This window comes from Vigna unguiculata, chromosome 3 (assembly GCF_037176805.1).
Source record: "Vigna unguiculata cultivar grain cowpea cultivar isolate G323 ecotype 2 chromosome 3, ASM3717680v1, whole genome shotgun sequence".
Lineage (NCBI taxonomy): Eukaryota > Viridiplantae > Streptophyta > Magnoliopsida > Fabales > Fabaceae > Vigna > Vigna unguiculata.
In genome coordinates, this window is record NC_140794.1 from 22,329,987 (window position 1) to 22,467,524 (window position 137,538).

At 33.6% G+C, this 137,538-nt stretch overlaps 8 protein-coding genes, 2 long non-coding RNA genes and 2 pseudogenes across 22 annotated transcripts; 8 read left to right on the forward strand and 4 right to left on the reverse strand.

The window, feature by feature from the left end:
- The first annotated feature begins 14,346 nt into the window (after nt 1–14,346).
- On the forward strand, nt 14,347–18,064 carry LOC114179309 (protein INCREASED PETAL GROWTH ANISOTROPY 1-like). Its single transcript, XM_028065600.2, has 6 exons — nt 14,347–16,006; nt 16,412–16,543; nt 16,648–16,829; nt 16,951–17,062; nt 17,599–17,733; nt 17,802–18,064. Exons 1-6 carry the CDS (start codon nt 14,783–14,785, stop codon nt 17,925–17,927), a joined length of 1,911 nt encoding a protein of 636 aa, XP_027921401.2. The 5' UTR covers nt 14,347–14,782; the 3' UTR covers nt 17,928–18,064.
- Nucleotides 18,065–36,633: 18,569 nt separating this feature from the next.
- Nucleotides 36,634–40,953, forward strand: LOC114166590 (uncharacterized). Of its 8 annotated transcripts, none has more exons than XM_085671565.1 (8): nt 36,634–36,772; nt 37,242–37,354; nt 37,453–37,836; nt 37,960–38,019; nt 38,075–38,275; nt 39,317–39,463; nt 40,585–40,693; nt 40,779–40,953. In XM_085671565.1, exons 3-7 carry the CDS (start codon nt 37,804–37,806, stop codon nt 40,681–40,683), a joined length of 540 nt encoding a protein of 179 aa, XP_085527691.1. In that variant the 5' UTR covers nt 36,634–36,772; nt 37,242–37,354; nt 37,453–37,803; the 3' UTR covers nt 40,684–40,693; nt 40,779–40,953. The 8 variants fall into 8 exon arrangements, 7 of the variants coding, with proteins under 7 accessions (XP_085527691.1, XP_085527690.1, XP_085527696.1 ...); XM_085671564.1 differs by having other exon boundaries at nt 37,465–37,836; XM_085671570.1 differs by lacking the exon at nt 36,634–36,772 and having other exon boundaries at nt 36,805–37,354; nt 37,465–37,836; nt 38,075–38,135; nt 38,214–38,275.
- Nucleotides 38,727–40,589, reverse strand: LOC146887597 (uncharacterized). Its single transcript, XR_014994019.1, has 2 exons — nt 39,526–40,589; nt 38,727–39,310 (listed from the first exon to the last, which is right to left on the reverse strand). It is a non-coding gene; the product is annotated as an uncharacterized LOC146887597 (long non-coding RNA).
- Nucleotides 40,954–45,387: 4,434 nt separating the features above from the next.
- Nucleotides 45,388–54,245, forward strand: LOC114172279 (uncharacterized). 6 transcript variants are annotated; one of them, XM_085671215.1, is made up of 4 exons: nt 45,389–45,655; nt 45,866–46,044; nt 53,700–53,804; nt 53,898–54,245. In XM_085671215.1, the coding sequence occupies exons 3-4, from the start codon at nt 53,729–53,731 to the stop codon at nt 54,002–54,004; spliced, it is 183 nt and encodes a 60-aa protein (XP_085527341.1). In that variant the 5' UTR covers nt 45,389–45,655; nt 45,866–46,044; nt 53,700–53,728; the 3' UTR covers nt 54,005–54,245. The 6 variants fall into 6 exon arrangements, with proteins under 6 accessions (XP_085527344.1, XP_085527341.1, XP_085527343.1 ...); XM_085671217.1 differs by having other exon boundaries at nt 45,968–46,044; XM_085671216.1 differs by having other exon boundaries at nt 45,971–46,044.
- LOC146887598 (putative disease resistance RPP13-like protein 1) lies at nt 47,503–52,499 on the reverse strand (annotated as a pseudogene).
- Nucleotides 54,246–58,169: 3,924 nt separating the features above from the next.
- Nucleotides 58,170–60,635, reverse strand: LOC146887599 (uncharacterized). Its single transcript, XR_014993448.1, has 2 exons — nt 60,267–60,635; nt 58,170–58,387 (listed from the first exon to the last, which is right to left on the reverse strand). It is a non-coding gene; the product is annotated as an uncharacterized LOC146887599 (long non-coding RNA).
- A 5,204-nt stretch (nt 60,636–65,839) lies between these two features.
- On the forward strand, nt 65,840–70,392 carry LOC146887600 (zinc finger CCCH domain-containing protein 31 pseudogene; annotated as a pseudogene).
- A 3,733-nt stretch (nt 70,393–74,125) lies between these two features.
- On the forward strand, nt 74,126–75,537 carry LOC114171915 (uncharacterized). Its single transcript, XM_028056691.2, has 2 exons — nt 74,126–74,964; nt 75,148–75,537. The coding sequence occupies exons 1-2, from the start codon at nt 74,857–74,859 to the stop codon at nt 75,241–75,243; spliced, it is 204 nt and encodes a 67-aa protein (XP_027912492.1). The 5' UTR covers nt 74,126–74,856; the 3' UTR covers nt 75,244–75,537.
- A 5,617-nt stretch (nt 75,538–81,154) lies between these two features.
- LOC114171774 (uncharacterized) lies at nt 81,155–81,840 on the forward strand. The gene is made up of 3 exons (XM_028056635.2): nt 81,155–81,265; nt 81,352–81,476; nt 81,607–81,840. The coding sequence occupies exons 1-3, from the start codon at nt 81,184–81,186 to the stop codon at nt 81,838–81,840; spliced, it is 441 nt and encodes a 146-aa protein (XP_027912436.1). The 5' UTR covers nt 81,155–81,183.
- A 9,203-nt stretch (nt 81,841–91,043) lies between these two features.
- On the reverse strand, nt 91,044–94,990 carry LOC146887601 (uncharacterized). Its single transcript, XM_085670297.1, has 3 exons — nt 94,947–94,990; nt 91,597–93,734; nt 91,044–91,549 (listed from the first exon to the last, which is right to left on the reverse strand). Exons 1-3 carry the CDS (start codon nt 94,988–94,990, stop codon nt 91,044–91,046), a joined length of 2,688 nt encoding a protein of 895 aa, XP_085526423.1.
- A 6,133-nt stretch (nt 94,991–101,123) lies between these two features.
- Nucleotides 101,124–104,737, forward strand: LOC114176317 (uncharacterized). The gene is made up of 4 exons (XM_028061322.2): nt 101,124–101,477; nt 101,561–101,637; nt 103,842–103,953; nt 104,406–104,737. The coding sequence occupies exons 1-4, from the start codon at nt 101,230–101,232 to the stop codon at nt 104,533–104,535; spliced, it is 567 nt and encodes a 188-aa protein (XP_027917123.1). The 5' UTR covers nt 101,124–101,229; the 3' UTR covers nt 104,536–104,737.
- Nucleotides 104,738–106,116: 1,379 nt separating this feature from the next.
- Nucleotides 106,117–109,172, forward strand: LOC114177432 (uncharacterized). The gene is made up of 5 exons (XM_028062764.2): nt 106,117–106,277; nt 107,375–107,451; nt 108,150–108,261; nt 108,348–108,474; nt 108,953–109,172. The coding sequence occupies exons 1-4, from the start codon at nt 106,192–106,194 to the stop codon at nt 108,463–108,465; spliced, it is 393 nt and encodes a 130-aa protein (XP_027918565.1). The 5' UTR covers nt 106,117–106,191; the 3' UTR covers nt 108,466–108,474; nt 108,953–109,172.
- Nucleotides 109,173–137,538: the final 28,366 nt, after the last annotated feature.

Sequence of the window (137,538 nt, forward strand, 5' to 3'; positions counted from 1 at the left end):
AATTATAAAATTTACAAGATTACAATAATATTAAATTATAAAATTACAAAATTACATCATTATAAGATTATCATTATAAGATTACAAGGTTACATTGTTAAAATATTAAAACATTGCAAGATTATAAGATTATAATATTTAAGATTAAAAGATCATGAGACTCCAAAATTATAACATTTTAAGATAACAAAATTATAAGATTACAAAACTTATAAGATTGTAAATGTACCATAATGGTCATATTGGCCTCTCTCCTAAAAGATGCTAACTTAAGGTAACTATATTATAGTAGTCAGACTGGCCGTTATTCTAAACACCAGTGTAGGAAGGGGCTTTGGCAGCGGTGTTTTCAATATTCTGCACTGGTTCCCGGACCGAAGCATATTGGGACGAGGCCAAAAGGGGAACGCTTTTGGCCTCGATTATGAACTGAAGCCATAGAGCACCCTTCTTCCTTGGTTCAAGTCTACCCGAAGCCATATATCTCCACCTTTCTGATTCGGTTCAAGTCTACCCGAAGCCACATGTGCCATTAATTTTTAATTGTTAAAAAATTTGATCATCTTTTGGCCTCAGTTTTGGCTTGACCCGAGGCCATATGTGCCATTAATTTTAAAATTTCGATCATCTTTTGGCCTCAGTTTTGGTTTGACCTGAGGCCATATGTAGACTTTTTGCCTCGGTTTTGGTATGAACTAAGGCCTAATATAGTTTTTTTTTAATACAATTTCTGTTTTGGAGGAGATGCAAGAGAGAGATGGAGGAGATGTAGTGCGCGCGAGGAAGAAGAAAAAGGGTTCGTTGTTTTGTGCCCTAATTAAACTCTATGGCCTCGGTTCAATTAATAACCGAGGCATATAGCCCTATTTGGCTCCAATTCAGTGCCACCCGAGGCCAAAAACATAACAACTAGTGGCATTTTTTAAATTTCTAGCCACGTTTTTGGGCTTTGGGTATGTTCAACTGAAGCATATAAGTTACCTTTGGCACCGGTTTTATTTGAACCGAAGCCTATAACACCTTTTGGCTTCGTGTTTTGCTTAAACTGAGGCATAAAAGTTGCCTGGAATTGCAAAAATGCCACTGCGCCATTATATGCTTCGGTTCCTTACCAACCGAGGCTTATAAGGCGAGGTAAAAATGCAATTCTGCACTAGTGAAAAGGCCGCTATCCTAAAAGGTCGCTAACTTAAAATAATCATTAGGCTTAAAGGAATACCACACAGATCACAACTGAGTACATAATGACATACTAAGTTAGTACCTCATAAGATTATACTATTATAAGATTATAAATTTATAATATTATAAAATTATAAAATTATAAGATTTTAAAATTACAAAATTACAAAATTATAATATTATAAGATTATAAAAACATTAGATTATAAGATTATAAAAGTATAATAGTTTAAGATTATAAGATTCTAATATATATTAATATAGTTATAAGATTATAAGATTGCACGATTTTAAGATTATAAGATTATAGAATTATAATAAAATTATAAAACTACAAAATTATAAAACAACACTTAACATCTAATTATAAGGTTAGAGTACAAGATAATAGACATGTCAACCATTTAATTGGAAAAATATAGAATATTTTAATACTCAATAAACCAAAAAAAGAATTTAATAGGGATTTAATGGTTTAAAACCTTTGTTGCACAAGCTTTCCAAACAAAAACCAAGTTTCCCCTTTTACTAATGTAGCATATAGGTCAACCTAGATCATTATGAGGAATACACGAGTGTATTGAGTTCATTGATTAAGTTAAAAAGAAAAATTCAGGGGATTCTAAAAAGTGTAAACAAAAGCAAAAGACAAAAGCTAAAAGTTGGAAATCAATAAATACAAGGCAAACAAAAGGAGAATTATGCAAAAGGAAAACATGTTAACGAAAATTGTAAAATGAAAGCATTAGACGACTAACCTTAGCGTTAGACAACTTAAACTAACAACATGCGACACAAGTTGAAAAGTAAAGAACTAAACGACCTAAAACATTAGATGACTACAAAAATTGAGTAAGCATACGAGACAATTCAAAAATGATATGAAGAAATAATAGACTAGACGACATAACATTGGATTATTAAAATAGAAAGGCATCATATGATTAAGATAAACAAGGAATTAAATGATATGAAACAAGGTATTAGATGACTGGAAACCGTGAATCATTAAACAAATAGAAATGCAACAAAAGCGCTAGACAAGCAAAAATATAAAAGAGCAACACAAATAAAGGAACATAACATCAATGAAATGAAATCTAAAACATAAAAAGGAACTAAAACACATATATTGAATGTAAAACAAAAAAAGAATGTTATTAAACTAAACTAAAAATAAGAACATTAAAAAGGAGAAAACTAATCAAATGAACAAACTGGAAACAATAGAGTGGGACAAAAATGAAAACTAACCAAAACAACTACTATAGTAGGAATAACATACTAAGGAAAACAATGACGAAATTAGATATGTCATAACCAAAACAAGCACTCAGCCATGAATCCTCCAGCAAAATGCAAAACAAATATAATATCTGGAATGAATAAAACACAAGTAAATAGTTGAGATTCATGGACAAGTTGAACTAGGAAAGCAGAAAACAAGCTCTAAAGATTAACAACTATCAAATAAGCTTGTAGAAAAGGATTAATCAGTGTGAAAATAAGTAAAAAAGAATAGAAAAGTGTATGTAACAAGTAAAGAAAATTGAGGACAATATGAAAAACACTGAATAAAACTAAGTTACGAGAATTGTTGCTTCATCCATGAATGAAAAAATACATAGAAAACCTTATGAACCGCTTAGAATCATTGAGAGAAAGACTTAAAACAAAAACTAGCTCATTTTGTGTGTATGTGTGTCCAACTATCTATCTATGTTTTTTTACTCAAAATCACAATGCTAAATGTAACATCCCAATTTTTCTATACCCTTTCAAAGCCATTTACTTGTAAACAACAAATGATTTCTAGTAAAACCTCTCAAAAATATGTTTTTTTAAAAGAACTTTTTCTTTAAGATTTTAGTCGTCTAATAGTTTAAATCAGGTCGTCTAATAGTTAAATCTTGAGTTGTCTAATAGGCTAAAGCTTATATCTTCTAATAGAACAAATCTTTAACTCACCTAATGAGCATAATGAGTTCAAGTGCTACTCATCTAATGTTTAAGTATACAATAACGTCTTCCAAAATCTAAAAAAAAAACCCTTAAAATGGATACCTTTAGATCTTCATTGAAATTAAGAAAAATATAAAAATTTAACATCAAAAGTCTTTACATCCCAAACTTATCCCACTCTCTACTCGTCTATCCTTACTATGCATCGAAACCTGCTTCATCATCTACTCCTGCGATAAATCACAATCATTGTAGGTGGAAACCACAACCACAACACAATGGTAAGCTAATATAACTAAAATTGCAATTAAAGAATTATCAATATCACATACATCACAACACATCATTCAATAGATTATGGCACTATGACCTGTGTCTCTACTAGCCTTAAAACATCATCTCAGACGTCTAGGAGAACTCATAGGGATATGCTCACTCTTGTCTTGGAGCATTCATAGAGCACAACCATTCAAGATCATACTCATCATCAAGAGTAATCTGTTTTAGGTGGATTTGTTTTAATTCTAGATCATATTTGGTTAGATTTTGTTAAAATGGCTTTAGTATGTAGAATAATGTTCTAATTCTACACTTATATTTGGTGATGCAGGAAGAATCTGATTTGCAAAGTTTGCAGTTATGCTAAATGGGAATTGGCTAAAGCACTCATAAGAAATTAAGCCACAAGCTACATGAGTTTATTGCCAAATCAAAGTAAGTAGTTGGCCTATAACTTGCACAACTCGAAAGTCAAGTTGAAGACATGTTGTTGTCAAGATGTTTGAGCTATTGATTTGTCAAATGAACCAACTAGAATGACAATTATACTAATCACATTTGGTACTTTAAACATTACTCTTGAAGAGGAAAGTTGAACTGCATCAATCACCCATCACAATTAAGTGTTTAGCTTAGTTTAATTAGTTAGTAAAATTCAACTTGTACAATTATTATATAGCAAATTCTAGTCATTAGATCCAGATTATAAAAGCTTAAAAGTTGATTTTTGAGACACAAACCACAATTTTTTTTCCAGTTTTCTTAGTTTCATTTCTCTGTTTTAGGTGAATTTTCTCTACACTTGGAGAGCACTTGTACACCGCACTATGGTGCCAAGTTTATTCAAGTTTTGCATGTTTCTATCGTATTTCACTGATGTATTTCTTGTTTCATTTTGAATTGATTGCATGAGTTTTATTCTTGCTTCTCAACACTAGATTGAGTGTAGAACCATGCTCAATTCCAAAGATTGCAAAGTAACTAATTCAGATCAAGTGTCTACATAGAGAGCCTTGATCAAGTGAGAGCAAAACTAATCCAATCGATTTAAACCACTATTACTGACTTCGTCAACTGTGTTCATGGTAATTTCTCTTATTTTCAATTCAAGTTTCTTTCTCTATACATTTGAATGTGTTGTTTTCACTTATTACATTTATTTTCCACTTAGTTTAATATGTGCACATTTCCACTTCGCAAATTAAACACAAAAACTATAAAAATCAAATTTGATAGTTAAATTATGTTTGTGACAATTATTTTATTTACTTAGGTTATCAAATTTTTCTATTTAGCGATTTACTCAATCATTTTTGCTTCATTTCAATTTTTTTATTCAATTGATGTTGATTAGAACTCTTTTGTATGATCAATTTGTAGTTAGATTCATTCCATGAACATTTTTGAACTTGTCCTGCACATTCACTCGTGAGCTCTTCGTTGCTCAATATTAGAATTGCTTTGTCTTGCAATTTTTAGTTTCAATGGCTTCCATTCAGTTTCAAATGCATATTGGATTTAGTTTAAATGTTTAACTCATGTTTAGGATAACTGCATTGCAAAAACCATATTCTAGTTCATTTAGGAATTTTGTCAAACACTTAGGTTAGATAGGTTTCCATTGAGGACTTTTAACAAACAATTTCAATTTTCTTATTTTTGCATCAATTCATTCCATTTCAAAGCTCAAAACGTCATCTAATACATACATTTATGCATTCCATTCATTCATAACAACATTTTATCCATCAAATTAGGAAATTCGAAGTTAGAATCACATATGTGTATAGTTTGATATAGTTTTTGTTTTAGTTAATTTTGTAGAGGTAGAAGTAGGTTCATGCTTCATTTTATATTTTTTAATTAGTTTAGATATAGTTGAATAGATTTGCTTCAAATCTTATTTCACACACTCATATTCACTTAATATTAGGGTTCTCTCCTTAGATTGATTCTTGGTTTTCACTATGCTATATTAAGAGGGCAAATAATATTTGCATAAATTCTTAGCGACTAAACGTTTATAAAATAGTGTCGTTGCCAAGGAAGGATATGACAATGTATGGGTGTTGTGTGTCAGTGTGATTTTGTTAGTTCATTAGTTTAGGTAAATTTAGATTAGTAGTTACTATAACCATTGTTTTCTTGGAATTTTCTTTTTATGTTAAAAATAATAGATATGGAGAATGAAAAAGCTACTTTCATTCAATAAGAAAGTCAGCTACTTCAAGTCTTGATTGTCTACTCATATGAAGTCAAGCTTTATAGGCTAATGGGGATGTTAATTTTGAATTAAAAGCTACTTTCATTCAACAACCCGAAATTTTGTGGCAAACCTGATGAGAATCCTTATCATCATTTGAAGTAGTTCACTTTGATATTTTTGGTGATGAAGCTTGGTAGAGCATCTTACAAAATAGTGAAGTTAAGAGATTTTCCTTTTCTTCTTGAGGATTATACTAAGGTTTTATAATCATATGACTCCTATAGATCATTGGGAAGATTTGAGAAAGAAGTTTGTGTGGAAATTTTTTTCCAACAACGAAGGTGTTTATAATTAGGACAAAAATTTGTGCGTTGTTGTTTTACATTTCCTATGAGCATGGGTTGTTCTTAGCTGAATTTGAATGTTATCATGGTTCTAAATTGTTGAGTATAGGTGAATATATGTGATTAATGTATATGATATGTGATAATGTAAAAATTTGAATCATGTGCAATGTGTGGAGTTGTAACTTGGTAGTCTGGACTTGTGCCTGAGCTGTTTGAGGTGTCAAAACCTACATTGGAGTGCTAAACCAGAAGTTGTCATGCTACTGGTGATGAAGGATTGACCACAACCAAGGATGGAGGCACATGCTTAAGAAGACTAAGCATGTTTAGAAAGGAAGTTCACTAATCCTTCATCCCTTTCATTTGTGTTTGTTATTTTTGATTCCCTAAGTTGACTTAGTTGAATCAACTTTAGTTGACTTGTTGACCTTTGACTAGGTTTGACTTGTTGACTATAGTTGACTTGACTTAAGCCAATATGCTAATCTATTTTATTTGCTTTGTAGGTTAATTAGGAGTAAGAAAGCAATGCTAGGTGGCGCATGGTGATTGGGGAGCATAAATGATGTGGCAGAGAGAGTAAAGCAAAGGCATAAAGCATAAAGTAAAAGGCATGAAGCAAGTGTACCTATGTACCTTTGGTCTCCTTTGTTTTTAGCACACTTTGGCCACTTTTTGGAGACATATGAGACACATTCTTTGTCTCCTTTTGTGCTAGAACGAAATTAGCCTTGCACACACCATAGTTAGGTCTTTTGTCTCTCATTTTTGTAACCTTATTTGACCTAGTTTCTAGAAGCTAGGGTTAGGTTTTTGTAGAGACATCCTTAGGTATCTTTTATTTGCTTAGAGGCCCCTAAACTCTTCTATATACGGGGTGCTCCTAGACATGTAAAAGGGTTGAACATTTTGAAGTAAAAACACTCTTGTGTCTCAACCATTTGTGAGAGTTTCCTCCCTTGGGAGTGAATACTTTTAAGCCTTATCTTGCATAGCAAGTGGCGGCACACATCCACTCATCTTCAAGGTTGTCATGGCTTCTAGCCTAGCCTTGTAGTGGCGTGCTTCTCACATTTTTTACCATTTCTTCCCTTTCCATTTTATGTTTTCTTCTTCCTTTAATTGTTCTTGGGTTTCTATGGTTTATATGCTTTCCATTTTCATTTTGTTTGGAATCAATCCATCATCTTCTTCTCTTGAGCTTTGTGAAAGGAACCTTCACATCTAGATAGCTTGCTATCTTAATGTCCAGTGGGGATTTCACTTAGCTTTCTTAATCAACTCACACCATATTCAATAATCTTAAAAAGGAACAAGATAATCCTTCATCAACTGGTATAGCACCTAGCGGTATTGATTGGACCATCAAGCGATAGGTTACCCAGGGAAGCCTTTAGAGCGTGTGGTGCCTAGCGGTGTATTGGGACCGTTAGGCGGTCTGCGCTACAACTTCGCCTGGCGGCGCTTAGGACTATGCCAAGCGATAGTGTAGTGGTAATGATCGTGTGACTTGTCACATGGGAGCATATATGATTCTAGGTGAGGATGGCAATGCATAGACACAGAACGAGGACTAACTATTGGGATTTTGTTTTAGAACATGTTTTAGTTATTTTGTAATTTCCTTTCATTTGGGCTTTGGATTTTGGATTGTAATGAAATAAATTATGAAGTATTGGTACTTTATATGTGATTAAAGTTTAAATTTTCCCGTGCTTGGGAATGGTATCAGATATGATATTTTATTTTAATTATATATTTGGCTTTATAAAGTAATATTGGCTTAGGGTGTTCCATTTGGTATCAGAGCATTTGATTTCAATAAGATTTTTTTAGGGCTTTGGGGAGTGAGCTTGACGTGTTTCAGTTGCGAGACTTCCATGAATTGATTGGATTGTAGAGTCTCTTTGAATGAGTCTCTAGTAATATGATTTTTGTTAATGCTTTCGCTTGATCGTAATCGTGTTTTGGTAAAATGTATTTCAGAATTAGGAATTGGCACGCAAGAGAGCCAGATTCAGTGCTAATAACTCAACATATGAGATTGCTTAAGCGATCCACTGTCTGGTTGATGCCATGCAGCCACAACCAGTGGTGTTCCCATAGCCCGCACCAAAATGGCTACAAAGATGACTTTATAAGACATAAGCTGGCCAAGATCAATGGCAAGGCCACTCCTGATGATGCTGATGTGTGGATTAGGGAGTGTGAGAAAATCTTTCGAGTGATTGCTTGTACAGAGGCATAGAAGCTCACTTATGCTACCTTTGTACTAATAGCTGATGCAAAGTACTGGTGGGTGGGAATGTAATAACAGATGCAGACCCAAGAGGAAGAGGTGAACTAGACAAATTTCAAGACAAGATTCCTAGAAAAATACTTTCCAGACATTGATAAGCATGACAAAGAGGCTAAATTCCTCACGCTACAGTAGGGTAATATGTCTATGCAGGCTTACGTGGACCAGTTTGAATACTTGGTGAGGTTCTACTAGTAGAATATCACTGAAGAATGACATTGCAGAAAATTTGAGAGGGGATTATGGCATTGTCTGACAATAGTCGCCTAGCGGAACCATCCTTGTCGCTAGGCGCCACGCGATCCCAGTGGCCTCTGTTTGGCCGCTATCGACTAGCGACTCGCCCCGCGCTTTCAGGCGCCGTACCAGTAGAGTTAAGACTACTGGTTTTTGACACTTTGGATAGGTTCTCAATGAACCCAACAATCCACAAGAAATCCAAAACATCAACCACACTTATCTAGTCATATTAGCATGACTGAATCACAATTGAACACATTCATATATCCAACGGGTTCACAGTTGAGATCATACCATTACTCAATTATTAATAGAATTCACAACATATCACATGCATCAATCCCTATATATTCATATATATATATATATATATATATATATATATATATATATATAGTCCACCATTTAAATCCATACTAACATTCAATTTCAACCTATGAATAACACATGCCCAAATCAAATATAAAACAATAACCCTCTAACAACTTAAGTACATGATTCTATGCACCAATGCAAATTGATATAGCACTTCACACCTCCTATGCAATAATTTAATTTATATTGATACACATGCATTCACCAATAAACCAATTCTCAACATGTGACTAACCCAAAGGAACATTCAAATTCATAGAGACTTACATAACTCAAGCATGCTTCCAACTCATGCCACATTAGTAGTTACTTGAAATTATCAAGAGTTTATTCATTCATTTTAAAGACTTCCAAGCCAGAAATCATGAGTAACATATATCTCTAGCTACTGACCTTCAAATCAAATCTCCACCATTCAAAGTGAAGAACAACATGTTATGTACCACTTGTCAAAATTTCATCTAAATCAGACGGTTAACGAATCGGGAAACACAGTTTTACGAAAACTGCGCAAACTAGAAAAACGGTGGCGCCTAGCGCCCAAAAGTCAGCGCCCAGCGATACCTGCTCTGTGAAAACACAAAAAGTAACATTTTTCGTGAATAGAACACCACACGCGTCGCCTGGCGGCAGTTCTTCACCGCCAGGCAGTTCTTCACCGCTAGGCGGTTCTTAACAAAACCCCAGAAATTGGGTTGTTTTAATATGAGTCGTTTGGCGACAATTCATGCGTCGTCAGGCGGTGCATACAATTATGGAAAAATCCCAGATTTTTCTACACCTGCGTAAACCCTAAAACCCCAAATCAACAATTCTAGCATTCATCTTGACATAATTATATTGTGCATATATCATATTTATTCAATTCGGATTATTTGTATGCATCATATCATAAATCATACACATATCATGGTTATTCCTTCGCAAGCCCCACATGAAACCTAGCCCCCAATTATCTCCATAATCATAAAACACAGTAATGATCAACGATTATACAAGATCACTCATTCAACATGCATAAAACCCCACTACTATTTGTGTCGCCTGGCAGAAGCACCTGTGTCGCCCGACGGTTCATCTAAAAAAAACTCAGAAATAGGTATCACGCTCATGCATCGCTTGGCGAGCCTTCAAAGCCGCTAGACAATTTCTAGGAATTTCCAGAAACTCAAAATCAGTAGAATTTTAATGCAGAAAAGGCACCTAATCATACAACATACCACGTAAAATAATACAATTTAATATAACAAATAGAGCAGCTCCCCTAACTTGAATTTCTTGCTCCAAAAGTGCTCTTAGAATCCTTCATTGTCCCACAATTGATCTACCATTTGATCTCTGCCCTTGAGCACTCCTTCCAGCCTTCTAACACTCTTCTTAGTGTTGTTTTTAGTGTTCTAAAACCCCCTTTTGGTAGCCACACGAAAATACCTTCCTAAAAGCACCACTTTCATCCCTCTCCTCCATTCTTAGCCTCGTCATTTCTCCTTTAATTTCCCAAAACAAAAATCAATTAAGGAGAAAATTAATGTTCATCAATTCTCCATTACTTGGTGGTTTCTCAACCTTTTTGCCTTCTCTGCAAACAGCTAGGGTTTTTTACCCTTCTCATCCATGCTAAGAAATAATTTTAGTAAAAATAAACTTATTTGGCATAAGCCACGATTCAAACCCACATTTACTCAATTCTCAAGCATAAGCACAACCATTAAGCCATCCCATATTCCTTGATATTTTACGCACGCATGTGCTTATACTTTAAGTCCCGAGACCTTATTCCCATGCAAAAACAAAATAAATAAATAAATAACACCACAAGACTTGAACTCAAGTCCTTTCATAGTAACCAAGTACTCTCAACCACTTGAGCTAGTATTATTCCTTATCTTCTCTTTCCACATTAATTAACTTAGGGACTCCCGCCCTCGCATTTATTAAATAAATATTTATTTATTTATTTAATTTTTCCTGGGTCTTATAGTGGACGTATTTGGGATCAAGAAGGGACTAAGGGTTTCAACTTGAGCAAGGATTTCAGGTTAGGAGAACTGTATTTTGTGTTTTAATTTTAATTATATGATTTGGTGATGAAGGGAATGCATGTGGTCCTTTGATTCTGCCAAATTTTTCGTGATTGTTTGTGTTTCTAGAAGTTTTCCAGAAACTACATGGTGGCTTTAAAGACTTGCCATGCGACGCATGCTTCCTGAACCCAATTTTCTGGGTTTTACTATGAATCACTTGGTGACTGTGTTTTATCTGCCAAGCGACACAAACTAGACTGGCCAATTTTCTAATTTCTTATGGGTTTCGTGATGTTTGGGAGGCTTGAATTCAATCTATATGTATGATTGTATAAATTACATTGTGATTGAATGTATGGAAGGTTACTGATGGAGGGTAATTGTATGACCCAATGCATAACTGGAATTAAGATTTGGGAAACTAGGGTTCACATTGGTGCCAGAAAAATATGGAATTTTTCTAGATTGGGATAGACTGCCTAGAGTTATCATAGGCTTAAAGTCACTAGGAATAGGATTTTAGTATGAATTGGAATTGAGATTGTTGTGAATGCATAAGAATAAAGTGAATCAAATCTAATCTTGATAATTGTAAATACTCTATGTTAAATTTATGTCTAATAAAAATACAAAAAGAGTTTTCATTTTGTGAACTTTGTTGTATAATTGAGTTGTGAATTGTGAGAGTTGTATAGTGTTATACAAGTCTTTTAAGAGATAATGATATTTATCACTTGCTACGTGTGATTGATCCATTTATCGTTTCTAGCTAACAAATTATTCTTGTAATGAGGATTATGGTGCAATTAGGCCATGATTAGGCCTATCAAAAGGTAAAAAACCCATTAAGAACATTATAGATAAAAGGTCTAAGTAAGGTAATTGAGATCCTTTTATTTACATTTATTACAAATGTAGTTTATACCAAAAACTAACTTGAGTGTCGAAATACCTTATGTAAATGCACTTTGAGAAGACCGACAACACTGAGAACTTGAGATTGACCAAGAAGACCGACGTTGACAAAAAATAACCATAAAATCAATATCTTGACTCCCAAAAAAAATACTCCTTTGACCTTTATTCATTAAAAAAACATAATTCTATGTATATGTTTATGTTTTATTGGCTTCCATCTTTTATTTTTCGGGTTAAATATTTGGTCCTCCAACTTTAGTGAAGATTGAAATTAGTTCCTCTTGGAAATCTTGAACCAATTTAGTCCCCCATATTTAGAAATGTGTGTATTTAGTCCTTTAAACCAAATTTGTTTAAGTTATTTGACGTTTCAAACACGTTTCTCAGCTAACATTGAAGTGAAAATGTTTCAAATTGTATAAACAAACTAAAATACTATTATGAAATGTGTTTGAAACGTCAAATCAACTTAATAAAATTTTATAAAAAGAACTAAATCCACACATTTATATAGTTGAGAGACTAAATTTTAATTTTTACTATAAGTTGAAGACCAAAATGATATTTAACCCTTATTTTTTAAAGCTTATATGTTATATTAATGAGGAGAAAATACCATAGATAATTGACTTCCGATTAATGTCACAAATTTCTAGAAATGTTATTTATTTAATGAGGGAGAAACTGAATACACCTTATTAATGTTAATTAATCTAAATTGTTAATTTGATATCAAATTAGATTAATAGCAAGTCATTCTCTATATTTCATTTCTGCTAAACTAAAAACAATTGAAGAAAATATTTTCGTATAATAGAAATAAAAAATAAAGACATATATTATTGATTTTTAATTAGCTAGTCATTAATCATAATTATAGCAATTTAATATTTAAAATATCATTAGTGCTGTTGAGCGTCTCAATAATTTTTTTTAAGAAATATAATTATGTTCTACAAAGAATAATGGGTGATTCATAATATATCGGAAAATGTGAATGATTTATAAAATGTTTGTTTTGAAAATGTTTATACCATTATTTTTAAGGGTTAAATATGATTTTATTCATTAAAAATTAAAATTAATTTATCTTTTAATTTTGGTCCAGTTTAGTCTTCCAACTTTATAAATACATAAATTTAATTATTTTAATCAAATTTTGCTAAGTTTATTTGACGTTATATACGTGTGTGATGATAACATTTGAGTTGTTTACATTGTTTGACACATTTATGTTTCAGTGTCAACTAAATTTAAAAATAAACTTAACAAAATTTATTTAAAAAAACTAAATTCACCTATTTTTAAAGTTGAAGAATTAAATTGAATTAAAACTTTACGACGGAGAAACTAATTTAAATTTTCATTGAAAGGTAAGTGACTAAAATATATTTAATCCTATTTTTAATTAAGAGATAATTTATTTAAATTTTTTAATTTTAAAATATAACTATTTAACCCTATTTTTTAAAATTTGACGTATATTTTTACGGATGTTTTCAAGTAATAAATATTTTTCTAATAAAATTTAATATCATTTATGATCATTTAATAATACATATAACTAGTTAAGCGATGAACTATAAATGCATGAGTTGTTTACTAAATAAATTAATCTTATTAATCATAGGTTCATAAAATTAAATGAAATACCCACAATGGCAATCGTAGACTTACAATTAATATTTTATCTAAAGATGTTTAAATTACTAAGTCTTCAAAAATTAAAATTAAGAAGCCGTTAACGAGATGCTATTTAACTGTTGTTTTTACAGAACTATTGATCCATTAAATTTGAAAAATTATTGTCAAAACCTTTCCAATAAAACTTTTGTTTATATGATTTTTTACCAATAAAAATAATATTTAAATGTGATTATCATGAATATTAGTTTCTTAAAATGAAAAAGAGTCGTTATATAACGTATGAACTAGAAAAAGGTGAAGAATAATATTAAAAAAATAATATTTTTTTTTAAAATTTCAAAATACCACTGCCATGCTACCTCTTAATTGTCATGAAATTGTATTCCTTTTTATAGGTGGGCTTTTAAATTTCAGGATGACACAATACTTATTTCCCTATTATATCGTTATTTCTAATTTTATTCTGATTGAAAATTGCGTAAACATTAAATGAAGAGAAAGAAAACAATAAGTAACCTATTTAAAATTGTTTTAAAAAAATAAATTCAAACGACAACTATGGGGGAGATAAGGGTAATTACATTATTTAACTGTATATTTAAAGTTACTTAAATATTTAAAGTGGCTTAAAAACCAGCATTAAATGCATTTTAATAGCGGGTAGTTTTGTAAAAAAACAAAAGAGAAGTTGTTTAGTTTCACCATACCATCTCCCAGACCAGCAGGTGCGTCATCCACCCTCACTCGCACAACGCCAACGGCAAACAAACAAACGACCAAACGCAACAACCACGATAACTCGCCAATATATCACGATACTCTCGCCTTGCTCACTTCAAACACGTTTAAGATCAAACCGTTACCAACGTCATACAAAAACATAAAATTGAACATACCAAACCAAAAATCACAAAACCAACCGTTAGACGACCGTTCCCGACTCAACTCACTCTCCCTTCAGACTAAACGCAACCAAAATAAATGTCCTAGGCACTGATCCCACTTGGACAACCTCGTTTATTTTTCAAACTTGTTCTATATTGTTGTCTGTAATAAAATTTAAAATTACTCTCCTTAATATTTTATACCTCCATTTTCCCTCAAAAAGCATCCAAGAAGAGAAGACCGTTCATCGTTAACTGTGCCTCAATTTCTATTCTCCCTCTGCAACATCACCCCCATTCCTCCTCTTCTTCTCTGTCTATCTACACTCAGACAACGACGTCGTCTTTGTCATGCTTAAAACTCTTCCCAGTTCCAATCTTAAAAACTAAATAAAAATAAATAATTAAATCTCACACTCATGGTTGCCGGCAAGGTAAGGGTAGCAATGGGGTTCCAGAAGTCACCGGCACCGGCCACGCACACCCCTCCGCCGCAGAAGAAGCAGCCTCCTCCATCGCCGTCTACAGCGAAGTCCTCGTCCCACAAGTCCCCGTTCTCTCGCTCCTTCGGCGCGTACTTCCCGCGCTCCTCCGCTCAGGTGCAGCCGCGACCGCCAGATGTTGCGGAGCTACTCCGTCTAGTGGAGGAGCTCCGGGAGAGCGAGTCGCGGCTGAAGACGGAGCTGCTGGAGCACAAGCTGCTGAGAGAGTCCATCGCCATTGTCCCCGTTCTGGAGAGCGAGATCAGCGCGAGGGAAACTGAAATCGAAAGGAGTAGAAGAAGAGCGGAGGAAACGGAAGTGGAGAACGAGAGGTTGAAGAAGGAGTTGCAGGAGCTGAAGGTTCGAGTGGAAGAAGAGAGGAGAGAGAGCGAGAGGAAACTAAAGGCGCTGGAAGATGAGATAGCAGAGATGAAGAAAACGATGTCGTATAGTGGATGTAGCAGTAGCAGTAGTAGCAGAGCAGAGACATTAGAAAGTCACGTGCACGACCACGAGCACGAGCACGAAGCTTCGCAGAGGTTGGTGGAGGTTTCGGTGAGGTCGAATGTCATGAAAAGCTTGAAGAAAACGGCGTCGGATCTCGGAAGCGGGATTTTGAAAAGAGAGGCTGCCGAAACGGAAAGGCCACATCACTCGCGGTGTAACTCGGAGGAACTCGCCGATTGCTCTGACTCGGTTCTCTCCAGTTCCGTGAGGTCACGCGTGCCTCGTGTTCCGAACCCGCCACCGAGACCTTCGTCTTCTTCTCCTTCATCACCGTCCAGCGGTTCCTCCAATAACGGCGAAACTGAACAAGCCATTCCGCCACCGCCACCACCTCCTCCTCCACCAATGATGAAGGCAGCGCCTCCTCCACCGATTAAGGCTGCGCCTCCTCCACCTCCTCCTCCACCAAGGAAGCCTACATCTAAGGCAGCCCCTCCGCCACCGCCTCCGCCTCCTCCGGCGAAGGCTGGGAAGTTGGCCCCAGCGAAGGTAAGAAGAGTGCCGGAGGTGGTGGAGTTTTACCACTCGTTGATGCGGAGGGACTCACATCCGAGGCGGGACTCGGGGTCTGGCGGTGCCGCGGAGGTGCCGGCGACGGCGAATGCTCGCGATATGATCGGCGAGATCGAGAACCGCTCCACTCACTTGTTGGCTGTAAGTGCACGTGAATTTGGCGGTGTAATTACCGGTTTGCCACTGGCCATTTATTGTGTCACTGTCTGCTGACATGTGTAGTCGCTTTTATTGCTTTATTTTGAATTGGATTTCTTCGTAGATAAGACAGTAATCTGATTCGAATTTGGTTGGCCATAGTCGTAAATATGGTCTAAAATTATGGCATTTTGTTGAGTTCCTGGTCAAACAAGAAAGAAAAGATTCTTCAATTACTGAAACCCTAGTCCATAGTTGTCAATTAAGTCAAAGAATTTACTTCAGTTGGTTAGAGCTTAGTAATATTAAACTACTAGTTGCTAATAAAAGTTTTTTCCTTTAACCAAAGTTCTGATACTGTCTGATCTCAGGTCAATAATATTTTTTTTTTTTTTTTTGTTTTTACAGATAAAAACAGATGTAGAAACTCAAGGAGACTTTATTCGATACTTGATCAAAGAGGTGGAGAGCGCAGCATTCACGGACATTGAAGATGTAGTGCCTTTTGTCAAATGGCTTGACGACGAACTCTCCTATTTGGTATTTTTATTTTTTAATGTTGTTGTGTTCCTTCTTCCATGATACTTGCAAGAAAATATGCTGTATATCGTTTGTGATTTGTCTGGTTTTGTTTGTTGTTTCAGGTGGACGAAAGGGCAGTGCTGAAACACTTCGATTGGCCAGAGCAGAAGGCTGATGCTTTGCGTGAAGCTGCGTTTGGGTATTGTGACCTGAAGAAGTTAGTATCTGAGGCTTCGTCTTTCCGCGATGATCCTCGGCAGCTGTGTGGTCCAGCTCTTAAAAAGATGCAGACTCTCTTAGAGAAGTGCGTGAATTTGTTTTAAATTATTAGAACTATTAGTATCTCTACTTATTCAAGGTGAATTAAATGTTCATGTGATCACCCTTTAATGCCATTTATTTTAAATTTTAAATGATTATGACAGATTAGAACATGGGATTTACAATATCTCAAGAATGGGAGAATCGGCAACAAAGAGATACAAAGTCTTCCAAATACCCGTGGATTGGATGCTTGACAGTGGTTATGTGAGCCAGGTAATTTCCATGCAAGTTATATTAGAAAAATTTGTGCTTGATAGTAACTTCAGTTGTAGGTTTAATATATAATACAAATAGGTTAGTATAGCAATAGCACGTGATGATGGGCAAGAGTTGTGTTGGCCCATAGTCCTCATTGAATAAAAATGGTGGATGTGTAGTTTGCATAGACTCCTCCATTAATAAAATTTAATGTCCCCACATAGCATGTAGACAAAGTAGCTAGCTGATAGCGAAATGTCAAAGCAGAGGTTATCTTTGCTGATAGGGCTTCGTCGACCTCAATTGTTTTTGCGCTAATCTGCACTAACACTAGCACATGGAATCCCTGTCTATATGTTTGTCTTCTTCATCATTTTAGGTAAATTCTATTTGCCAATAGAAATCTGTAAAATTGTGATATGCATGTGCATCTTGCATTCTGGAAGGAATAGGATTGCATCGTAATAGATTTGTGTACTAATTTTCTTACTACAAAGTGAGAAGAATAGCTCCCTTCATTTATTTTACCTATGAATGTTAAATTGTGGCAGATCAAGTTGGCATCTGTAAAATTGGCCATGAAGTATATGAAGAGAGTCTCTGCTGAGCTTGAGACAGTTGGTGGTGGGCCTGAAGAAGAAGAGCTTATTGTCCAAGGAGTTAGATTTGCATTCCGAGTTCATCAGGTAAATTTTATTTTCAACAATGGTAGAAAATTGACGCCTGTTATCTAAAGGGCTGTTACGTGTGGCAGTTCGCTGGAGGCTTTGATGTGGATACGATGAGAGCATTTCAAGAGTTGAGAGACAAAGCGAGGTCATGCCACATCCAGTGCCACGGCCAGCAACACAAATTCTTTTGCAGGTCTGCAACATGCTAATGCTGGAGCAAACTCAGCTTCAGAGAATTACTTCCCTTTTTTCTGTATTTTGTGAATAGAATGGCAAATAGTATTATTAGCCATCATTAAAGTAGGAACGCATTCTTAATTCATCATTTATCCATTCATTACTGGGAGACCGCAAATCTATGATCATAAAATAGTTGCTGAGTCCAATCAACTGAAAAATTCGCTATCTAACCCAATCCTGCAATTTAATATTTGTTCCATTCACTTCACTGCTTTTTCTTTCACTGCAAATAAATAAACACATTTATTTCTTCGTATTTTGCAACATTTTCATATATATATATATATATATATATATATGTGTGTGTCTGTGCGCGCGCGCTAATATTAACTGATTTTTCTTTTAATGCAAATAAATTTGGGTACTATATTTATGTCATTTCCATTGTTGCGAAATACGAAATAAAAAAACTCCTTTTTTTTCTATTGACCAAAAGGGATTTTGTGGACCTTAGAAAGAGGCACTTACTTGATAATATTGATAGCTACTATGGCAATATTAATAATATTTTGGTAAAAAGGATAAGATATCAACAAATTTTAAAACGGAAGTTTCGATCACATACTCATCTATTTTTGTTTTTGTTTTCGTATTTGTGCATTCTACAATTTCTCATGATCAAGGAGTTAGCCATCATTGGGAAAAGAAAAAAATGATCATAAGAGGTAAAAAATTGTATATGTACGATATTATATAGTCTGTTATAGCAATACATCTTTATTCAATTTAATAGTTATATACAAATCATCTATGCAGAAATGAAATGGAGTAGTTTGTCATCTCTTACATCTTAAAGAATGTGTATAACACATAAGACAATACCTTACAAAGAAAGTCAGAGGAACAAAGTTTAGAAACTTTTACCTCTCTGTACGTATAGTAAAAGCGAGAAATCAAATGGCACATTTATCCGCAGAATGGGGAATTTTTTAAATATAACATGTACTGTATTTCTAATATTTAAAATTGGTGAAAAAAGAATATTCTCTACCACTATATTCTACATAGTTTATAAAATTCGTAAGAAACAAGTTATAGAAATCAACTACTGATCAAAGATCGAAAAACATTGAGCGCATAAGCCACAATTATTTGCTATATTTTAGAAATATTTTTAGAAACTACCCTTAAACATTATTTAATTGACATTCTACTTCATCCTTACAAGACAATAGTGTAAGGTAATGATCAAAAAAAGATAGGAGGTTCAATTGTGTTTTAGAAATTTGTTGTAAATTTTGCAAATATTGCTTATAGTATTTGTTTATGTGCTAGTTTTAAGTTTGACAACTATAAAAAAACTTTTCAAACGCGGATTTCGAAAATTCTTTCATCTTAAGTTAGGGCAGGTGTTATAAATGTAATGTAACATCATAAGGAAGGGAAAAAATTACTCAAGATGTTTTTATACTAGTTGATATGATAGTATAGATTATGTTCAATTCTTATTAATTGATTTAGTTTTATTAAGCAAACTAACGCCGCTACAACATGAATATTGTTTCGCCTTCTAGCTACTCTTGACTAACTTGTACGAGTATTGTTTCGGAAAGTAGTCAATCTTGGTTAACACATCAAGTATTCTTTTTATCACCCAACCATTCCTACCTAAAAATCGAGTATTCTTTAACACAACTATTCCTATCCAAGACAATGATTATCTTAGGTGTGATCAATAGGTTGCTCACTAGAGTAGGGTAACGCCTTTTAACGTTTGCAAGGTTTAAGATATCTCTTCTAGATTAGTAAATGAACATAGAAATGTTCTTATAAAGTTATTAGGGCACAAAAAATATTTTGGCCAAATTTTAACTCACTTGAACACCTCCCTTTTTGTATGAGAGCTTTGATGTAAAAGATGCACTAAATGTGCTCCATGTACACCTTAAATGCTCTCATCTTCTTTAAGCAACATCAAAATAGTTAGATATACTTATTTATCTTTGGACAAAGTGCCTTTACTTGAAATTGTGTGAAACACGGAGTCGTACAAAGTAGATAGACTTTTCAATAGTTAACAAACCATGTGATAGGGAGTTGTTGAAACAAAACAACTTTAACTCATTTTCTAAGAGATCATTGATATGAAAAATGTTTTTATGGATAGGCTTGGTCAAACAGAAACAAAATTTCCTCGCAACATAGAATAAGCATGCAAATATTCATGAACTACTATGTTAACTTAGGACCATGAGCATATCATTTGAATAGAATACATTGCTTATCGACATAAAAATAAACAACATAGTGTTTTACATGAGTTGTTGTTGAACAAGAGACTTTCCTCTTACGGACAAAGCGTGGCCATGTTTTATACTTTGTTGTTTTTAGCACTTAATAAAAATCATGGGTTATTAAACTTTTGTCTAACACCATGCAAACTTTACAATATATAATGAAGCACAAGTTTGATAGGTTGTTAAAATGTTAAACTTAATACTAAATTCTCATTATATCAAATCATATCAAGTTGATATGATCTTTAAGCAATACATTATAGAGCAATTTTAGTATAGATTACATATCAAAGCATATAATAGAAAACTTTTAGTACACAATACAATTGTGAATAAAACCAATTGTTTTTATTAACAAAAACATCAAAACTTATACATCTTTCGATTATGGTTTACCATAGAAACAACACACCACAAAAAACTTTGAAAACTGAAAGCTCCCTTTGAGATTGCAAATTGTAATATTTTGGTCTTCTTGCTCTACTCAACCTTAGCTTGATTTTCCTTCTTTTAAAAGATCTTTGGCTCTTTTTCAAACTATCCTTTTTCTTCTTCTTTAACCACTCTCCTTAACTACTTCTCCTCTTTAAGCTTTCTTCCTTACTAGCTCTCTGAAAACTCAATTTCTAGACTCTTATATCTAGGCTTATTGCACTTTCTTAGTATTTTTATCTCTTTTATCTTTCATTCCTAGCTTAGTTTTTGCACTTTTTAGGAAATATGGGAGTTTTTGGAAATATAGCATAACAAATATGTTTTACAACTGAAACTTAAGAGTTTTTATGCCTTGACCATTGCTGATTCTTTTTCTCATAATTTTCTCCACAAATATACAATTGAGTTGAGCTTTGTTGCATCAGATTATAGACCCATGAGCTTTAATGTGAGTGTTAGAGCATAATTTTTGCAGCTTTTGTCTTATTGCAGTTCATGTTGGAAGTTGGAGGCATTTGCAAGGGGTATAAACAACTTAAACTTTTCTTTAAAACCTGGTGCAATTAACAAAGTTAGGGCATACTCCTCTCAGTCTAATGTGCAAAATGAGCTACATTAAGAATGACCCAAGGAAGTTGAGCAAGTATGGCAATACACTCGGCCATGCCAAGTCAGCAAACAAAACAAAATTACAATCATAAATTAGTAGTAACAACAAACACACTCATACGAAAAGGAAAAGTAGCTTTTGTCAACCCTTGTTGGAATTTTCAAAGGATGTTATTTTTTATTGGGTGCAACAATTATATTAAGAGGAAAGAGGGAAAAGAAACGAGTTTCTTCTTTTAGTATTGTAATTTTAGAACCTTAGAACAGGGGAAATCTTAGTGTTGTGTTTCTCAAGAGCTCCATGGTGTTTTTCAAGAGCTAGCAATGTACTTAAGCTTGTGTCTCAGTTAGATTGGAGAATTTACCAAAACTCTTATATATTAACATTTTTTTGCAGTTTTAATATTGAATATATGTTTCATTTTAGCTAAATGTTTAACTTGTCATTGTTCTAAGATTATGCAAACTGAAAACCTTGATTAATGATCTAACTAATGTGATGTTTGTGCTTTGAATGACCAGTTTAAGTTTTGATTTCAACTTGTTTTAAAAATCTTTCCATCTAAGTTTAATATTATCTTATTATGTTTAGTATTTTATTGGGTTCCAACTTGTTGTGTTTAGTGGTTTCTTCTTCTTTGGTTCATTAGTCTTGGCTTGTGCACTGTTCATCTAGGTATAATGTTGTGTTTGACTTTTTATATAGAGATTATGTGTTTAGGCTTGTATTTTCAACATACAAAAAAGCTTTACTTATGGTGTTGGTTCCATTTTAATTTTTGATGTGTTAATCTCAAGTTTCAATCACAAAGCTTAGTGTTGTTTTTAAGTGTTGATTAAACTTTCCATTCTGTTGTATATCACAATTTCTATTGATTTTCACAACACTAGCTGATGGCCTTCCTCCAAACTCCTTGATGACTTGGTTGATGAATGGGAGTCTCCATGGATGAGTTGTGATGCAGAAGCTACGAAATGGAGAAGAAGAAGTGGTGTTTGGTTCGATTTTTAGTAAAGTATTCCTAAGAGAGGTGAGACCAACTCCCAGGGAAGGAAGCAAAAGTAGACTAAAGAGAAGACTACTCTAGAGTCAACTCAAAACAAGAAAAATATGCACATAATTGGGAAAAATTTCATTACTCAAATTCAAGCTAAGATTACATGAGGTAAGCCCCTATATTTATAGGATAAAAGGAGAGTTAGGTGTCTCCAAAAGTGGGAGGGAAAAATGGTCTAGAAACTTTAATTTTATAGCCACAAGAGAGCATGCACATAGTGTGACTTGCCACCTAAGCAAGTCATATGTTCCTTGCCATGGTGCACATAGGAGAGCTATAAACCTAGCTTGCTCTCCAAGTTAGCACATTCTAGAGTAGAAAAATCCTAATTTTAGGCGCCTCTCTTCAAGGACCAAAACTAGGCCCTTCTCCTTTTAGGCCTAAACTACCTTACTAGGCCTAAGCCCAAAGCATGGCCTATATACATGGCCCAAATAAAATTCCTACACTAATAGGCCCAAAATATTATTATTCTAATTTTTACAAAGAATCCCAAACTAGGTCTTCATATCTTTCTTAGCCCAAATGAACATCAACTTGGGCCTACTCAACTCAGATAAAGCCCTATCTTCTTGGATCATTCTAGCTAATTGCTCTTATGGTTGGTCCCTTTGTTAGGGGTTTGTCATCATCCCCTCCCTCTTGAAAATAACTTACCCTCAACTCTGGAGGGTCTACCTTATAATTTATGCTACTATAAAAGGAATCAAGTCACTTACATAAAGTAGCATTGACTTCAAACTCACTTGGCAGATCTAGGCTATTAGCATTGTTATTGATTCTTTTGACCACTTGAAAGAGACCATCGCCTCAGGAGTTGAGTTTGGACTTCCTTTGTTTTGGAAATCTTTCTTTGCTCAAGTAGAGCCAAACCCAATCCCCTAATTCAAATATGACTTCCTTCTTCCCCTTATTATTCTGTTTCCTACATCTCTCTGTTTGTTGTTGTATTTGGTCTTTCACCCTCTCATGAGTTTTCTTCACAAATTCAGTCTTAGATACCCCTACCTTGTGAATAAAGTTAGTAGGAGTAGGTAAGGGTATTAGGTCCAAAGGATTAAACCCATACACAACCTAAAATGGAGAGACTTTGGTAGTTTTATTGACTATCCTATTATATGCAAACTCTATGTAGGGAAGATACTTATCCCAAGATTTGTGGTTGCCCTTTAAGATTGCCCTTAGCATGGTGCCAAGAGATTTATTAACTATCTATATTTGCCCATCTGTTTAAGGGTTTAGAAGAGGTTGAAAAATTAAGCTTGGTTCCTAGCCTAGACAAAAGAGTTTTCCAAAAGTGGCTAAGGAACTTGGTATCTTTGTCAGACACTGTTGTCTTAGGCAACCTATGAAGTTTGACCACATCTCTAAAGAAGATTTTTTTTATATACCTTATGGCATGGTATGAAATGAGTTATTTTACTAAAACGATCCACTACCACAAAGTAGAATCAAATCCCCTTTTGGGTTTTGGGTAGACCAAGGATAAAATCCATATTAATACCTTTCCAAGGGGATGAAGCAATAAGCAAAGAGGTATATAAACCTAGGGGCATAGTCCTAGACTTAGATTGTAAATGTAAGACCCGGAAAATTAAATAAATAAATAAATTTAATATAAATGCAAGTAATAAGATCTTTATATAATTTAATGTGAGGAGTTATAATAAGGAATAATATTAGTTCAAGTGGTTAAGAGTACTTGGCTATTATCAGAGGACTTGGGGTTTGACTTTTGTGTATGCCATCAATGTGTTAATTTAATTGTTTTATTATTTTCACGTATGCTTAACCATGGAGCCTGATAATATAATCATAGAGGTGTATGAATTATCATGAAACATGAATTGGTAGATTAGTTGTGCATTTGCATAGTAATTGTATTGATGTGAGTTCGAACCTTGATTTACACTAAATAGTTTCTTTTTTGGCCCAAATTCTTTTTGTCTTGAATGAGAAGGTTCAGAAACCCTGGCCATCATAGGGAGCGGTTGGAAAGGCTGAGAAAACCACGGTTAATGACATTTGATGGCCATTAACGTCTCCATTAAGCCATATTTTCGTTTTTTATTTAATTTAATTAAATTAAGGGCTGAAAAGTGGAAAATAAAGGGTTAGTGGAAAAGGAGAGAGAACAATTTGAGTGTGGTAAGGTAAGAGAGAGTTTTCAGAGCACCAAGTTGGACCTGTAAGGAGAGGAAAGGCTAGGAAGGGGGTTGCCATTACTAAAGGTCAATAGGAGACCAAACCTTGGGCAAGTGGAATCTTAGAAAGGTTTTTGGAGCAAAGAAATCCAGGTTAAAGGAGTTGTTATATGATTTTAATTTAATTGATATATTTTCTTGATATGTTGTATGCCAATGATGTTCCTTCTCTTGCATTTTTTTTTTGGATTTCGCATGTTTCTGGAATTTTTCCAGAAATCGCTTGGTGACTTTGAAGGCTTGTCAATCGACACATGGTTTCTAAACCTAATTTCTAGGTTTCTGCCAGAAATCGCCGGCGGCATGAACTAGCTGCCAGGCGACACAACTAGTGTAACTAGTTTTTTGGATTTTGGCATGAACCGCCTAGTAGCGATGAATACTTGCCAAGCAACGCGAGTAGAATTGGCTCAGTTTTGGAGTTTGTGGTTTCTTGACCATTCTGATCGGGGAAAAAGGGTCTTTAATTGTTGGTTGAGTGATGGATGCAAGTAATTGTTGAATTATGTTATGGTTTGAGGTGATTGGACGAATAATTGTATGTATACGTATTAGGGTTTGGAAAAAAATTGGGGATTTTGAGTTCATGGGATTATTGCTTTATGAATTGCATTGAGAAGCTGGTGGTTGGAGTTCAAATTGATTAGATGTACCAGTGGAGGCATGATTGACTGCGGGGCAGTGAAAATGGACATGGGAAGTGAGGTTTGAGAATTTAGGGTTTTCGCATATGTAGGGAAAATGGTAAGATTACTCGGTTTGGTGAATTAAGGTGAGTCTACAATGATTAGGGGTGTGAGACTATGTTCTGCAGGGTTTTAAACCAGTAAAATCATTTATTGGTGTAGCGCCTGATGGTGGGAATTGAACCGCTAGGCGAGAGTTACAAACCAGAGAGTGTAAAACCCGTGAAAATTAATTAAATAAATAATTAATTAATTAATAAATGCGGGTAGTGAGAGCCTTTAAGACATTAATTATTGATTTATATGACGTGGAAGAGTACTAGCTCAAATGGTTGAGAGTACTTAATTGTGTGAGAGGACTTGGGTTTAAGTCCTATGTATGTCAATTTTGTGTTATTTAATTTATTATTATTTTTAATAATATGCTTGATCATGTTGAGCAATAATATAATCATAGAATTATATTAAATATCATAAAACATGAATTGGTTGATTGGTTGTGCATTGAATTGGCATTGGCATGGTTATGGGTTCGAACCTTGGTAATTCTAAATTAAACTTCTTTTTTGCTAAAATTAGTTTTGGCGTGAAGGTGAAAAGGTAGAGAAAACCCTAGATGAATGAGCAGCTAAAGGAGGCTGGGAAAACAGTCCATAAGTGACTTTGAATGATAATTAAAATCAGTTTTAATGTCATTTTCGTTTTTCCTTCATTATTGTTAATTAAGACGTCGTTAAAAGACAAATTGTGAGAGAATAAAGGGGATTGGAGGCTAGATTTTTGAGGGCATTGTAAGGTGCACGAAATTAAGGGAAAATAGTGAATTAGAGGAGCTAAATTGAGGTGGTGCTAAGGAGACCATTGGTTATCAAAGGGAAGGTATAGCAATTGTGTTTTAAGCAAGAAAACCAGGTTAGGGGAGTTTTACACGTTAATTATATGTTTAATTGTGATTGCCATGCTAAATAGATAAACCTTACGTGTTATCTTTATTTTAAATTCGATTGACATGCTAAATAAAGTAATTTCATGTGTTGATTATTTTAAGTCTGATTGGCATGCTAAATATGGTATGATTATGTATGAATTGTTGTATTCCAATTAAAGTTGTGGTTCTGGGAAATTTCCAGAAATTGTCTGGTCGGCGATGAAATGCTGCCAAACGATTTTTTCCTCTTTTAGGCAATTAGGGGTTTCTATAGAGGAACCACCTGCCAGATATAGTGTAAAATAGCATGTTGGACCACGGTTGACCAAATCTTTGCCCAGAGTTGACTGGTTGACCAGTGCTGACTCGTTGACTGTCCAACGAGAGGCTGCCACGTGTTAGAGCAGTCTCTCTCCCAAATCAGAATTCCTTTTCGCAATTAGGCTTTGGTTGCCGTGAGGGTTGCCGCAAGGTGCGTTTCGCAGATCCGAGGGGGGCCACTGTTTTGCGATGGAGGACGTGTTTGGCGGGGCGTTTCGCTGCGATACGGACGACACGAGGCATGCATCCCAGTGGCAGTGATGGTGCTTATGGCCAAAGATCAGAGGTTCACGAATGACAGAGGCTCTACGTTGCATCACAGAATCATGGTTTCCCTCACGGGGAAGGAGATCAACGAAGGTTTGGTGGTGGTTCCGTGAGTGGTCGTGGTTGCTGCAGGTCCCGTGAGTGGCGCTGCAATGGTGGTTTCGACAATATGTTGAACGAAGACAATGGTGGCGCGAAGGCAACACAACAGAGTTTTGAGTTGGTCACTGCAGATCTCGTGAGCAGACATGGTGCAACAGTGGTGGGTCTTGACGTATGCGAGAATGGTGCAGGCATGGTGTTGTCGGCGTGATGCGAAGATGGGGGTTGCGATTATGGCGTGCGAGCACTGGTGGTGGCTTCATGATGAAGAAGACGCAATGGTGGTGTGGGAGTTGCAGGTTCGAGCATGGTGCATGTTGGTGGCAGCAAGGGGCAAATGAGAAGATGGTGGTCGTTGTTCCTGTGAGGGCAATCACGGCGTGGTGGTGGCTACGGGATGCTCGGAGAAGATGATGCGAACTCGCGAACTCCAACAGTGCAGCAGCGATGGCTACAATTTCTGACGAGGGCGCGACGGGCGGCTGCTTTCCGGCGTGTGCAACGGTGGCCGAACGAGGTCGTGGCAGCAATGGAGGTGGCGGCTGCAAAGTGGGTTGGTGCGGAAGAGCGAGAGAAGGAGACTAGGGTTAGGGTTTGTGTTGGGAAGGAGACGATGACGTGGCAAACATTGATTGGTGATTTGAGTTAGTGGAGGATTGATGATGTGGCAAACTGTCATTGGCTAATTTAGTAAGTGGAGAATTGCCACGTGACAATATCTGGTGGACTAGAGTTTAAGTGACATTAGGGGTGCAGCTTAGTAAAAAGGAGGGGTGCAGAACAAAAATTGAAAGTCCAATTACAGAAGGGGGTGTGAACCTGAAAACAAGGGGTGCAATTAGCTCCAGAAATGTCCTTTTTCAGAAATAGATAATCCAATTGGGAAAAAGGGGTGTAAACATGAGAATTGGGGGTGTATTTAGTACCTGAACTATTCCTCTCCAAAATTCTTATTTTGGGACTTAATTTATGAATTAAAATATTCATTATTTACACTCTTAAGGACTTAAACTAAATTACAGTGCATTATTAAACTCAAGAATATCCAATAATATAGTATGCAACTAAATACAATTTTTAAGCGCAAAAATAATATTAAATTCCCAAAAATTTAATTATTGAATGTGAGCCAAGGTTCTACTCATCATACCTTCCAAGCGGTCTGGAAGAGTGCAACTCCTAGTGGTATGTGTTCTCCGCCAGGCGATTGTACCACAGCGGTATTGGGTTTCTTACTCTTGACGTGCGTGATCTACAAAGTTTTAGTGATGCCTTAAAGGTCGGCTTGCTGTTGTTCCTTGAGTTGAGCTTGGAACGTATCCCTTGAGCTGAGCTCGGGATAGGGGTTAAGCATGTGGCATTCCTCGAGTTGAGCTCGAAATGGCATCCCTCGAGTTGAGCTCGAGATGGCGGGTGAACACGAGGAACCCTTGAGTTGAGCTCGGGTTGGCGAGTGTTGCCGGTGTGAGTGTACTGGTTGTGGCTAGTACGGATGGGTCCAGATAGACTGCCCTCCTCAGCAATTAACTGACGAGTTTGGTAGTCTTAGGACGTTACAACCTTTGTTTGTATTTGGGAACTCCACCTAGCGTTGCAGTGTGTGATCCGTAGCATGGTTTTCCGAACGTGCTCTATCGATTGTGGCCGATAGGTATGGCAGCAAGACATCTTGAGGTAATCGCTATAAGACGTAGAACACAATTGTCATGGTAGTGGCCATGTGGTGTGGGATCAAAGGAAGAGATTCCTTTGGTGTGATTGTGTGATATATATAACTGTGCAATATTTATATATATATATATGTGTAATTTGTTAGCTGACCCTATCTACTTGTATTTAGTGATGATCGTGTACGCGATACACGAGAGCAGATGATATTGCAGGTGGATCTGGTGAGGCCTAGAGACTGAGCGGGGCTAGTATTGGGAGAAGATTTTATTAGAACTTTTATCAGAGTTTTTATTATGTTTTGGAACAGTTGTAATATTTTATATTATTAAACTTGGTTTTTATTATGGATTTTATGTTGGAGTTATAGTAGAGGTTTTTAGATTATTTATTACTACTATAAGATTTTAATTTTCCCACATTTTGGGAATATCAGTTATAATAAATGAAGTTTTATTATTTACTTCTTTATTTTATTATTTAAATCCGTAATATTCGGTCGGGATGTTACAGAGAGGTCCTAGAGCGTGTAGCACTTGGTTGTGAGGATGATTCTGCCAGGCGATAAATATGTGGGAGTGGCCACTAGAACACGTGGTGCCTGGGGTGAGCAAGGTCCCACCAGGCGATATCTACAAATTCAGATACCTCTAGGGTGCATGGCACCTGGCGAAGTATGGCTCCTGCTAAGCAGTCTTTAGTGTTATTTCGCCTGGCAACGTTTAGGCTACACCAAGCGATAACGCAAAGGGCAGGTGCTTTTTATTTGGAAACGTTGTGTGGTCTACAATGTTGTGGATGATACCTTTGATTATGAAGCTTGTTGAGGCCCATTCATGAGTTGTGGCTTAGAATGGAAGGTAAATATGTGGCGATCTTGGGTTGTGGTATGGTGATCTTGGAAATCCGGTGAGCATGCGAGTTATGGCTCATATTGGTTGACTACACGTGCCTTGCAATCATAAGTAGTGGTCATAATGTTGTGAATCTTGTGTTGAGAATACAAATTGCGATTCCTATTTGGGAGCTCCACTTGGCATTCTGATGGTGGTTCGTAACATAATAGTTTTGCACGTGTGTTCTACAAGTGGTGCCTTGTAGTGGTGGAACCACAAGTGGTGGCTTGTGGCAGCAAGTGTCATCTTAAGGTCATTATCAGAGTATGTAGAACTTGGATGTAAATGGTGGTGGCCATGATTCTAGTATCGGAGGATGGAGGTTCTTCGACAGGGTGTGGGTTTACATTATGTTGTTCATTATTTGGTTTATCCTGTGAGCTCACCCTATTTGCTTGTGTTTGACAATGATCGTGTAACTTGTTATACGAGAGAAGATGACGTTTCAGATGTTACTGGTAATATGTAGAGCCAGAGCAGGGCTAGCATGGGGATATATAGAGCAGATTTTACTACTATTTTATGTACTTTAGATACTATGGTCTTTATGATTTGGAAACCAGGAACTATTGATGTTTTAGTTAAATTTTTGAACTATGCCGCGTTTGATAAATTTTTAAATTTTCCTGCGCTTTGCAAAAGAAGTCTTATTAATTACCTATTTATTTTTGCGTATTATATTTATTTTATTTAAATTAGTAATATCTGGCCAGAATGTTACAGTAAACATGCAATGCATTTATGACAATGTCTTTGGACTTCTTTTTTCATGTGGAGCTAATAAATTTTTTTCTCTAGAATGCTTAGAGTCTTATCAACTCCAAAATGACCCATAACACCCCCCCTCCCTCTCATGTGTTTCTTTCACTAAGAGTTTTCTATGAGATCCTTAGGGCACACAAAATTCTCCTTCTTTAAAGAAATAGCCTTGGGAAACATAGAAATCCCCCTTGTGTTTTCTTTTGACAACTAGAAAAAATGGAAGATAACTTAGAGTTTTATTCATACAATTCATATAAGTGATCATATCCAAGAATTTGGGCTCCCATTTTTGAAAACAAGTTGTGCCTTCTAGGTAAAGCATCAACCACAAGATTATTTTTACCCTTCTTGTATTTTATCACATATGAAAATTGTTCTAAGAATTCCATCCACTTTGCATGTCTCTTATTCAACTTATGTTGTCCCTTCAATCATTTAGGTGACTCATTGTCACTATGAATGACAAACTACATAGACACTAGATAGTATTCCCAAGTTTGAAGGGCTCTCACCAATGCATAAAACCATTTGCCATAGATGGGATAGTTGAGGGAGGCACCATGAAGTTTTTCACTAAAGTAAGAAATTAGGTGACCTCCTTGCAACAACATTGCATGTATGCCTTCACTAGATGCATCACACTTTAGCTTAAAAAATTTTGAAAAGTCAGGTAGCGCTAGAATGGATGTATTAGTAAGTTTTTCCTTGAGTTGCTTGAATGCAGACTCTTGCTTTTCATCCTAAACAAAAGACACATCTTTCTTTATCAATTCATTAAGGGGTGAAGCCAAACTAGAGAAGTTAGGAATAAATCTCTTATAAAAGCTTGTCAATCTGTGGAAGCTCCTAACCTCTCCAACATTTTTAGATGTAGGTCATTCTCCAATGGCCTTGATTTTCTTGGAGTCAACATGAACCCCATTTTTGTTGACAATGAACCTAAAAGGACCATACTATCTACACAAAATGTGCATTTGTCTACATTTGAAAAAAAGTTGGTGTCCCTAAAAGTGGAGAGAATAACTCTCATGTGTCCTATGTGCCCATGCAAACTTCAATTATACACCAAAATATTATCAAAATAGACTACTACAAGCCTATTAATGCAATCTCTAAGAACATGATTCATGAGCCTCATGAATATGCTAGGTGCATTAGTAATGCCAAAAAACATCACCAACCACTCATATAATCCAAACTTAGTTAAAAGCGGTTTTTCACTCGTCACCCTCTTTAATTCTTATTTGGTGATAACCAATCCTTATATCAATTTTAGAAAATATAATTGACCTGATGAGGACGCTATAGGCCCAAATCCAGGTCCACGTGTTCCTAAAGATCCAAGCCCAATCACAGGCCCAATAACAAGAGGCATGCTTAGAAGAATCTAAATGGACTTGCCTCAAGAGGATCAAATTCATCATGGGATTCAATATGTTGTTCTCATGGGTTAAAGAAGACATCAAAATATGAGAGCACACATGATTGGAGCATTAGAATAGATTTTATTTTGGGTCACATGTTAGGCCATGTTATAGAATAAAAATGCTAAAGTATTTTGTTGTTTAGCCTTCAAATTGGGCTAATACAAGCCCAATTAAATCACTTAGCCGAGAATGAGCTTGGGGGACAAGGCTTAGAGCGCCTCTTGTCTACTTTGTGCAAGCAAGAAGAGTGTGACTTGCCACATGGCATTAGATCCCCCTCTCTTTTGCATCACACGAGCACCATTTGTGCTTCTTCTCCAAGCTATATCTCCATTTCATTTCATGTTACATTTACATTACATTAGGCCGGCCATGCATCCTATAAATAGGGCCTTCTTACTCTTGTTGTTGAGAGTACTCCACTTATTGCCTCTAGAGTAATTTTGCTAGACTAGTTTCTACCAAGAACTCCTCTAGCCTCGTTCCCTAGAATAGTTTTCTCTTATAGGTTTCATCTCCACTTCACATTCATTGCTTCAAGAGCCTCCAAGCTTGAATCCACTCCTCCATTCCAACTCCATTTCCGCTGCATTCATGGACCTTTTCCTCTCCATTGTGGTGCTTGAAGGTCCATAAGGACCCATGCAACTTATCAAGCATATCATCAAGTCTAGGGACTGGATTCCTATATTTAATAGTGATATTGTTGATGGCTCTAAAATCACAACACATTCTCCATTTGTTATATTTCTTAGGTACTAGTAAGGCAAGCACAATATAAGGGCTAAGACTCTTTTGAACCCAACCCTTCTCCAACAACTCTTAAATTTGAGATTCTATCTCCTTGTCTCTTGTGGGTTAGTCTTATAAGCAATGGTGGAGCACTGTTAGGGCAGGGAGGGGCCATGCCCCCCCCCCCCCCCCCACCCCCCCCCAAAATTTTGAATTTTTTTTATATTATATATTTTTTATATTATAGATATTAAAAAATGTATTATAATTAAATCAAATATTTTATTTCGTTTATAAACATAATAATTAATATTAATAAATATTAAAATATAAAATTAAACATAATAAGAAATAAAGAATAAAAAGATTTATCAAATATTTTTTTATTTATTATGGCTTAAGTTTCTCACAATTTGTTCTCATATTCCATTCTCACATGTTTTTTTTGTTTTTGAAGAGAAAAAGATCTATCATTTTTGCTCTTATTTCTCCTTTGTTCTCTTCCATTCTTGAGAGAGAAAAAAAGAAGATAATTCTTTGGTCTCAATTGATAGTGAAATATTAGTTTAATAATTTATTTAATGAGTCTGTTTTATATTAATTTTTTATTTTATGAACATAGAAGAAAAATTATTATATTGTGTGTTTTTTTATAACCGAATTTTAATTGTGGTTCCATTATATGTCTTGAGTTTCTCACAAATTGTTCTCACCTATCTTATTTTGTTTCTGAAGAGAAAAGATAGATATGTGTGATTTCTTTTTTAGTTATTGTTATACTAAATTATATATTCATTTTTATTTTATTAGTGATAATAATTAAATGTATAAATTTTTGATGTATTATTTTGGCTCTCCCAACAATTTTCGTCAAGATCTGCCATTGCTTATAAGTTGGTTTATTTGGTAAAGGTCTATTTGATGCTCTATTCCCCTAAAAGATGGAAGTCTTTTAGGCAAGTCTAATAATACACATTTGACGAGTCTATTGATGCGTTGATTAGGCAAGTTTAGCAATATACATTAGACGAGTTTTTCCATACACTAATTAAACGAGTATAGCAAAAAACATTACACAAGTCTAGCAACACATATTATACGAGATTGGTCATACACTAATTAGACGAGTATAACAAAAGATACCAGATGAGTCATTCCATATGTTTATTAGATGAGTTTAAGAATACATTAGTTAGATGAGTATAGCAAAAAAAATAGACAAGTATTTCGACATATTGGTTAGACGAGTCTAGCAATATGCATTAGACCAGTCATTCATATATTGATTAGACGAATCTAGCAATATACATTAGACAAGTTTGTGCGTACATAAATTAGATGAGTCTATTAATATACACTAGACAAGTCTCTCCATTCACTGATTAGATTAATCTTGGAATACACATTAGACGAGTTTGTTCATACACTAGTTACACAAGTGTTAGGAAAAACGTTAGACAAGTCTAACATACATTGATTAGACGAATTTAAGAATACATTAAAAGAATCTAAGAACACAAATTAGATCGGTATGTTTATACACTTATTAGACGAGTCTTGCAAATTTTAAAAATAATTATAAAATTTAAAGAGTAAAATAATTACATAATTTATATTAATAAAAGTAAAATTGATAATAAAAAATACTTATGGAATAATTACAAAATTAGTTCTCTTATTGGTAATATGGTATGTCTTTTAAAACATTATAGATTTCTAAATGAAGTCAGTTTAACTAATACTTCTTGACATTACAATTTGTCGATTGAAGTAAGTTTAAATAATGTTTCATAGTGTTACAATTTTCTAATTGATGTCAGTTTAATTATTGTTTTTTATTATGCGTAGTGCTACATTAGACAAGTATTTTCATAGATATATTAGACGAATCTATTATTATACATTAGATGACTTTGTCAATTCTCTAATTAGACAAATATTGTGATACACATTAGATGAATTTATTCATACTCAGATTAGACGACATTAGATTAGCATATTTATATACAGATTAAACGAGTCTAGCAATATATATTAAATGAGTTTGTCGATGCACTAATTAGACGAATTTATCATCACACATTAGACCAATTTATTCATCCATTGATTTGTATTTTTAGTGAATCTACTCTATATATTTCTACATAATTTATCATTTGTATTTTTTAGAGAATCTAGTTTGTATTTTTACACATAATTTAACTTTTATATTTTTATAAAATCTACTCTTTATTATATATATATATATATTCCTAAACCTATATATATATTTTTTCTTCTAAACCTATAAATCAATTTTTGAGTTGGTTCTATTTAAAACTTAATTATAAATTTAAGATAAAAATTTCTTTACTTTAACTCTCTTTTAATATAATATTTATTTACTAGGAAGACAAAACACAAACAAACTGTCTACCTCCTGCACACAGATTTCAGATTTAAAAACAGTTTCAGATTTAAGAACAGTTGGGTATAAAAACTTCTGAATTTAAAAAGAAAAATAAGTTTTCAAATGGAGTTGACTAATGCCATTAGTCAACGTGCCACGTGTCAGTATGTGATTTTTTTGATTTTTTTAATTTTTTTTTTTAAATTTTTTTAAAATTTTTTAATTTTTTTTTAAATCTTTTGAAAACAAAATAAAAATGTCATGTGTCAAGTCCCTATGTGTGACATGTGACATTGTCAGTGCCATGTGGCATTGTAATGTCACGTGTCGGTCACTATCAGATATGATTGTGTTGATTTCGATTTAGTCCCCATATATGTTTTTTTGTTTCAATTTAGTACCTAAGTATGTGTATCTGATTCAATTTTGTCCCAACTTTTTTTAATAATTAAAATATTTTTATAATCCCTTTTTTATAAGATTAAAAATAATTAAGTATAAACATTTTTACAAAATTAAGTACTAATATTTATATTGTTTCTCTAAATTTCAAACCAAATTTATAAATGTTATATTAATATTTTTTATTAAAAACGACTTTTTAACATATTACTTTATTAATTACTTTTTTATTAAGTACTCATGTTTTGTTAATTTTTATTTTTTTTTCCAAAATAGAATAATATTGTCTCTTACTAATTTTAAACCAAAATTTCTATTGGTATGAATGTTGTACTATTTTTTTTATTAAAAATGACTTAATAAAATAACTTTTACTACTAAATTTTAATATAAATATCAAATACTTAATTTTTGTAAAACTTTTATACTTAATTACTTTTAATTTTATAAAAAATGGATTTTAATTATTAAAAAATATTAGGTCAAAATTGAATCAAATATACATAAGTAGGTACTAAATTGAAACAAAAAGACATATATGAGGACTAAATCGAAATCAACACAATAACATCTTATAATGATACTGACACACAGGGACTTGACTTGTGGCATTTTTTTTTTAAAATTAAAATAATTAAAAATTAAAAATTAAAAAATTAAAAATTAAAAAAAATAAAAAAAAAAAACCACAGACTGACATATGGCATGTTGACTAACGATGTTAGTCAACTCTGTCTGAAAGAGACCCAATCGAAGCACTTTTTCAAAAGTTGGAATGCAATTGACACTTCTCTAAAATCAAATATCTATTTAACACACTAATCCCAAACTGGATATATATGCCAATTATACCTAACAAATTATATATTTAAGAAACATCTTTTAAACTGAATTCAATTAAAATACTGTAACATTCTAAAAGGAAAAGGAAAAGTACATAAATCAAATAATAAGATACAATGATTGATCTGACGTTATAAAGAATTGTAACGTCATTGTAAGCGTCTTTTAACTATTTAATAAATTTGAATTTTTTAATTGAATTTTTGCTATTTATTTTGTCTAAGTTGGTGATGTAACTCTAAAGTGATTAACATTATTATTGGTATTATTATTTCTCACATATAATTTTATTATTTTATAAATTTTAATTTTATAATTAATAATTCATATTTTTCTTAAAATTTACAATAAAGGATTTATTAATTATAACATTGTATGAAAATTATATGTATTTATATTTAATTTAATTATAAATAATTTAACAAAGACTTAAATATTTTCGTAGATACCGTAAAATTAGTAGGTTCGGATTCCATTTGTTATTATGATATTTAAAATTACTTTTTTTATTACTTATACAACATATAAATTTTGATTTTAATTACCACAAAATATAAATAAATATTTAATCACTACCAAAAAATATAATTATAGTAGGAGTTAATTATTGGGGTTATAATAACCTCCACTAAGAGATATACATAAGAAAGATTTTATAAACCCTCTTTAAATAAAAGGAGTTTTTAAACAACTCCAGTAAAATTTTATAATTTTTTAAAGTTTTAATTTGAGCTTACGAAACTTTTTGCTCTCAAGATAGAAGGTGTTTTTAACTGAGTGGCTTGTCTTTCGTTCAAGAAAAAATATCTTTGGTAAGAAGAAGAAACAGATGCCTCTCGTCGCTCAAGGTAAACCGTGTACTCTCACTCCATTTTCGTCTTTTTCTTTCATTTTCATTTTTAACTCAGTGGCTGGCTTTCGATTTCATTTTCGTTTTTGTGTGGATGGCTTTCGATTTCATCTTTGTCTCTATGATTTCATCTCTTTCAATTTCAATTTCAATTTCAATTTGATATTTATAATGTGTGTGTTTAAGAAGTGGAAGTGTGACATGGTTTGAAGGGAAAAAAGTGAATATGATTATTGGCCTATAGCAGGTGTAGAAAGTCCTAGAAATCTAGTTTTCTGATTTGCGTTTCTTTATGTTCATCTACAATGACAACACATTGTTGTACATAAACTATTCGACAAAATGTTGAAGAAGGACGAAGTACCCTTCATTTTTGTTTTGAATTTGGGATGAGTTTCACCTATTCTCTCGCGGTTTTGGATGAGAACTACTTCAACCTCTGATTCTGGCGATAATGTCTGTTGTAGTGCGGAGGAGGTTGCAATACGCATCATTGGGGCCAATGAGAAAGAGAGTCGTTCGTCGCGACATCGTTGAGGTGCAGCGGTGGGGATCCAAGCTGTGAGGAGGCACACAATAGGTATTGTAATTATTAATTCTTCAATTCCTAGTAGAGAGGTCCTTATAAGATTGTAATTTCAGTCTTGTAAGATATCCTATTTCGTCATTAATCTTTAGTTACCCCTTTAGTATGCATTTGTGTGCCATCGGAGTGTATCCTTGTTCTTGCTGCGACCAATAGGCCGTTTGACCTGGATGAAGCAATAATTAGGAGATTTGAAAGGAGGTATGTCTACTAGTTCTTGACTTGCTTTTTGTTCTGGGCACGGATGGCATATATATGTTGGTGACAATCTGAATACTCTGAAATTCAGTAATACTTTATCATTTGTAATTACTGTAACGCTCATCTTTTGTTAACATAATAATGGTGGGGATGCCAAGCGCGGAAACGGGGAAAAATTTTTGAGGACTCTTTTGCGAAAAGAAAAGGTGGACAAGAAATTTGATTTTAAGGAACTCGCAACTATGACAGAAGGATACAGCGGAAGTGATCTCAAGGTTTATGCAATTTTCTAACTATTTCACTATTTATGTGATTATCGTGCTACAACCTGAAAATGCTTTTACTATTTTTAGCTTTTGATGCTCAAAGGTGCCTAACACATTTTTCACTTTATGCAGATAACTTCAGATGAATCATGGCTATCCTTTGATGAAGAAGCATATGTTCTACACAATAAGGTAAACTTCATGATCTTATCCGAAGGGCACAAGTTGTGACATAAAACAATTTTAGGTTCGTGCCTTTTCAGGGTGGCCAGGAACTCGAGCAAGAGTGTTAGTGATTGAGAAAAATGGTGAGCAGAAAACTTTGGATATTAAAATTATAACCACACGACTTAGCAGTCATGAAAGTGTGCAGTTCAATGAAGCAGATGATGTTGCATTTGTTGAGGGTGCGTTGGTATTTCCATGTGGAAGGGGTACCACACTTGAGGTACGTTTTTATATCATGTTTGCATCACCTAGGTAGGTGATGATGGGTGGAAACCAGATACCTTTTGAAATTTATTACTGTACATATTCCCTTATGCTGAAGCTTCTGCTTAATAATTATCTTTTTCTGAAAATTGCTATTTAATATATTTCATGCACGAGTTTCCATAAAAAATGGGAAATTCCCACCGCTCTTGTTCTCCTTTTGTCCAAGTACTCTTTGAAATTCTGTGACTGTCTTGCATCTTGGAATCAACATCAAATGTATTATGTATGAAATTAATGTCAACTATGAAAATTGAAATTCCTGTCACGCATTCAAGAGGCTTTTGTCCTTTCAATGATTACATGTTTGTCTCATCCAATAGGAATTGGATTCTATGATTGTAATTCTTGCCCTGTTAATGACAGTTGTGTTTTTTAATATAAATCTTATCTTTTCAAAAGAAGAATGGAAACAAATAATATCGGGTGAAGAATTGTATATCTTCACTTTATTGAAAGAGCATTCGCACTTGAAAATACAAGATCTTCGACTTTGTAATTACTTGCTTTCTGAGATACAGTTGACAAGTGTTTTTCTTTTATATCATGAGGCCAAGCATTAAGGAAGCACTTGTTGTTCAATCTATAAATAAGAACACATTTTGTACACAAATTTAGTATAGGTATGCCAGCCCAAAATTCTTGCATGTCAAATATACCTTTCTGAATCAGTGACACTGTAACTCTCAGGTATTGGAACTTCAGCTTCCTGGAAAAAAGGCAGTAAATGCAGCTGCCTTCTGGAATGGGCTGCGTGGGCAGAAGCTGAAGAAATTATGAACAAGGCATATTTTAAATTATTTTTTTAGCTATTTAGGAAATCGATTTTTCACTCTCACTAATTGTTAAATGTAGAACTAGTGTACAACTGCTGCTTACAAACCTGTTAGAGAGTTAATTCAGCAAGAAAGAATAAAAATGCTGGTAACTAGGCAATATCTTTGAAAGGTTTGCCCTTATATGATTATCATACCGATTTCACATTTGTTTCCTGCAGGAGAAAAGGCAGAAAGGTGTTGAAGAACAGAATAACAATGCGGGAAATACCCAAGATGGTATGGAAGCAAAAGAGGAAGTTAAGCAGGAAAAAGTAATTTTCCTTAGACCTCTGAACATGCAAGACTTCAAAGAGGCTAGGAGTCAGGTAAGACTCTGTCACCATAAAGGATTCTTTTGCTTATTCAATCCATTTTTAACATCATATACCTTGAATTTCGTTGCACATATGCCTGGCTTCGTTGCTTATTTGAATGAATGTAGCGACATGATAAGATTGCTTCATTTGACCATCATCTTTCTCCTTGCTTTTTTTGTTTAAATTTTGCTCTGTTCCTGGTATCTTGTGTGTTGGGGTTATGAAAGGGCGAAAATCCTTGAATGATTCACGATTCAGTTATTAAACCATAATTGTTCCAGGATGTTTTATGTTCTAAATTCTTTTTGTTGAGAATTTATATTTCTTGTGGAAACTTTACATAATGTATACTTAGTGCTATTAAGCATTTTGTTCATAAAGCGAAACTAGGGCCCTAGGGAGTGTGAGGTAAATAAGAAGTGCATGAAACTTAATTGCACCAGCAAAACCTTAGGAAGAGAGAGAGAGAGAGAAAGAACCTAGAAAAGAAATTAAAAACTATATAAAATATAACAGGTTTTGACATAAAAACAATTGTGAAGTGAATGTTAATTTATGAGAGGGCATAGAAAAAGGTAATGTTTGGTAGCATTCATGAAGCAGTATAAAAATGAGCTAAAAAAAGGAACAGTGGCGTTGTTTTGCACTCACGGAGAGTGATGACTACATTGCATTTTATTAGTATATATATATATATATATATATATATATATATATATATATATATATATATGGTAAGCCCACCTTCATTGCTGAAAACTCTAAGCCCAATGCAAATAGCAAAAGGATGACACCAAATTGAGCAACTGTCTCAACCTGGAACCAATATGCAAGATTACTAGCAGCAAAAATAGATGATATTCAATCATAACTTCATTTCAATATGTCTTACAGAAAGAAAGTATCCATGACACATCGTGATTCCATTCAATCAATGATTTTATTTTTTTAAAAGAATGTGGCTATATATATATATATATATATATATATATATATATATATATATATATATATATATATATAATATTTTAAGAGTGCAAAGATGTTGATATGTTTCTTTTGTTTTTTCTTATCACTATGAATGTCATATAGTAGTTTGTGTCTGAGTTTGTGATATTGTCGTGCTTTAGGAGCCTCGCGAATCCAACATATCATACATGGCCTTAGGAGTGCACAAATATGTTCTGTTTTTTTGCTTGGTTGCTTCTTGGCAAAGAGGTCAAGAGTAAAAAAAGAAAGGTGTTTTTGTTGAAAGCAACTCATGATTATTCTTCGTTGAAGTAATTGTTATAAAGAATTGTTCTTAAACAATCTATCTTTGCAGATGTTTGCAGAAGAAGTTATGAATTTTGTTGAGCCACAAGGTATCTGGTCAAAGAAGTGTTTGTAATATCAAGTACCGCATTAGAAGGATGTTATTTAATTTTTCATTATGTTTATTTTTCTTATTTAAAACAAATAACATTGTAATTGTTAATTTTAACTTTTACACTTTGTCATATTGTAGACTTTGTTCATTGTCCCTTTTATAGATGTGCATAAATTATAATTACCAAAAAATTAAAATCTTTTCCTTTTATAATTTTTCTTTTATTTCAAGATTTATGTATTATTAAAAAATATGAAACATACAAACAAACAATATTGGAGTTTTTAAATTGCAAGCATTAGCAGATGTTTTGAAAATTCCTAGCAGTAGTAGGGGTTTTGAAAACCCTTGGTAGTAGCGGGGGTTTTAGAAACTCCTGGCAGTAGTGGGGGTTTTAGAAACTCCTGGCAATAGCAGGGGTTTTGAAAACCTCTAGCAGTAACGGGGGTTTTGTAAACCCTTGGCAGTAGCAGGGGTTTCGAAACCCCAAGCAATAGCGGGAGTTTCGAAAACCCCAAGCAAGTTGTGTTTTTTCAGGAGTTGCTAAAAATCCTCCGGTAATCTAATAGCGACGCTGGTTCTTCCAGGGAAATTACAAACCCCTGGTAAACCCATTAGTGGGGGTTAAAACCTCCAGAAATGTCAAATATAACCCCTACTAAAAATAATTATTTTTGTAGTGAATATACCGTTCTTTAGAATTTTTTTAAGAAACATTGTATTACAGCATTACTATTTATAGTTTGAAATTATTAATTAAAACTTTTATTAATATAAAATATTAAAAATGGTGATTTTTTTAAAAAAAATTATAAGTACCTAAAACAAAACAAAAAAATTCTAACTGAAACAAAAAATGCACAAATTTTATGCCAGCTAAAATCATATGTAAGCTATTGATAAGTTATAAATAATTATTTCTACTACTTTATAACGGTCACTCCAAAAAATATAATAATATTAAGATGAAAAAACTACTCAAATTACGTTATTAAAAAATAAATATAAAATGTAATATCATTCTATGTCACTTTTCCATGTTTAAGAAATGTTCCGATAAAAATAAAAATATTAATTATATAATTATTCAATTATACAATTATAAAGTTATAAATTATAAAATTTTAAAATAATAAAATTATATGTATAGATAATTCAACCAAAAATGACATGTAAGATAATAATCAAACTATATTAACAAAAAAAGTTAATGACAGAAATTTAATTTATTTTTCAATTGACCATAAAAATTTATCACGACATATGTTTTAACCATAATTTTACTTTTATTAATACAAATTATATTATTATTTTACTCTTTAAATTTTATAATTATTTTTTAAAATATACCTAATTATCTATGATAAAATTATAAAATTTACTCATCTAATATAATTAGTCTTGAATTCATGAGTATGCACACGGGTCATGCTTTTTTTTTTAATTCATTAATTTATCGTGTTTCTAGTAATTACAAACGAATTTAGCATTTTAGTATTACAAAAATTGTAAGGGTGAAAATTAACTAAAAATTGAAGAGGTTAAAAAATATTTTAATAAAAATTATTCATTTTATATTTAAATTATTTGTAACTCAAACAAAAAAATTTATTAAACTATGAATTTTAATAAATATTTCTTTATAACATTAATATTAAAATTAAATTTGATCTCACCTTAGATAGTTGCACAATTTTCTAAAAAAACATTAAGACTAAATTGAACAAAAGTAATGAATATAAAAATTAAATTGAATATAAAACAATGACTCTGATACGTGACGATGCTAGGTTGATACATGGATATTTTAAGAAAAACAAAAAAAATTAAACAAACCACGAAGTGAAAACATGACCATCACCTTTTATTATCGTCAATTATTTAAATGGTGTTACCAAAAAAGAACAAATTGAAAAAAAAAATTAACAAAAATTAGAATCTAATTATAAAAAAAAATTGAGAATGAATTGAAAAAACTGAACTAAATTTTAACCTCTTTTTTAATTTTATTAAAATTATTAATGAAATTATTATTATATTTAAATGAATAATTAATTTATATATTTATATTTAAGTATTATAATCATATCATTATAAATATAATATTTAAAATAAATTGATAATATAAAAAAGTTATAATTCTTTTTATAAAAAAGCAATTAAAATAAATAATATTATTTTTATATTTATTTTGTTATATTTAAGTAATATATTATAATAAATAGAATTAATTATATCAATATTAATAATAATATTAGATTATATTAATGATAATACTACTGTTATAATACTAATATAATAATAATAATATAAATAATAATAATAATAATAATAATAAGAAGAGACATAACAATCTATTAGAGATGAGTAGTAAAATAATATTATTGTATGATTAAGATTTATAATTAAATTTTTGAGTTATTTATTATATTTGTAAGAAAGAGATGATTTGAATGTGTCTTATTATACATTGAAGATGAAGATGGGTATTTATACAAAACAGAATAATCTAAAAAAGTATGTAATTATGATATTTCATAATAATGAGTACAAAGACATTTAACTTTTTCTATTCTTACACCATTTATTTTGCTCATAAGTAACTTGGTAACCTAAAGAATGCAAACATTTTCCATGATAAATTTTAAAAGCATAAAAGCATTGTCTCATGTAAAACACCAATTTAGGAACAATGTCTAACAAAGAAGAAAAATACTTTACTAAAAGCATCAAAACAGAAAATAAGAAAAAAATCTATTAGGTAAAAAGATAGACCGTGTTTAGGAAAAACAATTATTTCTTTAAATAAAATAATTGAAAAATGGACATGTTCTTCACAAAGTGCAGAAAAAATAACTGGACTGAATAGATTACCTAATGAGGAACACGCCCCAGCAATTCCTTCATCAAGGTCACAATCCACACAAACAGAAATGGCAACACTAAAGAAAAAAATTGTTACAATGAAGAGAAAAATTTAAAAGAATATAGGTAGAACAGAATAACACATAGAACAACAAAAAATGAAATAAACCAAGACACATGGAAGGAGAGCTTAGAAACATGGCTAATAATATATTCAACACTGCAGAATATAACCTGAACATATAACATGTTTTTTTATATAATGGTAAGAAGGAAAAAATACACAACAGGTCAAAAAACAAACGAAAAAGAGAACCCAAAAATAAAAAGTTCAACATTCATTACAAGAGACGAAATATAACAAAAAATGAAATAAAATATTTGTTAAAATTAAAATAAGAAGGAAAAAACACACACAACAACTTAGAAAATAAACTAAGGGGAGAACCCAAAAAATAGAAAGATTTGGCCTTCATTGCAACAAAGGAAAAATAACAGAAAAAGAAAAAAAACTTAAAAAAATCCATACACGATTAAAAAAGGAACAAAGAAACAAAAAAATTTGAGTTTTCTTTTAATTGTGTTTGGTCAATTCTCTTTAATTTTGAGTAATTTTCATCTTGAAATCCATACATGTGGTCTATGTTGTGTCTTGTCTTTGATTGTTCAAATCGCCTATTATATGTCCTTTTGAATGCCTTTCTTTTTCATATTTGAGTTCATACTTGTTATTGGTTCATTAGCAAGTTCTTAGAGTAAGATTCTCTTATGTGTTGTTTAAGTTTTCTATTCTCTATTTTTGTTCCATTAGGTTTCCTTTCATTTTGAGTAGCTTCTTGTTTTCTTGTCCTTATTGCAAGCAATTTTATATGATAAACATGTAGAAAAGAGTTTGATAAAAAGAGCAAAATAAAAGACAAGAAAAATTGATAAAAAGTATGTGCACTACGACCACTACTACTTGATTTAGTGTAATTTATTTGTTTTGAGCTTTAGCATTTTATTTCTTGCTCAATCAACCTTCATATGTCATGACTTTGAGCTAAACGAGTGTCCTTAGACACCATTAGCATTCGACCATTTGGAGACAAGAAACATTCATCTTAATTCTGTTTGATTTTGATTTTTGTAATCCATTCTAGTGTTATTTGTGTCCTAGTCCTCTATCAATTCCTTAGGTGATTCTTAATTGTGTGCTTAACCTTGTTTCTTACTTGTTTTAATTTGACAATCTTATGTTTTGTCTCGTGAATTTTCTCTTAAAACTTTTAATAAGACATGGGTGGAAATAATTAGGTAAGTGACCAATTTTTAATACAAACAAAAATATATTTTTTTTCTGCATTTTCATATATGTTTTTCTAATATTCTCGTTTTCTTAATATGTAATTTGATGGTTAAAAATATTTTTAAAGTTAATTTATTATTTAAAAGAAGACTTTTAAGTTGTATAATCCAAACATTACTTTTAACTTCTAAAAAAGTTATCTTTTAGAAAAAAATTACTTCCATTGTATAATTTAGAAATCAATTTTGATTTCTCTATTGCACAATAAAAAAGAGAAAATGATTTTTATTTTGTGAGAAGGCAGAAAAAAAAAAGTGAAAATAAAGATATGCAAGATGGAAAAATTTAGAAGAAAAACGCAGGAGACACTCTCTGTGTTACCAATTGTCCATGCTTGGGCTGTCATTTTTAACTTGCAGTTCGTGGGCCAGCCGTGATCGGTCCCAAAAGCCCCCATGAAGTGGGATGGGAGAGGGTTAGAGTGGTTAGTTCCCTCTCTTCGTTCGAAACTTTTTCTTATCTCCGCAAGATCTTCTCACTGAGTCCCCCAACACGAAATCCTTACATTTCTATTTCTTCGGTGCTAGAGCTTGACAGCAGCCCACGTACCGGTTCCCGAGGTGGTACAAGCGCGGCGGCAGCGATAGAAGAGGAGAGTCGGTGTATACCCTCCGACGAGGTTAGTGTTCATTTCAACTACTTGAGAATTAGATAGATCTATTATGTGATATAGGCCTCCTATTTGTCACTGTGAGTTTGTGCAAACACAATCATTATCGAATCGCTTTCAGGAAATCTTTCCCAAATATTAAAATTGATTTTCTGCTGTTTTTTTTTTCATTTTAAAGTAGGGTGAGATGAAATTAATGGAGATCGAAATTTCATGTAGTTAAGGCCAACGTGATTCATAACATCAGCATTGATTGAGAGTTGTAGAACTCAGAATAATTGAGACAAACTACTGATGCCCTTGATTATTCTCTGTACCCAGCAGCTACATTATGCTTTGGTAGTGTGTACCAACTTCTTATGCTCCCAAGCTTGGCCTAGATAGCTATCTATCAACAGGTGCCTTGCACTCACTTTATTGCAGCTTATTAATAATTTATTTTTTACATTTATATTAGAGTCTTATATGCCTCGAGCTCCCTGGTTTGTGATTTTTGTTCCTGCGTTACCATTAAGTCAATAGTCTTGATGAGAAAAAGCACTTGGCATCAAATGAAGCTATTATTTATACAGTGTATGGATAGTTTAGACTTTAGTATACCAGAGAATATTCACGATGAGTCATGCTATTTCACTCTCATACAGATGAGTATGTGGAAGTTTGCTTTTTTTTTTGCTGCAACACTTGGAAAAAAAAATTGTCCTAAAGTCACCAGATTGAATATGTTTATCAAACAAATGTTTTTCAATTACATGTGAGAACAAGGAAAAAACTCGTCCCACTAGTTCAAATTGTTAGAATAATTACATCTATGTATTTTCATTAACCCTAAGCATAGGGTGTAAGAGTGTTGGAAACATCTATCAGCTGTACCTACAGCGTACCTAGTTCTGCACCTAGGTGTCTAGTGCAGTCCCTTTATCTTCTATGTATTCTTGTATCAGTTTTTCGTTACAAATAGAAGATAGTGAGAGGGATCCTTCAAGCCCTTCAAGATATGTTTCTTCCTTTTTAATCTTACGTGATGCCACTTCATTTGGTTAAAGATGAAATCTGTTTTCAATTTCATGTTTTCTTCATCTCTGTCAATCCCTTTTCACAAGGCTAAAAACCATGCAATCTGTTCTCTTATCTGGTTTCGAATGACCTTGTGTCTAAATCAATTTAACCAATTTTTTCTCATCTATTCCTCAAATGGTGTCACACACCAATTTTTTATCATATACAGTCATTTCTTTCTTTGTCATTTTTTGTTTGACCAAACATCCATTACTCCCACATTTTTTGTTTGAGCCTTCCACAAAGAATATAGATCTCTAGAAAAGAAGAATATAGGCTGTCTATCTAATTTTGTAATTTTATTTTAACCAACATTTGCAGAAGGATATCTTCTTTCCTGGAAGTCCTAAATACTCAGTTCAGTTTTGGTCTTTGCTCCTCTTCTTTCCAGAAATATTTTTGCATCAAACACTTTTTAATTTAGCACTCAGTTTTTGCTTTTTACTTCTCATTTCCTCTCTAGGATATAAAAGGGTAGCTAATTCTCACTATTATGGGTTTGCAGAGAGTCAAATACACGTTAATCTCATAAAAATAATATTTAGACATCTTGTATACTATTCAACGTCTAGTGATCAATAAATAAATAGAAAAATATATGTATAATGGTATAAGGTAATAGAAAGAAGTGATAAGAGATAAATAGAGTCTTTTGGTTCTGTGGGCTTTTTCAATAGGGGGGGGTGTTTTGGCCCTGTGGGATTTTTTGGCCATGTGGGTTAGAGCCAAATTCTGTGGGGTGGGCCAAATTGACAGTTCTAGTCAATGCAAAGAAAGAGGGTCAGAAAAAGATTAAATCAGGCATTCATGAAAATTATGGCTTTTAGAAGTACAATTGAATAGAGGAGAGGACAACAGAACATGAGATTACGTAAACTTAGAGATTTTAATGTTGTGGGCAGACCATCTCTAAGGGATGATGGGGAGGTAACGGCTAAGATAGTCAAGTATAGGACGTTACTGGTGGACTTAAGCTCAATTTAGAAATGAAGATGGCTTTCTGAGTTCAGGACATACCATTGGAAACAATAATGGACAACCTGATAGCTCAAAATCAATTGGAAAAGGGCAATTGGTGGGTAAGGTTCCTTTGAGTTTGGGACAATTCTTGAGAGAGAGATATGATAGTGTAGGAAACTCTATAATTGTACCTCTGATCATAGTCCATTCTTCCCACTCTAGCATCCCCTCAAAGCTCTAAATCTCTAAGGAAGGAAACGGATGAAAGGAAGGTGAAGTACTTCCATAGAATTCAGTATCAACAGTCTTCACTGATTTCATCTGAGAAATGTAAAGTTCTTTGAGAATAACTAATCGTCCAAGGGGAGGCAATGACCAACAATGAACACAACCACTCATGCGTAATTGCACCATGTTATCAAATGCAGGATCACTCAGCCAATTTGGAAAGATGGTTCCACCATAGGACTTGATGGTCAGTTTCTTCAGGTTTGTTGGAGGTTGCAGCTGCTCTAGTACAAACCTTTATGTTTCCGTGTCCTTAGTTTTACCACAATCTTATTCTAGTGCTAACTCATTTATTTGTTCTCTGTTCTTCAAATTGTCTTGGAAAGCTTCAGAGGGGTCAAATTTTCCAGTTCTCCAACCATCAATCCATCTTGTGGCTTACTGATGACGAAGGTGGACAAGGTTTGAAGATTTTGTAGAGTGGCTATTTAGGTATCTTCTTCAATTTAGTCCCACTATTGTCCAGGTGCTGTAGATTTACCAAATTTCCAATGTCCTTAAGCAATTCAGTGAGAGCTTGCGTGTTACTTCTGGCAATCTCTGAATTCTAGTGTGAAAGATCTAAGTATCGCAGAATTTCCCTGACAGTCAGGCAACTCAGTAATATTCACGTAGTGTGACAAGGCTAACACCCTTAGCTTTGTCATTTCTGGTGACAAGTCATATACTACTGTGTTTGACAAGTAATGACTGGAAAAATGACCACTTCTTACCCACCACAGTCTTAATGGTAAGGCTATGAAGGAACTCAAACCTTTTGATCCATAAAAGTAATCAAATTTATTGAAAGAGTCATACTTCCCTCTGTTGTATGAAATCATTGTTGTCAAACCATTGATCAGATCATGAATTTTAAAGTTTGCTACAAGTTCATCAAAGTATTCATCACCTATTTCTTCCATAGTTTTGTCACTTTTGGACTGACATACTAAGCCTTCTGCAATCCATAACCGAACCACCATCTCTTTTTCTATCTGAGATCTTTGGAAATATGGATAGGTAAGTGAAGCATCGTTTCAAAGGAGCAAGGAGGTAAATGATACCTCAACAGTAGAGCTGGCAGAACCTTAACATTTGGCAAATCCCAAATGTTACTTTTTAAGACTTTGGTCTAATAATTTTCTGATAATTTGGTACGAAGAAGACCCCAACTGTTACTGCATCTAATGGTAAGCCATCACATTCTTTTGCTATTTCTTTACCAATTTCTTCGAGGAAAGTTTTAGTTTTCACATTTATTACACTAAAACTTTTCTTTCTGTTATCTCATTTTGAGAGTATCATATCATCAAATTCATTTTTGACATTTATAATATCGATTGTATCGATATAGATATAATTAGATGGAGTTATTTGAAGTATTATTATACTTGAATTTTGAAAATTTGTAATTTTCTTCTGTAATGTGATTGTGCACTTGTTTTTGTTTAAAATTGAACTCTCAACCTAATAAAATAATATAAAGAAATACTTTAATGAATTAAAATTATTAAAAAGATACGCTATTAAAGAATATTGTTTTAAAAACAATAAAATTTTGAAAGTTGAAAGTTAAGATAGTAAAAGTAAAGAGACTAAAATCGCATGAGAAATTAAGAGGTTTGATTCTACCCTGAGCCTCCATCTCTGATCAACCAACTGCTTCGTCGCTGGTGCTGTCACTGTGTCGCTGCATCACTGTTTTCCGGTCTCTTCAGAGGTTAAACTTCTCTTAACTTTCGATTTTTTCTTCTGTTGCATCACCGTGTTCAACCTTCCATGTATGAATTTGGGGATTTTTATATGCCAATAGCTGTAAATATACGAACATATGAAGAGTGATTGTTTCCTATAAATCAATGTGTGTATTGGAAAATGGGTTTGGAGTGGATCCTTATGGAAGAGTTTGCCATAGAGAAAGGCACCGTTAATGCCCAATGAGGTTGTGGGACTGAGAGAAAGACATATCTTACCTTTTTTTTCTTTGATTTGATGTTGTTGTGATCTATCTATGTAGTTTTATTGATGAGAACGTTTTATTTAAGCTTGAATTACTGGTAAATTTGATATTTCTTTTTTGATGTGGAATCATTCATGATTGGTCATATACATGGAATTACTAGGTTTTTCGATTCATATATCGTATGTGGGATGTCAGTTCAGCTATTATTTTGGGGTTAAACATATCCTGTCAGCTTCATGTAAGTTCCATCAAATTAGTATGTTAATTGGATGCAAGCTATGGTAGTTTAAGACAATGTATGATGAAGCTATCCTGACAAACTGGTATTTGATTGCTCACGTGAAAATTGAAATCAATCTGATGGGCAAGAAATCTTGGAAGTTGTTTAGAGTGATAGAATTAACATTAGATATTAAATATGACTAAACTTGGGGCCAAGAGAGGATGCAATTAAATTTTGTATTTGAAATTCTCTTTTGAAGTACAGTCAAGGATAAGATTGATTGGAGGAAGCTTTTTTTTTCCTCTCTGGTGTGGATGAAGAAACTAACTGTAAATTAAATCGATTTCATAAACTTATTTCTGTTTACATTTTATTTTTTATGCTCCGTTGAGTGAGAAATTTTAAGCAGTTGCAAGTACTTTTAAGTTGTGATCTTTGAATTTATGTACTTGTTCTATGTTTAAGGTGTTGGATTCCTGTCTTAAGGCTTTCATGACTGTTATTTATTGTTATTCTAAATCCTTCATGTGGTGTGATTCGTCTCTTTCCATTCATTTTCGCTTTTTTTATCCAATTTTTCTGTCAAGATGTTTGGGTTTTCTTTGTCTTAAGCTGTGAGATGATAGTATCACTGTGAAATATCGGTAGTTTTGTACACAGTAACACTGTGTAGGGCACTTACGTTGATTTATTGGAGGACTTTTAGGTAAGATAAGAAATGAAATATTAATTTATAATTAGAAGTTAATGTAATTAAGGACAATAGTGTCTTACTCTAGGTTCCATCAACAACATAAGGTCACTTTAAGGGATATTGATTCTTTAGGAGGAACAATGGTAAGAAGCCAGATGGAAGAATTGGGATATGTGCATTCTATATTAAAAGCGTTTACATTCTTTTGTTGTGATTTGTTGTTACTGGTGCTTTATGTTGTGCTGAAGTTTGAGGAGTCGAGTGATTTAAAAGCATCAATTAAGAAGACTGAAAATTATCCTTTGGATGGATTTGTTAAAAACACCAATTCAATCGATAAATGTTAGAATAGGCATAGAATATGTTAGAAGTGGGCTTTAAGCCTAACTCAACTCCACAAAACCGGCTTGTAAGGTGAGGTTTGCATCTCACTTATATATATTATGAATTGGCCTTATCTCTAATTGATGTGGGACTTCCAACACACCTCCTCACGCCGAGGTATATTCATCTCGTGCGTGGGACAAGAAATTAGTGGGTGGTCTGTTAGCAGCCCGATATCGAGTGGAATAGAATGTCCAAGAAAGTTCGCTAGGATAGACTCTAACCTGGCTCTGATACCATGTTAGAAGTGGGCTTTAAGCCTAACTCAACTCCATAAAACCGGCTTGTAAGGTGAGGTTTCACTTATATATTATGAATTGGCCTTATCTCTAGTCGATGTGGGACTTCCAGCAGAATAAAACCTGAGCAAGCTACACAAGACTTTTACATATTCAAGGAATGACCGAATAACTGAAAGAAAAGAATATATACAGAGAAAGGCCCTAGAAGGATCATGGAACCACGTCCTTTTATCTGGTCATGAAGAAAAATAAATAGAGTTAATGAGTCCGAAAAGGGTATCCAATAAGAAATCATTGTCATTTAAATTTTGAAATAAGTTGAAATTCCATGAAAGCCAAAACAAATATTGGACACCGAAAATTGTGGGGAGGAGAATTTTGATTTTAAAGGTGATAAAGGCATGGAAAGGCACAATTTAAGGGGCAATTCGTATGGATAGGTTGTCCCAAAATTTATTGAGTCATTAGCCAACTTCAATGTAAGCAAGTATTTAAAGGCAACATGCATAGCCTTGAGGGAAAAAATTTCAATTACTATATTGAGAGTCTAAAAAATAGTTGTGGCATAATTAGAAATAAGTTACTAGTTCCGTGACGACGATCTTGATGTAAGGAAAAGAGGACAAAGTGTCAAAATTTTGATAGGGTGTCGAAACCCTAACTTGAAGCGGATGAAAGCAAGATGTGAAAACCTTGGCAAGGTGTAAAACCTTGACTTGGAGTCGGGGGAAAAGGTGTGAAAACCTTTTCTTAAAGTGGGAGAAACAAGGTTTGGAGACCTTATCGTAGAGGTGAGATAAGCTCTTAGAAGTGGATAGCAAGGTGTGGTACTCCTTTTTTTCTCTCTTCCCTAACTAATTTTTCTCCCATCATCACCAGAATGCCAGAGGACGACATCTAACCCATTTTTTTTTCTAGTACCCTTCTTCCAATTCCCCTTTTCTGTTGCCATTTTTCTTTCTCCTTCTCCACCAAACCCCCACAAAAACAAGCATCATACATAGAAGGGGGAATTTTCTTCTCTGTTTCTTCCTTGGCGTCAGAGCTCGTGTCCGCCTCATCGTGGCGGTTGTAGAAACCTAATTCTCCCTTGCTATCATTTCCGGCTAGGTCTCTGTTGCCGGCGTCGACGAGGTTCAATTTCTCCCTCTCCCTCTTTGTTTCAATTTCTCGATTTCGTTTTTTGATTCGGGTCCTCTGATAATATTCACTGGCTTAAGAGAGAATTGAGCATGTTTTTCGTTCTTGTTTTTTCACTTATTCCCCTTTGATGTTGGTTTGAATTGTTGACGCCTTTGATTTGCTGATGGAGTATGGGGTTTCGGATTATATTGGTATAGATGACTTTTGTGGAGTCTAACGAAGTGTTGGGGTTTCTGGTTGATGATTGGAGGAAACTTTGAATCCTAGAGTTTTAAAATGCTATTTAGTCTGATTTAATTACCAAAGTTCATTTGTTCGTGGTTGGATTAATGTAGCATAATTTTCATTGTTAGTGTGATTCTGGTTTTGTCTATCTGATTGATGAGTACTGTGTTCGTGTATTTATGTTTTCTCGGTGCTTAAGGCGTTTTCAAACCATTTATGTTACAGTTAAAAACTAAGAGGGGAAGAAGAATTGGAATCTGAAGTTTGTTGTTTTTGTATTTGTTGTATTTCCTTTTTTATTCTTATAAAAATAGTAGGAGTAAAAATTGAAAAAGCAACATTTCACTTAAGAGTATTCCAAATGGTCATAATGTTCTTAACACTAAGTACATGTCTCTCATGGATACAATGCCTATGTTAGCATACATGCTTTGTACACCTAGACACTGTTTTTGTTTCTTTGGATGTTGAGAAATTACAATGGGATAAGGAAGCTGCAATGTCCAGTGATGGATTTGCAGGAGCCTCAGCAACCAACCTAATTGAAATGCTTTTTGAGGTGGAGGTAGTAACTTACGTGGTAACAGAATATTCTATTCTGTTTTTTAATTTTCTAATTCTAAAAATAGAAATAAAAGATGATTAAAACACTCTTAATCATTAAATTGTATGCTTGTGTTGAATGGGACGATAATGTTTCACTTAAGTTGGCTGTAGTGTTATTAAACATCCTATACCTGAGATATTGTTCATGTTGACTCTTCAGGCCTTCATAGTTTGTGCTTTTAGAAGCGGTTCAGTGGGTTAAGGGGAGATGGAACAGATACTTAATTGATAGTTCGACAAATTGTGTTAGTTTCTTTTGTTTTGCTAAGCTTGTATCCTTTTTGCAGAGCAAAGTTTCTGGCCTATTCTACATACCATGGGGACCAGAGGAGTAATTGGGGACAAGTGGTCCATGAGAATTCTTTGGGCTTGTGCTATTGGAAGTGCTGTCGGTAAGTATTTTGAACCCCTGGGCTTGTGCTATTTCTTTTCTCATTGAAACTTTGTTCAATTACAATCTTGTTTTCATAACTACAATTGTCTAGGCCTGTATATGGTTGCTGTAGAAAGGCAAACACAAAACAGGGCGAGGATGCTGGCTGAAGAACTAAGGGCAACGGAGTCAGGGGGGAGCAATGGCGAAGACAGCTGAACTATATTACGCTATATTTTGTGATAATTATGTAGTATCATAGAGCATATGCAAAGTGTTTCCTTATGATTTTAAAGGTTTAAGCATCCTTTCTCCATTTGCTAATAGTATAGAGAATTTTACCTTTGGGGAAATATTCAAGTGGATTTTCATTTCAAATGCGTTATGGAAAGAATTGAAATAAGCTTTGTAACCACATTTTTAACATTTTAGCAAATTAACTTATCAAGTTACTTTTAAATTGTGTACTTTAATGATTGATTTAGCCTACTGAAAACAGTTTCCCTTCTAGCAACCATCATGTTGAAAAGCGTGTGTGCCCCCATATTGTTAATTTGCCAATATACTTCTGCAGTTTAAGATCAATGCTGACATTTTTTCTTACTAGTGGCTGACCTTTTGTCATCCAAGTTGAAAACCTTAACATAAGGGGTTTCACTTGCGTTTTCAAAGGGGTTTTATTTCTTATATCACATTTGTTTTATAACTTTGTTATTGAGGGGCAATTAACACTAAACGTTGTCCATTGTTATATGATAAATATTGGTAGATCAAAGTTCAATAGATTCTATATTTGATTTTGATTAAGTATTTAATAAGAAAGTACAAAACATGATTATATATATATATATATATATATATATATATATATATATATATATATTAGTATTATTTAATTTTGGCCATGGCAGAAATTGGTTGCGATCTCACAACTTGTCGCCTTGTGGCGGAGATGAAATGGATTTTCAGTGGCGGCTCATGGCGGCTGCTTTTGGCATTGTGGGTGGTGGTGGCAGAGCGGGTATGTTGGAAAAATGGGACTGAAAAAAAAAGCCAAGAACTTGACCATAGGAGAAGAGAAGAAATGTGCATATTGAACATGCATGACAATGATAACATGGTAGGAGGAGGAAGATAACAAGAAACAAGAAACCCTACTTGCAGAACTTTGTTGTCTTAAAAAATGGGCATGACCCATTAAAATATTATTTAGTCAAACCTAAGGCATAGATTGATTACTCTCTTATTCTTTTACCGTATCTTGTTCTTACCTTAATTGCTTACTTTGTTTTGTCTTTAAAAAAATGGGTTTGACCTGCAAAAGTATTTATTTAATCAAACCTAAGGTGCATATTATCTATCTTATTCTTTTACCAAGTTACTCCAACCACCAAAAGTCTAATTTTCTTTAACCTGAAACAACACATTATTATTTCCATTCTCTTGTTATTGTAACTATTGCCACTGTCAGCCACAATTGCCACTCATTATAGTAAGTCGCCATTGCCAGTCAACACTGCCAACTACTGTCGTCAACATTGTCGATCACCACCGTCGGCTACTACCAGCCGTTGCCAAGTCTGCTTTATTTTCAATCTTTTTAAATTTTTTTTTTCTGTTTCTCTATTTTCACTATAATTATTTTGCAAAAAAATGTACCTATTTTCCAACAACAATAACTATCAATTATAAGGATACTTCAAGAACATCTATAGAAGTGACATGGGTTGGATACATTGTCATCTGATTGATGAATCAAATTTAAAATAACTTTTGTGGGAAAGTTATAAATGAGGAGTTACTAGAGAAAAAGAACATCTAATGGCAAAGAGAGGCAATGATGCTGCTTGCACCAAGACATCAAAAAATGTTAGAGAAAAACTTTGAAAATTATATAAAGAAAAAACATATAGCTCCTCCGTCAATCTAGGATATAATGCAGCCACTGATAACCATGAAAGTGAAAATGAAGTTGAAATTTCCACGGCTAGCAATGATAAAGGTAGAAATAGTAGTGGAAGAAAATGACCAATAAATATGTTATGTAGAAATCCAGTTGTTGCAATAGAGAAGAGAAAAAAAAGGGAAAAATAAAGCAAGCTAGAATTAAAGAGGCATGTGACAAAAATTTAAAGGCCTTAATTCATCAATATATTGCTTGATTTTGGTATCAAGCAGGCTTCTCATTCAACCTTTCAGGTTGAAAAGTTTTCAAGATAGGATTGATGTCATAAGTGCTTATGGACCCAATTTACCCATTCCTACTTATCATGAATCAGAGTTCCACTTCTCAACTAGGAAGTTGAGTACATTGAGAAGTTGTTGTAGGACCATAAATTGTAGTGGAGCAAACATGGTTGTTTTGTTATGTCAGATGCATGGACTAACCGAAAGCAACGATGCTTGATTAATTTTTTGGTGAGCTCCCTTGTATGGATAATGTTTGTGAAGTCCATTAATGGTTCAAACATTGTGAAGATAAGAAAAAAATCTATTTGAGATGCTTGATTCTCTTGCGGAGAAAATATGAGCAATTATGTGTTGGCTTGCAAATTGTTAGAAGAGAAAAAACCCCATCTCTATAGAACTCCTTGTGCTACCCATTGTATAGATTTGATGCTTGAAAACATTGGAAAACTTCCTTTGATAAAGAAGACAATTCAAAGAGGAGTTAGTCTTGTTGGCTTTATCTATAGTCATTCTAGTACCTTCAATTTGTTGAGACAATTTACAATTCTTTTGACTTATTTTTAATAGTTATTTACATACAAATGCACTACTACCTTAATTTATAAAAAAATTATACCCTATTAGTTTATTTTAAAAATATATAATATTACTAAATAAATGTTTGACTCAGTGGGGTGGATGGGGACATAACGCTCTCAATACCATATGGGGTACGCATCATTATTGTCAATTGCGGGAGACAAGTCTACAATTTGGCGTCTATCAGATGATACGCACAAACGCCATGCAAGGATGGATATGCCTAATCCATCCCGAAGGCATAAATGGTGTAGTTAAAGAGATTGCACACTAACATCTACCATTCTTGGATGCGAAACCATTTGACACCTATTTGCCTTATATAACTGTAGATGGAAAAAAGTTTCGTTTCCAATGTAGTATACTCATGTTTATCGAGGGCGAAAAACAAAATAACACTCATTAAGAGCTATCCACCCTACCACATCATATGCATGGTGTCTCTCATTAAATGGAAGTTGTCATTTATTTAGTCTAAACCCACCCAGAATAAAAATGTCATATCAAACTACTTTGGCCTTCGTAACGACATCGCTCAATGTGAATTGGAATTGAATTGTTGTCCATTACAATGAAAACACTCCTAATCAGAGTATTTTTGTTGTGCAAGGATGACTTATCCTTCAAGTCTTAGTTTATGGTGTAATGGCTGCAACTTTGACACATGTCTCATTAAAGGTTATTTAATGGTCCTTTGCAAGAACAACATAATTGAACTCATTAGTATTTTACTTGATTAAATACAATTGATTTTTTAGAAAAAATTGTAATAAAATTTCTCAGTAACCATTGTAAGGATTAAGGAATAGAAACTATCTCTTAAAAATGAAAATTTTTTAGGAACTTCCTTTACAACTCAAATGAGGATCAAGAATTGGTTCTTGAGAATTCTGAGATTTCGATGATTTGAGAGAAAACTGACAAGTTTGTTGTTAATGTCTGAATCTCTTAAGGGATCAAGGTTTATGTACACATATTTGTACAATTCTTAACCAAAATAGTAGCTTCCAATAACTAACTATGCTAAGCTAACAAGTTACCTAGAGTATATAGCCTTTGTACATAATGAACCAATACAAACAATATCTATACTATCAAGTTCAAGCTCCAAACAAGAATGAATCACTTTCTCTCATTTTTGTTTTTCCCATAATGGTCCATTGGTCCATTGGCAATTATTGATAGCACTACAAAAAATCTTGTTAATTATGATAGTTATTTGTGGTATAAAATGACGCTTATGACTGCCGTATTTTGCGCGTGTGGCGGGTCCAGGTACCGTCATATATTCTGCCACCACAAAGTATAATATGGCAATCTTATGTGAAACGGCATAACACCTGCCATTTAATGTACTATGCAAATAATGATAGTTCAAATCGTCGTATTCTCTACGCAAATAATAGCAGTTAAAACTGCCATAAATTATTTATTTTAAAAGAATTATAATACAAAAAACGACACCTAAAAGCGCCATTATTTTCAATGTACTCAAACAAAATACGACATTTTGAACTGTCGTAATTTGAATGTAAAATTATTTTTATAATTTCATTATTTATTTAACCTATTTGTCATAAAATCATAAAAAGTAAAAAAAAATTCACTCAGTCAATTTTGATCACAAATATTTTCATTCAATATTCATATTAAAAAATTTCATATTTATCCAACATCATCCAAAGGTTTGTATGTTGAAAACATAAACTAAAAAAGGATCTTACATCATTATAATACATTTTCCTAAATTTCTACAACTATGTTCCTATCTAGTCTTAGTGCTTGATTTTCTTGTGCCAATAGGTGATGGAACACCACTTCAACATCTGGTGCCTGTAATAAAAAAAAATCTCTGTTATTCAAAATTCATACCATTTTTATAATAAATTTAAAAGTGATATACTCTTGATGATAAATATTGTTAGTGGATGAAATAAAATAGATGAAATCACTTATTAATAGAAGATTATTCATTATGCATGTGAATATCCCAAAAAATATGGATGAATAGTGATTGGGGGAGATGGATCATCTAAACATGGAAGGTGGCATTTGAGGAAGTGCATTTTGTGGCCTAATCCAACCTGCATGATATGTTAATGCCATTAATTGTACTTAATGACAAGGCTAGTAACCTACTTTGAGAAATTAATTTTAGGGTTTGCCTTAAAGAACAAAATCAACATAGTTTGAGAGATTGTTGAACTGTGATTATAAGAAAGAAAGGTCAACAAAAGCAATGAACAAAGATAATATTTCATAATGAACAACTAATTACTAGAATGTACAATTCATCCAGTGGTTTAACACATATTTAAATTCTCTTTGCATTAAACTTTTCAAACACTCAAACTACATTTCGATGATAAGAAATAAGGATGAAGCAATTACAGATGAAAGACGTGGAGAAAAAAAGAAGAAATGGGAGGGAGAGAATATTAACCTTAATGACATTACTTTATTCCATTCAAAACAATAAAATAATTATCTCTGAAATCATTCATCATGTCAAATTAAATGTAATAAATTTAGATTCACTATACAAAAGTAAAATATGTAGTAACTAAGTAAAATATTAATTAGATTAAATAGTTTTAAGTGTGACATTAGTGACACACTATTGGATGTTGCATCTATTTATGTTATTCCAATTGCATCACCCCCTTCCTTTGATAATTTCATTATCCTACAGCCTCATCACAACCCCACTATAGCATTCATTTAACTTCATCACTCCCTACCGCTCATGAGTTTTATAAGTTTGCATTTAACTCATAATTTCAGTCACCAAACCTTGCACTTTTTTCCCAATCACACCAAACTTTTAACTTAACTTAAACTTTCAAGGGTCACACAACCCTACAGTTTATCACATCTACTAATGGAAAAAAAGGCTATTACTTTATCTATTTATTCTTAAAGATTATATTTGTTGTGTGATTGCATGTGCATATAAGACTACAACCCACATAACACGCCACATCACTACCAATGTTTAAAAACAGATCATAAATCAAACATCCAAAACTATCTTACAAAAAACAGAAGATCAAACAAAGTTAATACAAATACATATATACTAGAACCAATGGTTGAAGCATATTTAAAGCAAACAACATGTATGATCAATTCTTAAAAAAATAATTTAAAAACTAACTATGATGCAGAGATAATCCACTTCTAAGTCCAATGGAGATGTTGTTTTCCTCTACGATAATTAAAATCTGGGAAAAATTAAAGTCAAACACACATCAAACTGCATAACAGTTTACCATAGGACTTGTCACAAAATTCAATTTCAATAATCATGTTGAGTACAACACATGGATTGGGGTGAGGGATTTTTTTTAGGAAGATAGCAAGAAGAAATATAACCTCAATCAAAGCATTAGAAAGAACAGTTTTGATCATTCTTCCCAACCTTTTCTGATAAAGCATTTATTTGCATTTCTATTTCTGATTTTCGAATTCTATTTTCAGTTTTTAATCATGAAAATGCTACCTATTTTAAGTTTTCAAACTAAAGGTGTCAAAATCAACCAAATAAACTTGTGGTAAATCCATTTTTTGATAGTACAAGTTAATATCAGCATAGTTACATTTAAATCAGATATTAGTGTAGCACATTATCATAGGAACTACTGAGTTTAGCAAGGTATTGTGCATCTACATAGAAAAATGCTTGACAAAATAAAGAGGAATATAGGGTTACCATTTTCTTCTTGCTCTTGACGAGAGAACCTCTGCTTTCATAGTTAGGGTTGCGGATGGTGATGATGGTGATGATGAATGGTGACGGTGAATGCTGAATGGTGATTGTGAACGACGATGGTGAAAGATTCAAGATGAAGGATGATGTTTGCTAGTCGCGAACGGTGGAACATGAACTGCGTTGCAACGATTAGCGTGGATGGAGTGCGGTTGCTACGATTTCGCGAGCCAAATTGATGAAGAGTGGTTTAGTGGTCTCATCAGCTTTAGAGGTGTGAGGTGTTGTGGTGACAGCAAGGTGCTGTGGTCGCTACGGTGCGTGGTCTAGACGGTTAGGTCTTGTGGTGCTGATTGAGAGCAAAGATGTGCAAGGGGTGTTTCTTTTAGGGTAAATTTTTCTTTTAATAATTTTTGTTTTAGTATAATATATAATAATGACGCTCATAAATGCCATAATTTGAATACAAAATATGATAATTATAAAAGTGTCATATTATAAAGCAAATTATGGTAGTTTTTCAAAACTGCTATATTAAAACCGTCATAATTATCTTAATTTTTTGTAGTGTAGTTTAGAAATATTGTATTGCAAAGTGAAAGGAAAAAAGCTAGCATGCAAAAGAAGTAATACAAAATTCAACAATACATGCATAAAACCCAAGTAAAATCCAAAATACATGCATAAAATCCAAAAGCGTTTCACGTAACAAGAAAGGTTCACTTAATATGCTTCAAATCATTAATTGAACAAAAGATGCAGACTAGATATAGAATAAACATACAAAAAATGCCATTCTCTTAAACATTTACAACTATATATGTGTCTAAGAATAAGAAAAAATAATAATACAATACTTTATAACAACTCAACTGACTAAGCTGCATCTTTAAACAAGAAAGTGATGCCCCAAGTTAACCTGTGAATAGAACATAAAGACAAGAATAAATTTAAAAAGATCACAAAATGACAGATTCAACAAAATTATTTCTTTCCACTATGTAATAAATAAAAATAAATAAGCTATGGTTGCATTTCACGATAGTTAATTAAGATTATAATATCATACCTTTAAACATACTGATTAATACACATGGAAAACAAATTCTAATTGTAAAGAAATATACGCATGCCAATAATTACGCCAGATTCTTTAAATGCACAATGGATATTGATTTACATCATCCATTCTCCAATATTACAAGTGCATTGTATATGTACTTCTTAGACATTGATTTTAACACTACCCAATCCATACTAAGCAAAAAAAAATCAAAGGTCTAATCATCCTGACAAATTATTTGTAAAACAATTTCATAAACATATTATTCAAGTATTTATATGGTTGCCTAACCAAAAGAAAACTACATAGGCAGGCAAGAAAAACACATAAATAGTCCAAACACTGGTTAGTCAATGACTGGCAGGGACATGATAACATCACATCTTCTCCAAATTTTAACCACAGATGACGACAACAAGAATGCATATAATTTAGTACACCCTAACATTTATACATTATCCCCACAGTTTAAACAAAATCATGCTCTTCCTGCATATCAACATTATCATTGAAATTGTCGCAATATTGATAGGGTTTGAAAACGTAGACCACATCACTTGAAGCTGAAGCCACAAATTGAACAAAGAACCTAACTATAGTTGCAACATCAACCTAAAACCACAATAATCAAACAACCACAATTTAAAACCCCGAATACTCATCAAACAAATCAAGAAAAACAAAACTAACCAAACTTTTGGCAACAAGATTAACCAGAAGAATAAACAAACAAATCACAAATGAAAAAAAAGAAAAAAAAAACCAAAACCTTACATGGAAGGAGCATACACATCAATGTTAGATTTCATTTCTTAAAAGATCTATGCAAGTAATGTCATGCATAGCCCTGTGATGCAAGTAATGCTCAATATACTTAGAATGCAAACTATTTTGATCCCAAAAATTATCATGCAAAGTAGAATAGGGATACACAGTCATCTTGGAAACAATTTTGAAAAACAAGTTGCTCAAAAAAATTGAGGGAAATTTTTAAAGAAAGTGCTCATGGTGATTGAAAGAACTTAGAAACTTGAACAAAGTGTGGAAGATGAAATCAATCACAAGTGGACCTCCAGGTTATGTGAGGTGAGTCTTTAAGACTTCTTAAGTACCAAGGCCAATCCTTGCCAAGATACACTTGCAAAAGGTTTCAAAGAGTACACAATTGTCTAAGTGCTAAGTAAATAGAATCACTTGAGGCACGAAGTACAAAACACACAAACAAGACTCAAAAAGGAAAAACTAGCACACTAAATGCAGACCCCTAAATGGCAAAAATATGAGAGACTTTGGTCTCAACTTAAGCCTCTAAAATGTATTGCAAGAAAACATGAATATAAGTTATGCGGCCTAATGTAAGGTGAGAAAACACTTAGAACTTTCAACACACTTACAACTAAAGCGAATCATTATGTAGTATACAAAGGTTCTACTTAGGAGATGGGATGGAACACCTTGTGGTTCCCCAAGACACCTAAGTAGGCCAAGAATTACAAGTAAAAGTAAGCAAATGTGGAGCACAAAATTTGGTACTATTAGGAGCAACCCGAGAGCACTATGATATTAGTGAACTTTGGGTAAAAAATTCGGCACTAAGGAAGCTCCAAATGTACCAAAAGAAGTGACCAAATTATAGAGAAAGAAGTAAACTATGAAGATGCAACAATTACAAGCCACAATGGCTAAACAAAAGTCTTCAAAAAGATGGTTCAATGAGCTCGTTTAACCACTAGTAAAGAAAGCCTTAATTGATGGCTTATGTGCACACACCAAATTGAACACCCTTGGACACTTTGTGGTCGTTAAAATTGCAGCACCAAATAGCCAAACAACAACAAGAAACTGCACAAAAAGCAAATAAAAACAAAGAAAACTTTCCCGAATTCAAATGGTTAGCACTCAACACTCTCAAAAAATTTGTAGCTAAAATCAGACTAGGTGTGGGAGGAAAGGTAATTACCAATTGAAAGCATTAGGCTAAAGGATTGAATCACATCCACCACCTATGATGCTACCACTATCTATCAATAAGAAGAAAGCATTGCATCACCAAATCAAACCACAAAAATCGAGAGCATTGTAATTAGAAGGAAACAACAAATAAAGCAAGAAAAGCCAATTAGAAATGCTAAACCAAAGTGGAATTCATGAAACAAGATTGAATTGAATAGCCAAAAAGGAAAATCAAGAAATTAAGGCTTGAAAGAAAGGAAAGCACATAAAAAGGAATCCTAGAATGGAACTAGAATGGATTAAAAACTGAAAATAGAAACGGTAAAGCTCATAAAATGCTTATGGTATTCATTGCATTAGTGTTAATTCAAGGGAACTAATCCACTCCAATTGAAAGCAAATGATGAAAATATGGAATACACACATAAACAAGCAAATGTATAGAGAAAGAGCACTGAAATTCTGAAGCAAAATACACAAAAAATGCACAAAACAATTATTTTCCCAAAAGCACAGCACCAAAAAACGTTGATAGATGCCTTAACGTTGAAGATTTATCATATTTTTTGTACTGGACATATTTGAATGATTCTTTTTGCTAATTTTTCGTCCAGATGTTGAGAAAATTAGGCAAAAATCAGAAGGTGATTTGGTGCTATGAATCGTTCCAATTAAATCAAACAAGAAAAGTGTGCGTTCGGACACAAGTGGAAACAACAACAAATTTGCACTGGAAAACACACAAAGTTGCTTCTACTTCAAGCATTTGTATATAATTGAATTCTCAACATAATTGAATGATTCTTGTTGGAGAATTTTCGTCTATGACTTCTCTTTTCGAAGCAACAATCGTATTAAAATTTGGTGCATTGAGTCACTCGTGACACTTCTCAAACAGAAGGTGTGTAGTGAAAAAAAATTGAAAACTGAAGCAAAAGCATATTGAAAGTGGAAGATGTTCAATGGACAAATCAATTCGATTTGGAGCTTGATTATGATCTAAAATCAAGCATAAATCAAGATGAACATCTAGAACACTCTAAAGCATAATCCAATCGGTGAAATGGAAGAAAAATAGTGAGACCTTTGCCTTACACATCCACAAGCATCACTTGAAGTTCATAGCTTAAATGTGTGATGTAGGACTTGGTTCTCATCAAGCAAGGGCATAATTTAACAATAAGAACGAAAATGAAGATGAAACAAAATGCTTAAACATGACATAAGACAAAACACAAGATGATGAACTGAAAATTAAAAGATGCACCGATTAAAATGATAAAAAACAACAAGGAATCAAAGAACAAGTGCTGGAACAAAAAAAATGGAAAGTGAAAAAAGGTAAGTGAAAAAACGTCTATAAAAATCCCAAGGAAAGCAATCACAACTATAAAAATCCCTCATTAACGAGGACAAAGACATTAAATGCTTTTAAAGGATTGCCCAACAAAATATTGGACCGATCTAATGCCAAGAAAGGCCAACAATGTGCCAAGAATCGGTCGATCTAGTGCCTAGAGAGTTGAAAAACCGAGTAAAACTCAATCATATGCTAACAACAACACATAAACTCATTCATTAATAACTGGGTCTACTTGTAATAGTTATTAAATTTTAAGCTCGAGGGACTTATGTACCTACATGACCTATATTTACAATAAAATTATATTCTTATAAGGCCTAAAAGGAATCAAAGAGGAAAAGGTTTGAATATGAGATCCATATAATATATTAACTACTAGAAATAAGGGAAATATAATATTTATGAGACATACGATATTATGTGATATATGATAAAAATATAAACCATTCATAATATTTATATATACAATTGATATCCATAAGCCTAAAAACACTATAAATATATGTTACCACACAAATAATAATCATTTCATAATTAATTTTACTCACAAGTGCTCATAAGAAATAGTTTTACTAACCGTCAAAGAGTTTTTATATGTGAATTACCTCTTCATGATGATTCAGAACTCGACCATACGTCAAGAGTGAAGTCGACCTACCTTGAAAACTTCTTGGCCAAATCTAATAAGAACAGACACATTATGAAAATTAAATAATTACGAGTATAGATATTAAAAGGTTACTTTATATATATATATATATATATATATATATATATATATATATGTATATATTATAAAGATAAGAGGATTCCTTCTTTTGTGTATATTTCATAATTCTAATTTTACCCTTTATAATATAATTATTTGTTAAATTTTTAAAAATTAATGGTTATTTTTACATGTTTCTCATAAAATTGTCTATATTCTCTTCTTTTTTTTCCCCTATTTATCGATAGTTATTTTCTCATGTTTTGGCCTTATAATATCATTTACATTTAAAAAATTCGTAAACATAAAAACTATCATATATTATATTATATATATATATATATATATATATATATATATATATATATTATATAAAAAAATTTCTTTTTTTTTCATATTTCATAATTTTAATTTAACCTTTATAATATAATTATTTTAATTTTATCCTTTATAATATAATTATTTGTTAAATTAATTTTTTTCTCTAATTTGGTGACAAGTGACATTTTGCTCATGGTGAATGGGAACTTGGTAAACCTATTGCTCCTTCATTTGATGATCATCGACCTTTGGGACCTCCATCAGTTGGTCGAATGGCTGGTCGAATTGAGCCCCCTCCCTTGGCTAGTAACTTTGGCGCCATTTCTATGGCCAAGATCAGTGTGGAAGCTTCTCTGGCAGGAGCTATGATTGGGAAGGGTGGTGTGAACCCAAAGCATATATGTCACCAAATAGGAACTTAATAAAATATAAATTAAATTTAAATTTTAATGTTTTACGGGTAACGGGTACTCGTACCCGACCCGTTTATAAGCGGGTATTAAAATACCCGCTACCCGTTACCTGCGGGTAATAAATACCCGCGGGTACTAACAACCCATCGCGGATTTTATCTACAGATATCTACGGGCGCGGGTATTTTTGTCATGCCTAGTTTTGCCCTTCTTGTGTTTGATTACATAGGGAAATTGCTCGAGATACTCCATCCATTTAGCATGCCTTTTGTTGAGCTTATGTTGACTCATCAAATATGTAAGTGACTTATGGTAACTATGAATGACAAACTCCTTGGCAACAAGGTAATGCTTCCAAATTTGAAGAATTCTCATAAGTGCATACATTTCTTTGTCATATGTGGGATAATTGAGAGAAACACCATGTTGTTTTTCTCTGAAATATGCAATTGGATGGCCTTCTTGCAATAATACTGAACATATGCCAACTCCCGAGGAATCACATTCTAGTTTAAAGGTTTTTTTTTTTTTTTTGCAAAGTTTGGCAAAGACAGAATGGGTGTCTTTGTTAACCTTTCTTTTATTTCCTCAAAAGATTTTTGTTGTTCCAGGCCCCCTGCCCCACATATGAATGTGACATCTTTCTTCACTAACTCATTAAGTGGTGAAGCAAGACTAGAGAAATTAGGAATAAACCTTTTATAAAAAGCTTGCCAAACCATGGAAGCTCGTAATTTCTCCAACATCTTTAATGGTAGGCCATTCTTGGATAACCTTTATTTTCTTGGGGTCCACACGAACCCCGCTTTTATTGACCACCACAAAACCTAAAAAGACAACATTATCAAACAAAAAGTACACTTATCTATGTTACCAAACAAATGATTAACCCTATGAAGGGAGAGGACTGACCTAAATGATCATGCAGACTCTTACTATACACTAAAATATCATCAAAATAAACAACAACAAATTTACTTATATAATCCCTTAAGATGTGATTCATGAGTCATATGAAAGTGTTTGGTTCATTAGTAAGGCCAAAAGGCATCACTAACCATTCATACAATTCAAACTTGGTCTTGAAAGCAGTTTTCCATTAATCAACCTCTTTAGTTAGGTGATAACCACTTTTGAGATGAATCTTGGAAAATATAATGGAACCATGCAATTCATCCAATATATCATTTAGTCTAGGAATTGGGTGCCTACACTTTATTGTAATATTATTGATGGCTCTACAGTCACGACACATTCTCCACTTGCCATCTTTCTTAAGTACTAATAAAATAGGAAGAACATAAGGGCTAAGACTCTTTTGAATCCAACCCTAATCTAATAAGTCTTTTACTTGAGTCTCTATCTCCTTTGTTTCTTGGAGATTTGTCCTATAGGCTAGTCTATTTGTAAACTAGCCTCAGGCACAAAATCAATTTGATGCTCAATTCCCTTAAAGATGGAAGACCAATAGGACCTTTTTAGGATATTTGAAACCTTTTGTAACTCCTAGATCCACCAATTTCGGATCACTTGCCAAGTGGCATGTCACGCCTCCCTCATTTGCTCCATGTGCTAAATGTGCAAAGCAAGGAAAATGCTAGCTAGCTCTCAGCCTAGCCTATTGAAATTGCGCTTGGATGGATCCAATTTCAATGGTTAGGTGATTCATGATTAGCAACGTCAAAAAAATCCATACCCGTGGGTATCCACGGATAAAACCTGCAACAGGTAGGAAATGGATATTGTAAATGAATACTTGCGGGTAATAGGTACCGATATTTTTAATACTCGCATGTTAACGGGACAAATACAGGTATCATAGTATCCGTACTCGTGAATACCCGTACTCGCTATACTTTAATTTAAATTAAAAAAAAATAAAAAAAAACATGATGAAAACTTTAACATATTGATTTTGAATGAGTTATTTTTTTTATCTATTAGATTTAAAAAAATCATTTATTTGTAAACTGTCATTCAACACTATTTAAATGAGTTATTTGGACTTTGTTTAAAATTTTTGAATATTATGTATTGTATTTTAGTTGAATTTATATTAAAATATGTTGTTAAATATTTATTTTTATATTTTTAAATACCCGCGGATACCCGTGGATATCCGTGGATATTAAAAAATTATGCGGGTACCCATATAACGGATACCCGACGGATATGGGTACGAGTACGAGACAAATATTTATCCAGTGGGTAGGGTATGTGGGAACTACTACCGTACCCTACCCGTCCCGTTGACATCCCTATTCATGATCCAAGCTACGTTTTATAGTTTTTACAATTTATTGAAAGCTTGGCCTAATACATAGCCCAATTTAAACTAGACTAATAGACTATTAGAAAGCTCATCAAATCTTGATATCCTCCTTGGCCATGATAAAAGCATTTGAAGCTCATTAAGTCCATGGTGCTTTTGAAGCTCCATGTCTTGTATTCTTTTAAGCATGATTAAAGTGACTAGGACTTTGATTTCACCTATGATTGGACCTAAGTCATCAAATGTGCTTCAATCTATTAGAGCAACCATAAAATGTATTTAGAACTCAACAAAATTAACTAAATCACGAAATCCTAGTGAAAACCAAAGAACTGAAAAATAGTGTTGAGGTGTTGTGAAACAGGTTCCATGAATGTGCAAGACATGAATGATTTGAGCTATGGAATGAATCAAAGCAGGAATTGGCAATGAAAATTAGTTCGAACATTTGGGAAAATAAAAGATGCTTCGCGAATGGCGGCAAGAGAAGCCTAAGAGTTATGTCTTCTCAAAATTAAGAAACCTCCAATCAGAACATGCCACTTGTCAAAAAAGGTAAGTGAAAAAACGTCTATCAAATATCATAAGAAAGTAATCACAACTATAAAAACCCCTCATTAACGAGGACAAAGAAATTAAATGCTTTTAAAGGACTGCCCAACAAAATATTGGATCGATCTAATGCTAAGAAAGGCCAACAATGTGCCAAGAATTGGTTGATCTAGTGCCTATAGAGTTGAAAAACCGAGTAAAACACAATCATATGCTAACAACAACACATAAACTCGTTCATTAATAACTGGGTCTACTTGTAATAGTTATTAAATTTTAAGCTCGAGGATGATTCAGAACTCGACCACACGTCAATAGTGAAGTCGACCTACCTTGAAAACTTCTTGGCCAAATCTAATAAGAACATACACATTATGAAAACTAAATAATTATGAGTATAGATATTAAAATGTTAGTTTATATATATATATATATATATATATATATATATATATATATATTATAAAAATGAGAGGATTCTCTCGTTTATGTCTATATTTCATAATTCTAATTTTATTCTTTATAATATAATTATTTATTAAAATTTTAAAAATTAACCGTGTTTCTCATAAAAATGTCTATATTCTCTTCTTTTTTTTTCCTATTTATTGATAATTATTTTCTCATGTTTTCTTCATTCATTTTACTTTATTTCTCATTTATTTTTTGACTTTATAATATTATGTACATTTAAAAAATTCATAAACACAAACGCTATCATATATATATATATATATATATTATATTATATTATATTATATATATTATATTATATTATATTATATTATATTATATTATATTATATTATATTATATTATATTATATTATATTATATTATGTAAAGAAATTTTGATTTTTCACATTTCATAATTTTAATTTTATTTTTTATAATATAATTATTGATTAAATTATTGTTTTTTCTCTAAGGTGAAGGATGCAAATTTGGTGACAAGTGACATTTTGCTCATGGTGAATGGGAAATTGGTAAACCTTTTGCTCCCTCATTTGATGATCATCGACCTTTGGGACCTCCATCAGCTGGTCGAATTGAGCCTCCTGCCTTGGCTGGTAGCTTTGGCGCCATTTCTACGGCCAAGATCAGTGTAGAAGTTTCTCTGGCAGGAGCTATGATTGGGAAGGGTGGTGTGAACTCAAAGCAGATCTGTCGCCAAACCTTAGAAACATTGAACTTGAGGGAACTTTCGAACAGATAAAGGAGGCAAGTAATATGATAAAAGATTTACTTTTGACTGTTTCAATGTCGGTGTTCCTGGTGCCCCTGCTCCACCTGTGTGAGAATTTTGCAAAAGGGTCTTGCACTTTTGGAGATCGATGCCACTTTGCTCATGGAGCTATGATTTTGTTTTTCGAACTTGTATTAGCCAGGTCTATTATTATCATTAATGCAGTTGATGTTGTTGTGCATTGTTACTTAGTGGTTGGTACTCGCATTAATTTTCCTTTTAGAGTTTTGCCGAACTAAGTTATTTTTCAAATCATCTTTTTTGCGGTTGCAAAAATGAGTATCTGTTCTTTTCCTTCACATGATAATTTCACGACATTAAATCTCGTGCTTGATGTAAGAAAATGCCATGTTTTTATTTCATTTATTTTTCTTTTAATCATAGGTTTGTTCTGTGTTCAAAATGTTTGAATGAGAAACTTATACAATGACGAAAAAAAAAACGCATTTGAACTGCTCGACATCTAACTGGGTGGAGTTTTATAATTTATTCAAGCAATCGATCTGAGTATACTTTTTAAGTGGTTAAATTGTATAGTCCAAATATTACTTTTAACTTCTCCAAAAGTTATATTTTAGAAAAAAAATGACTTCCATTGTATAATTTAGAAATCAATTTTTTATTTCTTTTATTGTACAATAAAAAAGAGAAAATGAATTTTTTTTTTCTTGAGAAGGCAGGAAAAAATATATGAAAATAAAATATATGTCCTCAAAGATGGAAAGATTTGGGAGAGAAAAACGCAGGAGACACTCTTTATTACCAATTGTCTGTGCTTGGGCTGTCATTTTTACTCGCAGTTCGTGGGCCAGTCGTGATCGGTCCCATTTTTTTTACCCACGAAAGGCCCCCAACTCCAAAAGCCTCGCATGAGATGGAATGGGAGAGGGCTAGTGTGGTTAGTCCCCTTCTCTTCGTTCAAAATATTTTCTTATCTCCGCAAGATCTTCTCACTGAGTCCCTCAACACGAAACCCTTACATTTCTTATTCTTCGGTGCTGGAGCTTGACAGCAGCACACATACCGGTTCCCGAGGTGGTACAAGCGTGGCGGCAGCGATAGCGTCGAGAGAGGTTAGCGTTCATTTCAACTACGTCAGAATTAGATAGATCTATTATGTGATATATGCCTTCTATTTATCATTGAGTTTGTGCAAACACAATCATTGTCGAATCGCTTTCTGGTCCTCTTTCACCAAAGATTAAAATTGATTTTTGCTGTTTTTTTTAAATTATGGTGAAATGAAATTAATGGAGATCGAAATTTCGTGTAGTTAAGACCAACATGATTCATCACATCAGCATTGATTGACAACTGTTGAACTCACAGAATAATTGAGACAAATTATTAATGGCATTGATTATTCTCTGTATCCAGCAGCTTCATTATGCTTTGGTAAAGTGTGTACCAACTTCTTATGCTCCAAAGCTTGGCCTATTCCTCTTGGGTGATTCCGACCATTTGGATTGTTTTGAGACTATAAAACTATAATTTGCAAATAGCTTTTAAGATAATAAAGTTACAGTTTGATTTTAATTTTCTAAGGATTTCTATATGAATGTGAACTCCAAAATGCTTACTCTTGGACGCAAATTTAAATCAAAAGATTATATAAGTATGAAAATTTACATTTAAGACAAAGATGATCATGTAAACAATCATAAAATGGATTTAGAACAAGATAAAGATAATTAGATAATTAAAAAGAATAGAAAAAAATCGTAAAAGATGAAGGACTCATGTGATTTATGAAGTAACGTCACTTGGAACAGGTTTCAAGATATATAAATGATGATAATACAAGATAAGACTCAAACTAAAATATTTATTTTTTTTCTAACAATCCACTAGTGTAATAGTACTGTCCTTACCAAAATTTGGAACATGAATATTTTGGCCAAATTACAAATTTAAGTAGTGGCTTAAATTCTTCTAATAAATGGAAGCTAACTTTTTGTTATTCCAAAGGGGAAGATCACCTGCTATGTATAATAAAAAATTACATAGAAATATTTTAATGATTTAAAATATTAAAATTCAAATATTACAAAAGATACACAATTAAAGAATATTGTTTTAAATACAATAAAATTACGAATTTTAAAAGTTAAAATAGTAAAGTAAAGTAAAAATAAAGAGACTAAAATCGCATGAGAAATTAAAAGAGGTTTAATTCTACCCTATGCCTCCCTCTCTCATCAACCAACTGCTTCGTCGCTTGCGCCATCACTATTTTCCGGTCCGTGTCACTGTTTTCCGGTCCGTTCAGAGGTTAAACTTCCGTTAACTTTCTTTTTTTCTTCTGTTGCATCAACCGTATTCAACCTTCCATATATGAATTTGGGGATTGTTATGTGCCAATAGCTGTAAATATACGAACATATGAAGAAGAGTGATTGTTTCCTATAAATCAATGTGTATTGGAAAAAGGGTTTGGAAGGATCCTTATGGGAGAGTTTGCAGTAGAGAAAGGCACCGTTAATGCCCAATGAGGGTGTGGGACTGAGAGAAAGACATATCTTACTCTTTTATTTTTTCGATTTGATGTTGTTGTGATATTTCTATGTAGTTTTATTGATGAGAACGTTTTATTTAAGCTTGAATTACTGGTACACTTGATATATATATATATATATATATATATATATATATATATATATATATATATTTTGTGGAATAATTCGTGATTGGTCATACATATGGAATTGCTAGGTTTTCCCATTCAGATATCGTGTGTGGGATGTGAGTTCAGCTAAATTATTATTGGGGTCAAACATATCCTGACAGCTTCATGTAAGTTCCACCAAATTAGTATGTTAATTGGATGCAAGCTATGGCAGTTTAAGACAATGTATGCTGAAGATATCCTGACAAACTGGTGGAAATTGGAATTGAAATCAATCAGATTGGCAAGAAATCTTGGAAGTTGTTTAGAGTGATAGGATTAACATTAGATATTAAATATGAGTAAACTTGGGGCCAAGAGATGATGCAATTAAATTTTGTATTTGAAATTTTCTAGTGCTTTAGCTTTTGAAGTAGACAGTCAAGGATAAGATTGATTGGAGGAAGCTATTCTTTTTCCTCTCTGGTGTGGATGAAGAAACTAACTGCAAATTAAATAGTTTTCATAAACTTATTTCCCTTTACATTTTCATTTTTTATGCTCCGTTGAGTGAGAAATTTGAAGTAGCTGCAAGCACTTTTAAGTTGCGATCTTTGAGCTTATGTATTTGTTCTATGCTTTAGGTGTTGGATTCCTGTCTTAAGGCTTTCATGACTCTTATTTATGGTTATTCTAAATTCTTCATGTGATGTGCTCTGTCTCTTTCCATTCATATCTCGCTTTTTTTTATCCAGTTTTTCTGTTAAGATGTTTGGGTTTTCTTTGTTTTAAGCTGTGGGATGATAGGATAACTGTGTAATAGCTGTAGTTTTGTAAACAATAACACTGTGCAGAGAACTCACGTGAATTTATTGGAGGATTTTTAGATAAGATAAGAAATGAAATGAAATATTAATTTAGAATTAGAAGTTAGTGTATTTAAGGACATTAGTGTCTTACTCAAGGTTCCATCAACAACCTTAAGGTCACTTTATGGGATATTGATTCTTTAGGAAGACGAATGGTAAGAAGCCAGACGGATGTGTGCATTCTATAATAAAAGCCATTACATACTTTTGTTGTGATTTGATTGTTGTTACTGGTGTATCTTATTCCTATTGTATGTTCTGAAGTTTGAGGAGTCATATAAGTGATTTAAAAGCATCAATTAAGAAGACCTAAAATATTCCTTTGGATGCATTTGTTAAAAACACCAATTCAACTGAGAAATGTTAGAATAAGCATGGAATAGAATTTGAGCAAGCTCACACAAGGTTTGATGGTTAAGAATTTTTCCTATTCAAGGAATGACCGAGTAACTGGATGAAAAAAGGATATACAGAGAAAGGCCCTAGAAGGATCATGAAACATATCCTTTTATCTGGTCATGAAGCAAAATTAATAGAGTCAAGGAGTCCCAAACGGGTATCAAATTAAAAGAAATCCTTGTCATTTAAATTTTGATATAAGTTGAAATTCCATGAAAGCCAAAACAAATATTGGACACTGAAAATTCTGGGGAGGAAAATTTTGAGATTAAAGGTGATAAAGGCATGGAAAGGCACAATGTAAGGGGCAATTCCTTTTATTGTGTAAGTAAAGGGAGAAATTAGGATTTGTTGTGGTTTTGAAACACGAAGAACCAAAATCTTGAACTTTTTGACCTTCATCTTTACCAATATAAATCTTATGAGGCCTTTCAAAGTGGCTAAATTGTTGTATATTGCGATTATCCAGTTGGAGTTACCATTGTCACGTCTTGGACTGATGAATTGGTCATTGTGGCACTTGGGACAACTTGGTTAGTACCAAGTTAATGTTAATTTATTGCAGTAGTGGGACTAACCCAACTGTTTGATTCAAAATTTCATTCCGAAAAATGTTATTAGAGAAATTCCGAAATTAATAATTCAAAAATCAAATTTACAAGGGTCAAAAATGGTCATTTTTTTGAAAATTGATGGGGTGAAGTTATTGCCATTACTTGTTTATTCTGAAAATTGGGCCAGTGTAACATATCCAAAACAGAAAGCCCGTACCATTAAACGCTGAAACTGAAACCACATTCTCTGCAGAAATCAAGAGTGAAGAAACGATAATGAGACCTGTTTCTCAGAAATGGGGCTACATTCGAATCATGGCCGGTACAATCCTTGGAGGCATCCTCGGATTCTACGTTATGCACCGTGTTGAATCTAACTACAAGGTTAGCATACCATCACTCTCTTCTTTCTTCCCAGTTGCTTCTTCTGCCTCTACAATTTTATGGCTTTCTGAAGCTAACTAATGGAGGCTTGATAGAATATTTTGAAACCCTTTTCCCTTTTCTCTTTAAAGATTTTTTTCTTTTTTCGTGTGTTTGATGTGGGTGTACTTGTGCTGTGTGCAGGAGAGAATGAACGAGAGGCTGAGAAACTATGAGGCTGAATTGAGGAGGAAGAAGGACGAGAGATTGAACGAGTTTGAGGAATCCTCCAAGTTTTGAAAAATTGTGGTTTTCTTTTCTTACTTTTTGATGTTCTCTTTTTCTTTTTATGTTTGATTTATGAGAATAATTGGAAAAATTCTATCTTTGTATACTAGAACATCTTTAACGATGTATAGTTTCTCCCTTTTCATATGCTGTTGAAAGGGCTTAAAAGCCTTACTATTAACCCAATTTCATAGAACTGAAACATGCAGCTTGCGTCAAACCTAAGAAAGAGATTTGTATAGTAGAAGATAATGCAGATAAATGTATTATGTTTGAATTTAATGGTGATTAATTTATGTTGGAATATGTTTGATCATATGGCAATATGTAGCATGATTCTAATTCAAATCAAACCAATCCCGTTTCAGTCCTTTGATGTCATTTTTCTTACATTACATGAATGCATTTGTTCAGGATCATTGTATATTTGAAGGGCTTCAGTGGTTTGTTCATGTTTCCTCGGCATCAATTTAATAGACGCCCCTTTGCTTTGTTCATGTTTCATCTAATGCTTAATCAATACAACCTAGGAAAGAACCATTGTATTAAGAGTAAATATTATGTTAAAAATAAGTTTCATAGATATAACAGTCATACTTTCATTTTATCCTTTATCATTTTAAGTAGTTACATTGATTAACACTGGTGGTACTCATCTCTTATTATCATGTGACATCAATTTGGAGTGACTTGTATCTCTACTGAATTTGCTGATACAATGCAGTTACAACACAATTTAATTGTCTTTCCGCTTATTTCACACCTTTTTTGTTAATGACTTAGAGGGCTTGAATAAATACTGTATCTTGTTTCATTCGCTGATAATTCAAGTTGCTAATGTTGAAAAAAGCTCAAGTATAGCTAAATGTTCAAGAGAACTTGAAATTTAGGAAAATTAAATGAAGTGAGATGTCACTCACTCTAAAAAACCTTTACTGAGTATTGATATTTGCTTTCGGTTGTAGATAAGATTATAGTCTTTGAAGGTAGTTCAATTTTTGCACACTGCATCAAAATGTTATGTTAAAATGATTATTAAATATTAAAAATAAGCCCGCAATGACCAAATTGTTGTGGAAAAGAAACATCTTTCACACGCCCATACAATTTAGTTGGACACATAATAATTTGGACTCTTATTGTTTTTGTCCATGAAATCACTTCAAAAGGTATCTCTTCCCTAACAATTTGTGGTTTTAAAAAATTATGACTACTTTCAGGTACATATCGAGAAAATTGTATATTATGATTCCAGCGAAGGGTAGTTAACAAATGCTCTAAATTAAAGAATATAAAAAAAAATATTTTGTACGTTAATTAAAAAGGTTTTAATAACTATTGTATTTTTGATTGTGAAAACAAAGGACAATGGATAAAATTTAAGAAAATGGAAGATATATCAATTTACGTCTACTTTAGACTCATTTTTCATAAGTGTTACCAAACTAATGATGATAGCAATTTATTTGCGTTAATATGGTTGGAAAGAATTTGTTCAATGTTTTGAAATGTAAGCCAACAAGCGTCGTTATCCAGAGGTATATAAAGTTTGTTGGAATATAAACTCTTTGAGAGAATAAATTAGACAATAAAAGACTATTATGTCTTTCAAATTCATACCTCTTGGGTGATTCCGAGCATTTGGATTATTTTGAGACAATATAAAACTAGAATTTGAACAGTTTTTTGAACTAGGAATATGGTTCTCTTTTCTCAGCCTAGGTAATTGAAGTGGATGCATTACTACTTCCCTTGGTGAATTACGAGATTTTGCAAATAGCTTTTAAGATAAAGTTACAGTTTGATTTTAATTTTCTAAGGATTTCTATATGAATGTGAACTCTAAAATGCTTACTCTTGTACAATAAAAAAGAGAAAATGAATTTTTTTTTCTTGAGAAGGCAGGAAAAAATATATGAAAATAAAATATATGTCCTCAAAGATGGAAAGATTTGGGAGAGAAAAACGCAGGAGACACTCTTTATTACCAATTGTCTGTGCTTGGGCTGTCATTTTTACTCGCAGTTCGTGGGCCAGCCGTGATCGGTCCCATTTTTTTTACCCACGAAAGGCCCCCAACTCCAAAAGCCTCGCATGAGATGGAATGGGAGAGGGCTAGTGTGGTTAGTCCCCTTCTCTTCGTTCAAAATATTTTCTTATCTCCGCAAGATCTTCTCACTGAGTCCCTCAACACAAAACCCTTACATTTCTTATTCTTCGGTGCTGGAGCTTGACAGCAGCACACATACCGGTTCCCGAGGTGGTACAAGCGTGGCGGCAGCGATAGCGTCGAGAGAGGTTAGCGTTCATTTCAACTACGTCAGAATTAGATAGATCTATTATGTGATATATGCCTTCTATTTATCATTGAGTTTGTGCAAACACAATCATTGTCGAATCGCTTTCTGGTCCTCTTTCACCAAAGATTAAAATTGATTTTTGCTGTTTTTTTTAAATTATGGTGAAATGAAATTAATGGAGATCGAAATTTCGTGTAGTTAAGACCAACATGATTCATCACATCAGCATTGATTGACAGCTGTTGAACTCACAGAATAATTGAGACAAATTATTAATGGCATTGATTATTCTCTGTATCCAGCAGCTTCATTATGCTTTGGTAAAGTGTGTACCAACTTCTTATGCTCCAAAGCTTGGCCTATTCCTCTTGGGTGATTCCGACCATTTGGATTGTTTTGAGACTTTAAAACTATAATTTGCAAATAGCTTTTAAGATAATAAAGTTACAGTTTGATTTTAATTTTCTAAGGATTTCTATATGAATGTGAACTCCAAAATGCTTACTCTTGGACACAAATTTAAATCAAAAGATTAAATAAGTATGAAAATTTACATTTAAGACAAAGATGATCATGTAACAATCATAAAATGGATTTGGAACAGGATAAAGATGATTAGACAATTAAAAAGAATAGAAAAAAGTAAAAGATGAAGAAGGACTCATGTGATTTATGCACTTGGAAGATGATTCAAGATATGTAAGTGATGATGATGCAATGTAAGACTCAAACTAAAATATTTATTTTTCCCTAACAATCCACCAGTAAAATAGTAATCTTTTTATCGAAATTTGGAACATGAACATTTGAACAGATGGTAAAATCTAAATGGTGATTTAAAATATAAAAATTAAAATATTAAAAAAGATACACAATTAAAGAATATTGTTTAAAAATAATAAATTACGAATTTTAAAAGTTAAAATAGTAAAGTAAAGTAAAAATAGACTAAAATCGCATGAGAAATTAAAAGAGGTTTGATTCTATCCTATGCCTCCATCTCTGATCAACCAACTGCTTCGCCCCTTGCGCCGTCACTGTGCCGCTGCATCACTGTTTTCCGGTCCGTTCAGAGGTTAAACTTCCGTTAACTTTCGATTGTTTCTTCTGTTGCATCACCGTATTCAACCTTCCATATATAAAATTGGGGATTGTTATGTGCCAATAGCTAGCTGTAAATATACGAACATATGAAGAGTGATTGTTTCCTATGAATCAATGTGTGTATTGGAAAATGGGTTTGGAAGGATCCTTATGGGAGAGTCTGCAGTAGAGAAAGGCACCCTTAATGCCCAATGATGTTGTTGTGTATGTAGTTTTATTGATGAGAACGTTTTATTTAAGCTTGAATTACTGGTCAATTATATATATATATATATATATATTTTTTTTTTCTTTTGACCTAGAATAATTCGTGATTGGTCATACATATGGAATTGGTAGGTTTTCCCATTCAGATATCGTATGTGGGATGTCAGTTCAGCTAAATTATTTTGGGGTCCAACATATCCTGACAGCTTCATGTAAGTTCCACCAATTAGTATGTTAATTGGATGCAAGCTAGGGCAGGTTAAGACAATGTATGATGAAGCTATCCTGACAAACTGGTATTTGATTGCTCACGGGGAAATTGGAATTGAAATCAATCAGATGGGCAAGAAATCTTGGAAGTTGTTTAGAGTGATAGGATTAACATTAGATATTAAATATAACTAAACTTGGGGCCAAGAGATGATGCAATTAAATTTTGTATTTGAAATTTTCTAGTGCTTTAGCTTTTGAAGTAGACAATCAAGGATAAGATTGATTGGAGGAAGCTTTGTGTTTCCCTCTCTGGTGTGGATGAAGAAACAAACTGTAAATTAAATCGTTTTCGTAAACTTATTTCCCTTTACATTTTCAATTTTTATGCCCCGTTGAGTTAGAAATTTGAAGTAGCTGCAAGCACTTTTAAGTTGCGATCTTTGAATTTACGTATTTGTTCTATGTTTAAGATGTTGGATTCCTGTCCTAAGGCTTTCATGACTGTTATTTATTGTTATTCTAAATCCTTCATGTGGTGTGGTCTGTCTCTTTTCATTCATATCTCGCTTTTTTTATCCAGTTGTTCTGTTAAGATGTTTGGGTTCTCTTTGTTTTAAGCTGTGGGATGATAGGATCACTATGAAATAGCAGTAGTTTTGTAAAAAGTAGCACTGTGTAGAGCACTTACGTGAATTTATTGGAGAAATGAAATGAAATATTAATTTAGAATTAGAAGTTAATTTAATTAAGGACATTAGTGTCTTTCTCAAGGTTTCATCAACAACCTTAAGGTTACTTTAAGCTATATTGATTCTTTAGGAAGACCAATGGTAAGAAGCCAGATGGAAGAATTGGGATGTGTGCATATTATAATAAAAGCCTTTACATTCTTTTGTTGTGATTTGTTGTTACTGGTGCATCTTATTCCTATTGTATGTTGTGCTGAAGTTTGAGGAGTCATATAAGTGATTTAAAAGCATCAATTAGGAAGACCTAAAATATTCCTTTGGATGCATTTGTTAAAAACACCAATTCAACTGAGAAATGTTAGAATAGCCATGGAATAGAATCTGAGCAAGCTCACACAAGGTTTGATGGTTAAGACTTTTTCCTGTTCAAGGAATGACCGAGTAACTGAAAGAAAAAAGGATATACAGAGAAAGGCCCTAGAAGGACCATGGAACCATATCCTTTTATCAAATTAAAAGAAATCCTTGTCATTTAAATTTTGAAATAAGTTGAAAATCCATGAAAACCAAAACAAATATTGGAGACTGAAAATTGTGAGCAGGAGAATTTTGAGATTATAGGTGATAAAGGCATGGAAAGGCACAATGTAAAGGGCAATTCCTTTTATTGAGTCGTTAAGCCTCCTTCAGTGTAAGCAAGTATTTAAAGGCAGCATGCATAGCCTTGAGGGAAAAATTTTCAATTACTATATTGAGAGTCTCAAAAACAGTTGTGGCATAATTCTTATTTGGATCTAAAACATACTTAAGATTATCTGGTGTCACCCCATGCCACACTCTGGCATTCTCTACTTTTTATGCTGCATATTAGTTTTGTAAACAATTTTATCAGTTGTAGTATATACATCAGCACTGCTAATTTTTATTTTGTGAATTTAGATTTCTTGAGTTGTGTAACTAAATAACTACTTAATTTGTTATAATTTAATCAAAGCAACAATCTGTTCATATTTTAACTGAAACATTGATTTAACATATTTTAGTTGCTAATGAATAGAATCTAGATTACTATGCTATTTATTATTGTATAGTGTACTTCAAGTAGAGAAACTGATGGGGATGACATGGAGGTATTCCTGTGCCTGCAGATGATTGATTTCTTTAAATAATAAGTTTCATTGTTTTTATGAGATTAGCCTGTACTCATTATAGTTTCTTGTCTGCTTATTAAATGTAAATACGTTTTAATGATCACATGACAGTGGAACTGTATGGCCAACTTTTTTCTGATGATCTGATCTTGCCTCAACTGATTCATTCTGGTGTTTGGTATTTGTTACTACAAGCGCACCAGTCGTAATTGAACTGTTTCACAGATTTTGAAAATTTCCAATGTTATAATTTATCCCAGGTTGTGTCTCTGCCACATAGAAAACACCATGAATTTTGCAGCATCATTTTGCAGAAGATTGAATGTCAAGGAACTTGTGACAAATGTTCCTGTGTATAGAAGCACCAGTGGTATAGCCTCATTATCCTATATTGGCTATTGTATGATGTCTTTCTAAAGTAGGCTAGACTAATGATTTTTTGACCCATTATTGTAGATGTGTCTGGAGAAGGTTTGAGTATGGTGTTCAGGCGTTGGGCTTCCAAAAAGACTGCTGGTTCTACAAAGAATGGACGGGATTCAAAACCCAAGAACCTTGGAGTGAAGAAATTTGGTGGGGAGGTATTTGTTTTACACTTTTGAGTTCTAATTATTGCCATGCAGGTAGAGGAAGTGTGAACTGAATCTGGATGTTCTGAACATGGTTCATTGACTTCTTCATTCATGATGTAACTCTTCTCTTATTATGCAGAGGGTGATACCTGGAAATATCATTGTTCGACAACGTGGTACTCGTTTTCATCCAGGAAATTATGTGGGACTTGGGAAAGATCATACTCTGTTTGCATTGAAAGAGGGATTGGTGAAGTTTGAACGGAACAAGCTGACTGGTCGCAAATGGGTGCATGTTGAGCCTAAAGAAGGCCATGTTCTCCACCCTTTGTATGCAAATGCATCTGTTTCTGAAGTAAAGGTTGCTGTGTAAGTCTCACCAACTTCAGCCATGATAGAAATTTTTTATCCGCTCATAGAATTCAACTTACCTTCTTTAGCTTATGTGAACACCTAGATGTTGTCACTCTGCCCCAATTTTTTACCTTTAATTGAAAAATGGGTTTGTGGCTGGTACATACTCTTCTATTACAATTATTTAAAAGAATGACTCTAGAAGGAAACATGGTTTGGTACTTAAACATGCTTCGGAGTTGCTCTTTTTTGTTGTTGTTTAACTATGTCCGATTATTAAGTACAATATTAGCTAGCATAGCAACATTTACTTTGGTTTCATAATGGTATAAGTAAGACTTTGAGGGCCAAAGTAATTTGTTAGCGCACCAAAGAAAGGTGTTTGCACGGTATTTAATGTAAGCATATGTTCTTGTAACTTTTTGCTGTTGTGGATGATATTACATAAGCTATATTAACAATAAAATATTTCTTATGAGGTGAGTAATGTATAATAATAAGATTCAATTGTTGAATTTAAACTATCCTATTTTTGTTAAATAGTGGGTTCTTTCATGAACAACAGTAAAATAGTCATTAATTTTTAACAGAAAATCACATCTACAAATTACAACTGGAGTTCAACAGTAAAATAACCTTTGAATTGAAAAAAAATCTCAATACATCTTATGAAATTTTTATTCATCATCCATTTTTAAGGCATATCATCAATTAACTTCATCTATAACGGATTGTCTAGAGGGAAACAAAGAAATGTCAAGAAAAGAAAACTCAACACAAAAATCCAATTCTTGTCACTACCATGCAAGAAAGACAAAATTTTGAAGTTGTAGTTTTAGAATATATGTCCCGTGTTAAGAATGATTATAAGAACGTGAAGGAGAAGGAAAACATTATTTTGACACTCATGTAGCAAGTAACATCCTGTTGACAACTGTGATATGACATCAGCTGGTGTTATGTAAAAGGGCAAAAAAGTGAAAAATAAAAAGAGCAAAAAACATAAAAGGGCAAAATTGTTTACTGTGAATGAAAATTGGAAATCTGAAATGAACAAGGGGAAAGGGGAGGGAGCGTGAAAGATCTAACCGTGGTTGTTCTAAATGTCGTCGGTGGCATCGTTATAGGTGTTTGGAGGAAAGCAGGAGAAGTCCAAAATGAAGTGAGAGTTGTTGAAGTGGTGTTTTAAGGCATGTGTTTGTGTGGTCGATGGTGAGCATCATTGCAATAGGTTGTCTCCTAGTGTCATTTGTAGGCTACCTTTGGAGTCACGGGTGGTGAGTGAATGTGAGTGTGTAAATCTGAATTTGGTGGAGGAAATATAGTTGTAGAACACTCCAAAACCGATTTGTTTGACATTGATAAACCTTATTGTGGCCTAATATTATGCAAAAATATTTCCTCGATGATACAAGATAGTGTAAAACCAAAGTAATCCAAGGAAAGACCAGAATTTTGAGTGAATGTGAGTGTGTAAATCTGAATTTGGTGGAGGAAATATACAGTACTAACTTTACTAACAATGCAATGAAGATGATTAATGAAGTTATTACTAACCATGCAAATAACATAAAAAAATGCGTGTGAAACTATGAACAAAGTGTTCTTCATTTTGAATTAGACATTCTAATGAAAGGAATGATCATTTGAATGCTTAGAATGCATGAATAGATGATATGGAAGATATCTTAAGTTTTGGAATGAAATGACACGGTGCAAAAAAGTGAATTTAGAAAGTGTTTGATCAAATGCCTATATGAAACCCTAATCTATCACAGGTGTTTGTGAGAATGCTTAAATGAACTAAGGTATGATTTTTACAAACGTGCTTCAATCTATTAGAGCAACTAGAAAATTTATTTAGAACTCAATAAAATGAACTAAAACACAAAATCGTGGTGAAAACAAAAGAATTGAAAATTGGTGCAGAGGTGCTGATGTAGGTTCTTTTAGGTTTTGTGAAATATGATGTTTGATTTTGATGATGACGGATTCACAATTCAATGTCGGATTCGAGTTTTGATTAGAAGAAAATCTTCGTGAAGCCTCCAATCATCGATCTATCGTGGAAGATCAATGAGTCTCGCGGCGGAAATTGATTCTTAGTGGAAGCGGCATGATTCTCTCTCGATGGAAACGACGTTTCCTCCGTTCAACACCTTGCGACACTCAACGTTCACGCTCTCACTGTTTTGGGGCAACCCGACGAGGTAAAAACCTCATCTAAGGTTAGGGTTACTATGACAAAAAGGGGGAAAAACTCCACACTCTTATTCATCAAAACTGAAAATTATAGTTTGGTGGCCTGCCTTTTATAGGAAGAAGAAGGCAGGCATGATAAAGATAAACGGAACTGAAAACGGGAAAAGGAAAAACCTTAACGGCTAGGTAACCTTGTACAAACTTTGTACAAGGGTTTAAGAATTCTAGGAGGTGTGGGCATTCGTCATGGGAGGAGGAAGAGCCTGAACCAAATGGCTACCTAAAGGGTTTGAGGGTGAAGAACCCTAACTTTTGCCATAGACCTGTTTTTGAAGAATATGGAAGCCCTTCCACCCTCATATACGCAAAATAGATCACATGCCTTCATCAAAATGTAACCGGATGTTTCCAATTAGAGCCAATAGATGATGGTTTGTTGATTTGGTGTTTGGAGAAGACTAATTAGGCTGCTGGAAGAACCATTATGCAAGCCCAAAAGATGTTGCTCACTTATGATGCATAAGAGACGCTGATGCTGGCCAAATGGAGGCAAGGTATTTGGCCTGCTGGAGGACATTGGGTCTCCCAAACACGTGAAAATGATAATAAACTTTGAGGCTCATTGAATTGGGCCTACTCCCAATGGATAAATATTTGTTAAAGTGGCATACACATTAAAATGCCTAAACATTAGGTTGATAGCAAAATAAAGTCAATAATAATGGCCTAAAAGTACAAGGCCCAAAACATTTATTTAATTATTTAAAAAAATAATGAAAATGAGCTTAAACATTGGTCCAAGCTATAAGGACTTTGGGTGATTTCTATCATCCTCGTCCTCTTGAAGAGGATCTGTCCTTAAATCAAGAATGTTTCTCATAGCCTATAGCTTAGGACGCTTTGTTGCCTCCCGAATCAATTTTTTTTTTCAATAAGCATCAAAGAGGGTTAAAATCAACTTTAATTTCCCATGAGAAAAGCTTCTAAAAAGTTCCCTAGACGACCTTGTATTATGAAAAATATTTCCATTAAAGTCTAAGAGGTCCTTATAGTGATATCTACTAACTTAATTGTAATCTAGGTAACATTAACTCAAAGTGTTGCTAGGAAATATTGGAAGAGTTTAAAATATAGAAGAATAGAGGTGTAATTGAAAAATTTTCAAAAGAGAAATTTAAAATTGAAAAGGAAGGTCTAATATAAAGAAAAAAGTTTAAGGAAATCGAGACTCCCTTTATCATTCTTGTCTTTGTTCAAGGGTGAATTGGAGGTAGTGTTATTAGCCCTTCCTCCTTAAGTAAGATTTCCTCTCTTTCTCTTCTCTCATTATCTTCTTTTTCTCTTCCAACTCTTTTCTTTTCTCTTCACAAGCTCTTCTTCTCTCCTCAATCTCCTTTTCTTTTTTGTATTTCTTCTCCTTTTCTGTCTCATCTTGTTCTCTTTGTTTGTCCTCTCTTTCAGCTAATTTATTAATTTCCTTTTCATTTGCTCTTAATTTTTCTACCCACACTTGTTCTCTTTCTCAATCCTCTTTCTCCCTCAAGAGCATTTTCTCAATCAAGAGCCCTTCAAGTTTTTCTTTAAACTCATACCCTTTTAGAAAGTTCATTTTTATGTTTAATGGATGATTTTCCTATGTAATGAATTTTCTAATCTCACACATTTGCTCTTGGGATATTCTAAATGAAGCAAGAACAAAATTATGTCTCATGCATGTTTTTAAACCACTACAATCCTCAATTGGGGGTTTTCTTGCTCTCTCCACTATAGATTGCTAATCTTCCCACCACTCTCTAACATGTCCTACTAACCTAGAAATGCACAAACTAAAAATGTAATATTTACTACTTCTAGAAAAGAAAGGATGCAACTCTTCAATTTTCCTCTCCCAAGCCAAATATGATAATGCACTTATGTCCTCACCAAAGAAAGGAATGTCACTCTCCAATCTATGATGCATCTCATTCTCCAAATGGCTACATAAATGAAAACTACTATAAAAAATCATATTTCTTTTTCAAGGAATTTGCTCAAAACAATTTTCGAAAGATTTTGGGGTGAAATTTCTAAAAAGAAATGAAAGTGAAAGCTTTCTATAGATATTCCAGCAAAGGGTGATGAGTCACTTGGATAGGCTCAGGAACTAGGCCTTTCCTAGCTAGATTCCATTGTCCACTTTCACAAAGACTTCTCAATAAAAATTTCAAAACGAAGCTTGAGTGTGTGAAAATTGTTTTCATTGTGAGTTAAAGTCCTAATGACCCAACGAAGGTCAACTAGGTGAAAATCTTCGTCAGGCCTCCAATCATCGATCTATCGGTGAAAATCGATGATTCTCGCGGCGAAAGACTCTATTCTCAATGGAAGCGACGTTGTTCTCTCTTGGTGGAAACGAGGTTTCCTCCATTTAACACCTCATGACACTCAACGCTCAAGCTCTCACCGTTTCAAGATAACCTGACGATGTAAAAACCTCATATATGGTTAGGGTTGAGCTATGACGAGGGGAAACTCCACGCTCTCATTCATCAAAAGCTAAAAATTACAATTTGGTGGGCTCCCTTTTATAAGAAGTCAACCATGACAAAGATAAACGAAAGTGAAAACAGGAAAAAGTAAAACCCTAACGACTAGGTAACCTTGTACAAGGGTTTAAGGATTCTAGAAGGTGTGGACATTGCTCGTAAAAGGGTGAAAAGCCTGAACCAAATGGCTACCTAAAGGGTTTAAGAGGTGAAGAACCCTTACTGTTGCCATAGACCCATTTCTGGAGAATGAGGAAGCCCTTCCATCCTCACATACGCAAAATAGATCACATGCCTTCATCAAAACATAATTGGGTTATTTCCAATTAAAGCCAACAAATGATGGTTTGTTGATTTGGTGTTTGGGGATGCACGTGTGACACTGAAGCTTTTTGGAGAAGACTAATTGGGCTGTTGGAAGAACCATGATGCAGGCACAAAAGATGTTGCTTGCTTATTATGCATAAGAGACATTGTAGCCGGCAAAATGGAGGCAAGATATTGGGCCTATTGGAGGACATTGGGTCTTGGCCCAAATAGGTGATATTGATAATGAAATTTGAGGCTGATTGAATTGGGCAGTAGGCCCAATGGATGAATAATTGTTAAAGTGGCCCACAAATGGTCCATGAAGGAGAGCTTGACATGTGTTAGTCTCACCCTCATGAAAAACGCATCACTCATGTGTTGCCATGTGAAAAGGTGCTATATGAAACGTCTCTCCACTAGGACAATGACACATAGCCACTACCTTTATAAGAGAACTCTCCATTAAGGGTTTACCATGTGGCATGTGGGACGACTTTCGCTAAGCTATGCTTTATTAACTTAATTAATCACCCCAAGAGTTGCTTAAACTAGTGCACATGATGCTCCATACTTAAGCAAGATTATTTTAAACCCTACACTACTTGACCCTTCATACAAGACTTAAAAAGAAACCTACACTACTTGACCCTTAATATAAGGTCTAAATATTCCTAATTATTAAAGATACTCCATTATGGCCCAAAAGAAGAGAGCTTTGCATCACCTTGGATAGATGCCTCTAGCACTTCTTAAAAGTGCTTGGCCATGGCTAGAGGTTTGCCATCAAGAAAACACGTCACTCTTAGGTGAAGACTAAAAGGCCAACTTTTTCTTAGAGATGAGTGATGAATGTTGTCACTTGATTGCTCAAGATAAGGCCAAAGATAGAACTCCACTCCTTGGAGGAGAGCTCACAGTAATATGGTTGAAACAATATATTATTTTACTTAAGTTGATCAACTAATGCACATGTCTTAGAGAACCCCTTAAATAGAGAGTTTAGGAACCTCTATGCAAAAAGAAAAAGTACAAAAAGGGTGCTATAGCAATTACAAAACCCTAATTCTAGAAGCTAGAAGGTAGGCTAACATAAATCAACAAATGGAATGAAATGAGCACTCCAAAGATGATTCTCAGCTAAGAGAAGGGAGGCGCAAGGACCACATGTACCACCATGGTACAAGTTACTTTATGTTTTATGCCTTTTCTCTCTCATCACATTTCCATGTGGTCCAATGATGCTTTGCCATGTGGGAACACTTTAATTTGTCTCCATTTGTGGCCATCTTACCCTAATCTGTCTCCATTTGTGGCCATCTCATCACATGACAAATAATTCGACATGTTGACTTGAGCCAAGTCAAATCTAGTCAACCTTAGTTAAGGTCAACAAGTCAACTAAGGTTGATCTAACTAAGCCAAGTTTAGGGAAATCAACATAATGAAATACTAAATAAAGACAAGGAAGAAGGATAAAAGTCTCTCCTCTAGTCATGCTTCTTTTGATCCTTCTTAGGAGAGCTTTCATTGCTTCTTGTGTTGTCAAGCCTTCATAAGGTGCTATGAAATAACTTTTATGAATGTGCAAAACATGATTGATTTAAGCTATGGAATGAATCAAAACAGGAATTGGTTATGCAAATCAGTTTGAATAAAACATAAATAGAACATGGAAACTTAAACGAAATCAAACAAATACATAGAATGTAAAAATAAAAAAATGAAGCAGCATCCTTAAACTAACAAAATTAACGAATGTAACGAGAATAACTACCAAATCGTAAATTTGTGATTTCTAAGTCTAAATCGAAAATCAACCGTTCAAATATGTTAAATGAAGTGAAAGAAACTTGTAGGAAGTACAAATACTGAATTCAAACACTCAACACGCAAATTGAAATTGAAAATAAAAATAAACAAATTGAAATCAAAAATCAAAATAAATGATCAATAAAAAGTGACAAAAACCAGAATCTCAATGATTGAATTAATTATATCAGAACACTTGATCGAGGCATACTGTGCAATCACTATGTCGAGGAGATGGACGCTTTGTGCTAAGAGAACTCGAAGCTTAGAAGGAAGCTCGAGACTGAAGTAGTCAATGTTAAAAGGAAAGATAAAGTCCAAACGATCTTAAAGCGTCGCTGTATACTGGCACACCCCGCAAAAGTAAAGAAGTAAGCAAGTACAATCCCACCCCTCAGACAATGGCCACAACCACTAATATAGCAACTAGACCAAAGCGCTAAGACACTTCATAGATGGCATCACAGAGACTCCGCTTCCTAAATAGTGGGAAGCCTTCAGTATGTACTGATACGATGGAAGCACTGATCCTAATTAACACATCTCTATCTATGTCACCCAAGTGAGCCTCTACTCGACCAATGACAGTCATGTGCAAGGCCTTCCCTACAACCCTTAAAGGCCCCCTATTAGACAAGAGAAAGGCAAAACATTAAAAGCCTTCATTGAGAGATTTAGCAAGGTAGCACTGAAGATAAAAAATTTAAACCCTGAAGTTATCCTGCAGTACATGATGGTGGCATTAAAAGTAAGCCCCTTCACTAAGAACAGCATAAAACCCTTGACCAGCATGTACGAGTTGAGATAGGAAGTCGCTAAATTCAAAGGTGTGGACCCAGAGCAGGATGATCCCATGGTGATCACAATCGAAATCGAGAACTGTGTTGTCCAAAAACTTCTTATTGACCAAGGAAACTCAATAGACATCCTCTACTAGAAGACATATAAGAAGTTATAGTTTTCAGAAGAAGCGATGGTGCAATATGACGAGCCAATATACAGTGTCTCAAGGGAAATGGTGTGTACAAGGTGATACATAGATTTACATATCGCCTTTGGTGAAGGTAGTTTGACCAAGATGATACATATCAGGTACCTGGTCATCGAAGAACATACTTCATACAAAATCTTGCTAGAAAGACCCTCACTACACACATTAGGGGTCCTGGTATCTACCCCTCATCGTAATGAAGTTTTCGTTAGCATTAGAAGATATTGTGATGATTCACATTGATTAAAAGGTAGATAGTCAGTGCAACATATATAACTTATAGCTTCCGTCACAACCAATAACATTGAACGTGTGCATAACGACAATATTACCATGGTAGGTGAAGATCTAGATCCCATAATAAGGAACGACGTCCGACTAGCATCGGTTGGAGACACCAAGAAATTCCCTCTACAAGAAGGAATAAACTTGAATGTGGATCCACAATGAATGAAGAAGGAGAAACGACCATAGGCCTAATGCTCATGCAGAACGTCGATTTGTTTGCATGGACAATAGTTGATCTTCCAAGAGCCGACCCAAGAATGGTCTCACATAAGTTGTCCATATTCCATGACCAAACCAAGACGCAAATTGCAACTACTTCATCATGCAACAACAAACCCTAGGGGAGAGAGAGAAAGGGTTGCCACGTGGAAGGCTTTAATTGGAAAATCAAAGGGTCAACTAACTAAAGTCTGGTAAAACAGTCAAAGTTTGGCCAAAAAGAGTGCTGAAATGAAATTATTCATCTTTTGTTATTTCTCTGCAAATTTAGATCGCAAGATTGTAGGGGCTGAATTGGAATTTTGGTTAAGTTTAGTTGTTGATAATTATTTAGATATTTTTAGATAATTCATATCAACTGAAAATATCTTCTAGATATTTTTGAAATTGATAAAATCTATTAATGATTTGAAAGGGAATCTTAGTCATACCTGGATGTATGCTAAGACGACTTTTATGCCCTTCATCTAAGAGAATCTTCCTCAAAACTCGACTGCGAGGTACACACACTCTCTCTCTGAATCTCAGGATACCATCTCTGCCCATCCTGAAGTCTTTTCTCTTCTCGGTGCCTAACTCACTCACAATCTGTTGCAGTTCTTGATCTTTACCTTGTTCCTCCCTGACCTCATTCAAGAACTCATTGGTGATTTGCAACATACTGCACCGTATGTGATCAACACCTGTGTACAGATTCAAGTTCATATCTCGCAGTTTCCTTATAAGCTCCAACTCCTTCATCATCATAGCAGACATATGAACTCTCTTCCGACTTAGAGCATCAACAACTACATTGGCTTTACTTGGATGGTATAGAAGCTCAAAATCGTAATCTTTTAAGTATTCCATCCAACGCCTCTGTCTCATATTTAGCTCTTTCTAATCAAATAAGTACTTCAAACTTTTATGATCACTGAACACTTGAAACTGCGAACCATACAAGTAATGCCTCCATGTCTTGAGAGCAAACACTACCGCAACCAACTCCAAATCATGCGTAGGGTAGTTCTTTTCATGTACCTTCAACTGGCTAGATGCACAAGCAGCAGGTCGTTTCTCCTGCATCAACACACACCCCAAACCCTGGTATGAAGCATCACAGTACACTTCAAACCTCTTGGCTGTATCTGGGATAATTAAGATAGGTGCAGTGGTCAATCTCCTCTTCATATCCTCAAAACAGACCTCGCACTCGTCTGTCCAAGAAAAGGGCTGGTCCTTCCTGGTGAGTTGAGTCAATGGACTCACCATCTTGGAGAACCCTTCCACAAAGCACCTGTAATACCCTGCCAGGCCCAAGAAGCTTCTCACCTCAGTCACAGTTTGCGACCTTTCCCACTTCAACACCGTTTCAATCTTTGCTGGATCCACCGAGATTCCTCGAGCTGAGATTACATGGCCCAAGAATGCACCTCATTGAGCCAAAACTCACACTTCGATAACTTCCCATAAAGCTTATGCTCTCTAAGCACCTCCAATACCACTCGCAGATGATCTGCATGTTCCTCTTTACTCTCAGAATATATCAGTATGTCGTCAATGAATACAACGACAAACTGATCCAGATACGGTCGAAATATCCTATTCATGTAGTCCATAAATATAGCAGGCGCATTCATCACTCCAAATGGCATCACCACATACTCATAGTGGTCGTAGCGTGACCTGAATGCAGTCTTCTGCACATCCTCTAGTTTGACTAAGATCTGATGGTATCCAGACCTCATGTTAATCTTAGAGAACACAGTTGCTCCCCTTAATTGATCCAGCAGATCATCAATCCTCGGTAACAGGTACTTATTCTTAATTGTCAACTTATTCAGTTGCCGGTAGTCAACACACAACCTGGAACTGCCATCCTTCTTTTTCACAAGTAATACCGACGCCCCCCATGGCGATGCACTCGGCCTGATAAAGTTCTTCTCAAGCAGATCCTCAATCTGCTTCTTCAACTCTGTCAACTCAGCTGGTGCCATCCGATATGGTGCCATAGATACTGGGCCAGCCCTATGGATGAGATCAATGGTGAAATCCACATCCCTGCTTGGTGGCAACTCTGGGATTTCGTCAGGGAAGACATTTGCGTATTCATCTACCACAGGAATCAGACTAATCTTCTCTGCAGTACTCTTCTTCTCCGTTTGAGCTACTATCATAAAACATGTAGCCCCTGCCTCAATCTTTTTCTCTGCCTGATTGGATGATATCAATTCCAGTCCTTCTGCATCTGGGAACACCACCCTGCGTTGTCCATAATCAATCACCACATGGTTGCTGGCCAACCAATCCATACCCAGAATCACATATAACCCCTCCATTGGTAAGCAGATGAGATTGACCTCGAACCTGCGACCTGCCACCTCTATAGGGCATCCCACACAAATAGACGTGGTGGATACCTCCCCTGACGCTGGTGTCGCAACTATCAACTCGCACGCCAGCTCTCGCATCACTAGACCGAGCCTCCTCACACATTCATTGGATACGAATGAATGGGTAGCTCTTGAGTCATACAACACAACAACCTCATGGTCAAATAACAAGCAAGTGGTTTGTACTAAGTTACCTGACTGGGCGGCCTCGGTAGTCATCAAGGCAAAAACACGACCAGGGGCTCTAGGTCGATCCTCTACTGGTTTCTTCGCTGGTGCACCTCCAACTGGTTTCTTATTCGGGCAGTGTCGTGCAAAATGGCCCGTCTGATCACAAACGTAGCACTTGCCAGTGCTACCACCACCACCACCATTGGAACTGCCTGAGGGTTTTGGACAATCCCTCCGATAATGCTCCCCACCACAGTTGTAGCATTGTAGTTTCTTAGCCGAGCTTTGTGGCCTATCATACGGCTTCTTCTGCTGCCGTGAATCAGAGGTAGTCTTCTGTGGTCGAGCCCCTTTGTTGGGCCCCATCTCCAGCTGCTCTATAGCCTTGGCCTGCTCTGACAAAACTGTGAACTCCCTGATCTGGAGAGGTACAATAAAGCGGCGGAGCTCGTGTTTTAGCCTGCCCTCATATTTCCGGCATCTCCACTCCTCGGTAACAGTAGGTGTGTAGAACCTGACCAAATACTCGAATCTGTCTGTGTATGCCTGCACAGTCAGGTTCCCCTGCTGGAACGTGAGGAATTTTGCCTCCCTCTCATGCCTGGCACTAGCTGGAAAATATTTTTCCAGAAATCTCTCCCTGAAGGAAGTCCAGGTAACCTCCTCACCCCGGGTCTGCATGAGCTGCTGCATGCCTGCCCACCAGTATTCTGCATCGGTTATCAATAGGAAGGATATGAATGAGAGTTTATGGGCGTCTGTGCAATCAATCACCCGACAGATTTTCTCGTACTCTTTAAGCCAAGCATCAGCTTCATCTGGAGAAGATTTGCCTGCAAATTTTGAGGGCTTATGCCTCATAAAATCCTCCATAGACACTGGACGTGTGGGTGCTACCACGGCTCGAGGTTGCACTGCAATGGGCTGCATCGCATCTACCATCCGATGTATCGCCTGCGCGATCTCATCAGCCCCAGCATTATTCCTCCTCCTCCTATGTGCCATAGCTTGAGCACGCCACATATAACTGTTCACATCAAACAGCTTGGTTAAGACTTCATACTAAAGGTCAAATAACAAACAATGATCAAAATGATCTCACAAGCATACACACGGTAAGCTCACTCCCCATAGATGTAACATCCCTAGGGAATATTACTTAAAAATAAATAATAAAAGAAATAATTACATTAATAGTCATCTCGATAAAAATCCCAACGCGGGAAAAATTTAAACTCATTAAAATAGTGCGCCATAACTCATAACTAAATCCATAAAAGGTTACAAGTTACCAAAATTTGTATTTAAAAACATAAATTACAAATTAGCAAAACCCTAGCTCTAATCCCATGCTAGCCCTCACTCCGCCATCTGAGCATCCTCAGCACCACCTGTATCAACATCTGCTCCCGTGTAACGAATTACACGATCATCGCCACACACAAACAGGAAGGGTGAGCTGAGAAAATAAAATGACAACATATAGAACACCAAATAAATCATATACCCATCTTATTCATTATATATATAATTCTTGGCCAAGACCTTAACCCCAAGACCTATCAGTCTTCAAATCATACAATTGGTTAGCCTTGGACTCGGGAACATGATGCTCACACGAACCTGCCCGCTCGTGGTCCTGCCTCTACGAACCTCCCCGCTCGTAGTCCTGCTCTACAGACCTACCCGCCCGTAGTCCAACACATGTGATCTACCAGCCGCCGTACCTCCCCGCACGTGGCATCTCTCAACGTGAGCACGGAACATACGAACCTACCTCGCTCGTATCCCCACGTGAGAGTAACTTGATATGAACCTCCCCGCTCATATCATCACATGTCACACCATCCATGAACCTACCCGCTCATGGCACAGCATCTCCCGATCCAAGCAAAGCATCATTGTCAGTTAAAAACAACACACCAGAAAGCAAAGAACAACAGCGTTTCCGCCTGGCTCGGCCCACACGCCGCCAGGCGAAACTGTTCCAGACCGCCTGGCGGTATTCACTCACCGCCAGGCGCCAACGTCCTCCCAGACCCACTATTTTCTCGTCACCGCCTGGCGGACCTCACCGTGCCGCCAGGCGCCATCCCGTACAGGGTTCACTCACGCTGCGTCTATCGCCTGGCGGTGATTAACAAGCCGTCAGGCGCCATATCAGAGGCATTCTGCAGCTGATATTTGGCACTCCATTTCGGTTAATTCTACAGCCTAAGTTACTCGAAGAGCAACTCACCTTTTGGTCTCAGTACCCCATTCTGATTTATTGCCAATTCCCATCCTAATTTAATGTCGTTATAGCCCAACCTCATCCTTCACACATTTCAACTAGAGATTTATTTATTCTTAAGTCATGTCATCAAGTCTTAATTCACAAATTAAGAGATCCTATTCCCATATCTCCCTTTTTCACAATCATACTCACTCATAAACCTCATATACTCAATTGACAGTTCATGTATCATTTCATCCTTCACTCTATCTTCCCACTCCTCTTGCCCATCTCACACGAATTCTTAGTTCCAACTTTTCTACCATTCTTCTCAACCAACCCCTCTTCACTATCATTGACCCTCAACATCCACTAACAATTTAGGGTCATGTTCAGATTCTATTAGCATCAAAACATTCCAATTGCATTTTTCCTCTCACTCATTACACTATATATAATCTTAATTCATTTCCTATCCCCTTTACTTTACCTCCTTTCAAGCCACCTCTCCTTCCCAACTCCCCACTCACAATTCTCTCCTTTCCACTATACCAACCTTTACAATCCCCAAGACTCTCTCTCTCTCTCACAGAACTCCCTTGTACAACACTCAATTAGGGCTGCCACACGTCATCGCTTGGCGGAGAGGACAGCCCCGCCAGGCGGCACACCAGAATCAGACCCTCTGCATGCGTTTTTGCACTCCCCACAAACCTATCTTATTTTCCTCCTTCCCCGATAACCACCACACATACAGTTCCAACCTTTTCAGCGTCCAAACTCAACAATATTATAATTATCACATCCCTCAATTCCAATTAATTCCTAATCCACCCAATAACTCCACATACAAAACCCCAATATGATCACAAACATTCCCACAAGAAGTATATGACAATAATCCATCACACAATGTTACACAATCATTTGACACTCAACAATTCATTACATTCTTCCAATTTAGCATCAACGCCATCAAACAGAACACAATCAAGGTCGCGCCGCCAGGCAGGAACTCATCGCCGCCAGGCGACTCCAACCAAAACAAGAACACACGCTCATCTCTGATGAGCCGCCTGGCGGTAAGGATCAAACCGCCAGGCGGTTTCTGGGAAAAATCCAGAAACCCAATCGAACAATGCAGAAAAACAGGTGGAAGGCATGTATTTTCGATCACCAAAGCATAATACAATGTATATGTATCTAAAGCATCGAAAGCAACTCCCCTTACCAGGAATTCGCGCTCCAAATTGAGATTCCCCTTCTCCTTGCGCACCTTTTCCCTTTGCTAAAAGCACCACTCTAATCCTTCTCTCGCTGGCCCCCTTCACGCACCAGAAATTTCCCCTTTCCGTCTCAGAACTGTTTGCACCTTTCACAGACTGATCTTTTTCCTCTCCTCCTCTCTTCTCTCTCAAGCTTAATGTGCCCTAATTGTTCTCTATTTTACTAAAACGAATTTTATTAAATAAAAATATGGTTAAGGCCATTTCAATGGTTATCACCCATTATTTTTCAGCCCCCTCCTCATTGCCTCTCCAGTATCTGCTAGGTTTCCCAATCCTTTCATATTCATGCTCAAAAGAAATTTAGCAAAAAGAAAACTATTAATAATACATCAGCATCATTTATGTAAAAACGCATTTATTAATAATGCCTCATTTCCCAAAACACAAGAAAAGTAAAAACTTTATTAAAACCACAAATAAGTCCATACATACAAAAACAAGAGTTTAGTCAAATAGGCCATGAGCCTTTAAATCATATGTTAAAATAGAGTGACAAAAACATGAACATAAAAATCCCCATAATCAGCCCCTCTCCGCAGCTAAGCCTCACCAGCTCCACCTGTATCATCACCTGCTCACGTGTATTGCGTACACGATCATCGCCAAACACAAGCAGATAGGGTGAGCTAACAGTTAAAACATACAAAATATATATCACAAATACATATACATGTTAACCAGTGCAAATAGTATAACAACAACACATTTCTTCTTTATACTGCATGGCCACAACCATATCAAGTATCTTTTCTCTTCCCACAGAATCTTACTCTATTTCCATCACATGGCCACCACCATGTGCACCGATGCACTTAATGGAAGTCACGTTACCTTCCCTCCACATGGCCACCACCATGCATAATAAGTACATCAGGAAACCTCGCTTGAGTTCTTCTCATGGCCACAACCATGTAAGCAGTGTTCTATATCTTCTATTGAGTATCTTCAGGTGTCTTGCTGCCACACCTATCGGCTACAACCGATAGAGCACGTGCGAAAACCATGCTACAGATCACACACTGTAATGCCAGGTGGAGTTCCCAAATACGAACATAGTCCGTAACGTCCTAGGATTACCAAACTCGTCAGCAACCACTGAGGAGGGCAATCCATCTGGACCCATCCGTACTGGCCACAACCAGCACACTCACACCGGCACACTCGTCAACCCGAGCTACAACTCAAGGTTCCTCGTGTTCATCCGCTATCCCGAGCCACAACTCACGGGAAGTCATTCCGGGCCACAACTCATAGAATGCCATGTGCTTAACCCCTATCCCGAGCCACAACTCAAGGATACGTTCCGGGCCACAACCCATGGAACACCAGCAAGCTCACCATCTAGATATCTTAGAAGCCTTATAGATCACACATCACCATTCAATCTTCGATCAATCCAATACTGCAATTTATTACTTCTAAACCTATCACCCATCCATCTCTAGGCTTAAACATCTAACTTTCACCTAAGCATTCCAGTTCACCTCGCTTAGGCTAGGTTACCTCGCCTGAGCGAGCACCATACACAAAACCAACCACGAACCCTCGCTTAGGCGAGTCACACTCGCCTGGACGAGATCACGTTTCGCCCAAAACTCACCTCTCTCACTTGGGCTGCAAGTGAACTCCCATCAGAATGCTCTTCGAACTCTCGCTCAAGCGAGAGTCTCTCGCCTGAGTGAGATGCAATTTCGCCTAAGAAACAAACACCAATGCACTCGAGACACCCACGGATTCTCGCTTGGGCAAGTCACCCTTGCCTAAGCGAGTTGGTCTGTCGCCCAAAACCCAAATCACCTCGCCTAAGCGAACTGCTCGAGCAGAGAGAGGTTTATGAGTCCCTACATGTCTCGCCTAGGCGAGCCTAGCTCGCCTGAGCGAAAACTGCAGGTTCTGGCACTGATTCACGCATACCACATTGCACCAGAGACTCAAAACGCAACATAAACATACCAATTCACTCAGCACAACTCAGGCATATGAACATAATTGGACACGAAGTTATGCCCCAACAACCCAACTTTACATAATCACAGAATACCCCGAACACAACCCCATTATATGCATGCATTTAGGTCAATTTCAATGAAACAGTCCCCAAAACCCATAACCCCAAATTCCCTCATGTGCATCACGAAATTAGAGTACAAAACCTATCAGAATTACCAGCATACGATAGTTAAAACGAAAATTCAGGTTCAGCTCCCCTAACCTGAAAATCCCCACTTAAAACTTGAATTTGAAGGATTCCTTTGATCACCAAGGACTGACCGTGCAACCACTTCCTTTTTCCCTCTCTACTTCACTCTCAACTCTCCCTTCACTCTCAATTTTCGTCCTCCCTCTAAAACCTCTCAGAAAATAGATTTCCAAACCCTATTCTCTTCTCAAAAGTTGTCTTTTATAGGTCTTACTAATTGGTTAATAAAAAAAAAACGGGAATTAACCTTTATTTCTACTCAAGGCCCATCCCTTAATGGTTTTTCAGCCCCTTTAGCCACCCCCTTCTGCTAAAGTCTCTCTCAACTATTCATATTCAGCCACACAACCTTTTAGCAAAAAGAAGTTAAATTGGAGTCCACCCAGGTTCAAACCCACACCATGCCCAAAGTTAAGTATTTGAGTCCACCCAGGTTCAAACCCACACCATGCCCAAAGTTAAGTCAACTCTAAACCATCAGGCCAACCCATATTTCTTACTAACACATACATTTCAAGCATTATCTCATACTGAGTGTGGCCCAACATATTATTAAAACATTAACAACAAAATACATATAATTGGCATACATAGGACTTGAACCCAAGTCCTCTCACACAATCAAAGTACTCTCAACCATTTGAGTTAGCACTTTTCCACGTCATACATAACATAAATTAATGTCATAAATGCACTAGCCTCCCGCATTTATTAATTAATTATTTATTTAATTAATTAAATTCTGCGGGTCTTACAATATCCCGCCCAAGCGAGATGTTTTGAGTTTTGAGCGACTGACACTCTCGCCTAGGCGAGAGTCGCTCACCCAAGCGAGTTCTTGAAGTGTGTTCTTGTGTGTTTTGTTGAAGACTCGTCTAGGCGAGGTGTTAGAGTGGTTTTGGGCGAATGTGTGGCTCGCCCAGGCGGGAAGATCTCGCCTAAGTGAGATGACGAGTTGATGCTACTGTTTAGGCTCGCTTAGGCGAGGGGAGCTAGCCCAAGCGAGAATGAGGGCTTAGCTTGGGCGAGTGTCCCTGGTTTAAGCGAGTTTATGTGATTTTGACATGTTGTAATTGCTTGTGGGTGTGATTTGGTTACTTTATCCTAAGTATAGGAATTTTATGCATGTGGTGTGGCATTTGGGCTTGAAGGACTAAGTCCAATAGGGGTTTGGGATGTGCTCGGTGGTTGGACACATGATGGGCAAGGAACTGGTTGAGTTCCTATCGGCTACTATTGGACGAGGAGTCCTTAGTATGGTGATTGCATGTGTCGGGCGCACGATGGGCAAGGAACTGTGATGTTCCCGTCGGCTACTATTGGGCGAGGAGTCCATAGTATGGTGATTGCGTGCGTGCTAGGGTCTAAGTATGAGACTTGGGTGTTTTACTACAGACGAGGAGTCTGTAGGGCAGGACTATGAGCGGGATAGGCTCATAGGATTGGACCACAAATGAGTTAGTTTCGTGGGAGCACAGGGAAGTCCCAAGACCTAGTTCATGCATATGACTCATGAAGGACTATGAGGTCATGGTTGGGTGATTTGGAAATTATGAGTTTTGTACTTATGTTGTTTTGGGTTGGGAAACATGTTTATTTCATATATTTGTTGATACTTTATTGTGCATAGCTCACCCTATCTGTGTGTGTGTGGCGATGATCGGATCCGGGAGCAGATGATGTGACAGGTGGGCCAAGAGATGCATAGACTCGGAGCGGGGGCTAGCTTGGGATTTTTGTATATATATATATATATATATATATATATATATATATATATATATATATGTAATATTTTAGTTTTGAAATAATTATGTAATCATTTCAAGAGCCATTAAGTTTTATTCGAGTTTTATGAGGATTGACTCCTCGTTTATGACAGTGATATTAAAGTTTTAAATTTCTCGTGTTTTTTTGGCAAATGGTTTTATTAAATGCGTTCTTTATTTTATCTTAAATTTTATTTATTAAATTTTCATAATATTCCTTAGGAATGTTACAAGAAGAACTACTTTGATTTTGCATCCCATATCACAATTGCATGATAAAGACGACTGCAAGAGAGACTTGAAAAACACAACATATTACTGGATGACAAATAAGAAGATGATGAATAATGTAGGACAAAGAAGACCACAAACAACAACAATATAAAGAGTTTTTTTTTTTATTTGGAATAAAAAAATAATTGTTAAAAGGGTAAAACTGAAAATGGTTCTATATGCAAATTCCTTTATTAATATTATAGATAATAGTATAAATAGTTTTATTTACTTTTTAGTTTAATTATCTACAAATATGATCAACTAGCCAAATTCATTGGATATATCCTTACATATCCAAAATAATGATCTGAAAATTGAATAAAGTTAGAAATATTTAAGAATTAAAGGATTAAAAGTGTGTTAGAAAATTCTGACTCTAAACTCATGGATGAATAAAAATTAAGAAAATAAAAGTATAAAAGAAAATTAAAGACTAACATTTTAATCAAGTAAAAAAGTGACTGATTTTGTAAAATACAGTGATGCACATTTCAATTAAGTAAAAAAAATCAAAGCCATAATAACTATCTTCTTAACTTTGTTAAATAATAAATATTTTGTAGTAAAATACATTTTTAAACAGTAGTTCTTTAAATCAGATAAGGTATAAATTTGTAAATAGTAATTTTATAATTTATTATATAATAAGTGAATTGACAGAGAGAGTTAAACCAGAGAAAGGTAAAATTGTGGAGACCGGTCAGCAGTGATTCGCCCGAATCGGTTATCAATATTGATTTGATTCCATTTCTCGCTGAGCTTGTGAGAGAGAAATGACCGAATGCTGTTATTCACTTCTAAATCTTCAATTTTCATCGTTTCCCATCACTGATTTGGGCTCAAACTCTTTTCCTCAACGTTTCCGCAAAACTCTTTCTTTCTCACATCGCTCATCGAAGCTTTTACTTTCTGCAATTTCCCGAACTATGGAAGCGGTTGAAGGGAGTGAAGGTAGCAGAGGGTCATCCTCTCCAATGAAGCTCTTGTTCGTGGAGATGGGTGTCGGCTACGACCAACATGGGTGTTGTATTCTCTTCCTTTTTTTTTTCGTATTTTTGGTCTTTTTTTCTTTTGTTTTTGCTGACATGGCGATGAACCCAACAGACAGGACATAACAGTAGCAGCAATGAGAGCGTGCAAGGATGCAATTTCTTCTAATTCAATCCCTGCTTTCCGCAGAGGTATATGTGCGTGTGTGTGTATAATCATATTGGGTTTTACACTGTTCAACTTCTTAGTGTTATTGTTGAGTTATTCTATCATAAGACACATTAGCCGTCTTAGTTAATAGAAAATATGAATGGGAATATAGTTTATCTTTTTGGTGTAACATAAGGGGTTTTTTGTTGCCCAATGACATTGAACATTTGGTTACGTTAATTAATGGGGGTGGTGCCTTGCTTCTTATGAAAGAATAAGATAGTTAGTTAAAGTGTAATGTAATGGTTGGATTTTGTGATGCTAGAAACTTTCGTTTTGTTAGAAATTGAAGCAAATGAAAGTTCGAGCTTCTATGGTAGTCTGTCCCCACCTTTATTATTGACTACTGAACTTGATCTTATTGCAAATTGAAGCAAGTCCATTTTCTTGCTGAATTGTTGGAAGATGCAAGGCTCACTTTGGTGGTCTTTGTCCCTTGAAAGAAATTAGTGTATAGTTTTGGTTGGGAGATATTCTTGGTGTACATACGGTAAATATGAAGCAAATCAAAATAAGAGCTTGAATGATAGAAATTATGCTTAAGGCTCCTAAATGTACATTTCTTCAACCAATTAGCTCTTTTTGTCACAAATCGTTGAGACTAATTTGACTGGTTAAATACAGCATTCAGGAACTAGTTTGACAATTAAATGCCTATTTAGGAAAACTTTTGAAATTTTCATGGCTCAAAGATTAATATGACCAATTCTCTCTCTTTTAGGGACTGATTTAACTGTTTACTCTTCTAGAGTTTTATTTAATAGACTGAACAGGGTCAAACAAAAATGAAATTGAAATAATTTCCTTTTGTTTCATTATAGTAATACCATTTCTTATTTGTAATAAAGTAGAGGTATCATGAATATCTTATATTTCATGATTTTGTGTCTTGTTAGATATTCCTCCAGTAGCAATACGAGGTTATCATGAGACCAAAACAATATCTTACCGCAACTTCTAGGCTTCTTAATGGATTCCTGTCTCTGGTCCGGTTCGTCTACTAAGTATTCGTCCGCTTTTTCCCTTACTACGAGGGAGGTTGTATCTGCAAAAAAGACTCCAACGATCAAGTTAGCAGAACTTTTTCCAAAGTCAACTCACAGTTTATTGGATTAATGAATTGCGGATCTTTGATTACGTGGGTTAAGTTTTATTTATAATGATTTATTTGACTTTTGACTACCTTAATTACTCTTTATGGGCCTGGGCTTTGGACCCTTATTGGGGCTAAGCAGGCCCAATTTCTATTAGATGCCTTGTTGGTAATTTACTTAAATTTGTCTAAGTTAGGTTGGGAGGAAAGTCATATATGTACCGGTCTACCGTCGCGTTACTTTTCTTTCGATGTCTGCTTACTTTGCGTTAGTTTGCTGCCTGGGATGTCTTTGGTGTGATATCTATGTAGTCAACTTCTTATGTCGGCCTTAGGTTCTAGTTGGAGGCTAAGGGGTTGACTAGTTTTGCTGTTACCATGATTATTATGCGTCCTGCGGGGAAGTAACCGGCCTTGGTGACTCATAGAAGAGATATGCGGCTTTTCTTTCTTTCTATTAGTCCGGGAAGTTTGCGGCTTACTTGGCCTTCTTAGTACATCAACTCCTTAGCCTTTTGAATGTTTTTGCTAAAGGCTATTAAGTACCCTGCTCATCTTGTATTATGGAGATTAAGTTTACGGTCTACCTGACCTTTACAGTACTTTAGAGTTGCAACGCATCCTAGTCGAGTCATCTTCATTCCTTTCGTTTGAAGATGTTGTACTACTTTATAATTGCCAAATTTCTGTCTTGAGATTGAATATCTTTCTTTTCCATTATAAATGTCCTACAACAGCATTTAAGATATCCGTATTCTGTTATCTGCACTCTACACTACGCTGCTAGCTTTCTCCATTGTTTTTGTTTCTCAGCATGTTGCTTGCAAATGTCTTTACAAATATTTATTTTCCTAGTGGCTATTAGTTAAACATGTATTGTCCTGTATATGGGGTAAAGTATGAAGAAATAGTAGAATCACTTACATGATTTTTTTCCATGGTCAGGAAAGTGAAAGGAATCAATGCATGGAATGTTTAATTTCGCCTATGCTAGTTAGGGAATGTACAGCAAACTGACATTAAGAAAGATAACTTGTTTTATGACATCTCTGAGTACAGTTTTTCCTTCTAATTGAGACAAGTTTGATTTAGGTTCCATTCCTGGAGTCAGTTTTGGCCAGATGAAATTGCAGATCAAGCTAGGGGTTCCTCATTCCCTCCAGAAATCTTTGGATATGGAGAAAGTTAAATCAGTTTTTCCGTAGTAAGTGCCCAGAACAGTGAAAAATTAGGCCTTATTTTGTTATTTTTTCATATTGTTCTATTTAAGTGATGACATGACCATCAATATGAAATCATATATCATCAATGATTTTTTCTTGTAAAATTAACTGTTGTTATTTCAATCTTTTACTGTACTCTGGTTATTGGATATTAAACTGAACATTTCTATCAGAAACCTAAGTTACTCTTTTCTCCTTGTTTGTATTCTGTATTGAAGTTTATATATTTTGCTTGAAGCCCTGAACAAAAACATAATTTTGGTGTTCGTATATGCTAATGAACATGTATTGACCTGTGCTTTTGCTCATTTCTTTCGGTAGTTGATAATCTACTATGCTTATTTACTCAGTTCGTGTTGTTTTTATTTTTAAAGCTTAATATATAATAACATGTTATATTTATATTTCTTTACTTATCTTTTTGAAATTGCAGTGGAGAAATTTTGAATGTTGAAGTTGTGGACGGTGGTTTGATATGCTCAAGTGGGGTGCTTGTAGAGGAAATGGGTGACAAGAATGATGATTGTTATATTGTGAATGCTGCTGTTTATGTGGGTTATTAACTTTCACGTTTTGCAGAGCTTCGTTCGGTTTATCATGTTAATGAACTCTTGATTTGAACAATTCATGCCAACTGCTATACAATAACATGAAAAGTTGTACATTTCTTCTATATTTTAAGATGGCATTGAGAGGTATCATGTGAGCACTATTGTAAACTACTTTCATTGGATAACTATATAGAAATGTTTTTTTAACATGCAATTAATCATCGAAAGGTAAGCATTTTATGTTTATAACACTTTATTTTCTTCTCAATAAAATAGGTTTTCCCTCAAATTTGAATTTGCTTATTAGTGAAAAATTGTAAGAACTAACTTTTATGCGTTTGGTAATACGTTGCAACAAGATAAGTTTCAACAAGATAAATTGCAAAGATTTCTATTTTACATTTGTTTATTTTAAAAGCCAGTTCAAATTAGGCATGACAGTAGAAAATGTTATATTTTAAGATTTTTAAATAGGTTAAATGGTATGGAACGTAATATACAAATTAAGGAAATTGAGTTTGAACTGTTTTTTTAGATTAAAGCAATTTGTAGGCGGCTAGGTTATTCGGAGGATTTTATGAAGCTTTGTACTTTAAAAATTTGTAATTGTTATTTTTAAACTTATTTTTTTTAATTGGGCTTTGGAACTTACTTTTGTTAGGTTACACTATTTTATTTTTTCCAAAATAGATAGAGATGAACACATTATTGAGAAGTGATTTTTGAAGTTTGATTTCTTAAAACAAATTTATACGTGTTGCATTTTCATATATACGTGGCGTAGCTTATTGACGACGTGGCACATGCAGAACGAAATATTTAAGCTAGGTAGAAAGATATACTACACATGCCTCCGGTTTCTGTTTTTTTTTTTTTTTTTCACAAAAATGGGTAATATTTATCCGAAGTTGTATGGCGTGGAGACACTTTTAAACCGAAGTTGTATGGCATGGGTAATAATTTATCCGTTTATTTTTTGTCATCCTATCAATTTAATTATAAATATAATTAAATTGACTAATTAAAAGAATATGAATCAAGAAATCAGGCGGCTTGAAGTACTATTTATTATTAAATATTAAAACTATTAATTAACACACTTCATAATTTATTAGTGTTAATATTCATAAGTTTATTAGTGAAACATGTTTGGTAAGAGACAGATCTTGAAGTTTATAAGGGTTATATATTAAAAAAGGGGTTCAAATATTAGGCATTATTTTATAAAATACATTTTAAAAACTATAACAGACGTAGTTTAAATAAGCGAGTTAAATATCCACACATAAAAATATTCAACTAAACAAGCACAAAATAAATTAAAAAAAAAATGATCTATCACATGATTAATCAATTAATAATTAATTTTAAATATACTCATTACAGAAATTTAACCCGCTCATGCATGTTACGTACGTAGCATCGTACGTGTTGAAAAACATTTGACCGTATTCTTAGGTTATGATACACGTATCACAATCTCAATGTTGATTTGGCACATATACAAAGACACACGAAAAGCTATGTTATGAGCTGTCTCCATTTCGCATAGACATGTGCTTATAAACAACAAATTTCAGAAACAAAGGTTTCAATCTGATAAGTATAAATAGTTAAAGTTTTTCCAACAACACAATCACTTAATTGAAGAAGAAATATATCGTGATAATGGAAGGTGGTGGACAAAAAGAAAGCTCAGTGCATGACATGAAGCTTTTGTTCGTTGAGATGGGTGTTGGCTATGATCTTCATGGGTATTCATTCTATATCTTACTTTTTTGTTTTCTTGGGATAAAGTTTAGTGAAGAAAAAGAGAAGGCTATAAATTGTTTACTAAAAGAAATTAATGATTTTTTTTTCAATGAAATATTACTATGAAAATTTAATTTCTATGTTTTACATAATAAAATGTTGTTACGCAAATTTCAATATCCATCTCTATTCCTTAATAGAAAAACTTGTATTCTTTTCTATTCTCGATATCAAATATATATCAAATTTGTTTCTTGTTTTATTTTAATTGGATACCAATCAAATATTTATTGAATATATTTTTGTAAAAAATAAGAATTACAATAAAATAAATATAGTAGTTGTGTTAAGAATTAAATACACAACTTTTCTTTTATATTTTTACTATCAAATAAAGAAAAGATTATAATCATATAAATTTTAGAATAAACTATCCAATAAACTAAATTGTCTTAAAGTTGTTTTAAGTAATCTGAAACAGAACTAGTATTATTCATGTTTATCAAAATGTGTAACATGTTCAATCTATTTCCTACTAGATCTAAAAAGTCAGTATCATATCTATTCGTATATTCAGTTAATTAAAATTTTCTTCATTAACATATATAAGACGAATTCGGACCAGACATAACGAATTCACATACTACTAATTTATTTATTTTAATTGAATTGAGTTTATGCTTAATCCAACTTTACCTTGTTAATTATTTAATACTCTTAAAATGAGAATTATATCTGACTTATATATTTATTTGTATTACCATCTAGTATAATTCTTAATAAATGTAAAATTTTCAATATATCCTTGCGAACTTGATAACTTTAAATAACTTCATAATACCTTTGATTTCATCTTAATAATTAAATTTATATATAATTAAACTTAAAAAAAATTATAAGGAGAGCATTATATTATAAGCTCATCTAATTGTTATCTGGATCACCAGTTATTGTGCTTAACATTTGTCTCATTTTTTTTTACCTCTGTACATATTTTATATTCACTAACATTACAAAACCTTTTGTATATTGAAATGATATTAGTAGTTTTTATTGTTTGATCCGCATGATATTACTGATCTTAAAATGTATTTCACAGTCAAGACATCACAGCCGCTGCAATGAGAGCATGCAGAGATGCCATCGCTACCAATTCACTTCCAGCATTCCGAAAAGGTATTTCTGAATTAGGTTTTATTGTAACTCACGTTAATGTTAACTTTTAATTGATTACCAATTAACCGAAAATTTTATTTTCCCATTTTATATTTGGAAGCAGAATTGAATTTTAGAAGACTTTTAAAAAATTTAACTCATTGATGACTTTCAACATTCTTTATATCCATTCTCATTCAATCTTTTGCTGCTATTTAAATAAAATTTGAGGAAATAAAAATTATGGAGATGAAATTTCCGGTGAATATATATAGACACGTATCGGACACCGACACTCATACGATATATATTAGTAAAGCGTACAATTTGAAAGACATTTTTTTTTCTTTAACATAATTTTGACATAACTTCAACACAATGTTATAATAACCACAAATTCAATTATTTTCTAAAAAATATATAAACCTGTAAATTTATCATATTAATTTTTATTATGATTATAAAAATAAAAAAATAGTATATAGTTACTACTTTTCACTTTTTGGATATTAGATAGAGGAATTAGATTCATATTTTTGTGCTATTTGATAATGTGTAAGTTGAAAGTTGAAACTAATATCTATATACATGTTGTGTTCCATATCATATATTTTTCCATTTAGCCGTATCTGTGTTCGTGTCCATATCCGTGTCCGTGTCGTATCCGTGTCTGTCTCCGTATCCAGACTTCATAGGTTGAAAGTTAAAATTTGGTGCAGGTAGCATCCCTGGTGTGACATCAGATGACATGAAATTACATGTGAAACTGGGGGTGCCTCATCCTCTGCAACAAAACTTGGATAAGGATAAAATCAAGTCTGTGTTTCCATAGTGAGTACAAACACTACTCCTCTTTTAAATCAGAATTTTGATGCACATAATCACTGAACTTACGTTTTGTTTGAAAATAATTTCAGTGGGGAAATTATGAAGTTTGATGTAGTGGATGGTGGATTAGTGTGCTCAACTGAAGAAGTAGCTGAGAAGAACGATGACTGCTACATTGTTAATGCTGCTGTCTATGTTGGCTACTAGCCTTATGGGGTTAGTTTCACTTCCTTTTCCGTACTTCACTTCTTTCTTACATCTCCACCTCATGATGCACCACAACATTTTTTATAAACATTATCCTTTTTATATGCTTATTGTTACAAATCTTACATCTATCATATATAAAACTACTTTATAGTACATAAGTGTAACAATTCTCACTTTCCAAATTGATTTTATAAAAATGAGTTAAACTTTTCTTATTCTGTTATCAGTTACCAAATCATCTATAAATATCTAATTTTAGATATTGAACATTCATATTTCAATTAAATAGAGTGTGGTATAAGGATAAATTATACTTAAATCTAATTTTTAGTATTTGTCACTTATCACATTTAGGTTTTACATAATTTTTTTGTCCATAAAAAGATGGATAAAAACTTATACTTGTAGAGTATTTTATGACTTTGTACATTTATCATTTCATTGCCACTCTACTTAACGTTGACATGAGTTAAATTATTTGCAGGAAACTTTGTGTGTTGGAGTGTTGGTGTTTCAATAAAGGTGCAATGAAAAGTGTAAATCTACAAAGAGTTTACTTCATCAAGTTTTATTTCTTTAATCGATTGTCGCCGTTATCCTTCGTTATTTCCGAATGCATGAACGTACTTTTGTATTACTTGGCGTTATGTTCACTGTTTGGTTGTAATAATTATAGTACAATAATGTAATATCAGCTTAATCCATCACTTCATTTAAGATTTGTAATATATATATATATATATATATAATAATTTATTAAAAAAAAAGGAAGTAAGTAATTTGATAATAGAAATTAATGAAAAATACAAAGCAACAAAATTTATTGACGAAATGGACGTGTTCCCTTATGACTTTTGTTCCCGTATGGTCCGCTCGAACGTTCAATTGATAGTCAAGGTTGCGATGAGAAAGAGTTAATTGATGGGTTTAGCTTTACATGCTTTGTTTTATGTCTGTTCTCTCTGAATCTCATGCCCTTTTCCTTAAGGATGTTTGGTGCCTTTATAGTTGTGTTTCCGCCCGATTCTCCCATATTCCTATCCTTGTGAGGTCAGGATGTTCGTGTTACAGCCCAATGTGTTGAGTGGGCCCATGTCGCCCAAAGACAGTATGGAATTTTATGCGTCAAGTCGGTCGAAACTCGCCAAGACGTACAACTTCATTATGACAATAAGAACATTTTCTTAGTTTATTTGAAATTGGTTGATTCATTTAGTTTTTGATCCAAGTAGTAGTTGGTCTTCTTGATGTCTTATGTCACATTTGAGGGTCTGGTATGAAATTCAGGTTTGTAGTAAGTGGACCAACAATCTTCATTTCTAAGTGGATAGAATTGGACTTGATAAGCCTTATTAATGGTCTTAAGGTTGTAAATAGGATCGATAAATGAGGTTGGTTATAGATGAGAAAAAGAAAAAACAATTATCACATGGTTCCAACTTCCAAGACACTGCTTGGGGGAATTAGGATCTCATTGCACACAATTTTTCTTTCAAAATGGGTTGCTTGATCGCTTAAGTGGTGACAATGTGATAAATAAAATAAGATTAAGTTAAAAAAAAATTGAAAATATTTGTTACCAAAAGTGAGTAAATTTAGTATCTATGTTAAGGAATTCCCTCCTCAACAAATACAATAATATCCATATTTGTTAGTTTCCATGGACTGACGTTAGGAGTTATTAGTTGATTGATTGTTTGTTGTTTATGTTTCTTCCATTAATCGGGCAATTGTTGCTCTCACCCGTTTCGTAATAGTTGAATTTCTGTAAGCCGATCTGATGATGCGACAATCTGGATTCCAACAAAATATTCCATCAAAACCAATAAACCTTGATGAGGCTCACAAAGATGATATGAGAGGAATAACGAATAGAAATTGGTCACAATACCATAAACGGTGGATAACAATGTGGAATGACCAACACAATCGTGCCATTCAAGGAACACCATAACGGAAATGGTCATCTGCATGACAATATAATGTACATGCAATGGTATATCGACCATACTATCTGTTACATTTCACCTTTACAATAATCTTCTAATGATGAGGTAACTCTATCGAATTGAGCAAAACACACCAAGAATAAAAGATAATCTACACATCTAATGTTACTTGAATAAATAGATATAAATTGCCCGACATATATATGTTGTTATTCTTTGCAATGCTACAGCGGATAGTTTTAGAAAAAAAAATTAAATAAATTTATATTTTGTTAGACATATCTAAGTTTCTTTCACCAAATCGAAATGGAATAGTTTTTTCCATAGTTTTTAAGATTGTCAACGACCTAAAAAGGTTGGGTAAATATAATTGGGGTTGCATAGTGTATGAATGTTTTGTTAGGAGCTTGTGTAGTGCTTCATTGGTATTGAGGAATGAAAGAAATAGAAGACACTTCCATGATGTTGGATGTGTGTATTTGTTGCAGGCTAAACATCATTATTTATGTTTTATTGTAATTGATTTTTTTTTATATTGTTTGGTCATGTATGACAACTTATATGGTTTTGCTTTTATTTTAGTTATGGTCTTTTGATCATTTTTTATTTTGTAACACAAATAGGTGATGTCGGAGAACTTTACGAGTGTTGTATTAGATACATGTGAAAGTAGGAGACTTTGTAATTAGTAGTTTAAATAAGTTTGTGTGTTTGTTTGAAGCATCAACCACGCACACACTTAAGGAGTCATGTCATTGAACTCCATTTGTAGTGTAAGACCTGAAAAATTTAAATAATTATTTAATAAATATGGGTAGTAGGAGCCTTTAAGGCATTTAATGCAGAGTGTTGTGACGTGGAAAAGTACCATTATGCTTTAAGGCAATTTTCTTAGGCTGGATTGCACCATTATGCTTGGAAGGGGAACTTGGTGAATCAAATGGTTAGAATAAATGGACCTATGAATGAGATATAAGAAATTAAAGTGATGGTAGAATGACTGGTAAACTAGCAGGTCCTCAAAAGCAAATGTGCAATATACCTTTCAAGCAATTGAGATTGGAGAACAAGTCGTTTTGGGGTGCCAAAAACCAGCAGGTTCGCTACTGATACAGTGCCTGGGGACATTGGTAGCTGTGCCAGGCGAAAGGACCTCCAGGGAAATCTCTGCACCGCGTGGTGCCTAGTGGCACGGTGTGCTCTGCCAGGTGACAGACCCTAAAACAATGGGTCTGTCTAGAGCTTGGCGCCTGGCGACGGGGTTGGTAATGCCAGGCAGTCTGTGCAGGTTTTGCCTGGCGACGCTTAGGCTGCGCCAGGCGATAATGTTACGGACAATGGCTTGTGTGTGTTGCTTTTGCGCAGTGACGCGATACTTGGATTAGAGGATGTTGTGCCATGAGCAGGTAGGTTCATGGATGATGGTGAACATGTGATGATATGAGCAGGGAGGTTCATATCCAATTACTCTCGTGTGGGGATACGAGCGAGGTAGATTTGTATGTTCCGTGCTCACATTTGAGAGATGTTGCGTGTGGGGAGGTACGTAGCTGGTGGATCACATGTGTTGGACTACGGGCGGCAAGTCCATAGAGCAGGACTACGAGCGGGGAGGTTCATAGAGTAGGATTACGAGCGGGGAGGTTCGTAGAGGTAGGACCACGAACGGGCAGGTTCGTGTGAGCATCATAAATCTTGAATCTAAGGCTAACGACTTGTGTGTTGGGAAGGCTTAAAAGCTTTGGGGATTAAGGTCTTGGCCAAGAACTAATTAGGATGAATAAGATGGGTCTATTGCTTACATTTTGTTATATTATATGTTGTTTATATTTTTATAAGCTCACCCTTTCTGTTTGTGCTTGGCGATGATCATGTAATTCTTTACACAAGAGCAGATGATAATACAGGTGATGCTAAGGATGCTTAGATGACATAAGGCTAGCTTGGGGAATTGAGCTAGGGATTTTACTTTGTTTTTATTTGTTTATTTGGAACTTGGTATTTGTAATAACTCTACATTTTAATTTCATTTTAATTTTTGGTGCACTGGATATTATTTTAAATTTTTCCCACATTGGGAATAATAATATTGTGACGTTTGAATTTCATTTCGATATTTATTTATTTAATTAAGTAATTTCCATTAGGAAAATGGTCCCCAATTAGCTAAATATTGATTTCAATGTTGTAATATTTTGTAGAACACAGTAGTGCACGAAAGGGATTTGGCCGTGGTTATTTTTGCCATTTTGCCCCAATTCCAAAATCGAGGCATATTAGAATGAGGCAAAAAAGGATTAACTTTTGGCCTTAGGTGTGAACCGAAGCAGAAGCCCCCCATTCTTCCTCAATTCTTTTGAGAACTGAAGCCATATAGTCCAAAATTTCAAATTTATTTGTAAAGTGCGAATGGTTTTTGGCTTCGATTGTGGTCTGAACCGAAACCATATGGACTTCCTATGACCAAAAAAATAGTCAATTAGAGTCAGTCTTAACAGAAAAGAAAATATGACAACAACATTAACCCACATTTGAGGACCCATGTGTAAATAAGTGGGGAATTGAGGTGGGTTTTTTGAACAAATTGTAGACAATTTTGTAATCACCAAACACCATGTTTTATATACCCAAATGGGCCATCAACATTTACATTGGACTTTCCATAACCAAAAAAGTAGTACATTAGAGTCAATCTTAAGGAAAAGAAAAATATGGCACCAACACTGACCCACATCTGGGGACCCATGTACAAAGAAGTGGGGACTAGCATTGGGTATTTTGAACAAGTTCTACATGGTTTTTTAATCAACAGTTAGCATGTTCAATCTACCTAATACGAGCGATAAAAATTGACATTGGACTTCCCATGACCAAAAAAATAGTCCATTCGAGTTAGTCTTAACGGAAAAAAAAATATGGTAGTAGTAGTAACCCACATCTAGAGATCCATGTGGAAATAACTAGGGAGTTACACTAGGTTTTTTGAACAAATTGTACATAGTATTGTAATCAACAAACAACATCTTCTATCTACTCAATATGGGCCATAAAAAATTACATTGGACTTCTCATGAACAAAAGAACTTTTCATTGCAATCAGTTTTAACGGCAAAAACATATGGCAGCAGCATAACCCACATCTAGGTACTCATATGGAAATAAGTGGAGAGTTGTTTGAACAAATTGTATACAGTTTTGTAGTCACTAGACACCATGTTCTATTTACCCAATATGGGTCATACACATTTATATTGGACTTCCCATGACCAAAAAGATATTCCATTGTAGTTAGTTTTAATGGAAAAAAATATATCATAGTAGTAGTAACCCACATGTAGGGCATACGAAAATAAACGGGGAGTTGCGCTGAATTTTTTGAAAAAGTTGTAGACAATTTTGTAATCAACAGACACCATATTATATCTACCCAATATGGGTCATAATAAATGACATTGGAATTCCCATCAACAAAAAAGTTGTCCATTGAAGTCAGGCAAAAATATTCTTAACAACATTGTTTCATCATATACATTTGTCATTTAATTAATAAATCATATTCTCGTATAACTTGCTGCATTTTGGTGTTGTCTTCATGTAGTATTCATTGACATATGTATTGCTACCAAATATGTTGAAGTTGTTCTTGCACACTGACTTATTCTTTAGTCAACCCACAACATATTGGTGCAGACAAAAATAAAACCTATAAGTAAACAACATATACCAAAACCTTAATGAATATTACATTCAATAACTTACATTGGTGTTGTCAAGCATGCTATTCCCATCAAACTTTTTAACACCATCCCGCAACTCCATCATTTTAAGAACAATTATGAAAGACCCGAGAAATTTAAATAATTAATTAAATAGTTATATAATAAATGCGGGCAGTAGGAGCCTTTATGGCATTTAATGCGGATTGTCATGACGTGGAAAAGTACTAGCTTAAATGGTTGAAAGTACTTGATTGTGTGAGAGGACTTAGGTTTGAGTCCTATGTATGCCAATTGTATGATATTTTAACATGTGTATTATTTTAGTGTTATGTTTGAACGTGATTAGTGATAATGTAACCCTAAAATTATAGGAATATTCCAAGTCTAGCCCCCACTCCAGCTCTACACCTCACCAACTTCACCTGCAACATCATCTGCTCACGTATATCGCGTATACGATCATCGTCACATACAAGCAGATAGGATGATCTAATAGAATCAACATATATACAAAATATTTACATACATAACACAATCACACCAAAGGAAGTTCCATCCTTTGTTTTTTTTATAACACATGTTCACAACCATGTTAACCGTGTTCTACGTCTTCTAGTGAGTACCTCAAGATGCCTTGCTGCCATACCTATCGGTCACAACCGATAGAGCACGTGCGAGAAACCATGTTATGGATCACACACCGTAACGTAGGTGGAGTTCCCAAATACGAACATAGTTCGTAACGTCTCAAGACTATCAAACTCGTCAGCTAATTACTGAGGAGGGCAATCTATCTGGACCCATCCGTACTGGCCACAACCAGCACACTCACACCAGTAACACTCGCCAACCCGAGCTCAACTCAAGAGTTCCTCGTGTTCATCCACCATCCCGAGCCACAACTTGAGGGATGTCATTCCGAGCCACAACTCAAGGAATACGTTCTGAGCCACCACTTAAGGAACACCAACAAGCCGACCTTTAAGGTGTCATAAAAGCCTTGTAGATCACGTACACAATGCCAGCAAACATAAGTCATGCTGCAGCAAAATTGCATGGCGCAGGTCACGTAGCGCCAAGCGTTGCCCGCTTCCAGACCGCCTGGCGAGGGACGCGTATCGCCAGGCACGTAGCACCTCAGAACCACCAACACTACAGACACCGCCTGACGGAACTAGCCTCACCGCCAGACGCACTCGTTTCAGAGCCCACTGACGCTGCCGCTATCGCCTGGCTGTCTAAAACCATCGCCAAGCGCTGTATCAATACCTGCACAGTACTGGTTTCTTTGTAATCCTGCACAGATTTGATTCCTCAACCCACGCACCAAAACCCAAAATGTCTTTCACCAATTTAGTTGAATCGCTTTTCTAGTGGCTAACTTATTGTCAAATTTCCTACTTCCATCTAAGTTCAACCACCCAAGTCTACAAAATTGGCTTTCTTAAAGTTAACCTTATTCACCCCTACCATACCACAATGCACTCTTATTGCTTATTCCTTAACCTTGATTCTATTTGTTACAGCCATTCCCAACTCATTCCAAGTCAACTCCTTCTAGATAGATCACAACTCACTCTCATTCCAATATTAGCTTTAATTTAAATTCCCATTCACTACTATCTAATTGGTTTCCAACACTTTACTTTAATCCAAACCCAATCACAAAATAGGTCAAGTTTCTGGACCCCTTGCACACAGCTGATCCAATTCCATAATTCGTACTGTCACAATTTATATAAGCAAGTCCTAGAATAGCTAATACCATCAAGTTCTAAGTTAATTCGACCTCTTTAATTCATGCCCTAGCACTCCATCATCAATTTCTCCCAGATATCACCAAATCCAGTCTTCTAGTTCCAATTAATACTATAACAGAACCCAACCCCGTGCTTGCCATCACAGCCACACAATACCACTGCCCTTGCGCTGGCGCCTAGCGGCCAGCCTTGTGCCGCCAAGCGGTACTTGTAATTCTGGTGAAGTTTTCCAGAATTTAAGCACTTCCGAAGACTCCCTAAAAACCCCTTTCACCCAGAATTGACCAAATTAATCGCATCTTTGTACCCTTATCTATACTCAAGTGACAATTAACATATAATTTCCAGTTCAATTCGAGTCGCAATTTATTCCCAACTCACAAATTCTCAAGTTTCCAAACCCTAGAACGAGAGTTTGCTAAATCCTCCAATCTTCCCTTATCATCTTTTGAATTTCACAATTAATCTCATTCATTTGATTAGTTAAAGGTTCTCGCTGTCAGAACCCATAAACATCTAAAATTGGCCCAAGATAGCCCACGTTGCCTAGCGGAAATTCATCACCGCCAGGTAGTTCAACCAAAAACCCAAAATTCCGGGTTGCATACACGCGTCCCCTGGCAGTCAGGCTCATACCACCAGGCAGTTCCTCTTCAGGAACCCAAAACCAGCACAAAGTTGATGTGTCACCTGACAGTGATTCATCACCCGCCAGGCGGTTTTTGGAAAAATTCCAGAAACCCAGAAAATCAGCGTGAACAGCAAAGCACTCATGCAATAACCAGATTATTCATCATACAATTAATTTAAACATACAAACTAACGAGAATAACTTGCTAAACTTGAAGGTTATTGTCTCCTTCTTTGATCCAAAAAATGGCTTCTCTTCTCTCACCCAATTCATCTCCTAGATTGCACTCAACCTCACGTTTCTCTTTGAATTTCTCTCCCTAACGTGCAATGCAATAGTAGCCTAAAAAAAACCCTTCTTTCTAACCTCTAATTGGCCTTTTAATTAGGTCTTAATGATTATTAATTATCCAAAAACGAAAATGAGGCTTAATGGGGATGTTAATTGCCATTCAATGGCTCGTTATGGACTGTTTTACAGCCAATCTTGGCTGCTCTTTGGCCAGCTAGGGTTCCTATACCTTTTCACATTCATGCCAAAACTAATTTTAGCAAAAAGATAGTTTAGTTTGGGTTACCCAAGGTTCAAACCCACTACCATGCCAATGCCAACTCAATGCACAATCATTCAACCAATTCATGTTTCATAATGACTAATATAGTTCTATGATTATATTATCACTCAACATGCTCAAACATATTATCAAAAAAAAGTAATAATAAATCAATTAACACACAAATAACATACATAGGACTTGAACCCAAGTCCTCTCACATAATTAAGTACTTTCAATCATTTGAGCTAGTACTTTTCCATATCATACAAGTCAAAATTAAATGACATAAAGGCTCTTGCTACCCGCATTTATTAATTAATTATTTAATTAATTAATTAAATTCCACGGGTCTTACAAAGTATATTGAGGGCAAGTTTTGATATTATTGTAGGGTAGTAGAATTATGGTGTATGAATTGTAAAATATTGGATTAGTAGGCATTATCATAAACTTGATTGAATTCTTATACAACAATAGTGCACTTAGTAAACTAGAGACCTTAGATAGAGGAATTGGAAATTTTGAAGTATGCGTTATTGAATCATAGGAGAGTGGCAGACTACTAAGAATTTCACCGAGATCGAAGGGGGTATATCTAGATGCTTGGGTGTACATTATATTATAAGTTCAATTAGTTTGGGTGCTAAAAACTAGTAGAATTTCGCTACTGGTATAGCACCTGGTGGCTCGGGTGTGTGCGTCAGGCGATAAGAGCAGTAGGGAGGTTCCTGCACAGCTTGACGCTTGGCGGCAAGGTGTTACATTTATCCAAACGCGTTAGTCGTTACATTTATCTGTTCCAATATGGTGAATTGATGTGACCCCACCAAGCCCAATTGCACCTTCTAGCCCGAGCCCAAGCCCAAGTCCATTAAAAGGCCCAATAACAAGAAGTATGATGAAGAAGATTCAAATGGGCCTCCCAATAGATGGACACAAATCTAATGGGCTTGTCACATTATTTTCATAGTCCAAAGAAATCAACAAGACTTGAATAAGTGCATCAAAGCCCAGTAGAATAGATTTTAAATTGGGCCAATGTTTGGGCTTTGCTTTCAATAATGGTGTAAGACATAAAAATAGGTGTTACATGTACAAATGGGCTCGACCCACTAAGAGTCTCCCTTAGGCCATGACTTCCTCATGGATCATGCATCCCATGGAGCCAAGTCCACACTCTACCCATGCGCCTCCTTCATCTAAGGGTTAAGAGAGTGTCTTATTTTCCAAGTTTTCATCCAAAGGCTAGGAAGATGCCTCCTTCTCCAAGCCACCATCCAAGGGTGATGATTAAAGCTTCTCCTCCAAGCTTGATCTAAGGGCCAAGAATTAGTCTAGCTTTTAGGCTCAGATATAAAAGCCAAAAGTAGACCATTTGTACATTTTTACTCTTGAATTTTTGTGCAATAGACACTTTGAGTTGAGAACACTCCTCACTATTGCCACTTGAGAGTCATCTTTTAGAGAGCTTACTCTCTTTACCTCTAGCCCCCTTCCTAGGCTAGAACCACCTCTAAATCATTCATCCTTTCACCTATCCATTGCAAGCAAGAGCCTACAAACTTGCCTTCCACTCTTCCATGCTTCCTCCATCATTTCCGCTGCACTTAGAGTTTCATGTATCCACCAAGCTCCATCATGAATGAATTTTTTTTATGAGATTTTGATGTTAAAGTATTAGTATATATTGGTTTTTATAGATATGATTGTGACGTAATTGTTCTTAAGATGATGGAGTCCCCATATATGAGTTAGTGCTATTACAATATTTTCTTTTCTATTAAGATTGACTCTAATTGACTATTTTTCTGGTCATGGGATGTCCAATGTCAATTTTGATGGCCCATATTGGGTAGATAGAACATGATGTCTATTCATTACAATATTGTCCATTTATTGTACAAAAACCCTAAGGAAACTCTCCACATATTTTCACATGGTTCCCCATATGTCAATCAATGGTGGTGCCATATTCTTTTTATCGTGAAATATGATTACGATGAATTTTTTTTTGTTCATAAGGACCCCAATGTAAATATTTTTGGTCCATATTAGGTATAGAGAATCAATAACACATTGAAATCACATTTTCATAATGTTCACTCTTCTTAGCCATCACTTGTACAAATCCTATGAACTACAAAAAAAACAAACAAGAATCAATAACAATGTACCCATACCACATGTCAACAACAACCCACAAAGAACCAAGCATTGAACCCCACAATAGAAGCACAAACATCAAATCGTTGCCCAACAACCAAAAGAACCACCCACGAATGCCCTAATAATTATCAACCAAGAAAAAGGCAAAAAACGAATAACTTATGCTTCAATCGTTGACCTATGCTTCAATCACTGAACTAACACACCGAACAACCACCGAATGTCGTCGACAATGCACAATGTGAACGAACAGAACACGAATCGTGGGCGATTTCAACAGTGGAACGAAGAAAACAACGAACTGAGGCTTCAAAAATAGTGAACTCAGGCTTCGTCACTACTTTCACTGAAGGTTCTCGTTCTCTCTGACAAAGGAAACCAAGACGTAAGGAAGTGATTTAGCACTAAAGGAAAGTTCTCGTTCTCTCTATCAAAGAAAACCAATTTTCACTCTTTCAACCTCTTTTGCCACATGTGTAGTCGTTGTTGAGAAAATTAAAAAAAAAATCACATTTTGAAATTAAAAAAATGAGTGACTCATTGATAATGTCAAAAGGGAGTAAAAATTGTGTGTCAAAATAAAAATTTCGTTGAAATTATTAATGGAATTTGTGTAGCTAATATAGAAAATGTGACTTTTAAAAAAATTATTTCATCTTATACTTCATATAAATAATTAGATTGTTTATAATTAAAAATTAAAAATTACAAATTTGAAATTAGAATTATAATCGAATCTTCGATACAAACAATTACATTGTTTATAATATAATATGTAATGTAAAAATATGTATACATATTTTATTTTAAATTTCAATTCTAATAAAAACACTTTAATGGAAATGATACATTAAAACATTAATTGAATTTCTATAGGTAATATAGAACATTTGACTTTTATTTTTTTTAATTTGATCTTTCATAATAATTAGATTGTTTATAATTAGAAATTAGAAATTAAAAATTAGAATTTGAACTTTCAAAATACAATCGGGTTTTTTTTATGCCTTTGTATGAAATCTAAGAAAAAATAATAGAAATAAAATAAACAACAATACATAAATAAATTTGATTGTTTATAAGTGAATCTAAAATAATAGAAATAAAATGAAAAGAAATACATAAATAAAATTAGTAGAGTAAAACATTTTCTATATATCGTGTTAAAATAAATATTTATAAAATTAGTAGAGTAAAACATTTTCTATATATCGTGTTAAAATAAATATTTATAAAATTAGTAGAGTAAAACATTTTGCGGCTTTGCTTTTGATGAAATCAAATACAAGTCATTATGAACCTATTTGGTGAATAAATTTAGTTTTATTACTATGTACTTTACAATACAATGATTTTTCAGCAATCAAAACAATTCTATATGCACAAAAAAAAATATTAACAATAATAATACTAATATCTATAAATATTATATATATATATATATATATATATATATATATATATATATATATATATATATATATATATATATTCAATGGATAAAAAATTTGAACTTATTATTACTGTAAACTAAAAGTAAAGTGTGGCTTCCTATTTCGAAAATTGACCCTGATTTCTTTTGTTGATCATGGAAAACATTTGTATGGATTTTGTTGTAATAAGCCAGATTACCATTGTAGGAAATTTTTTATATAAAAAAAAATCATAATTAGTTTCCAATGTCAACTACTAATATTGCCAAAACTACTTGAAAGTGTATTTTTATGTTTTGCACAACATTTGATTGTGTTCTTCATCATTCAAAAGCCATAAACTAAGATTCTACTGTGGATCCAAGACATTGTAAAAATGGTAGAATGAGAAGGATCAAAACACCCACCTTAGGATCAACAGTCATTCAGGTACTATTTATTATTCTTTTTATCAGAAGACTATCATTCAAATTCTAATGTGGTGACTGATGTTAATAACAACAATTCTACAGGAAAGAGGATTGAAAGTCCAAACTTCATTGGTTTTTTCGTCATATTTGTCGCATACATTTCATATTTTGCAGGGCATATATTTTTTTTACACAAAATTCATAATTTGATTTTCCATTGAATTTCAACTGACTAGGTTACACTCTAAAAATCAGACTTTTAACCCAAAATAAATTAGATCAAAAGTGAAAATTTATAAATATCATTTATTCATAAATAAATAGATAAATGATTATGGGTACTATATTAAATAAGCACTACTAATAAAGACCAAAAAAATTAACTTTTAAATTTAAAATAAAATTAACTATAACAAATTAACCATATCATATAATAACGAATTAAACATTTATATTAGATTATCAAAAGTAATTCAATGCTCCTTAGTTGTTAAAATAGAAACAATTAATTAATTCAAATATTTATGTTTCTAATAATATATTCATTCTGTAACTACTATAATTAATAACATTGTTAATATAATAATAATGATGAAAAAGAACTGAAATCTTTAAAAAGTTAAAAAATACAAAAATATCTCAATATACTTTATAGTTTCAAAAGTTTTACAACACTAAAAAGCGTATGTAACGTCAATTTTTGTGTGATTTCTTTTCACATAGTAATGTATATTCTCATATTCTAACCTTTTATCCATTCATATTCTAACCTTTTATCCATTCTCATATTCAATTTTCCAACTTTCTACCTTCCTTAAAAAAAATTGAAAATGGAAATAATTAATTGATTAAAATATTTATGTTTCTAATGATATAATAATTTTGTAACTACTACAATTACTAACATTAATAATATATTAATGAAAAATAATTGAAATCATTAGATTTAAAAGTACAAAATATCCTAATTATGAGTTTTACAACAATAAAAAAAAGCATACAAGTTTTATTATTTTTTAAATTATATAACAATTAATATAAACTGAGTAAATTTTTTTAAATGTTATACTATATGAAAATTGTATTCATACTACAGTAAATCATTGAAAAAATGTGTATTCTCTCATATTTCAATTTTCATCCTTTTTCATTCTCGTATTCCATTTTTCAACTTTCCATCTCTCCTAAATAAAAATTATAAAAATTAATTGATTGAAATATTTATGTTTCTAATAATATATTAATTTTGTAACTACTACAATTAGTAACATTAATAAAATAATAATGAATAAAAAAGAAATGATATCATTTATAAGTTTTTTATTTTTATTTTCTTTTGTATCAAATAAATATATCATATTTTTAGGTCAGACCTCACAATAGTTAATATTCTTAATTTATTTTTTGCATGCTTTTATTTTCTTTTATATCAAATAAATATATCATATTTTTAGGTTAGCCCTCACAATAGTCAATATTCTTGATGTATTTTTGGCATGCTTTTACTTCTGACCACACACATATTTGTAGAGCCTGTTACTTAGTATGTTGCCATGTTTTATGTTCATTCTCTACTGATAAAAAAATTCATAAAAACTATTTAAAAAATCGTGTTGTACAATTTGACGAATCTATACTTTTACACTTTCTAAAACAAATTAGTTTTCTTCCATTTGTATATTCAAACATCTTCCAAGCTCATATTGTTCTTTTGTAGAGTTCTCAAGTTTATCTCCACTCAAATATGGATGAAAATCTATCAAAAAATGCATGTAAAAAAATAAGGTTCATTCTTTCATGAAAGGTGGAAAAGATGATAAATAACACACCAGGTAAACCCTAATATTATGTTAAAACTAACTTATTTCTAAATCTTTTACCATCAAATTAACAATTTCACATTTTCATTGAAAATGACAAAGTAGTGAAAGATAACGAGAATAACAAACCAATGTCTCAATAATGAGATTAATGACCGTTTTTGCTTTGAAGTTGAAATATAATGTTTTTATTATAATTTACAAATGATATTATTACTTTCATATTCATGGTTTCCTTCCCATATATCATATAGAAATTCAAAAAAAATATCTTATAAAATATTAACAGAAAACATAATGTTGTTGTCCATGAAAATGGACCATATACAAGTGCTAACAACTTGGAAAGAAAGCTTTCACACTTTATTTTCGTTACCTTTCATGCATCACTACAAGAATATATGATTTTTTCATCGGTCAAAAACCTACGCAACAAGTGAAAAGTCATCGATAATATGATGATCGTGTTGGTCCAGCGACGACAACGTGATCCACGCCCATTACCTAGATGCAAAGTTCATTTGCGTCGACTAAATGAGGATGCACAGTTGCTGCCTTCTTATCGTCGGCTAAATCCATGAAAATGAATAAGAAATATAATAATAATTTTATTCTTCTTCTCTATGCATGGGCCAAGCCCACGAATAACTGAAATGGAGATCTAAAAAAAGTTCTTTTTGTAGGTCTGACTGACGCAAACAATTAGAATTTTAATAATTAGTGTCGACCTAGCATCGGCTAAGCTTACGCAAATGGCTGCGTAATTTGAAATAACCAATTTGTTTCTAAGCACATCCCAGATTATGCATCCAATTCCTGAACCTACATCCAATATCCATCTAGACAGATTTCAAACAATCTAATCAATCTAGAAATCCAGCATATGATTTCATTAATTTACAACTGAAATTCCAAACATAAAATTAAGTACATTGTGACTTTAATGAGATCAAATTAAAGTCACACAAAAATGGATTCTAAGATCAAATTATAGTAAGATAAAAAGTGCCAATATTGGCACTACAGTCCCGCTAGCATTTCATTCCATGTTTTCCTAGTTAGCCTATATTAGTTATGGTAAGGAAGCATATCCTATGCCAGACCCTCTGCTGCTAGGTGTAACATGGTCTTCCCATCCTTATCTACTGCCATGGATAAAGTATTCCAAACTTCTGACCTCAATCTCCATTTTCAAAATTTTAAGTACAAAGGGTTTCTATTTCTCACTACCACCAACAATACATTCCCTCTTGCGAGTTAGTTTCACAAGCGAAATTTGGATTTTGAAATAATTTCAGACACAATTTCAACTATGCCATTTCTCGTTGTAGGAAAAAATGGTGTCTCTTTTTTCTCAATATCCTTCTTATTATTGGATTGTGAATAGTTTCCCATCCCAATTGGGCCATTTTCTTCTTCATTCTGGCTGCTTTCCCTTGCCATTGCCATGTGATGAAGCCAGGAAAGTAAATATTCTTCTCTTAGAAATTTAAGTTTTGTCATATACCATATTTTAATTACAAATACATTGACGTAGCTAAATGACTATGGTGAATTATTATAAGATGTGAGACGAGTTTAATGAATATATTCCGTTTTCTAATTGCACAAATTAAGGCCTAACAAACTAATTACTTTTGGCCGAAACAAAAGTTTTTCTTATATTTTTTAAGACTTTTAGTTTTTTGTTTTGTTATTCATTATTATTTATGTACCATATTGGTCGAATAAGACCGACATGAACTAGTATCCAAGCTATGCAGCTAAGGCAAGACGCTCGGACCTAACCACTAACTTATATCACTATAACATAGAGCTTAGACAGTTGACTATATGAAGAGACAATGCTTACATGATGGCCAAGTTATATAAACCAAACAATCCCTCCTTAGCAGTAAAGGTCGTCTACCCTAACTTAGGTAAAATAGTTGAGCCCTCAGAGTCAAATGCCAAACCTGAAGCTTGGGCTTTAACCAGGCCCATACGAGCCAATTAAGGACCTAGCCCATAAGCAAAGGAAAATATGATTAATGTTCTATAAATATAGGTGGATCCCAATAATTAAAGGTACGCAATTCATTAGTGCTAAAGATTGAGATTTGACTTTAAGAGCTTTTACTGACTTGATCGTTGAAGTCTTTTCTACAGGTAACCTCCAAAATGTTCCACCAAGCCTTCAGTATGTGAAGACATCTCAAATAAAGCCGAAGAGTATCCATGTAGGGGATTTAAAGATTGAGGTAAGATAAGATTTGAGTCTCGTAGTAACCTGTTATTGTTTCTGCAGGAACAATTTAAAAATCAACTACTCATTAACTTTAAGTAAAAGCATTCTCTTTAAAACACCATTATTTCTATATATTAAAAATGTTCTGAATTTTTAGCATGTAGGTGTACTTAGGAGAGCACAAAAGGAGAATATCTTAAAGAACAATCAATTAATATACATTAAACAACGTGTAATTGGCAAATCATACTTAAAGTTTTGGGTTAGGATGATACCGCTCTAAACCAATTTGACCTTTTGAATGAAACTAACCGACAAGATTATAAATAAAAATAGGTGTTGTACTAATTTGCCAAAAGTGAATAGGGTCTACAATAATGCATAACTCTCTTTGACTGTATGCGAAAATCTCAATTTCGTCCATACCCTACTATTAAAGTATGTATATTTTTCATCTTCAGATTCAAACATGTAATAGTTGGAAACACTAACTATCTACCATTGAAAACCAGCTCCATCCATCTGCAACAGTTAAGTAATTGAGTTTGTTGCAAGGGAAAATGTTGTGGCTGAAAACCCAAAACCCAAATACAGCATCTAAATTGCGACCAAATGTGCATAAGTGTCAAATGTCTCAGAGAATAGCAGCAAACACACAATCTTAGACCTTTTACAAGTTTCCATATCAGTAAACAAAAAGTTAATTCTCCTATAGGTTTTTCGTTCAATAATTTCGTCCTCAATCCAAAACAACCATTCATGAATAAATAAGTTAATTATTATCCAAAGAGAAAATTGACCTTGCCAGTGTAGCTGCCAACTCAAATGTAACCTCCACTCCAAAGTCCTTTTTTCAGCCTCAACACTCAGTAATTCCAATCGTAGAGCCACTTAATTCAAGGTGAAAAACGACATCAAAAGTCAAATAATATACATTTAAAACGCTATTCAAAACCTAACTCAATTACGCACCTCAAGTTCAATATTTCAGTTCTCCAAAAGTTCTTTACCTCCACTTAAAATGCTTAATGACCAACACCTAACTCAATCTTCACCAGACAATACAGCCTTCACTCTGTGTTCAAAAGAAAGAGTTGTAATTGAAAAGCATGTCTTAAACACATAAACAAAGCCTCCCAGAGGTAGATAACAAATACTCAAAACAGATTTAAGCATCCCAAAACACAAAGCAATGAATCCCTAATAGGAAAAACCCAAAACTAAGAAAGAGAGGGATAAGGAGTTACTAGGAATTGAAACCTATTTGCTCCCCTTGTTGGCTCATGAGGTGGCTGGAACGGAGAAGCGCGAGTGTTGGAAGGGGCTTTGAAGGTGAGCGTGAAGGCGATGTTGTTAGGCCAATGTGGTGCGTGATAGGTCGTGGAAGAGTGCATAGTGACTTGAAGAAGTCATGACGGTAAATGCAGAATCAAACTCACAAAGTTATTCATAGTCGTTGTTTGCAATCGCGGAGAAAGGGGAAGGAAATGTGGCTCACTGAAGGCTTACTTATACCTTTGAATCTCTTTGTAGAGAAAGGGAGAACAAATTGCTTTCTCACTTGTTCACTTACTCGTCGCCATTGAAGCTTATCTCGCACTCGTGGCAGAAAAGGTCACAAAAACCCCTGATTTCGCTTAACATATTCCAAACCCTTGAACTTGCACTCGCAGCAAAAATGAGGTGCAAAACATTCAGAAATGGGAGCATTCGCTGTTGGAGAAAAAGGGCGCAAAAGGTTTATTGCACAAAAAAATGGAGCCAATATGAAATTGAGAAAAGGGGAAACGTGTGAAAGATAATCTAATAATACTATTTTTCTTTTAATTAAGTGATGTATGCGTGGGTTATCCGACGCCACCAATTGAAGGACAATGTGTCGGTCATCCGACACTTTAATTTTTCAAGTGATGCATCGGCCAAGTCGACGACAAAATCAAGTACACTTATTTTTTTTTTTTTAATAAATACACTTAAATATGTATATAGTGAACTCTGCGTTGGTTTACATCATTTTTGGAAGCTAAATAGTAACATTCTTTTGTACATTATTTTTAAAAGACCAAATTTATTAGCATTGTTTAATGTTGTCGTGACTTCATGCAGATTAGTTGTCCAATATAATGATGAGAATTAATGGAAATTTTTTTTTATTATTATTAATATTGGTACTATTCTTATTATTAATAATACAATATTATTATTGTTATTATATATTATTTAGTGGTGTTGGTAATAATAATGAAACTATTAGTGTTGTTATCTCTCGTTATTTTATTCTAACATTAAAGTTGAGAAACTTAACGAATATATAATATTTATAAATTTAACAAATGTATTTTTTTCTTATTTTCTTTATCATAAAATAGAATATCATATTTTTAGACTTAAAACGAATGCTAACCGTTAACAAAATAACCAGTAAAAAATAAATTACTTTTTAGCATATTCTAATACACAGGATAAATTAATAATAGAAGTCACATCCATATCTATATTAAATAATAACTTTCACAAAAATCAATATATTACTCAAATGAGCTAATGATTAATATATAATACATTAATTGAGTCCGTTAATCTAATATATGTTAACAAAAATTATATAACTAATGTGATCACTACTTACTCTAAATTTAAAATCAACACTTAAAAAAAAATAAAACGTGGCACCAAAATTACAGAATGTGGCTATTTGACAATGCAAAATATGGTTTGCCTTATCCATTTACTTACGTGTGACATTGATAAGTCTTGAGTCTTTTATCTCGGAACAACCATTTTTCCCTTATGCTCTACAACCTGAACACCTTCTCTGTTTCCCCTATACAAAATGCATAAAACCTGCTCTGTAATGCTTATCAATGGAGCTTTTGCTCTCAATATCCGTTCAAACATTTTATCATTTTCTTCACAATTACGCTCCATTTTTACATTTCTAGCTGTTAATCTCTGTTAATGTATTTGTGTTGTCAGAATCTCTTTTTTTCCATTTTTATGAAACTAGGTTTCACCTTCGTACCATCCAGTAATGCATTCGTTATTCATTGTTTAAGGTCAACTTATTTTCAATCTTGGTTTCAATACTTTATTCTTTTTATATTCTACCTGAAAGAATAGAGGAAGGAAGGGAAAGTATGTACAAATGGACATATGTGGCTGATTTTTAAGCTTATTATGGGCAATTTATTCAATGTCAAATGTCGGTATTTTTTTATACAAAATTTGAAATTTGATAGGAAGGAAGAAATAATGTTATGTTAGATTGATTATGTTTTTTTTCTTCTTACTGTATTGTTTTGAGTTACACAACTCTAAAGAAAAAGAAAATCATGAATGAAAAAGTTTGTTAGATAGAGAGATTTCATATAAGTTAATAAGCATTTAAGTTTAATTACTATAATTAATGTACCGAAATCTTTGTAATATAATTTAAAATACCTTTCCTATCTACTGTTTGAACACACACATCAAATCAATATCATTTTTTTCATGAATATCTTACAAAATAACTTTTATGAAGCGATTAAAATATTTTTTTGCGATTAATATATTTTAATATATTGCAATTACTAATTACGTTTATATATGGAAGAAGAAAAGAAAAAGTTAATGTTTTAAATGCCTGAAGATTTTGCGTGTGAAGATGGACGAAATCTTTTCTGAGAAAATGTGTGCAGCATGGGGTTTTGTGCATGTGAAATAGGCCTGGAATTGTCTGCGTGTGCAGTAGCTAAAGTTAAATTTCATAAATAAAATTTGAATACTGACGGCTCAGATATCGATGAGTCTCGTCGGTTCATGTTTTTTTCTCACCCCTGATGACTCTTACCAGAAATCGACGAGTCTCTTAGTCGGTTCAAGTTTTTTTTTCTCTCTTAGCCGATTCATGTTTTTCTCTCACCCCCGATGACTCTGATACATTTACATATCGTACTTCATAATAAAACATCTAAACTTTTCGTGAATTACCTATAAAGATCATTTACAAGAAAAGTTTCAATTTATTTAGTATTCTGAAATATACAATTAAACATAAGTATGGACAATATTCGTAATAATCATATAAAGGGTCTAATTATCAATTGTCTAAAATAAATTTGCTAATTAAGATCTTTTGGTTAGAAAGAGCGAAGGCAACAAACCAAAATAAACTAGGTAAAAGAAGCACAAAATAAAGACATGTAGATAAGAGTTTGATGATCCTGATTCAAGGTTTGGACCACAATTACAAAAGACAAACCGACACTACAAAACATTCCCAAACATAGAGAAATTAGAACCCCTACCATTCTATCATCCACTAACAAGTGCAAAAAACGAGAATGAAAAAACCTTTGAAATAACTAGAAGTTCAAAGATTATGGTTTCACAGTTTTCCTCATTCGTCAAAGCCTTCCGTCATAGCCTTCCGGCCACCACCTTGGGCGAGGAAAAGTAATTCCAAAAGCTTCGGCCACCTCCAACCAATCATAATTTTTTTCCTCTTCATTACAAATCTCAATCAATTTTAAGAAACCATGAATCAAGACATCATCAATCAATTTCTTTACCTCGGACTCACTCAAACTAAGGTTCCCAACGACAGTCTCTAAAACTTCGTCAGAACAGTCTGAAGCTTTATCTGCTTCAGAAGCCAGATTTCCCTTGCAATTCCCCATACCATCTTCCCCTTTCTGCGATTGAACTTCCACAGAACCCTCTGAAGAATCCATACCCAGATCAACCTCCGAAAGTTTTGATTTTTTCGCCAGTAGCTTCCCCAAATGAGACACAATCCTATCACGAAGAGTAAACCGGCTATCACGGAACTCGCTCAAAACATCCCTCAGTGTTACCTCTAAGCATTTAAAGACGCCCATTTCCTGCAAGCACTTAAGTAACTGAAACCCTAACTCCAACTCCCCACCCGAATCAACAACCTCCGATCCCTCGGATACAACAGCGTCACCTGAATCAACAACCTCCGATCCCTCAGATATAACAGCGTCAACATCGGAAAACTCCGATCCCTCAGATAAATCAGCGTCAACATCTGCAGCGTCATTAACAGCATTAGGGTCATCGTCGTCAGTGATGTCCGACGACGGCGACGACGGCATGTTGAAAACGTCTTGGGGGACGGAGTCTTGTGAGTCGTTCATGATTTTTTGGTGGGACAAGGAAACACTGGAAGAATCTAGAAGAATGCTGTAAAGACAGTGGTTAATGGTGATTGTGAACTTGGTGAATGTCTTCTTATAGAAGGTAAATTGTAAATCCTGAAATAAATAATAAATTTTATATTTTACAATAAAAAGTTAAATTATTAAAAATTAATTTCCTGTTCATATTTTATCAAATTTAATAATAAATTTCTTATAATTTTAATCGCAAGAGTTTTAATTATATTTAAATTTTATTTTAATTAAAATCTCATTTATTAGTTTTAATTGAATTTTAATATGAATCATAGTAAAAATCTAAATTATCTCTGGTCACAAGAGTTTTAATTAGATTTAAATTTTATTTTAACAAAAATCTCATTTATTAATTTCAATTAAATTTTAATATGAATCACAGTAAAAATCTAAATTATCTCTTAAGAGACATATGGTAATAAAAAAGAAAGAAAGATATCAAAGGATTAAAATGTTAATAATTGCACATAGTCAACAAATTAAACATAAGATAATAACTTCTCTGATATATTATTTTCTAGGAAAATAATTCTTTAATTATTAAATTTTGATAAATTTTACTTAATATAATATTTTTTAAATAGTTTCTTATTTTTTTACTTTTATTTTTTTATATTTTAAAATTACTTAAAAAAAATATCATCTCAAATATAAAAAAAAACAATTAAAATATTATCAAAATATTATTGTTTTATTTTTTATGTTATATATTATTTCTGACATATGATTATATGAAAAAAAAATTGAAAGAAACTAACAAAGTAAATGACTATAACAAATTTAACGATAAGGAAAATTGTCAACAAAATAATTATGGGCTAGATAACTTTCTTACTAAATTTTCATATTTTCTTATATTATAATAATTAATAAATAATATATATAAAATTATAAAGTTGATTTAGTGATAAAAAATATAAAAGAGAAGAGTAGGAGTTATAAGTTCAACTTCTCCCACCATTAATATATGGAAATTATAAGGTTAGTTATGGGTAGAAAAATAATTTTTCTAATATTTTCATTTCTTATATATGTATATATTAAAGAGATCTTCTATTTTGGTGTCCACTTATTACTTTTCTTTTACCTTTTTACCCTTCAAGTTACTGTTTTATTTTTAAACTTAGCCGACCTTTTAAATTTAACCAATTTTTTAAATTAAATGAATAAAAATGATTTACTAAATAAATAAAAATTATCTAAAATTAAATTGTAAAAGTTATTTATATTTATTTTTATAATTATAATTTCATTATTATTTCATTAGTGAACATACATGCATATGTGTTTTCACTAATGTATGTAAGATTTCTGTAATTATATAGTAGATAATTCAAATTTATATTTTACATGCTAAAATACTATTAAAATTTTCATACTTCAGGAAATTTTTCTTTCCAATTTATTATAAAATTTTGCAAGAAAAAATTTTTTTTACTATATTTTTAAGAATTTTAATTGACAAATAATTTTTTCGTGGATAATTATTTCTTACAAAATTATAAAATTTGTAAATATTTTTTACAAATTTTTTTATGAAAAATATTTTACAAAAAAATTGGTAGCTGAATTATTTCTTACAAATTATTTTCATAAAAAAATTTGTATGTGTTTCTTAAAAAATTTCAAAACAAAATGAGCAGGACATTTTTTTAGTAGTGTAATAGGAAGAATATTTAATAATAAAAATATTTATATTATAATTTAATATAAATACGTTTCATAATTGATATTTTTTAAGATAAAATTATTATTTTATTTAAATAATAATATTATACAAAATTAAATTGAAATATATTTGAAAATTTTACTTTTATTAAATGACTAAATAATAGAATATCATAAAAGAAAAAAAAGTAGAATAGAAAAATAATTAATTTATTTAAAAATTATTATTTTATGAAATAAAAGTAAAATGTATTTAATAAAAAGTAATTAGAAATTGTATTACATTATCAAATAATTATAGAGAAAATAATTAAATCTTTAAATATAAGAAAAAGTATAAATTACCTCTCGAGAAATATGTGACGACTTTTTTACTCTTAGACAACTTTTGAATTTCATTGACATGAGTAGATCGTAAACTAGACCCTTTTACAATTCAATCACAACTTCTTTTTTCTAATTCTGAAGGTTGTTTTCTCGTCATACCAGAATGGGTTTCATTGTTGCAACAATTGAAATTTCTAGTTAGAAGTGAGATAGCATTGGTATAGACTATGTTACTCACTGACCCAATTCAGTAAAGGAAGCATGATGTTATGAGGATGGTGGTGAATAGGGTGACAAAAAATGTTCATTTCTTGTTAGTATGCCAGAAGTGAATAACATGTTTTAGATTGAGACCTAAGGATATCTTCAGAGATTGGTAAAAACCAACAAGAGGTAATGGAGAACATATGGAAGGTGAGTCAATATATCATATACAATTTGGTTGGTCAGGTGTAAACCATCATTCAAGCTTTAAGTTTGAGGTTAAGAAGTTGCTTTTGGGAGTTGTGGCTAGACCATTGTAAAACACTATATCACTTAGCGTAGAGGCAATGTTTTCAGTTAGTTAAGGGGTTGGGATCGATAAGTTGGTCAAGTTTAGGTGGTTGTCGTAAGAGAAAATAAAGAGAGCATGGTTTTCTTTCTACTTGATGAGTGAATTTTTGAGGACGAAAATTTGTCTTGTTGAGGAGAATGTGAAACTCTAGAAAATGACATTTTAGAAGTGATAGTGGTTTAAAAATAGTGAAACTCAATTATTTTATGTACTTTATGTATAGTGTAATTTGCCTTGTTTTGTCTATTTCTCTTATTTGACTATTTTAAGGTGTTTTGTGGTTGATGTGAAGCATGTTTATGTTGTGGTGAGAATATATGACGAAGTTTGAAGGATTTCAAGGGAAATTTCTAGTGTTCTTACTGTTAGTGTATGCCTTGATATAGAGGAGTCTAGAAGAAGGTTTTTTGAACTCTAATAATCATTCAAACTCAAATAAAGTAGAATGGATTATGTGGTGAGAGTAGCAAGATGTTCTAGTATATAAACTTGTTCTCTAGTCATAGGATAGGATTAACCTTGTGTGGTTGGGTGATGACCCCTTGTGTCTTAGTACTTTGCGGAGACTAGAAACCAATATAGGTGCTTACCTTTAGTGATTCCTATATCTATGACATGTATCGAGATTAGGGATGGCAATGGGGCGGGACGGGGATGGGTTTCAATATCCCATACCCATCCCTATAAAAATTAATTATCCTTATCCCCATATCCAAACCCAACGGATATCAAACTTTTGTCTCATCCCCATCCCCACCAGGTAACAGGTATAATCTCATACCCATACCCATACCCATTTTCTTACTACTTTAATATTAATTTTAATTAATTTTTATAAAATAATAAAAAATTATGGTAAAGTAAACATAATATTATCAAATATTCAATATTAGGAGGATTGTTGTTTATTTGATATCAAATGCTTTGAAATAAATTATAATTGTTTACATTTTATATTAGAATACCATATAAAATTTCATAAGAACCAAAACATTTATTGAATTTGCAAACATTAATGAAACTTAGTTGATAAAATTTAAAAATATTTTAAAAAAATATAAAAGGAAAACAAATATTCAAATTAAAATATATTTTAAATGTTTGTTTACTTCAATTTTTTAAATTCTAATGAATCTTTTTTTATACACTAATAAAAGTTACAATACATCACTTGATCAAAATGACGCAAAGAACAAATAACAAACATAATAATAAAATTTTAACATAAATCTTGTATCTTTTGAACTCTAATATATGTTGGATGTTGATAAAAAAAAATATTCATGACAATTATATTACATTTTTATATTATAGCAAATAAATTTATTTATACAATTATAGTGAGAAAATTACAGTATGATTGATAATCAGTTAGAAAATAAAAAATAACTAGATAAAATATATCAAATAGTATTATATGTGATGAAAATAAACAACAAATAAAAATATTAAAAAATTAACAAATGTGTATCTTATAAACAATTTGAGAGATTATTGAAAGGAATCACATAATGCAAAAAATAAAAGTATAATTAAAGGTATGGTAAGATGAAAAATACATTAAAAATCTAAGAAAACTTTTCAAATATCAATATATATACTCAATGGTTGAGAAATAACAAAAACTATTTTAGTGAAACAAAAGAGTTCTTCAAATGAAACAAAAATTAATAATAATAAGTAAAGATTTTTTTTATATTACCTAGTAAATGAAAGGTTTATACTATTAAACACTTAAATTGAGAGTATTAAATATTTTCAGGTGAAAGGAAAATATACAATACATAACAATATTAAAAAATAATAGAAATATTCAAATATGAGACAAAAAAAAATTAATTGGCATACGTCATTTTAACATAATTACATAAATGTTATGATAAGTTAAAAAATATATTGGAGATGCGAATGAATTTCATCACAGACTAAATAATTAGAAAAAATAAAAAATAAAAAGTATATATATATATATATATATATATATATATATATATATATAATGTTACTTAATTAATTGTGAATATTTTAATAATTTAAACAAGGACGAAGATATGGCGGGGATATGTACATCCCCATACCCAATTAAAAAAGTCGGGAATTTCCCATACCCATACCCATACCCATACCCATACCCATACCCAGTCAATGTGGGGATTCCCCATCAAAACGGGGATGGGTTCGGGCAATACCCACGGGGACGAGTTTATTTGCCATCTCTAAATGAGATAATTGAGTTTAGTGTCAATTGCATGTTATATACCATGTTTGTAGGTTTTGGCATGATATATATATATATATATATATATATATATATATATATATATATATATATATATATATATATATATATATATATATATATATATGTGTGTGTGTGTGTGTGTGTGTGTGTGTGTGTGTGTGTGTGTGTGTGTGTGTGTGTGTGTGTGTATGAATATTTCTTTTGTACATTAGCTTACACTGTTGTGTATTTTGTGTCTTCTTGTGTTTTTTATTTCTTCTTTTGCGGTGATCACCTATTTGATGGAAGCAAATGAAGTTGTTGTTAGAAATATTTTAATATAATTTAAAAAATAAATAATTAAAATACTATCCTACAGTTACTAATATTTTATGGACTCTTAATTTTATGGGTTAATATTATTTATAGTTAACGACTATATTTTTTATTACAATTCACTCTTGTGTCTCCCTTTTCTATCTATAAATATCACCTAGGTGCATGGGGGAAAGATACAACAAACATTAGAATTCCTTCAAAAGTGTTCTTCTTTTCTTCTTTGTACTATCTCTTAAAACAGTAGTGCTCATAAGGTTTAGAGATCTTTCGTTGCACTCGATCGATCTAACGGGTTGTTCTATCTTGGGAAAGAAGCACATATGATTTTGTTTTGCCTTGTGCATTAGGGTTAATTTATCTCTAAATAACGCTATGTTTGCCTCAACCCAGGATATTTCTACTCCTCTCTTTATTTATTTTTTATCTATTATTATTATTAGAATTATTGGGTCTAATTGATATTCATTGATATATATATATATATATATATATATATATGTCTTAGTATTATTATTGTTCTTATAATTATTATTATATTATTTCATATTTTTATTATTAATAGTATTATTTGATTAATTTTTTTCTAACATTCTTAGAGAGAAAAATCAATTATTTTTATTTTTGATTACTCATCTATATTTATTTCTAAGATTAAAGACAATATAGAGTAGAAGACCAAAAGCATATTTTTATGAACTGATGTGTTTGTTATAGTTATAATTAAATTAATCTCAACTAAGCCTAAAAATATATGTGTATCATTGTTTTTATTTTCTATTGGTAACAATATTATGAAATTAAGGATACATAAATTTCTAACTCACTGAATAATTTTTTGTGATGTATAAAGCTAATGTTTTTTCTATTATCTTAATTTATGATTTATTATCTTCTACTCTTACAACTTATAAAGATGTTCTTGATCATGAATATATTTTAAGTGTTTTGTATGAAAACAATTATAAAATAATTTGTCATAGTAAAACTACTTTTGAGTTATGAATCCATGCATTTGCAAGGAAATAAAAGTTTATCTTTATTTATATATATATATATATATATATATATATATATATATATATATTAAGAAAAAAAATATGACTGATAATAATTATTTTTTATTATATTTATGAACTTAAAAATATTGTTTGTAACATGAAATTAAAATGAATTGTTTGACATCATCCTTATGATCATGTATGTGTTGAAAAAATAATTCTTATCAGAAATTGAGGGGATGGTCAAGTAAAATTAAACTTGTCGTTTAGAAATTATCTTATCCTTTTTAAAAAGGAGTTGTTCATGTTTCTGGATTTAGAAACTTCCTTGTTGCTCAACAAGGTTATAAAGTGGATTTTGATTACAATATATTATTAATTATAGACATGTGATTTGATTGGTAAATGATATATTTGTGATGACTTGTTTGAGTTAAGTGCTTTTATCTTGTAATAAAACATTTATAAACTTTTTCTTTGATTATTACGAGTGTTGAAAGTTGTGTTACTATTGCTACAATTATTGAGAAGTTTGGTTAGAGACCATTCAATTATAAAATTTTAAGGTACAAATTAATTAAAAAGGGAAGTGATGAATATATGTCTTTAGAAATGAGAATACATGTGTGTATAAATGAGTGTTTTTGTGTGAAACTTGTGGTATTATTCAATAAGTAACATCTTCATATAGTGGTAATCTAATGCTACAATGAAGGAAAAAAAAATGCTTTTGTTTGATATGGTAAATGTTTTGCTTCAAGTTCTAGCTTGTCTAACATTATATTAGTGAAACTTTATATTCTGCTTGCCATATTTTGAACATAAACGGTTGTAATAAAACTTCGTTTGAGTTATGAAAGAAAAGAGAACCACGTTTAAAATACTTCAAAGTGTGGGAGTTATCTTACAATGGTTAACATTGTAACATCCTGGTTGGATATTACTAATTTAAATAAAATAAAGTAAAATAATATTAAATATTTCATTTATTATTCAAAGTTCTTTCCCAAAATGCAGGAAAATTAAAACCTTAATAAAATGTCTCGAAATTCAAAACCATAAATTAAACTCTATGTTTACATAGTTCAAAATTGATCAACTAAATGTTTA

What these genes read in the sequence shown, in the direction of transcription:
- LOC114179309 (XM_028065600.2), top strand. Translation starts at nt 14,783, where the DNA reads ATGGTTGCCGGCAAGGTAAGGGTAGCAATGGGGTTCCAGAAGTCACCG. An exon ending in ACGACGAACTCTCCTATTTG is followed by an intron (nt 16,544 to 16,647) that starts GTATTTTTATTT and finishes TTGTTGTTTCAG; the next exon opens with GTGGACGAAAGGGCAGTGCT. An exon ending in TTGCATTCCGAGTTCATCAG is followed by an intron (nt 17,734 to 17,801) that starts GTAAATTTTATT and finishes TACGTGTGGCAG; the next exon opens with TTCGCTGGAGGCTTTGATGT.
- LOC114166590 (XM_085671565.1), top strand. Translation starts at nt 37,804, where the DNA reads ATGACAGAAGGATACAGCGGAAGTGATCTCAAG. An exon ending in ACAGCGGAAGTGATCTCAAG is followed by an intron (nt 37,837 to 37,959) that starts GTTTATGCAATT and finishes CACTTTATGCAG; the next exon opens with ATAACTTCAGATGAATCATG. An exon ending in TCAAAGAGGCTAGGAGTCAG is followed by an intron (nt 39,464 to 40,584) that starts GTAAGACTCTGT and finishes GTCGTGCTTTAG; the next exon opens with GAGCCTCGCGAATCCAACAT.
- LOC114172279 (XM_085671218.1), top strand. Translation starts at nt 53,729, where the DNA reads ATGGGGACCAGAGGAGTAATTGGGGACAAGTGGTCCATGAGAATTCTT. An exon ending in TGCTATTGGAAGTGCTGTCG is followed by an intron (nt 53,805 to 53,897) that starts GTAAGTATTTTG and finishes ACAATTGTCTAG; the next exon opens with GCCTGTATATGGTTGCTGTA.
- LOC114171915 (XM_028056691.2), top strand. Translation starts at nt 74,857, where the DNA reads ATGAGACCTGTTTCTCAGAAATGGGGCTACATTCGAATCATGGCCGGT. An exon ending in GTGTTGAATCTAACTACAAG is followed by an intron (nt 74,965 to 75,147) that starts GTTAGCATACCA and finishes TGCTGTGTGCAG; the next exon opens with GAGAGAATGAACGAGAGGCT.
- LOC114171774 (XM_028056635.2), top strand. Translation starts at nt 81,184, where the DNA reads ATGAATTTTGCAGCATCATTTTGCAGAAGATTGAATGTCAAGGAACTT. An exon ending in TGTGTATAGAAGCACCAGTG is followed by an intron (nt 81,266 to 81,351) that starts GTATAGCCTCAT and finishes CCATTATTGTAG; the next exon opens with ATGTGTCTGGAGAAGGTTTG. An exon ending in TGAAGAAATTTGGTGGGGAG is followed by an intron (nt 81,477 to 81,606) that starts GTATTTGTTTTA and finishes CTTATTATGCAG; the next exon opens with AGGGTGATACCTGGAAATAT.
- LOC146887601 (XM_085670297.1), bottom strand. Translation starts at nt 94,990, where the DNA reads ATGGGAATTGGCAATAAATCAGAATGGGGTACTGAGACCAAAAG. An exon ending in TGGGGTACTGAGACCAAAAG is followed by an intron (nt 93,735 to 94,946) that starts GTGAGTTGCTCT and finishes TGATGTGAACAG; the next exon opens with TTATATGTGGCGTGCTCAAG. An exon ending in TTATGGGAAGTTATCGAAGT is followed by an intron (nt 91,550 to 91,596) that starts GTGAGTTTTGGC and finishes ATGTAATCTCAG; the next exon opens with CTCGAGGAATCTCGGTGGAT.
- LOC114176317 (XM_028061322.2), top strand. Translation starts at nt 101,230, where the DNA reads ATGACCGAATGCTGTTATTCACTTCTAAATCTTCAATTTTCATCGTTT. An exon ending in GTCGGCTACGACCAACATGG is followed by an intron (nt 101,478 to 101,560) that starts GTGTTGTATTCT and finishes TGAACCCAACAG; the next exon opens with ACAGGACATAACAGTAGCAG. An exon ending in GTTAAATCAGTTTTTCCGTA is followed by an intron (nt 103,954 to 104,405) that starts GTAAGTGCCCAG and finishes TTGAAATTGCAG; the next exon opens with TGGAGAAATTTTGAATGTTG.
- LOC114177432 (XM_028062764.2), top strand. Translation starts at nt 106,192, where the DNA reads ATGGAAGGTGGTGGACAAAAAGAAAGCTCAGTGCATGACATGAAGCTT. An exon ending in GTTGGCTATGATCTTCATGG is followed by an intron (nt 106,278 to 107,374) that starts GTATTCATTCTA and finishes TGTATTTCACAG; the next exon opens with TCAAGACATCACAGCCGCTG. An exon ending in ATCAAGTCTGTGTTTCCATA is followed by an intron (nt 108,262 to 108,347) that starts GTGAGTACAAAC and finishes AAATAATTTCAG; the next exon opens with TGGGGAAATTATGAAGTTTG.